Below are 144,179 nucleotides of genomic sequence, written 5' to 3' on the forward strand. Positions count from 1 at the left end.
TTTAGGGACGCCTGGGTGACTCAGCAGTTGAGCGTCTGCCTTTGGCTCAGGGTGTGATCCCAGGGTCTGGGATCGAGTTCCACATCAGGCTCCCTGTGAGGAGCCTGCTTCTCCCTCTGCCTATGTCTCTGCCTCTCTGTGTGTCTTTCATGAATTAATAAATGAAATCTTTTTTAAAAAACAGCTATTTTATATTTAGTCAGTATGTTAACATACATGGTTTAAAAATAATTGATGATATGACTCAATTTGTTGATTTTTAAAAGCCAGAGTGGGGTACCACCATACTGCACAGATCACCTTTTAACAAGATCTAAAAGTTCACCTTTGCTTACCAAGTTAATTATGGCATAAAATTAAACCTACCATTGCTAAAATGTAGGTGCTATAATGACTTGATGTGATCTGTGCGAAAGTTTAGCAACTGTTCCAAGCCAAAAATTCCCAAAGTAGTCAGATAACAAGTGCTTGATAAGTAGTTATTGAATTGAGTATTTCTTTTTTTTTTATGTATTTATGATAGTCACAGAGAGAGAGAGAGAAAGGCAGAGACACAGGCAGAGGGAGAAGCAGGCCCCATGCACCGGGAGCCCGATGTGGGATTCGATCCCGGGTCTCCAGAATCGCGCCCTGGGCCAAAGGCAGGCGCCAAACCACTGCGCCACCCAGGGATCCCTGAATTGAGTATTTCTAACATAAAAGCATTGATAAGACTCATGAGTACCTGAAATACATGAATAAAATTTGAAACATTATATCAGAAGTTGACAGCCAAAAATATTTAGGAACCCCTTAACACTGATTTTCAGATCTACAATGATACTGAAATGGCTCTTGCTGAAGACAACAATGTCCTCTTGAGATTTTTTTATACATAAATTTCCTGCTGTTGACAATTCAGTCTTACTGAAACTCCTACCTCCTCTGTTTTCTCCAAAACATCTTCTGGTTCTTGTACTATTCACAAGCACTTCCCAGTTTTACCACAACTCAATTTCTACCTTTATTCCATGCTTTTCCTGAGCCACTTTATTTCATTAATGGTTTTCACACCCTCCCATAAGCTGACAACTCATAAAGACCAACCATTTTTTCAAGTTTTCCATATCTCCAACTATTGACTGAATGTCCTACTCATGTTAACATATCCAAATCCTAACAACTTGCTGCGTACTCTACCTCTCTCCCGGTTGTATCCCACATGAGTTCTTCCTCCTGTCCTGTTTCTTTTTCTATCAAGCGAAAGTTAAAGGTAACCTTTACTTCTTCCATTTTAACCTCTAAAAATAAATGTTTCTATTCTCTCAATTCAGGAAAGGAAAAGATAGATTGTATTTTGGGCATAGGAAGAGGAAATCATTAGAACCAGTTTTAAACATATCCTAATCAAAAAAACAAAAAATAAAAAATAAACATATCCTAATCAGTAAATGACAATTTCACTTGGGAAACCACACTTCCAGATGTTGCGGATTCAGTAATAGCTTCTTGCAGTCACCAATCAACAATAGACTCACCCCAGTAATTGTTTCCATAACTAACAGACAACCAATCCCTAAAATTCCTGCCAATGGAAGCTCAAAATGCACAATCTCCGTGCTTCCTTAAAGCAGTTTACTCAGGGAAACTCTAGAGTACAAGCATAGCAACTCTTCTTTAACAAGCAATAAATTCATATTTTTATCTTAGAAATTAAGTGATCGATTCTTCATTTGAACCCCAAATCAGTTTCCTGGATTCCTCCCTATTATTGCAACTCCTATCACCTCTCCTTTTTTTTCCTTAAAGGTTTTATTTATTTATTCATGAAAGACACAGAGAGTGAGAGGCCGAGGGAGAAACAGGTTCCATGCAGGAAGCCGATGTGGGACTTGATCCCAGGACTCCAGGATCACACCCTGGGCCAAAGGCAGAGCTCAACTGCTGAGCCACCCAGGCGCCCCCCCATCACCTCTCCTAATTGTCATTCAGTCTACCCACCACCCAATCCCCCTCCCAGTATTGATCTTATTTAAATGTGGTTATTAATGTGATTCCTCTGCTTAAAATCAGTGTTCTCTTATGGTCTACATAAAACCCTCACCACCTTTTTAATCTCAACATATTTTTTAATGCCCTTTACAGCTTCAGACTGCCCTCTCTCTCTGAAATGCCTTCTCCAATCATATAAATTATTTTCAACCTTCCAAATCTATTCATTTGTCTCTCTTCTATGAAATTTTTCCAACTCTCTAAACGAACTATTTGCCCCCTTGTGTAGGCTCCCATTCCTCAATATTTCTATCTTTATTAAAGCACCTGTTACACTAGTTTGAAAGAATTTGTTTATAAAGTTGTCTCCCCACCTTCTCTATTTCTTCAGTGTCTGGCCTATGGTAGGGTCTCAATAAATGAATGATCAAGCTGGGACTAGAAAATTGATTTTTATAAGTGTATCTTCTTCATTTTTCTTCTTTCATAAGAAAAAAACTTTTGAAACTATGTAACTATTCAAAGAAGACTGTTTAATAACAGTTAAATTCCTTGTCTTTTCTGAATCTTAGAATTTTAACTATAACTTTGGAAAGTGGAGGGGTGCCTGGGTGGCTTAATGGGTTAAGTGTCTGCCTTCAGCTCCATCATCCCAGGGTACTGGGATCCAACCCCACAATGGGCTTCTCCTTCTGCCCCTCCCCCATTGATTGTGTGTTTTCTCTCTATCTCTGTCTAATAAGTAATTTAAAAAAAAAAAAAAAAAACTTTGGAGAGTGGAAGCTGGAAGTCTTCCATTTGGGGAAAAAATGATTTTATTGATAATATGACATGTATTTTTAATTAATGAAAAGTCCAAGTCAACCAAAATGCAGATCCAGAAGCTCCTCTGTATCATAAAAATGACACATTTAAAGTTATTTTCTCGATTCTTAATTTGAGAGTTTTTAATTTTTTGTGTGTTTTTTAATTTTTATTTGAAAGAGAGAGGGAGAGAGAGCACACACCTGCACATACATGAGGGGAGCTGAAGGCTCTGTTTCCAATGTTGCTTATTGACATTTCTGGCAAGCTAATATCTGCTGTTGGCAAGGGGCTTCAGTTCCTTACCGTATCTCTCCACAGGCTACTTGAGTATCCTCCCAACATGATAGTAGGCTTCCCTTGACAAATGATCCTGGAGGAAGCAAAGTGGAAACTACAATGCCTTTTATGGCCTAATCTCAGAAGGCCTACCTCATCATTTTCACAGTATCCTTTCAGATACACAGGCCTGCCTAGTCATGTGGGAAAGGACTGCACAAAATCATGAATACCAGATTTAAGAATCACTAGGGGCCATTATGGAGGTTTACTATCCAAATAATAAAAATCCCTGCAAAAAAGAAGGGAGGGAGAAAATCATCAAAGGAAAAAATACAAGAAAAATTGCCAAAAGTGAAAACTAAGTTTACAGTTTGAAATGACCCACCAACTATCCAATGGATGAAAATAGAATCATATAAAAAAAATCATCATGAAATTTCAGGACACTAGGAACAAAAACAAGCTTCCAGGGATTGGGAAGAAAAGACCACTACAAGGAATCAGGAAACAATGGCTTCATATGATTAACAGCTAGAAGCTAGAAGCCAGAAGGAAATGCCTTCAAAATTCTCAAGGGAAATTATTTCCAACCTAGAATTCCATATCTAATCAAAATGGCACTTAAGTGTAAAGTAGAATAAAGAGATACAAAGTTTCAAAAACTTATCTCCCCAGTGCCTTCTCTCAGAAAACTAACTCAATAGGAAAGAGAATTTCATGAGATAAAGTGAGTAGTAAATACCAAAAATTTTTAAAGGTAAAAGGATTCCCCAGATAATGATAAAGGAGGATATCCTTATACCAGAAAACTTATGCCAGACATAGAAAAAGAAGTGATTGAGGGGGGAAGAGTGCTAAAGTTTCATTTTCTATTTTGAGAAATCAATAGATAATATCTAAAAACTGAAAAGTCAAGGGTGCATGTATGTGATATAAGCATGTTATCTGGAAATATGGAGGTAAAGATTAAAATAGTAATCCGCTAAAGAGATCAAAACATGGTAGCCTCTGGGGAGAGGGAACAATGGTGGGGATAAGCTTGCTGTTATTTACAACAAATGTTGCCAAATTACTCAACTCTTTAAACTATGAACATATATAACTTAAGTAATTTTTTTAAAAAGAGAGAATGCTATTAAAAAGAGATGCCCCCTCCTTTCCAACTCTAGACACTATTGCTCTAGACACCAAATCTTGAACTGCTGCTGCTGTTCCCATGAGAAATGCAAGTCTACACACTGAAGGTGAAAAAGCAGAATTCTGGTAAGACCTAAATTCTGGATGACATCAATGAATCACTGAACTAATCAGTCCTGAAAAGCACTGTTCTTGAACTTCTTGCTTTTTGAGAAAAATACATTTGCTTATTTCTTAAAAATGGTGGAATTTTTAACCTTTAATCAAGGATTATTAATAATATGGGTAAAATTAGTAGAACAAAGCACCAATTAGGCAACAATGGTGATCCATCCCAAATTTTTGCCATATAATACTTTCTAATTATTAAAACACAAGAGAAAAACATACTTCAAAACTTTGTGTAAGTTCCAATCAAGTTCCAATTCAAGAACCAAGAACAGATAGTATCAGCTATAGGATTCTATAGGCAGACATATGGTAAGGTCAGATTTATTTCCCTGATAAATACCCCTTCTACAGTCACTCATTTTTCCTATATTTTTTTTCAACCAATATTAAGGCAGTGGGCCAAGCTTGTGATCTACATGGATAAAAGATGTGGATGTTTCTCTCAAGAAGTTCCTTGCATATGGGAAAACAACCATGCAAAAGAAATTGAAGTAATTAATATGGTTTAAACCTAAACCTTATGGTGTCTGGAAACAACCTCAGGTAACCTTGGGGTCACTCCCAAGGAATTAGGAAGAGTGAGTTATCCCTCAGTTACTTTTGAAGGTAAGAAGTAGTGCCTAGTTAAAATAACTCAGGAATAACTCAAATGAACTGACCCTTTCAACATGAACTAAGAAAGGGAATAAAGGGCTTGTGAGCTAGAGTTTAAAAATAAATAAGGAGATGTAGCACATAATGTGCCAAAGGCTTTAGACTTGTACCATTTTCTTTTCTAAAAAAATGCTAATAGGATGAAGACTTCATAAATCCATAGAGAAAGGAAAGAGGAGAAAAATTTCAAAATCCTAACTTTAAAGAGTCTGTTATTCACTAGATAAACACACTCTAGCTATTTATCTAGAGAAGAAAAAAAATCAATTCAAATTTGCAATTATAGGTGGTAAACTCAGGTATTCTTTTAGTCAAAGAAAATCAAGGGATTTGAATATTATTAATTAAAGATTATTTTTAAATTTCCTCATGAATAATTTTTGTATCTTAGGGTATAATTTAAATATTTTTGCTGCACAATCTTGTTTTTCTTTGACTTAAAATTATTTAAATACAACTCATTTTCATCTGCTACAATAGTTATTGAGAAAAGCACGGAGGATAAGGCCAGAAGACCATTTATCAAAGCTGGTAATTAATGCCTTGCTGTCTAATTTGTTTGAACTACATTAAGTATTTCACATATTATAATATTCCATTATGTACTCATTAGTTGCCTGGGTCTCTAATCAGAGGAATGTCAGCCAGGTTTTTATTTTGCCATCAAAATGAGTTTGTCTATTTAGTTTTTAATTTTGTTACCTTGCAAACAAAGCCAACAAATTGGTATAGTTCATATTTTTCTCCCAATTTCTGGAAAAATAAGTGCTTTAATTAGAATTGCCCTTAAAACAAATATTCTTCTAGTTGATGCAGTGCCCTTCAACAGTCTAGTGGTAAAAATCATTTTTTTTTTCAAAATGAAGAACAGGGTAAATCTGGAAAAAGATTGAGTCAGGTTTTCATTAACTACTATATCTATCACATCACATGTACCAAATGTATCAGTTAAGTTGGATTCCACATGTAATACTGGCATAAGCAATAAAACAGTTAATTATCTCATATTTGGTATGTGAGATATTTTCTTAGAGTTCTGGAGTCAGAAATCTGAAAGGGCAGAGCTCCTCCTGGAGGCTCTAAAGGGGAATTTCCTTGCATTTTCCAGCTTCCAGAGGCCTCCTGCATTTCTTGGTTTGTGGCCCCTTCCTTGCATTACTCCAGCCTCTGCTTCTATCATCATATCTCCTTCTGACTCTCCTGCCCTCCTCTTTCCCTTATAGAGACCTTTTGATTACATTGGGGCCATCCAGACACTCCACAACAGTCCCCTCTTCTCAAGATTCTTAACTTAATCATATTGGCAAAGTCCCTTTTGCCATAAAGGTAATATATTCACAGGTCCTAAGGATTAGGGAAGGGTACACCTTGGGGAAGGTGGGGCATTAGTCTGCCTACCACAGCACAGGATGAAGAATAGTTATTGGGTCAGCAACTATTAGTGTTTGCCTTCCATCTATATTCCACCCACCCCCCTAGGTTCATCTTCTCCCCTCTACTAGTGTTAAAAAGGAAAGGAAAATACATACTTTGTGTTAATTATGAATAAATATTTTCTTCTTAAAGCTATTATAGAATACAGTTTTATTACAGCAAAACTACAAGTCAAAATCAGACTTCTGAATGTGCATGTTATTTTCTATATGGTGTCACAAAAACATGAAAATGTATAGAAGTTAAAACTAGAACAGATAAAAGAGGTAAGTTTTTCTTCAGATAGTCTTAATTACGTTGTTTTGCATATAGATTGGTACAATCTATTCCAAATGTCTATGTAATTTTCCCAACTCCCTTATAATCCTTCTTTGAAAAGAGGAAAACAGGACACTAGAAAGTATTAGTGGTTTGCCAGCTTAAACCAGTAGCTTAAAGGTCAAACTACTGACTCTGCTAATTTAAGAAGTTTGTGATTTCTTTTCTACAGTCAAAATAATTAGCACAGATCAAACCACCTCCCTGATATCTAAATGCAGACTTCAAAAGGAGATTCTGAATGCTGTTGTTAGCATGAAATCACTTTACCAGACATGAAGTAACATCCTATGGGATTTGTTTATAATCATTATAAGATATTACCTAATAACAACTTTCTTTTTTTTTAAGATTTTATTTATTTATTCATGAGAGAGAGAGAGAGAGGCAGAGATACAGGCAGAGGGAGAAACAGGCTCCATGCAGGGAGTCCGATGTGGGACTTGATCCCAGGACTCCAGGATCATGCCCTGGGCCAAAGGCAGGTGCTAAACTGCTGAGCCACCCAGGGATCCCCCTAATAACAACTTTCTTAAATAGATTATACTTTAGAACCAGGCATGCAAAAAGGTGGTAGTTTACCACCAACTCTCTCAGTATAACTGTAACTACAGAGATGCACAGTGTGAACAGTGTTTGTAGGAAATAAACTTTTATTGATATATCAATTTTTTTTAAAGACAGGTGGAAAAACAGCAAAAGACTTCTCCAACACTCTCAGTGCACAGAGTTAGAGTTTTGGATCACCCCAGGATAATTCTTAGAGCCCAGCAAAACATCAGGACATTCTGACCTGGGTCCCATTTCCACATTCACTCAGATGGTAAGAATGCAGTCCCCAGGCCTTCATCCTTTTGTCTGTCTTTCCCTTCAACGTGTACTGTAGAAACTTTTATTTGGGAGAGAGGTCATCATTTCACTCCTTCTCTTTCACCTTAACCCTCATATCTTCTTTTCTCAAAAACCTACAGCTGCCACTTTTTTGCCAATCCTCAATTCTACCATTTTTTCCAAGTAATTTAGTTTGATCTTCATAATACTGGCTTAGAAGTCCCCTGGGTCAAGGGATCTGAAAGTGTTCCTGGAAGCTTTGAAGTAAAGCTACTCTTTAAAGAACCCCCTTTATTTCACCTCCCAACACTGTGTCTTCTTGTATTTCCCTCTCCTACCTCATCTGTCCTTCCCTCTCATACATAGATAATCCTTCCCAGAAACATAGCATAATAAGACTTAAATTCACTAAAATTGTGACTCAGCATCACAGTCTGAAGTCACATTCTTAAGAAAGGAAGATTTAAGCACACATAATATAGATTTGCAGTGAAGTGAACATATGCAGTAAGACCATGTAGAAGTCATCCCTAAATACAACATTCTAAATTCTTTACATAGGGTGAATTTCCAAATGATTTCAGATGGTCTTCCTGTCAATGTAAATACTCTGCTCCTAAAAAATAGCTCCATGTTTAACTTTTGTTTGAATGTTTAAATAAAATTTATTTTAAAATAATTTTTACTATTTTGAAGACAAAAAAGTATCCCAATGCCACATTTGAGAAATTAGTTTTGAATATTTCCTTTTAATAGGAAATTGATATATTCCCCTAAAAAGAGTCGGGAAGCTCATGATTAAAGAATTGATTTTAGGGATCCCTGGGTGGCGCAGCGGTTTAGCACCTGCCTTTGGCCCAGGGCGCGAACCTGGAGATCCAGGATCGAATCCCACGTCGGGCTTCCGGTGCATGGAGCTTGCTTCTCCCTCTGCCTATGTCTCTGCCTCTCTCTCTCTCTCTCTCTCTCTCTCTCTGTGACTATCATAAATAAATAATAATTAAAAAAAAAAGAATTGATTTTAGGTGTTAAATGAATTAGAGATAAATTTACACTTGATCATCTGAATGTCCAACAATTGACCCTAATGTCACCCAACATATCATCTGGATATATGCTTAGATGTATGCAACCTAATGCTATATATTGCTTTGTAGGAAGGCACTAATTATATTTTAGTATATAAAATATACTTTTTAAAGATTTTATTTATTTATTCATGAGAGACACAGAGAGAGAGAGGCAGAGACACAGGCAGAGGGAGAAGCAGGCTCCCCACAAGGAGCCCAAAGTGGGACTAGATCCCAGATCCTGGGATTACGCCCTGAGTCAAAGGCAGAGGCTCAACCATTGAGCCACCCAGACATCCCAGTGAAGTACACATTAATTATCTACTGCCAGTACTATTTCACAAACAAGTGATGCGTGGCATATAGAGTCAAAATTTAGCCAGACTTTATCTTTCCCTTTTATATAACCAATTAGTTCTTTCACATCCTAACATTTAAACAATTTGCCACTTTTTTCTTAAATTGTAGCAGCTTAATAATTATTTACTATTCATTAATTACATGAAATTTGTTATCAAATAAAAAGCAAGAATGGAACCATGCATTATCTTACACAGAAATATTACAAGAAGTAGTTAAAACGTCACTATTTGCAGATGACATATTATATATAGAAAATCCTTAAGACTCAAAAAAACTGTTAGAACTAATCAACAAATTCAGTAAAGTTGCACAGTACAAAATCAATATCCCAAAATTTCTATATACTAATAAAAAACTATTAGAAATAGAAATTAAGAAAACAATCCTGGTCCCATTCAAGATAGCAACATAGAAAGACCTAGAACTCACCTCTTCCCACAGACACACCACATCTATAGCTATATATGGACCAATAAACCTAAAAGTAGGTGGAACTATCCCCTCACATCAGACAAACAAGAAAGAGAAAACACATTGAAGTGGATAGGAAAGAGTGAGATGAGACATGATCTTGCTATAAACCCCAGCCTCATCAGCAACCCTCGATTGGGAGGGAGCTTCTCCCTAAGGACTGAAGAGTTTGTATCTCACAGTAGACATCCCCACTTTTAAGACTGGCACCTGAGAGAGAAACCCCTAAAACATCTGACTCTGAAGATCAATTGAGATCACATCAAAGAGACCCACAGGGTCGTGGCAACCTGAGGAACACTTCTTAATGGGCCCACATACAGACTCTCCCACCCCAGGGCCCAATGTAGAAGCATCCCTTTGAAAAGACCTAGACTTTATATGAAAAAGATTCATTTCCTAACTTTAAAGCATTGGTCTGAGGGGCAGGGGCCTGCTGGGATACTCTCAGGGTCAAAATCAACTATCTTCCTTCTCTCCTCTGACTTGCTAACACCATCAGGCACCATGTTATTTGCTTGCTTTGTTTTATTTCCTTCCCCAAGGGTGCCATCTTGCTTGTTCTTCTTCTGCCTTGCTAAAGTCAGGGGAGAGCATCTTTTTTCTTTTCATTTTCCTTTTTCCTTCTTTCTTTCTTTATATCTTCTTTCTTTTTCCATTCCTTCCCCCCGCCCCCTTTCTTTGTACTTTCCCTTTGTACTCTCCCTGGCACTCGAAAGCATCAGAATCTCCCAGAACAGACCTTCTACACATCTGGGGCTCTGGTATTTATAGCTAGTGACCCAGTTTTTGGGACTGCCACCTAGGGGATGCTTCTTGATTGCCTGACTCTGGAGGCCAAAAGGGATTGTGTTCCTGGACCCCACAGGACAGTAATAATTGGAGACAGTTCTTTGCAGACTACTGCTCCCAGGGCACAGTACAGATAACAGACGAAAACACACACCCCTAGTATTTCTGAGAAAGAGGTCTGTTTTCCTGTCCAAGAGCTTTAGCCCAAAGGATAGGCTTCTGGTTCATCACTTATAGGAGCCTACTTATGTGCTCTCACAGAACAGAAGCTGATGGACCCAATCATTGTGCTCTCCTGCCTCACTCCAGCTCACTGGCTGGTATCTTCCAGAAAGAAGCTTATACCTTGGTCTGGTGACCAAATTTTTGTGGCTGCTGCCAGGGCATACCTCTACATCACCTGGATCTGACATTCAACAAGACATATTCACAGGTCCCACAGACTCTAACCAATGGAGAAAGAGCTCTTAAACAGTTACCACACCCAAGACACAGTAAGAGGCAACAGATTCAAGAACTTAATCTTCTTATGACAGAGATTCCTTAACTTATCATCATAGCTGTGGCCTGGGGGGCAGGGTTCTAATTAAACACACATTAAAGGCTGGCTGTAAACTTTTCCTGAGAACTCAGAGGGCAGTCATTAACTTTGCACTAATCCTCTGCCCTACTTTAAAGGGCCAGCATCTCTCAGATGAGAGCTCTTATATGTGTCTGGTACCCCATTTTTTCATCTGCTGTCCTGGTTTTTATAGCTGCTGCCTAAGGATACTCCCTAACTTCCTGGTTCTAATGGCCAGGATGGCTTGTATTCTTGGATCCCATGGGACCATACCAATCAGAGAGATAGTTCTTGGTGGGCTACTACCCCTACAGCACTGCATAGAGAATAGACTGAAACATAGCCCTAGCCTTTCAGTGAAAGAGGCCACTTGACAGTCCTAGAGCTTCAGCCTTAGGAGCAAGCTTCAGGTTTGGCACAGATCTAGATGCTACAGAAGTACTTTCAGGAAATTTAGGCTGGATAGGGGGAGAGGGAGATGCTACTGTTTATCCCGGAAGCCCAGAGAGTTCCAAATAAGATGAGACCCACACCAAGACTTAGAAAAATGTCAAAAATCAGATCAATATGTAGACAGAAGAATGCCATAGGGTAGAATTCAAGACTTTGGAGCTAATGGCCTGCTTTTTCAGATGCAGGGGGACCTCTAACAACATGAGAAAATCCCACATTCAGCACCACACCATGCCTAGCAAGTCTGGGGAGAAATTGCACAGCATGGCCTGAGAAGACGGATCTGGACAGATGGACAGACATAATACTGCTGGTTCTCTATGCTTTGGGTGTGGAAGAATATCCAGAAGTTCCCTCATGTGCCCAAGCAAACTTGTAACCATTTAAAAGACGAGAGAAGCAGAAGCTGGGGCTTAGAAGTAGGTGACAATATCCAGAGTCATAAGCAATACACAGTGCACAAAGACCAGAGGCCCAGTTACTCCAGTAAAACTAGTGAGGTCAAAAGACAATCTACTTCATGCAAAAGACAAAACAACTTAATCAAAAGCCAGTGAGGATCCAGAGGAAAGTCAAAACTGTCATGCATAGATCTGAATTCCTCTTTACTTACTCTATTAGAGTTACTCAGAAGAGCAGAATAGGATAGATGATAGACAGACAGACAGGTAGACAAATAGATAAGAGATTTATTATATAAACTGGCTCACACAGTTATGGGAACTGGAAAGTACCATAATCCGCCATCTACAAGTTGGAGAACCAAGACAGTGGGTGGTATAATTTAGTCCCAGTCCAAAGACTTAAAGCTGGGGGGCTGCCATATAAGACCCAGAGTCCAAAGGCCCTCGAACCAGGAGTTCTGATGTCTGATGGCAGGAAAAGATGGATGTCCCAGCTCAATAAGAAAGAGGGAATTTGCCTGTCCTTCACCATTTTGTTCTATTTGGGACCCCCAAAATTTGGATAACACCACCTTCATTGGTGAGGGCCAATCTCTTTATTCTGTCTATTGAATCAATTGCTAAACTCTTCTAGAAGCAGCCTCACAGACACACCAAGAAATAACACTTTACTAGCTATCCGGGCATCCTTAAGCCAATCAGGTTGACACAAAATTAATTAATCACTCCCACTTTTACAAACTCATGAAAATGCCATCATATAAAGAGGCACCAATTTAGCAAGGAAAAAAAAAAGGGAAAGGAAATGACTCTGGAAGTCTAATGATTTACCTAAAAGAGACTATTTTAAACCAAAACAAAACAAAACAAAAAAAAACTAACCAGAGAAAACTAAGTCACCTTTAATTGGAAAGTTTAAGTTATAGTTTTCATACTAGTGGGATAGAGGCTTAAGAGTAACAAAAATAAATGAACTTTCATACTTTCTGATACATATAAATGTCTGTTAAATGTTAACCTCAAAGCCTACGTAACACATAGAAAAGATCTGAACTAAAAAGATGGCAGTGAAAATAGACACAAGTTTCAAGAACTCAGTTGGATGTAGAGGTGTAGGAAAGGAAGAAGTCTAGAAGATTTCAAGGTTTCAGGTCGGGTGTTTTACTTGATGGTGGTACTATTCACCAATGTGTGCTCCAGCCCCTTTAGAGCTCACTGTCTAGTGGAGGATCTGTTAACTATGAATCTTCCAGATGTGATGGGAAGGCAAATAATCTCTTTCTCCCCAACCAAATATACCATACCTTTCAGAAATGGACACTGGTCTCAAGTGGATATTACTTCTTCCAGAAAACTGTGACCCAAGCTGGACACTATACCTCAGCTGTGTGTCCAGAATGACGCTTCAGTAATGATTCAGATATAACAAGAAATAAACTAGAAAACCTAACTTACAAGAGATGAGTCCCTATCCAGAGCTTGCAGAACTCAATGCAATCCAGGTCCTGTGGTGAGTACCAGCTCAGCAATCCTTCTCCCTACTCCCCCACTTCACCCGCCCCTTTAAAATGTTCCTGCCTAGATATCTACTCTCTTTAAAAATCTCAAAAAAATAAATAAAAAAATAAAAATCTCAAAATCCCTCTCCTGCCTGCTGTAGGTTTGCTTTCCATGTACTGCCCTCATTGAGAATATACTTAATAACAATAAGAGATTTTACCTACTGGAATGTACCCCTACTTTATGGTCTCAACCAGCTAATTATGTCAGGATATATCACAATCCACCTTACATCTATATAAGATATAGATGCACACAATATTGAAGAATGGAACAATTTCCTTGTAGTTTGCTGATTTAAAGCAGAGAATAGGGAAGATAACCTTGACATGCATGTTAAGAAGAATAAAACATGAAGACCTGAAATGATAATTTAGGTAAGAAATGAACCAAGTCCATGAAGGGAATTTGACCAAATTTGGAAATAGAATTAGGTGTTTATTAAGGTGATGTCAAGTTGAATACATGTTCTTGCTAAGCATGTTTCTTGTTTAAGATCAAGTAAACTGGAGTCCTTGCACACTGAGTGAGAGAACTAGGTATAGATATGGGAAATAGTGCACCTCTGACTTGTGCTTTACATCTTCCCAAATGCCCAGGTGTGGCCTGAGAGCAGATAAGAAGTTGAGAATGCAGCATTCATTATATAAGATTGATCTGTGCCCTCTTCATCTCTGCCTCTGCACAGCATCACAATTTTATGCCCCTACAGATATTAAAAGCCTGAAATCATGAATTATGACTACATTCAAGTTGACTCCATGAACAGAAGCAAATTCTACCAAATCTGCTTTAAACAATAATCATTCTAACTGCATAATGTCATTTGACAAAATTTTCTAATACAGTGGTCTATAGGAGAATTCAACCAAAGGATAATTTGGGTTAAGTTGCCCCCTAGAGGTGGCCAGGAAAAAAATAAACTGTCAAGAAAGAGTAAAGTTCAAATAAAATGTTAGTAAATAGAAAATGTAGAAATGGATAATAGAATCCCTGCACTTTACATATTTCCCTTTTACAGAACAAAGAATGGAGATAGGATTCCAAAAAATAAGATTCCTTCTGGTAAATTTGTATCATTCAGTAATACAAATGAGATACTAGAGCATAAATAAAGACAACAGTATTTTTTAAGAACGGTTGATTTCCTCAGAAATTAATATGGACTTCTAAATGTACATTTGATTTAACAATTTGCTTATTGGTTCAACTTTTTGATGTTGTTATTACAGTTTTTAAAGTTCTGTTTCTACCTTTAAGAAACCCTTAGTGTGTCATTTGATTATCACTCACTGATCTAATTGAAAAATGACTTTTAATCAAGGAAAACAGGGAGGAGCCACAATAATTGCTGATGCCCTACTTTATGTGGTATACATAATACAGCTGGAATTCCCACATCAAAATCCAGTGCAATCCTCACTCTTGATGATAGTTCTAAGGGAAAGAAAGGGACTAGCTTAATGATCACTGAAAGCAATGGGTCTGTGATACTGTTAACTAAAATTTAGAGCAGAAAGAGCCTGCAGAGGAAAATTGGCTCAATTGCAATTATTGATATTGTCAATCAAATAGCATTTCTGGTTGGAGGAAAAAATTAATGCCAGGTATAAGAGTTCAAAAGCTCAAACTAAAATTAAAAAATGATCCAGGGAAAGCAGCCTAAAGTTGATTTGAACATGATAATTATTCAGAATCCAGAAAAAAATAAGCCTGAGAATTAATGAACTGAGAAAAGGAATAGGGCTAGTGATTGACCATTTCTTGGGTAATGATTATTATATATGAAAATGTGAGTTATGAAGTCAGAAATATTTACTCCTCTCATGGAATAATGGTTTCCGTATTCTAAAAAAGGTATCTCTAAAGTTAACCATCTAAGGACATTTCTTTAAAAGTAAAAAATTCTTACACATTATCTATTCTACAATGTTTTTTCATAAGTAGGTCAAACATCTCAATAGATTTGTAACACCAATTGCTTACCAGGGCGCCTGGGAGGCTCAGTCAGCTAAGCATCTGCCTTGGGTTCAGGTCATGATCCCCGGGTCTGGGGTTCGAGCCCTGCATTGGACTCCCTGCTCAGCTTCTCCCTCTCCCTCTGCCATTCCCCCTGCTGTGCTTTCTCTCTCTCTCTCTCTCTCTCTCTCTCTCTGGTTCTGTCAAATAAATTTTTTTTTAATTTTTCTAAAAAAGAAGAAGAAAAGATCAATTGCTTACCTGCATAGTTTGTATCCATCAATTGGTGTCCAATGACTAATACATTACTTAGTGTATAAAGTGAAAAGATACTTGTATGCAAAACATCCATTTAAAAATGAAAAATACATTCTGATAATAATTGTTCAATTCAAATAACTCAAATTACAAAGAACATAAATTAGGGGCTCCTGAGTGGCTCAGTTGGTTAGACATCCAGCTCTTGGTTTCAGCTCAGGTCATGATCTCACACTGGTGGAACTGAGCCCCATATCAGGCTCTGCACTCAGGGTAGAGTCTGCTTGATATTCTTTTTCCCCTCCCTTTTCCCTCCCCTGCCCCTCCTCCCTCCACACATGCATGTTTACTCTCTAATAAATAAATAAAATATTTTTTAAAAAGTAAATTAATACAACTTGCTCTACATATTTAAAAATTCCAGATTTAGCTCAAATTAGAGTTTGATAGACAGCAAAAGCTTCCAGGCCTCATATTTTACCATGACCAGTTAGTAGCCTAATTGTGAATTGTTTAAGTGATACCCAGAAAGCCCATCCCAACTAAAGGTTTCTTTCCAACTTTGTCATAATCTCTGCAAATTCCTAATTGAGAAGCTGCCACTTTAAGTTCACAAAGGGTTTTGGGGCTTCACTGTGGTGATAAAAATTTTTGTAGCTTTTAAAAACAAATGATGTTTTTTATTCATGCTATGTCAATTGCAGTTTGGCCAGGTTCTGTTCTGTATCTTCTTATATCTGACCCAGGCTGATGGAGCAGTCTCCATGTCAAACGTTGCCAGTCAGTGTGGTAGGGAGAAAAAAGACCTTTAGGGTAACACATTGGCTATTAAATACTCTGGCCTTGAAGTAATAAATACTACTTATGTTCACAACTCATCACATGGCTCTACCCAACCACAAGAGAACTAGGAAAAGCAATCCCGTCAAGGGGGAAGAAATGGAAATATCTGAAAAATAGCATTTATGACTCCCAGAGAAGTATCATTAGTTTTCTGCTATGACAAACAATGTTGCAAAGAATAACCTTGTACATCTATCAGTTTGCAAGCATTATCTGTAAAATAAATTCCCAGAAATGGGATTGCTGGACCAAAAGTTGTACACATTCATAATTTTGATAGTGTCAAAGTTGCTTTAAATAGCAACTTCTACAATCTATTTAAAATTGGACTTGCAAAATTTCAAATTATGCATGAGGGTTTTTAAATACTTCAATTGATATAAGGCTGATGAATCACTGACTTCTACCTCTGAAACTAATAATACATTGTATGTTAATTAATTTAAATTTAAAAATGTTTTAAATAAAAAATAAAAATAAAAATGTTTTAAATAAATTCCTCAATTGAATAAATTCCAATGTATATAGGTGCTGTGTGTACAAAAAGCTGTATGACAGTGCCATTTATAATAAATGTCATAAGAGCACTGGAATTCACACTGAGCTAGAGTTGTTCAGAACAGGGGGATTACATCCAGCTAAGATGACTCATCAAGGTTTCCGGGAGAAAGTGGGCTTTAAGTTGAGCCTTGCCTCCCCTGATACTTCTTTCCTTAAATCCCTATAGCTATTAGGAACAAACACTTTGGAGCCAGAGCACCTGACCTTAAATCACGGCCAGCCTCACCACTTTGGCTCACCTTTGGCAAGATACTATAATTCTTGGTTGCCACTATATCTTCCCATAAGCCCTCAAATGCTTTCTTTATAATCTTAAATGTCTGCTTTCTATGCCATCTTGTAATGCTAATTGATGTTATAAATGACAGCCGCCAAATACTGACTTTCTCAGCTACCTTAAGTCCAACCAGTAGCTGACTTCATGGCCATCTCCCTACTTGCTTGTGATTGGAAGAGCAATAATTTTACAGGGTTGGGCTAACTAATGGATAAATGGCCAGAAGTCATTTTGAGTGATGAACTTTCAGTTTTGTAGAAATTATTAAATTGACTTTCCATCACCCCAAAAAATAAACTATTTAAATTGTAAGGTCCAGAACCTCAGCCTCCAAAAGCCATTTTTTTCAGCTGTGATACAGTGGTCAGATACTACAGATGTCAATAACTTTACAGGTGATATCAAAAAATATGACTGCAAAGGGTAAAATACTGACACTCTGCTAAAGCCTACAAACCGACACATGGACATTACTCAGGTAATTTGTTCTCTTCAAGTTAAGAACAATAAATGTCCTTTTACTTAAATGACTGATAGCTGGGTTTGGCACTTCCTTCATTTGGTAGATAGATGAGATAGATAGATAGGTATAGATCAATAGATATAGGTAGATAGACATAAATATATAAAATATGTGTGTAAATATATATATTACATATGACTTTTTAAAATAAATACATACATCATACATATTATGTTTTTCCAGCTTTATTGAGGTATGATTGACAAAAATTGTGTATATTTAGGTTATACAACGCAATGTTTTCAATGTGTATGTATAGTGTGAAATGATTACCTCCCTCAAGCTAATTAACACATCCATCACCTCACATAATTACCCTTTTCTCGGTAATAAGAAGACTTGAAATCTCCTCTCTTAGCAAGTTTCAGGTATATAATACATTATTATTGTGTATAGTCATTAGATCATCAGGACTTACTCATTTTATAACTGAAAGTTTGAACCCTTTGACTAACATCTCTCTTTTTCTCTCACTCCTGGCAATGAACATGCAGCATATTTCTTTGAGATAGTGATTTTATTTTGTCTGGATATATACACAGAAGTGGGATTGCTAGATCATATGGCAGTTCTATTTTTAACTTTTTGAGGAAACTCCATGCTGTTTCCTACAATTATTGTATATATGCCTTTTTCCAAGTATGATTTTCCCTTTGAGATTCTTAAAAAAATCATTTATGTGATTTAATTAAAATGGACTTTTTTTACTGACTTTTTAAAGATTTATTTATTTAAGAGAGCACAAGCGTCAGTGGGGGGAGGAGTAGAGGAGAGAATCTTCAGGTAGACTACCTGCTGAATACTAAGTCTGGCATAGGGCTCGATCTCACAACCCATGACATCAAGACCTGAGCCGAAACCAAGAGTTGAATGTTCAACTGACTGAGCCACACAGGCACCCCTTACTGACTTTTATAGAAATATCTATCAAATTCTATAGATTTGGAACATACAAAATTATAGACTGATACATAGTAATAATCACTTGAGCTTGGAATTATTCTATCTGGACTCATACATAAAATCAATATTCCAACTTAAGGTAATTGAGATTTCTTTAGCCCAGTAAACATTATTCTTTTTTAGATTCTTTATTTATTATTATGTTCATGTTTATATCAGTCAAGAAACAGAAAGCACCCAGCAATTTGAACAGAGAAAATTTAACATACAGAATTGTTAAGTGATATGTATTAGTTATCTTCTGCTGTGTAACAAATTATCCCAAAATTTAACAGACTAAAACAGCTGACATTTATTATTATTTGTTCGTTCAGGTTGTTACCACAATATACTACAAACTGAGCAGCTTATAAACAACAGCAATTTATTTCTCACAGTTCTGGAGTCTGGAAGTCCAAGATCAGAGTGCTAGTATAGTTGGGTAAGGGTCCTTTCCCAGATGACATACTTCTCCTTATATCTTCACATGTTGAAAGGGGCTAGGGATCTCTCTGGAGCCTCTTTTTATAAGGGCATGAATCCCATTCATATTCTACCCTCATAACTTAATTTTCTACCAAAGGTCCTACTTTTTTTTTTTTTTTAATCAAGGGAGAGAGGTGGGGAAGGGCAGAGGGAGAAGGAGAGACAAAGAATCTTAAGCAAGCTCCACACCCAGTGCAGAGCCCGACATGGGGCTTGATCTCAGGACCCTGAGATCATGACCTGAGCTGAAATCAAGAGTTGGATGCTTAACTGACTGAGCTACTCCAGCAATCCCCAAAGGTCCTACTTCTTAATACCATCACCTTTGTTGCTAGAGTTCCAACATATGAATTTGGAGGGAATACAACATTTCAGACTACAGTAATTTTCTCACAGTTTCTGCAGTTCAGGAATCTGAGAATGCCTTAGCTGTGTGGTTTGGTTTTGGCTTAGTCTTTCATGAATTTGGTTAGATTTAGTAAATTCATCCCAAGGAAAAACAAACCTACATACTCTACAAAGGAGGCAGATTATCAGTGGTTGCTGCCCAGTTTCTTAATAGGTGGGCCATACATGGAACCAGACTTCTTAGACCCTAGTTCCCCATATATGATCCTCCTGCCATAGACAGCCCTGGAAGAAGTGAAGTTTAATTCAGTCCTCACCCCCCATCACTTGTCCTCAGGGAGCAGCCCCATCCAGGTGTTGTGCTTTCCCTAGGCCCCTCATCTCATCATTCTAACAAGCAAACATTTCTCCAAAAAAGAAAATAAGAACTTTGTGAAAAGAGAAATCTCAGCTAAAATTAATAGTATCTTTTCACTCTTAAAAAGACTACCATATAGGAATTGATGAGGAATGTGGACAATTCAGTGGTCAATTGTGATGGCCATGCAGCAAAACCATACTGATTAACTGTTTGAGTTGAAAAAAATATTATTTAAATGCAGACTGCCAAAATCAACAACATAGTTTTACACTGCCTGTGAGGAATTCTAGGAATCTCAGTGAATGTCTAAAGAAAGCACAAAGGAAAAGTTCTCCTACTGTATTTCTAGGCAAAAAGGATCTAGTTTAAAGCCAAAGTCAATTTGCATAATATTAGGGGCCCCAGAACAAGCAGTAAAACTGAAGAGAAGGAAACTTTAGCTAAATCTAAACAAGCTAAACTAATGGAAAAGAGTAAATTACACCTGACAAGTCATATCTGTTAATAAATCTAGAGGCTTTTTTTAAGAAAAAAAAAAAAAATGCTCTCAAGAAAAAACTTTGCCAAAGAAGAAAAACCCATGCCAGATAGAATCATTCTCAAGTTTCACTACCTGGTTTGGTATCAATGATACAGATGATTTAGAATAAAACTTATTTTGCCAGTTATATGAAAGTTCAGCCCTATGGTGAAGACAAAAATAATATTTCTGAATATTGGTTCAACCACTGTTTTGTGCCAATTATTAAGCATTACTTTGGTAAAAACAAGCATTGCTAATCCTCAGTGGTGTCCTGACCATCCAAGCATCCTTGAAGATAGGGATTCTGACATCACAATAATATTTATATGCAGCTATCCATTCATTCACTCACTTATTCTTTTTTTTTTTATTGGAGTTCAATTTGCCAACATTTGGAATAACACCCAGTGCTCATCCTGCCAAGTCCCCCCTCAGTGCCCATCACCCAGTCACCCCAACCCCCGCCCACTTCCCCTTCCACTACCCCTTGTTCATTTCCGAGAGTTAGGTGTCTCTCATATTTTGTCACCCTCACTGATATTTTCATTCATTTTCTCTCCTTTCCCTTTATTCCCTTTCACTAAATTTTATATTCCCCAAATGAATGAGACCATATGTTAGTCCTTTTCCGATTGACTTACTTCACTCAGCATAATACCCTCCAGTTCCATCCATGTTGAAGCAAATGGTGGGTATTCGTCGTTTCTAATGTCTGAGTAATATTCCATTGTATACATAGACCACATCTTCTTTATCCTTTCATCTTTCGATGGACACCGAGGCTCCTTCCACAGTTTGGCTATTGTGGACATTGCTGCTAGAAACATCGGGGTGCAGGTGTCCCGGCGTTTCACTGCATCTGTATCTTTAGGGTAAATCCCCAACAGTGCAGTTGCTAGGTCATAGGGCAGGTCTATTTTTAACTCTTTGGGGAACCTCCACACAGTTTTCCAGAGTGGCTGCACCAGTTCACATTCCCACCAACAGTGCAGGAGGGTTCCCCTTTCTCCACATCCTCTCCAACATTTATTGTTTCTTGTCTTGTTAATTTTCCCCATTCTCACTGGTGTGAGGTGGTATCTCATTGTGGTTTTGATTTGTATTTCCCTGATGGCAAGTGCTGTGGAGCATTTTCTCATGTGCTTGTTGGCCATGTCTATGTCTTCCTCTGTGAAATTTCTGTTCATGTCTTTTGCCCATTTCATGATTGCATTGTTTGTTTCTTTGCTGTTGAGTTTAAGAAGCTCTTTATAGATCTTGGAAAGTAGCCCTTTATCTGATAGGTCATTTGCAAATATCTTCTCCCATTCTGTAGGTTGTCTTTTAGTTTTGTTGACTGTCCCTTTTGTTGTGCAGAAGCTTTTTATCTGGATTAAGTGTCAATAATTCATTTTTGCTTTTGTTTCTCTTGCATTCATGGATGTATCTTCCAAGAAGTTGCTGTGGCCAAGTTCAAAAAGAGTGTTGCCTGTGTTCTCCTCTAGGATTTTGAGGGAATCTTGTCTGACATTTAGATCTTTCATCCATTCTGAGTTTATCTTTGTGTATGGTGTAAAAGAATGGTCTAGTTTCATTCTTCTGCACGTGGCTCTCCAATTTTCCCAGCACCATTTATTAAAGAGACTGTGTTTTTTCCATTGGATATTCTTTCCTGCTTTGTTGAATATTAGTTGACCATAAAGTTGAGGGTCCGTTTCTGGATTCTCTATTCTGTTCCATTGATCTATGTGCCAGTACCACACTGTCTTGATGACCACAGCTTTGTAGAACAACCTGAAATCTGGCATTGTGATGTCCCCAGCTATGGTTTTCTTTTTTAATATTCCCCTGGCTATTCGGGGTCTTTTCTGATTCCACACAAATCTTAAGATGATTTGTTCCAACTCTCTGAAGAAAGTCCATGGTATTTTGATAGGGATTGCATTAAACGTGTACATTGCCCTGGGTAGCATTGACATTTTCACAATATTAATTCTGCCAATCCATGAATATGGAATATTTTTCCATCTCTTTGTGTCTTCCTCAATTTCTTTCAGAAGTGTTCTATAGTTTTTAGGGTATAGATCCTTTACCTCTTTGGTTAGCTTTATTCCTAGGTATCTTATGCTTTTGGGTGCAATTGTAAATGGGATTGGCTCCTTAATTTCTCTTTCTTCAGTCTCATTCTTAGTGTATAGAAATGCCACTGACTTTGGGCATTGATTTTGTATCCTGCCACACTGCCGAATTGCTATATGAGTTCTAGCAAACTTGGGGTGGAATCTTCTGGGTTTTCTATGTACAGTATCATGTCATCCATGAAGAGGGAGAGTTTGACTTCTTCTTTGCCACTTTGAATGCCTTTTATTTCTTTTTGTTGCCTGATTGCTGAGGCTAGAACTTCCAGTACTATGTTGAATAGCAGTGGTGAGAGTGGACATCCCTGTCTTGTTCCTGATCTTAGGGAAAAGGCTCCCAGTGTTTCCCCATTGAGAAGGGTATTTGCTGTGGGCTTTTCGTAGATGGTTTTTAAGATGCTGAGGAATGTTCCCTCTATCCCTACACTCTGAAGAGTTTTGATCAGAAATGGATGCTGTATTTTGTCAAATGCTTTCTCTGCATCTAATGAGAGGATCATATGGTTCTTGGTTTTTCTCTTGTTGATATGATCAATCACATTGATTGCTTTATGAGTGTTGAACCAGCCTTGCATCCTGGGGATAAATCCCACTTGGTCATGGTGAATAATCTTCTTAATGTACTGTTGGATCCTATTGTCTAGTATCTTGTTGAGAATTTTTGCATCCATATTCATCAGGGATATTGGCTTATAATTCTCCTTTTTGGTGGGGTCTTTGTCTGGTTTTGGAATTAAGGTGATCGCCTCAGAATAAGTTTGGAAGTACTCCATTTCTTTCTATCTTTTCGAACAGCTTTAGTAGAATAGGTATGGTTTCTTCTTTGAACGTTTCACAGAATTCCCCTGGGAAGCCATCTGGCCCTGGACTTTTGTGTCTTGGGAGGTTTTTGATGACTGCTTCAATTTCCTCCCTGGCTATCAGCCTGTTCAGGTTTTCCTGTTCCAGTTTTGGTAGTTTGTGGTTTTCCAGAAATGCGTCCATTTCTTCTAGATTGCCTAATTTATTGGTGGATAGCTGCTTATAATAAGTTTTTTAAATCGTTTGTATTTCCTTGGTATTGGTGGTGATCTCTCCTTTCTCACTCATGATTTTATTAATTTGAGTCTTTTCTCTCTTCTTTTTAATAAGGCTGGCTAATGGTTTATCTATCTTATTAATTCTTTCAAAGAACCAACTCCTGGTTTTGTTGATCTGTTCCACAGTTCTTTTGGTCTCTATTTAATTGAGTTATGCTCAAATCTTTATTAATTCTCTTCTTCTGCTGGGTGTAGGATCTATTTGCTGTTTTTTCTCCAGCTCCTCTGGGTGCAAGGTAGCTTTTGTATTTGAGTTCTTCCAGTTTTTGAATGGATTCTTCTATTGCGATGTATCTCCCCCTCAGGACTGCTTTTGCTATATCCCAAAGATTTTGAACAGTTGTATCTTCATTCTCATTAGTTTCCATGAATCTTTTTAATTCTTCTCTAATTTCCTGGTTGACCCTTTCATCTTTTAGCAGGATGGTCCTTAACCTTCACGTGCTTGAAATCCGTCCAAACATCTTCTGGTGGTTTAGTTCTAGTTTCAAAGCATTATGGTCTGAAAATATGCAGGATAGTACGATCCCAATCTTTTGGTATCAGTTAAGACTAGATTTGTGACCCAGTATGTGGTCTATTCTGGAGAAAGTTCCATGTGCACTTGAGAAGAATGTGTATTCAGTTCGTTTGGATGTAAAGTTCTGTAAATATCTGTGAAATCCATCTGGTCCAGTGTATAATTTAAAGATCTTGTTTCTTTTTCTTTTTTTTTTTTTTTTAAAGATCTTGTTTCTTTGGAGATGTTGTGCTTAGAAGATCTGTCGATTGTAGAAAGTGCTGTATTCAAGTCTCCCAGTATAAGTGTATTATTATCTAAGTATGTCTTAACTTTGGTTATTAATTGATTGATATACCTGGCAGCTCCCACATTCAGGGCATAAATATTCATGATTGTTAGGTCTTCTTGTTGGATAGATCCTTTAAGTATGATATAGTGTCCCTCTTCATCTCTTACTACAGTCTTTGGGATAAATTTTGATTTATCTGAAATGAGGATGGCTACCCCTGCTTTCTTTTGAGGACCATTTGAGTGGTAAATAGTTCTCCAACCTTTTTTTTTCAGGCTGTAGGTGTCCTTACATCTAAAATGAGTCTCTTGTAGACAGCAAATAGATGGGTCTTGCTTTTTTATCCAGTCTGACACCCTGCGCCTTTTGATGGGGTCATTAAGCCCATTCACATTCAGAGGTACTACTGAAAGATATGAATTTAGTGTCATCATGATACCTATTCAGTCCCTGTTTTTGTGGGTTATCTCCTTAGACTTCCTCTTTCTTTTACAGAGTCCCCCTTAATATTTCTTGCAGACTGGGTGTTATTCTATATGTTGGCAAATTGAACACCAATAAAATATAAATTTTTTTTTAAAAAAAGTTACCACCTCACACCAGTGAGAATGGAGAAAATTAACAAAGCAGGAAACAACCAATGTTGGAGAGGATGTGGAGAAAGGAGAACCCTCTTGCACTGTTGGTGGGAATGTGAACTGGTACAGCCACTCTGGAAAACTGTGTGGAGGTTCCTCAAAGAGTTAAAAATAGACCTGCCCTATGACCCAGCAACTGCACTGCTGGGGATTTATCCAAAGATACAGATGCAGTGAAATGCAGGGACACCTGCACCCCGATGTTTATAGCAGTAATGTCCACAATAGCCAAACTGTGGAAGGAGCCTCGGTGTCCTTCGAAAGATGAATGGATAAAGAAGATGTGGTCTATGTATACAATGGAATATTACTCAGCCATTAGAAATGACAAATACCCACCATTTGCTTCGATGTGGATGGAACTGGATGGGATTATGCTGAGTGAAATAAGTCATTTGGAGGAGGACAAACATTATATGGTCTCATTCATTTGGGGAATATAATAAATAGTGAAAGGGAATAAAGGGGAAAGGAGAAAAAATGAGTGGGAAATATCAGAAAAGGAGACAGAACATGAGAGACTCCTAACTCTGGGAAATGAACTAGGGGTGGTTGAGAGGGAGGTGGGCGGGGAGGGGAGGTTGGTGACTGGGTGACGGGCACTGAGGGCGGCATTTGATGGGATGAGCACTGGGTGTTACTTTATATGTTGGCAAATTGAACACCAATAAAAAATAAATTTATTTTAAAAAATTTCTTGCAGAGCTGGTTTGGTGGTCATGTATTCTTTCAGTTTCTGCCTATCTTGGAAGTCTTTATCTCTCCTTCTATTCTGAATGAGAGCCTTGCTGGATCAAGTATTCTTGGCTGCAGGTTCTTCTCATTTAGGACCCTGAATATATCCTGCCAGCCCTTTCTGGCCTGCCAGGTCTCTGTGGAGAGGTCTGCTGTTAACCTAATACTTCTCCCCATAAAGTTTAGGGGTCTCTTGGCCCCTGCTGGTTTAAGGATCTTCTCTTTATCTTTGGAATTTGCAAGTTTCACTATTAAACGTGGAGGTGTTGAACAGTTTTTATTGATTTTAGGGGGGAATCTATCTTCTGGATCTGAATGCCTGTTTCCCTCCCCAAGTTAGGGAAGTTCTCAGCTATGATTTGTTCAAATACACTTTCTGATCATCCCTTTCGGCGCCCTCTGGAACCCCAATTAAATGTGATTTTTTTCCTTCTGAGGCTGTCATTTATTTCCCTTAACCTATCTTCACGATCTTTTGTTTTTGTTTTTGTTTTGTTTTGTTTTGTTTTGCTTTTTGATTTGTTTCCTTCCCCCACCCCCCTTTTTTCTCCTTTCTTTTTCTTTCTCTTTTTCTTCTTTTTTTTTTTTCGTTTTTTTCTTCCTTTTTTTTCTTTCTCTTTTCTTTCCTTCTTTCTCTCCTCTCTCTTTCTCCTTTTCCCAATACAACTTGCTTTTGGTCACTCTGCACTGAGCAAAATGACTAGAAGGAAAACCTCACCTCAAAAGAAAGAATCAGAAACAGTCCTCTCTCCCACAGAGTTACAAAATCTGGATTACAATTCAATGTCAGAAAGCCGATTCAGAAGCACTATTATACAGCTACTGGTGGCTCTAGAAAAAAGCATAAAGGACTCAAGAGACTTCATGACTGCAGAATTTAGAGCTAATCAGGCAGAAATTAAAAATCAATTGAATGAGATGCAATCCAAACTAGAAGTCCTAATGACAAGGGTTAACGAGGTGGAAGAACGAGTGAGTGACATAGAAGACAAGTTGATAGCAAAGAGGGAAACTGAGGAAAAAAGAGACAAATAACTAAAAGACCATGAAGATAGATTAAGGGAAATAAACGACAGCCTGAGGAAGAAAAACTTACGTTTAATTGGTGTTCCCGAGGGCGCCGAAAGAGACAGAGGGCCAGAATATGTATTTGAACAAATCATAGCTGAAAACTTTCCTAATCTGGGAAGGGAAACAGGCATTCAGATCCAGGAAATAGAGAGATCCCCCCCTAAAATCAATAAAAACCGTTCAACACCTCGACATTTAATAGTGAAGCTTGCAAATTCCAAAGATAAAGAGAAGATCCTTAAAGCAGCAAGAGACAAGAAATCCCTGACTTTTATGGGGAGGAGTATTAGGGTAACAGCAGACCTCTCCACAGAGACCTGGCAGGCCAGAAAGGGCTGGCAGGATATATTCAGGGTCCTCAATGAGAAGAACATGCAACCAAGAATACTTTATCCAGCAAGGCTCTCATTCAAAATGGAAGGAGAGATAAAGAGCTTCCAAGACAGGCAGCAACTAAAAGAATATATGACCTCCAAACCAGCTCTGCAAGAAATTTTAAGGGGGACTCTTAAAATTCCCCTTTAAGAAGAAGTTCAGTGGAACATTCCACAAAAACAAGGACTGAATAGATATCATGATGACACTAAACTCATATCTCTCAATAGTAACTCTGAATGTGAACGGGCTTAATGACCCCATCAAAAGGCGCAGGGTTTCAGACTGGATAAAAAAGCAGGACCCATCTATTTGCTGTCTACAAGAGACTCATTTTAGACAGAAGGACACCTACAGCCTGAAAATAAAAGGTTGGAGAACCATTTACCATTCGAATGGTCCTCAAAAGAAAGCAGGGGTAGCCATCCTTATTTCAGATAAACTAAAATTTACCCCGAAGACTGTAGTGAGAGATGAAGAGGGACACTATATCATACTTAAAGGATCTATCCAACAAAAGGACTTAACAATCCTCAATATATATGCCCCGAATGTGGGACCTGCCAAATATATAAATCAATTATTAACCAAAGTGAAGAAATACTTAGATAATAATACACTTATACTTGGTGACTTCAATCTAGCCCTTTCTATACTCGATAGGTCTTCTAAGCACAACATCTCCAAAGAAACGAGAGCTTTAAATGATACACTGGACCAGATGGATTTCACAGATATCTACAGAACTTTACATCCAAACTCAACTGAATACACATTCTTCTCAAGTGCACATGGAACTGTCTCCAGAATAGACCACATATTGGGTCCCAAATCGGGTCTGAACCGATACCAAAAGATTGGGATTGTCCCCTGCATATTCTCAGACCATAATGCCTTGAAATTCGAACTAAATCACAACAAGAAGTTTGGAAGGACCTCAAACACGTGGAGGTTAAGGACCATCCTGCTAAAAAATGAAAGGGTCAACCAGGAAATTAAGGAAGAATTAAAAAGATTCATGGAAACTAAAGAGAATGAAGATACAACCGTTCAAAATCTTTGGGATGTGGCAAAAGCAGTCCTAAAGGGGAAATACATCGCAATACAAGCATCCATTCAAAAACTGGAAAGAACTCAAATACAAAAGCTAACCTTACACATAAAGGAGCTAGAGAAAAAACAGCAAATAGATCCTACACCCAGGAGAAGAAGGGAGTTAATAAAGATTCGAGTAGAACTCAACGAAATCGAGACCAGAAGACCTGTGGAACAGATCAACAGAACCAGGAGTTGGTTCTTTGAAAGAATTAATAAGATAGATAAACCATTAGCCAGCCTTATTAAAAAGAAGAGAGAGAAGACTCAAATTAATAAAATCATGAATGAGAAAGGAGAGATCACTACCAACACCAAGGAAATACAAACGATTTTAAAAACATATTATGAACAGGTATGCGCCAATAAATTAGGCAATCTAGAAGAAATGAATGCATTCCTGGAAAGCCACAAACTACCAAAACTGGAACAGGAAGAAATAGAAAACCTTAACAGGCCAATAACCAGGGAGGAAATTGAAGCAGTCATCAAAAACCTCCCAAGACACAAGAGTCCAGGGCCAGATGGCTTCCCAGGGGAATTTTATCAAACGTTTAAAGAAGAAACCATACCTATTCTCCTAAAGCTGTTTGGAAAGATAAAAAGAGATGGAGTACTTCCAAACTCGTTCTATGAGGCCAGCATCACCTTAATTCCAAAACCAGACAAAGAACCCACCAAAAAGGAGAATTACAGACCAATATCCCTGATGAACATGGATGCAAAAATTCTCAACAAGATACTGGCCAATAGGACCCAACAGTACATTAAGAAAATTATTCACCATGACCAAGTAGGATTTATCCCCGGGACACAAGGCTGGTTCAACACCCGTAAAACAATCAATGTGATTCATCATATCAGTTAGAGAAAAACCAAGAACCATATGATCCTCTCATTAGATGCAGAGAAAGCATTTGACAAAATACAGCATCCATTTCTGATCAAAACTCTTCAGGTGTAGGGATAGAGGGAACATTCCTCAACATCTTAAAAGCCATCTACGAAAAGCCCACAGCAAATATCATTCTCAATGGGGAAGCACTGGGAGCCTTTCCCCTAAGATCAGGAACAAGACAGGGATGTCCACTCTCACCACTGCTATTCAACATAGTACTGGAAGTCCTAGCCTCAGCAATCAGACAACAAAAAGACATTAAAGGCATTCAAATTGGCAAAGAAGAAGTCAAACTCTCCCTCTTCGCCGATGACATGATACTCTACATAGAAAACCCAAAAGTCTCCACCCCAAGATGGCTAGAACTCATACAGCAATTTGGTAGCATGGCAGGATACAAAATCAATGCCCAGGAATCAGTGGCATTTCTATACACTAAGAATGAGACTGAAGAAAGAGAAATTAAGGAGTCAATCCCATTTATAATTGCACCCAAAAGCATAAGATACCTAGGAATAAACCTAACCAAAGAGGTAAAGGATCTATACCCTAAAAACTATAGAACACTTCTGAAAGAAATTGAGGAAGACACAAAGAGATGGAAAAATATTCCATGCTCATGGATTGGCAGAATTAATATTGTGAAAATGTCAATGTTACCCAGGGCAATATACACGTTTAATGCAATCCCTATCAAAATACCATGGACTTTCTTCAGAGAGTTAGAACAAATTATTTTAAGATTTGTGTGGAATCAGAAAAGACCCCGAATAGCCAGGGGAATTTTAAAAAAGAAAACCATATCTGGGGGCATCACAATGCCAGATTTCAGGTTGTACTACAAAGCTGTGGTCATCAAGACAGTGTGGTACTGGCACAAAAACAGACACATAGATCAGTGGAACAGAATAGAGAACCCAGAAGTGGACCCTGAACTTTATGGTCAACTAATATTCGATAAAGGAGGAAAGACTATCCATTGGAAGAAAGACAGTCTCTTCAATAAATGGTGCTGGGAAAATTGGACATCCACATGCAGAAGAATGAAACTAGACCACTCTCTTTCACCATAGACAAAGATAAACTCAAAATGGATGAAAGATCTAAATGTGAGACAAGATTCCATCAAAATCCTAGAGAAGAACACAGGCAACACCCTTTTTGAACTCGGCCACAGTAACTTCTTGGAAGATACATCCACGAAGGCAAAAGAAACAAAAGCAAAAATGAACTATTGGGACTTCATCAAGATAAGAAGCTTTTGCACAGCAAAGGATACAGTCAACAAAACTAAAAGACAACCTACAGAATGGGAGAAGATACTTGCAAATGACCTATCAGATAAAGGGCTAGTTTCCAAGATCTATAAAGAACTTATTAAACTCAACACCAAAGAAACAAACAATCCAATCATGAAATGGGCAAAAGACATGAAGAGAAATCTCACAGAGGAAGACATAGACATGGCCAACATGCACATGAGAAAATGCTCTGCATCACTTGCCATCAGGGAAATACAAATCAAAACCACAATGAGATACCACCTCACACCAGTGAGAATGGGGAAAATTAACAAGGCAGGAAACAACAAATGTTGGAGAGGATGCGGAGAAAAGGGAACCCTCTTACACTGTTGGTGGGAATGTGAACTGGTGCAGCCACTCTGGAAAACTGTGTGGAGGTTCCTCAAAGAGTTAAAAATATATCTGCCCTACGACCCAGCAATTGCACTGTTGGGGATTTACCCCAAAGATACAAATGCAATGAAACGCCGGGACACCTGCACCCCGATGTTTCTAGCAGCAATGGCCACGATAGCCAAACTGTGGAAGGAGCCTCGGTGTCCAACGAAAGATGAATGGATAAAGAAGATGTGGTTTATGTATACAATGGAATATTACTCAGCTATTAGAAATGACAAATACCCACCATTTGCTTCAACGTGGATGGAACTGGAGGGTATTATGCTGAGTGAAGTAAGTCAGTCGGAGAAGGACAAACATTATATGTTCTCATTCATTTGGGGAATATAAATAATAGTGAAAGGGAATATAAGGGAAGGGGGAAGAAATGTGTGGGAAATATCAGAAAGGGAGACAGAACGTAAAGACTGCTAACTCTGGGAAACGAACTAGGGGTGTTGGAAGGGGAGGAGGGCGGGGGGTGGGAGTGAATGGGTGACGGGCACTGGGGGTTATTCTGTATGTTAGTAAATTGAACACCAATAAAAAAATAAATTAAAAAAAAAAAGAAAGTTATGTAGGTAAGTTGGTGGGGACAGGTGACTTGGGGACCCTACTCTTCCGCCATCTTGTCCCGCCTCCTCACTCACTTTTTTTTTTTTAAGATTTATTTATTTACCTATGACAGACATAGAAAGAGAGAGAGAGAGCGGCAGAGACACAGGCAGAGGGAAGCAGGCTCCATGCCGGGAGCCCGACGTGGGACTCGATCCCCGGTCTCCAGGATGGCGTCCTGGGCCAAAGGCAGGCGCTAAACCACTGAGCCATCCAGGGATCCACTCACTCACTTATTCTTTCATTTACCAGAAATTGTTGAGAATCTCCAATATGCTTTGTACCATAATGGGAGTGGAGGATACATCAATGAATAAGACATTGCCTCTGACCCTAGCAACCGGCTAATTACCATGCAATGTAGTTATTTGGGGCTATGGTAGTGATCATCAACTCTATTAGGCCCAACATCCCTTTCTATGTTTTGTAATGCACCCTTTACTATCCTGAAATAAAAGCTGTAAGTAATATATCCCATCCATACATATACTTTTTTAAACATTAATATGCCCTAAATATAATTAACATAAAAGGAAAATAAAAAGGAGAAAACATATAATAAAAACAGATGCATATTAATATGCAAATGTTCTAGCAAGACCACACTAGAAAATTTTATGAATAAATTAGATAGTTGCATATTTCTATCATACTCTTAGTACTAGGGACTGAATTGTGCACATACACACATACCTCCCCAAAATTTACATGTTGAAACTCTAATTGCAATGTGTCTGTATTTGGAGTAAGGAAGTAATTAAGATTACATGAGATCATAAGGGTGGAGTTGTGACCTGATAGGACTAGTGTCCTTATAAGGAAAGACATCAGAGGGCTGGCTGTCACTCCTCTCCATCTTGTGAAGACACAGCAAAAAGGCAGTCATCTACAAGCCAGGAAGACAGCCCTGACCAGAAACCAAATCCTCTGGCACCTTGAATTTAGCCTTTCCAGCCTCTAGAACTGTGAGAAATAAATATGTGCATTTAAGCCACTCAGTCTATGGTATTTTTTTTACTGCACCCTGAGCTGACTAATACACTTAAAATCACCATGAAGGAAATAGCTACAAATGTAGACTGATTCAGGTATGTTGCATTTGCTTCAAAAACCATAATCATCATTTTCTGAAATGAAGAAAAACTCTAAGGTAAGTTACCCACAATGACAACAAAAAAACAGCATCATCTTCACTAGATTTATTTAAAAGCTACATTTCTAGAAAATTCAGTTTATTTCAATGGTGCAAAACTACATTGTGTTTATATGTAAAATGAGTTCTGTTTAGGTTAGGTACCTATAAATATTTTTTAACTATACAAATGTCCAGCAGGACATTCGAAATGCTTACAAATATAAGTCAACTCTTTATTATGTGAAACTGTCCTTTAAATTGCAAGACTCCAGAGCCCTGGTGGCTTAGCGGTTTAGCGCCACCTTCAGCCCAGGGCGTGACCCTGGAGACCCGGGATCAAGTCCATGTCAGGCTCCCTGCATGGAGCCTGCTTCTCCCTCTGCCTGTGTCTCTGCCTCTCTCTCCTTCTGTGTCTCTCATGAATAAATAAATAAAATCTTTTAAAAATAAATTACAAGACACCAGCATACTGGTCCTCCTCACAAAATTCCAGTAACATCTCATCATGACAACCAAAACCAGCTCCATTAATTTCAAACTATCCTTCAGGTGGCAGTACTGCCCCCACTGAGAACCACTATTCCAAGGTTTAGTAAGGGGGCATTCAACACAGCCTCAGGGCCTTAAGAAAAGCTAATGGGGAAAGCTATATTTTAATTGAAACGCTAGGAAGTGAGGGTGATTGCACAGTGGTGAAAGGGATAAAGATGAAAGAGAGCACAGAATATCCAGGATACTACATATATTTCAGTATGGCTGTGACATTGTCACATTAATATTTACTCTGCTACTAAAAACCATGAAGAAAAAGAATCAGCCTAAAAATAAAGGTTTGAATGACACATAAAAAAGAATTTTCTGATTTCCTTCCAAAAGTTTACGCACACTATTAAGCAGGCAACATCGTACAATCCTCAACTTAAAAATTTTATCAGAGAACATCAACAAGAAACTGACCTTTCAGGTCTAGAAATTATTTGAGTTTTTCATTGAATTAAACAGCAAAAAGTGGCAAGTCAAAGTTAATAGTAGTATCTTTCTTCCTATCTCAACTGGCATTAGATTCATCACTCTCTCACCTTTAAGGTGAGAGTTCTCTGCTCTTCTCATCAGAGCCGCTCTCTGAACATCAGACTATAGACAACAGGTCACAAGCTGGCAGTTTGCCACATCTGACCAAGGACAGGTTTGATCTTCCCACAGTATTACTGCTTAAGCATATTTTTTAGATTTTAATTATTTCCCAACACATAAAAAAATCTGGATTTCTAGCTTCTCTGAGGATATCAGAAGAACTGGCAACTATGAGTCTGTATGTCCCCATGTCAATAGAGGAGGGGCTGGCCACTTTAGATAGGGCACGTGTGCTCTAGTCTTCCACTCCTCTCCTCCCTGTTACCCAACATCTAAATTTGGTATCAGTTGTCATTTGTCATCTGATTGTATAGTGTTCTTCTTATATCTAATGTGGTGAGTTGAATGATAACCCCCAGAAAGATATTGTCCATGTCCTAATCCTCAGAATTTGTGCATCACCCTCTTTAGAAAAAGGGTCTTTGGGGTGCCTGGATGGCTCAGTGGTTGAGCATCTGCCTTTGACTCAGGACATGATCCCGGGAGTCCTATGCCTGAGTCCCACATCAGGCTTCCTGCATAGAGCCTGCTTCTCCCTCTGCCTAGGTCTCTGCCTCTCTCTGCGTCGTTCATGAATAAATAAATAAAATCAAGAAAGAAAGAAAGAAAGAAAGAAAGAAAGAAAGAAAGAAAGAAAGAAAGAAAGAAAGAAAGGGAAAAAGGGTCTTTGCAGATGTAATTTAAGTTAAAAATCTTGAGATGAAGAGATAACCTAGATTATCCAGGTGGGCCCTAAATCCAATGGGATTGTCTCCCACACATATAGGAGACAAACAGAAGAGGAGACACAAAGAGAAGGCAGTGTGAAGACAGAGGCAGAGATTGTAATGATGTGGCCATAAATTAAGTAAGCCAAGGAATGCTGACAACTACACAAAGTGGCAAGAGGCAAGGCTCTCCTCTGGAGCCTTCTAAGGGAGTGAAGCCCTGCTGACATCTTGATTTTGGACTTGTGGCCTCCAGAACTGTGAGACAGTACATTTTCATTTTTTTAAGCACTAAATTTCTGGTATATTATTACGTCAGCTCTAAGATGTCTCATAGATAATGGAAAGAGTCATAGCTGGGGGGGGGGGTCCCTCGGCACCGCAGCCATGTCTATTATGTCCTATAATGGAGGGGCCGTCATGGCCACGAAGGGGAAGAACTGCATGGCCATAGCTGCCGACAGGCGCTTTGGGATCCAGGCCCAGATGGTGACCACGGACTTCCAGATCTTTCCCATGGGTGATCGGCTGTACATAGGCCTGGCCGGGCTCGCCAAGGATGTCCAGGCTGTTGCCCAGTGTCTCAAGTTCCGGCTAAACCTGTATGAGCTGAAGGAAGGCCAGCAGATCAAGCCCTACACACTCATGAGTATGGTGGCCAACCTCTTGTATGAGAAACGGTTTGGCCCCTACTACACAGAGCCAGTCATCACTGGGTTGGACCCAAAGACCTTTAAGCCCTTCATCTGCTCTCTAGACCTCATCGGCTGCCCCATGGTGACTGATGACTTTGTGGTCAGTGGCACCTGCTCCGAACAAATGTATGGGATGTGCGAGTCCCTCTGGGAGCCCAACATGGACCCAGAACACCTGTTTGAAAACATCTCACAAGCCATGCTGAATGCTGTGGATCGGGATGCGGTGTCAGGTATGGGAGTCATTGTCCACATCATTGAGAAGGACAAAATCACCACCAGGACACTGAAGGCCCACATGGACTAACCCTCCGTTCCCAGAGACTACTTTTTTTTTTTTAATAAATAGTTTTTCTTTCAAAAAAAAAAAAAAGAGTCATAGCTAATGACAAAGAATGTGGGTTGCAACCACATAATTAAAGTAAAATTAAAGTAAAAAATATATTGTCTCCAAAAGAATAAGTTCAGTAAGAGAAAAGAAAAAAAAGGGAGAGATGAGAGCCAAGTGTTAGGGGTAAGGAATACCTATTATTAGAAAGGATGGGAAGACAACAAGGATACATCCAAGGATTTGGGAAAAGAAGACCCTCACTTTTGTTGAGAGCTGACATGGTACAAAATGGGGATGAAAATAAGGTGTAAACGGAATCAAGCATATTTAATGGGTTCAAGATACATACACCATTCATTTGAGGAGTTTGCCACCAAAGGAATGAAAAAAACTTGACAGTGCCTAGAAGTGGCAGTAGTTTCACAGGAATGAGTGGTATACTGGCTTTGGCTTGTTTTTGTTTTGGGTTTTCTTTTTTTTTTCCAAAATATAAGAAAAATATGGTTGAAGGAAAAGGAAAAGTTTTCTTTCCACTTTTCTATTTTATATTCTCAGAGTCTGGTACAAATATTGACTAATAATTGAATTGTGATCATTAAAATAATGGATTTTATCTAATCTTTCAAATTATTGGGATGTAGTTGGTACAGTTGGTAATTAAAGTTGGAAACAAAGCTAATATTAGAAACAAAAAGTAGAGGTGTCATTATTTACCAATCCAAGATTAGGTATTATTTGCCTATTATATTAGTGAGGCAGTTAGTGAGTTGCATCATTTTTACTTACTATTTATAATTAGAGGGATACTCACATAGTACAAATAAAGACATAATGTCCTTTGTTCCTCAAAGGAGAAAACACAATGGAAGAATTTCAAAAGGACTATCATCTCTACCTAGTAATACAGTTATATAAGTACAAAAATTTTTGAATCATAGTTTAGTAATTATGTATATTAAATTTAACTTTGATAGCAATGCACAATGCCTATTTGAGATTAGTAATAGTAGCTAATATCTTTTAAGTGTATACTATGTATTAGGCCTTATATAAATTAATGCATCAAATCCTGCAGGGGGTATCCAGAAGGAAGGGCTAGCATGGTCAGGGGTAGCCTGACAACTGTAGCCTGTTAGAGATTCTTTGAATTTCTTATAGACTTTCTATCCAGCCCAAAGAGAAAAATGTAGTAACAAAAAATAATGCACCTGGACTTCAGCTACCAGCCTTTAACCCTCTAGACCCAGTAAAACTCACTTCTTGAAGGTGAGTTTTGAACAACCTTATGATATTTAGAAGACCCAGAAAAGTAGCACTTCTGAATGCCAGAGTTGACTTCCCTCCAGTCACCTCTCAATCCAGCTGAAGACATTCATATCCTTTATCAGCAATGTAAATGTTTATTTTACCAAATATCTATGTTTCAGAGCCTTAGGAATGGGAGATAGCTCATAACTCTTATAATGTTCCCTACAGGATTGAAGAGAGAGAATAAGAGAAATAAAAAATGAAACATATAATGACCAGAGTGATACTGAGCATATTCCTTTTTTTAAAAGATTTTATTTATTTATTTGAGAGACACAGAGTGAGAGAGGGGGAGCACAAACAGAGGGGAGGGGTAGAAGGAGAAGGAGGAGCAGACACCCCACTGAACAGGGAGACTGATGCAGGGCTAGATACCAGATTCTGGGATCATGACCTGAGCCAAAGGCAGACGTTTAACCGACTGAACCACCCAAGCATCCTGATCATATTTCAACTTTCTAAAAATCTTTCACATTGTGGTTTTGATTTGTATTTCCCTGATGGCCAGTGATGCAGAGCATTTTCTCATGTGTGTGCTGCCATGTCGATGTCTTCCTCTGTGAGATTTCTCTTCATGTCTTTTGCCCATTTCATGATTGATTGTTTGTTTCTTTGGTGTTGAGTTTAATAAGTTCTTTATAGATCTTGGAATCAGGGAAATACAAATCAAAACCACAATGAGATACCACCTCACACCAGTGAGAATGGGGAAAATTAACAAGGCAGGAAACCACAAATGTTGGAGAAGATGTGGAGAAAAGGGAACCCTCTTGCACTGTTGGTGGGAATGTGAACTGGTACAGCCACCCTGGAAAACTGTGCGGAGATTCCTCAAAGAGTTAAAAATAGATCTGCCCTACGATCCAGCAATTGCACTGTTGGGGATTTACCCCAAAGATGCAGATGCAGTGAAATGCCGGGACACCTGCACCCCGATGTTTCTAGCAGCAATGTCCACAATAGCCAAACTGTGGAAGGAGCCTTGGTGTCCATAAAAAGATGAAGGGATAAAGAAGATGTGGTTTATGTATACAATGGAATATTACTCAGCCATTAGAAACGACAAATACCCACCATTTGCTTCAACGTGGATGGAACTGGAGGGTATTATGCTGAGTGAAGTAAGCCAGTCGGAGAAGGACAAACATTATATGTTCTCATTCATTTGGGGAATATAAATAATAGTGAAAGGGAATATAAGGGAAGGGGGAAGAAATGTGTGGGAAATTCCAGAAAGGGAGACAGAACGTAAAGACTGCTAACTCTGGGAAACGAACTAGGGGTGTTGGAAGGGGAGGAGGGCGGGGGGTGGGAGTGAATGGGTGACGGGCACTGGGGGTTATTCTGTATGTTAGTAAATTGAACACCAATAAATAAATAAATAAATAAATAAATAAATAAATAAATAAATAAACGACAAATACCCACCATTTGCTTCAACGTGGATGGAACTGGAGGGTATTATGCTGAGTGAAGTAAGTCAATCAGAGAAGGACAAACATTATATGTTCTCATTCATTTGGGGAATATAAATAATAGTGGAAGGGAATAGAAGGGAATGGAGAAGAAATGGGTAGGAAATACCAGAAAGGGAGACAGAACATAAAGACTCCTAACTCTGGGAAAACAAACTAGGGGTGGTAGAAAGGGAGGAGGGCGGGGGGTGGGGGTGAATGGGTGATGGGCACTGAGGGGGGCACTTGACGGGATGAGCACTGGGTGTTATTCTGTATGTTGGCAAACTGAACACCAATAAAAATAAATTTATTATTAAAAAAAGAAAATAAATAAAAATATTTCACAGTACTAGCCATCCAGGCAGTCATGAAATATATGCACTTAAACATATATCTGGTTTCCATTCATTTCCCCTCACCTTTTCTTGTGAAGTCTCGGAGAAAAAAAAAATAGTACTTCATAAGGCAAAAGAGAATTTGTCCAATAATTCCTGGAATAATCTGTGCTTTTAAATTTGGGCCAAGAACACTGGCATCTACTAACTCAGAAATTCCCTAGAGCCCTAATACCACACAGATGTGAAAAAGAAGGAAGTATGGGGGCTTAAGCTCCTCTGCCATTTTTCATAGGATTATGTACTCTTGGCACAGCCCAAGGGGTCAGACTCGATCTTTTGCTGATATCAGTGTGAGTCAGATCACAGCAACATAATTTGATTGATTCAAATTATCAATCAAAGCACTACTCTTACTTATATAAAATGAAATAATATAGGGAAGCCTGGGTGGCTCAGCGGTTGAGTGTCTGCCTTAGGCCCAGGGTGTGATCCTGTGGTCCTGGGATTGAGTCCCTGCATGGAGCCTGCTTCTCTCTCTGCCTATGTCTCTGTCTCTCTGTGTGTATGTCTCTCATAAATAAAATCTTTTTTTAAAAAAATGAAATGGGCAGCCCCGGTGGCGCAGCGGTTTAGCGCCGCCTGCAGCCCAGGGCGTGATCCTAGAGACCAGAGATCGAGTCCCACGTCAGGCTCGGCATGGAGCCTGCTTCTCCCTCTGCCTGTGTCTCTGCCTCTCTCTCTCACTCTCTCTCTCTCTCTCTCTCTGCATCTCTATGAATAAATAAATAAAAATCTTAAAAAAATAAAAAATAAAAATAAAAAATAAAAAAATTAAATGATTTGTACTGTGTTCTCTCTGTAAAATGCCACATAATACACACTTGCCTTTTAGCAGTGTGTGAGAGATCCTGAATAAGAATTACACTTTGCCAAGGACTGGTGCCACTCCAAATCCATGACCTCGGATTGCCGCTGAGCCCCTAGCTCCTGCTGTCTTTCTCATGTTACTTTTCAGCTTCCTCCTACACTTCTCTCAGCAGCTAATCCAAACCTCTACTTTTCCCAAACCTTCTTTCCCTTCACCCTCAGCCAATCGCTTCACTTTCTACACAGGAAAAAAAAAAAAGAAAAAAAGAAATCCCATAAATATTTTCTCCAAGTCCCACTGTTATTTATTCTCACACCCACTTTTCCTTCTTTCTGATGCACTAGAAGTATCCCTCTTAGGCCTAAGTTGTTCTCACCTCCTTTGTTCTTGAGAATATTGAATCCTTCCAGGCTACTTAGAGCTAAAGAGAAAATGATGGGATAATTTTCATAATTCTCTCCTCCACTACATCTCCTACCTCTCCCTCTCTACTGGCTCTGTCCCTTCAGCAGATGAGTATATTCGTCTCCCACCTTCTCCCAATCCATTCAGGTACCTCCAATGGAAAAAGAAAATTCCTCCACTCCAGTTTGTAAACGAGGGTCTGAGGTTTTCAGAAGCTTCCTGAAATTGTATTTAATATTGTGTTATTGTATTATGCATGTTTTTTGCATTTTTATAGAAAGTGGATTGGTGATTTTCCTGAGTCTTAAATAAGCTGGTAACCCAAAAAAGGTAATGAGTCACTCTAGATCTCTCTAAAATGTAATCTGCTTGTGTCACTCCAATTAAAATGCTTCAATAGCACTCCATTAGCTTCAAGTTACAATTCAAACACTTTGGCATAGTCTGATCTGACACCTGCTGTACTCTTTTGAGCATTTATGATGTGCATGGGTTTTATCACTTGTGAGCTGGAAACCAGAATTCATGCATCTCTTTGAATTCAAAGCCCATTTCTTAAGTAAAGTGACTTACAGAAAATGTTTAAAGTCATCCCCTTAATAGGACCAATTCTTCAGAAATGAATAAAAGGCATTTTCTCAGCCTTGTTTAGGATGGGGACTCTACTTTTAACTCTACTTTTGTCCTATCTCCAGGAAGGACAAGCAGGCTCCTTTGGGTCTCTAATGGATTTTCAAATTCTTTTTAATGAGTCCTCGAATTCTGTTGTAGGAAAAGATGGGGGATGAACCCCACGTTAAAGGTTTAAAAGAAAAAATCTCTTGCATAGAACTAAATATGGAGACAAAGGAAGGGAGGGAATGGGGAAGGGATAGAGAAATGAATACAGAAAAAAAATAACTGGAGAAATCTGAGTAAAATCAGTGCAATGTATCAATGTCAATATCCTGGTTGTGATATTATACAGTAGTTTTATAAGAAGCTACCATTGGGGAAAACTGAAGAAATAGGACAAAAGATCTCCCTCTCTATATATTCCAACTATATATCCAATGTGAATCAATAATTATGTTAAAATAAAACATTTAATTTTTAAAAACCAGTGCCAACATCCAAGGTAGATCCCAAAGAATAAAAATGGAAATAATGTCTTCAGTTTCTTCACAGAACACAAACCTGCTCTCACACTGCACCTCTGATGTAGTGGAACCTCATCACTCTATGAGGTATCTGAAATGACTGGGCACCAAGAGATGTGGCCTTGGGCACCTGGGCATGAAGTCCCTGCACTACAGAGATTTACTTGGTTTTCTTGGTTTGAGGATATGTCTACTTGAAATATACTTTTTAAAGATTTTATTTATTTATTTGACAGAGAGAGAGAGCAGAAGCACGGAGAGCAGCAGGCAGAGGGAGAGATAGGCTCATCAGGGGGCCCAATGTGGGGCTTGAGCCAAAGACCCCAGGATCATGACCTGAGCCTAAGGCAGATGCTTAACCCACTGAGCCACCCAGGCACACCGAAGATGTGTCTACTTCAGATTAAAAGCTGATATAAGAGTATTATCTATACAGGAATTTGCTACACTATCTTTTTATAACAGGGATAATTGAATAGTGTCCCCCCTAAGAAATGTCTGTCAAAACTTCACAATATGAAGTTATTTGGAAATAGTCTTTGCAGATGTAATTAAATTAAGGATCCTGAGATAGGATCATTCTGGATTTAGAGTAGGCCTAAATCCAAGGACTGGTAACCTTTTCTTTTTTTTTTTTTTTAATTTAAAGACCTTTTATTTATTAATGAGAGAGAGAGAGAGCCCATGTGCACAAGCTGGGGGGAGGGGCAGAGAAAGAGGGAGAAGCAGACTCTCCACTGAGCAGAGAACCTGATGCAGGGCTAGATCCTAGGACCCTGGGATCATGACTTGAGCTGAACGTAGATGCTTAACCCGCTGAACCACTCAGGTGCCCCGGACTGGGATCCATCCAAGAAGAAAGGAGTACATACAGAGACACAAAGAATAAGCATATGAAGGCATAGAGGCAGAGACTGAGTTACATAACCACAAATTAAGGAACACCAGAAGCCATTAGAAGCTGGAAAAAGCAGGGCAGCCCCGGGTGGCTCAGCAGTTCAGTGCTGCCTTCGGTCCAGGGTGTGATCCTGGAGACCCGGGATCGAGTCCCACGTCAGGCTCCCTGCATGGAGCCTGCTTCTCCCTCTGCCTGTGTCTCTGCCTCTCTCTCTCTCTCTCTCTCTGTGTGTGTGTGTGTGTGTGTGTGTGAGAAAGAGAAAAGAAAGAAAGAAAGAAAGAAAGAAAGAAAGAAAGAAAGAAAGAAAGAAAGAAAGAAGCTGGAAGAAGCAAAGAGGGATTTTCCCCTTGAGCCTTCAAGGGGGCAAGGCTCTGCTGACACCTTAATTTTGGACTTCTGGCCTCCAAACCTGTGAAAGATTAAATTTCTGTTGTTGTAAGCCTCCAAGTTTATTGTAATTTGCTACAGTATCTTAAGAAACAAATACAGCAACTCTTCCATAAATCTAAAATTATTATGAAATACAAAGTTTACTTTAAAAAAAAAACTGATATGAGGTCTGATAGGTCATCAGCAACATGGGGCCTACCCTGCAGAGAAAAAAAGGCAGAAGCAGAAGATCTTTGACTATAGGGGTGGGGAGAAAATAAGACAGAGGCAGAAATTGACTTGAATATACGGCTCTCGAAAGAATATCTGAGGTGTCATAAGGACAGTGCTGCTCCCAGAAGCAGTGGAACTGGATCATTCAGGCCATTGGGACTGGTATCCAAGAGATTGCTAAGAATTCAGGAGGTAGAGGAGGTTTTGGCAGCAGGAGATGCTAACTAACATTTATGTTACATCCATCCCATGTAGAGTTCATACAATTTACCTATGATATAGAAACATTCTGGAGGGTCTGCAAGAATGCTATGCAGCCCTATAAGGGACTGATTGGAACTGGGGGTCTTTATGGTCCAGAAATAACCAAACTGAGCAGGGGTTCAGACAGAACTCCAAACAGATCATTTGTTTCCTTAAACAGTTGACATGGCAAAATCAGCAGAAAGGCAGTCATAGGATCAGGACCTATGAGGTGGGAAAGAGTGATGGGAATAAAGAAAAGAGTTTGGCAGTATGGGACTATACATTTCTTTAACAAATATTTACTCTTTTTTGTGTGTTTAGGATATAGAACTAAGTGAAATATGGGTCTTATCCTCAAGGATATTTCAGACATTCAGGGCTGCAGCTCAAGTCTCAGGGCTGTGAAGAGACACAGGACTTTTTACTACTTTCTGTAGTTTGGTCACTTCAAATGCAAATGCTCTGGTCCTTCTAACACAATTTTTCTTCACTGACAAAACAATTCCCTCGCCTTATTCATACTCTGTCTCAAGTGATGGAATAAGATTTTGTAAATGAGAGAGAAGAAATAATCCTGTACCATTTGAAAGGAGCACTGTGTGAATTGCCCATTTTGCAATACTTCTCTCTCTTCACACAATCAAAAATAATGTGTTATTAGTATAAATTGATAACAAACTTACGGGGATCCCTGGATGGCTCAGCGGTTTCGCGCCTGCCTTTGGCCTAGGGTGCAGTCCTGGAGTCCCGGGATCGAGTCCCATGTCGGGCTCCTGGCATGGAACCTGCTTCTCCCTCTGCCTGTGTCTCTGCCTCTCTCTATGTTTGTCATAAATAAATAAAAATTTTAAAAAATTAAAAATAAGATAACAAATTTACCTCATTTTAAAAATAACTGCAGAAGGAAAAGGATACACTTCCAGAATTAACCTTACCCTGCTGTAACCTAAGTTCTCTACTGAGGAGGTCATTTTCATTTGCAAATCTCTATTTATGGGATGTTCCCAATAAATAAATATATCACTTACTCCCTGGTGCTGATTCTGAACTCCTTGAAGCCAGAGTGAATCTTATTCATAATTGCTAGATCCAGACAGATTCTTAAAGAGATCTATAAACCCCTGAAAGTGGAAGTGAATTTTTTAATAAATGTTCATTTTTCCAGCAAGAAGGTCTGTAAGTTTTATCATATCCTCAAAGATTTTAAGCCAAACACTCAAGCAGCTTAGAATCGCATACTACAAACTTAATTAATCTTTGCTGAACAAACTAATGACTTAATTTATTTATATATTCTGGCAATGCCCTCAGGTCAAAGAACCACCAGAAACAAACCTAAGGCTGAACAAGTTGGGTTTATTGCTTTATGCAGAGAGGGAGAGTATAACCCATTGGAGAATCATGAGGTATCTCAGTAAGAATGGTAGAAAGCACCAATTATAGGATATGGACTTTGACTAGGTGACATAGGGAAGAGTATATGATTGAGGATCTCAATCAATCTTATCAATCCTATGTAGCACAAAGATAAAGCTATAATTAGTAAAGAAATAGTGGCCACTCACTTTTTTCCTTTCTCAATTCCTAATAGTGGAAAGGTTTTCTGCAATGTAAAGTAACTCAGTAAGGTGTTGACAGAGCTTAAAGTTTTATTGAGTTAACTATTGCTGCTGGAATGTAAGGTAGAGAATTATATCTATGATAAAACATACATCAGATTTCATATGCACTTACTGAATTTACATCCACACAAATAAGGCACCTTACTCAGTATTTTTTCTTGTGCATTTCACAAATAGTTTTCTATGGCAGGTGTACCAAGAATTAGTTTCACTTAAAGCTAAGATTTTATGGGTTTGGGATTAAAATTTTAAGGCCAAAGTAGGCACCTAATTATACATATCTTAAAAGTAATTCTTTTTTGGGGGGTGCCTGGGTGGCTCAGTCAGTGAAGCATCTGCCTTCAGCTCAAGTCATGACCCCAGGGTCCTGGGATGGAGCCTCGCATCAGGCTCCCTGCTCAGTGGGGACTCTGCTTCTCCCTCTCCCTTTGCATTCCCTGCTGCTTGTGCTCTCTCTCAAATAAATAAATAAAATCCTTTTTTGAAAAGTTATTTTTTCAAACTAATGGCCAATGGCCAAATATATTCTGGGAAATCCATGAATTTATATGTTTATATTTTCATTTTGTTATAATTTAAAGAACAACAGTATAAACACATACGGGATGACTATCTCACCACCAAGTACTATACCAGGTGATGTCTGCCCATGTGTGTATGTCTATAAGTGGAATCTTCTTTGTTCCAGGTAATACCAAATGATATCACTGGATACTATGATAATGAACCAGTACTAGTTAAACCAGAGGAAAATGGTTGGGAGAACTGAGTTCATGACAAAGCATGTATGTACACAATAATTCAGGGGCAAGAGACTCAATAGAACCTGCATGTAGCACAGGGAATAGCAAACTGTAGGTACTTCACAAAATAAGAGATATTTACTAGGATGTGAATAGAGATGGTGTTGGGTGGTGAAACTAATTAAAGACTACTTTTTCAATTACTATCCTTTTTAATAGTCTGAAATTCTCTTTAATAATCATGTACTTTTGGGGGTACCTGGGTGGCTCAGTGGTTGAGTGCCTGCCTTTGGCTCAAGTCGTAATCCCAGGGTCCTGGAATTGAGTTCCAAATCAGGCTCCCCATAGGGAGCCTGCTTTTCTCCCTCTGCTTGTCTCTGCCTCTCCCTGTGTCTCTCATGAATAAATTTTTAAAAAATCTTTTTTAAAAATAATCACATACTTTTTAAAATAAAACTTTATTTTTAAAAATCTTTATATTGTTCAATACAATGCTATTAGTGATTTTTAAAATATATGAGGTTCTTGATGCCCTTTCAATACTATGAGTCTGGGGCACCTGGGTGGCTTAGTGGTTGAGCATTCGCCTTCCGCTCAGGTCCTGATCCTGGCATTCCGGGAGTGTTCCAGGATCAAGTCCCACATCAGGCTCCCTGCAGGGAGCCCGCTTCTCCCTCTGCCTATGTCTCTGCCTCTCTCTCTCTCTCTCTCTCTCTCTCTGTGTGTGTCTCATGAATAAATAAATAAAGTCTAAAAAAAAAAAAACTATGAGTCTTTCAGTTTCTAGTCTGACATATAAAGAGCTTGGACATTGTAACTTCCATTCTCACATCTGCAAAATGCTGAACAAACGAAAAATCAGCATCTTGTTTCATCCGAAAGACAACTGAGAGCAAATCATCATCCTGAAAACTGGAAAGACAGGAGAATACAAAGAATCACAACTTACTGCAGCAGAAGCCACTGTTAGAGCCTGGAAGGAATATTTAAAAGATCATTCATTCATTCCTGTAGACTGCATCTGGGCTAGCTTGACAGACTGAAAACTCCTGGGGGTCCAGTTTCAGGAGGGTTTCACACTCTCCTCCCCCTCTCATAAAGGAAATAATTTTGAATAAGTTCAGAGGACTTTACTATCCTAAACAACTGCCTGCCCCCAAGGAAAACTAATATATGTCAGTTGCTTTCCTATATACCAGCTATGAAAAATTGGAATTTGAAAATAAAAACACATCATTTACTCTAGCACCAAAAAAGAAATACTTAAGTATAAATCTAATGAAATATGCACAAGATCTACATGAAAAAAATAACAAAACTGATGAATGAAACCCAAAAACATCCAAATAAATAGAGGGAGTACCTGGCTGGCTCAGTTGGTGGAGCATGCAATTTGCGACTCTTGATCTCAGGGCTATGAATTCAAGCCCCTTGCTGGAGATAGAGATGGAAAGAAAGGGAAGAAAGGAAAGAAAGTAAAGAAAGGAAGAAAGGAAGGAAGGTGAAAGAAGAAGAAAGAAGAAAGAAAGATAGAAAGAAAGAAAGAAAGAAAGAAAGAAAGAAAGAAAGAAAGAAAGAAAGAAAGAAGGAAGGAAAGAGAGAGAAAGATTCCATATTCATGAATAGGAAAATTTAATGTTATTAAAATCTCAGCTCTTCCTATTTTGATGTTTATTTTTTTTTATAAATGTAGGTATCCTAATTCTTTTTTTTTTAAGATTTATTTATTTATTTATGAGAGAGAGAGAGAGAGAGAGGCAGAGACACAGGAGGAGGGAGAAGCAGGCTCCATGCAGGGAGCCCGATGTGGGACTCGATCCCAGGACTCCAGGATCGCGCCCTGGGCCAAAGGCAGGAGCCAAACCGCTGAGTCACCCAGGGATCCCCTATTTTGATGTTTAGATTCAATGCAACCCCAACAAAGTCCCAGCTAGTTATTTTGTGCATACTGACAAAGTGATTCTAAAGTTTATATGGAAAAGCAAAAGACTCAGAATAGCCAACACAATACTGAAGAAGAACAAACTTGGAAGACTGATACTACCTGGCTCCATGACTTACCATAAAACTACTATAACCAAGACAGTATGATATTGGTTTAAAAAAACAGACAAGGGGATCCCTGGATGGCTCAGCGGTTTGGCTCCTGCCTTTGGCCCAGGGCGTGGTCCTGGAGTCCCGGGATCGAGTCCCCCGTTGGGCTCCCAGCATGGAGCCTGCTTCTCCCTCTGCCTGTGTCTCTGCCTCTCTCTATGTCTATCATGAATAAATAAATAAATAAATAAATAAATAAATAAATAAATAAATCTTTAAAAAAATTAAAAATAAAAATAAATAAATAAAAATTAAAAAACAAATATTCTGTTTAATGGAACAGAATAGAGAGCACAGAAATAGATCCACACAAATATAGTCAACTGATCTTTGACAAAGGAGTAAAGGTAATTCAATGGAGAAAAGATAGTCGTATTAGTCTGCTAGAGCTGCTAAAACAAAATATCACAGACAGGGTGGCTTAAAAACAGATTTGTTTTTCTCACAGTTCTGGTGGTTAAATGTCCAAGACCAAAGTGTTGATGGGTTTGATGTCTTTTGAGGCCTCTTTCCTTGACTTACAGATGGCCACTTTCTCACTATGTCTTCATATGGTCATATCATATGTATGTGTTTGGTGTCTCTAACCTCCTCTTTTACAAGGAAACCAGTCATCTTGGATTAGGTCCCACCCTAAAAATCCATTTTAACTTAATTACCTCTTAAAAGGTCCTATCTTGGAGCACCTGGTTGGCTCAGACAAAAGAGCATATGACTCTTGATCTCAAGGTTGTGAGGTCAAGCCCCACATTGGGTGTAGAGATTACTTAAATAAAAACTTTTTTAAAAATAAAAACCTTTTTGGGATCCCTGGGTGGCTCAGCGGTTTGGCGCCTGCCTTTGGCCCAAGGCACGATCCTGGAGTCCCGGGATCAAGTCCCACATCAGGCTCCCAGCATGGAGCCTGCTTCTCCCTCCTCCTATGTCTCTGCCTCTCTCTCTCTATGTCTATCATAAATAATAAAATAAATAAATCTTTAAAAAAATAAAAAATAGAAACCTTTTTAAATATCTATTTAAGGGACACCTGGGTGGCTCAGCAGTTGAGCATCTGCCTTCGGCTCAGGGTGTGGTGCCAGGGTCCCCAGAATGGAGCCTGCTTCTCCCTCTGCCTATGTCTCTGCCTCTCTCTCTCTCTCTGTGCTCTCATGAATAAATGAATAAAAAATCTTCTTTAAAAATCTACTTAAAAAGTATCCTTTAAAAAAAAAGGCTCTATCTCTAAATATACTCACAGTCTAAAGTACTAGGGATTAAGGCTTCAACATATGAATTGTAGTAGGGGGATACAATTCAACCTATAACACTAGTCTTTTCAACAAATGATGCTATAATAGCTGGACATCCATATGCCAAAAAGAAAAAAGAATCTAGACTCAAGCTTTGCAACTTACCAAAAAATTAATTCAAAATGGGTCCTACAGGGGATCCCTGGGTGGCTTAGCGGTATAGTGCCTGCCTTCGGTCCAGGGTGTGATCCTGGAGTCCTGGGATCAGGTACCACATCGGGCTCCCTGCATGGAGCCTGCTTCTCCCTCTGCCTGTGTCTCTGCCTCTCTCTCAGTCTGTGTCTCTCATGAATAAATAAATAAAATATTTTTTAAAAAAAAAATGGGTCCTACACCTAAATGTAAAATACAAAACTATAAAATTTCTAGGAGATAACATCAAAGAAAATCTAGGTGATCTTCAATTTGGCAATGAGTTTTCAGATACAACATCAAAAGCAGAACTCATGAAAGAAATAACTGATAAACTCAAATTTATTAAAAGAGAAAACCTTGTGTCCTATGAAAGACATTAAGAGATTCAAAAGACAAACCACACAGATCTTTCTAAAACATACTGATAAAGTTCTTATATCCAAAATATAGAAAGAACTTTTAAAATGAGCAATAAGAGAACACAAAACCTGATTTAAAAGTAGGCAAAAGGGCAGCCTGGGTGGCTCAGCGGTTTAGCAATGCCTTCGGCCGAGGGTGTGATCCTGGAGACCCCGGATCGAGTCCCACGTCTGGCTCCCTGCATGGAGCCTGCTTCTCCCTCTGCCTCTCTCTCTACCTGTGTCTTTCATGAATAAATAAATAAAATTTTTAAAAAAATAAAAAGTAGGCAAAATATCTGGGACAGACACCTCAATAAAGATATATAGAAGGCAGGAGCACCTGGGTGTCTCAGTTGGGTAAGCGTCTGCCTTGAGCTCAGGTCATGATCATCCTGGCATTGAGCTCCACATCGGGCTCCCTGCTCAGTGGGGAGCCTGCTTTTCCCTCTGCCTCTGTTGCTACCCCTGCTTGTGTTCTCTACCTTGCTCACTGTCTCTCAAATAAATAAATAAAATCTTTTGTAAAAAATAAGATATACAGGAAGCAATTAAGCACAGGAAATGCACGTCCTTGGGGAAATGAAAATTAAAACAATGAGAAATCACTATACACCTATTTGAATGGCTAAAATTTGAAAACAACATCAAATGCTGGCAAGAATGTGGAGCAACATGAATGCTCCTTTTTTGCTGGTAGGAATGTGAAATGGTACAGAAACTTTGGAAGAAAATCCAATAGTTTCCTACAGAACCGTACATACACTTAGCCATACAATCCAGCAATCATGTTCTTGGCTACTTACACAAATAAAATGAAGATGTATATCCACACAAAAAAAGTTTGCACACAAATATTTATAGCATCTTTATTCATAATTCCAAAACTTGGATACAACCAAGCTGTCCTTCAGTAGGTGAATGGTTTAAACAAACTGTGGCATATCCATATCCTGGAATATAGCTGAGCAATATAAAGAAATGATCTATCAAGCCATGAAAATACATGAAGAAGTCTTAAATGCATTTTCTAACTAAGGTAGCCTATCTGAAAAGGCTAAACACTGTATGATTTTAGTTATTTGGTATTCTAGAAAAGGTAAAATTGTAGAGACAGTAAAAAGATCAGTGATTGCCAAAGGTTGTGGGAGGGGTGAATAGGTGGAGCACAGAAGATTCTTTAGGACAATGAACTATTCTATAAGACACTGTAATGCAAGATACATAACATTACCCATTTGTCAAAACCCATAGAACTATACAACATTACTATGAACTAAATTGTAACCTCCAAAATCCATATGTTGAAGCTCTAATCCCTAATGCGACTATTTTTGGAGATAGGGCACCTAAGGAGATAATTAGGGTTAAATGAAATCATATGGGTAGTATACTGATACACTAGGATTAGTGTCCTTATTAGAAGAGACACTAGGGGGCTCTGTGTGTGTGTGTGTGTGTGTGTGTGTGTGTGTCTGTCCCTTTATCTCTGTGTGTTTGTGCCTCTACCTATATATGTTTCTGTTTCTGTGCTTAAGCACAGAGGAAAGGCCATGTGGCCACAGAGCAAGAAGGTGACTATTTACAAACCAGGAAGGGAGCTCTCCCCAGAAACTGAATCTACTGGACATTGATCTTAGACTGGCAGCCTACAGAACTGTGAGCAAATAAATTTCTGTTGTTTTAAACATCAAGTCATTCATCTGTCATAGTCTGTTAAAGCAACCCAAGCAGACTAATAAAAAAAAATAAGAATAGTAAAAACTCATTGAGGGGTGGGGGATATATATTTTTTGTTCTATTTTTCTGTAAACCCAACAGCTACTGGTTAAAAAAAAAATCTATTAATTAAAAAACACTTTAACAGAGAACATTTGGGGCTTTCATGATACAGTATGTGTTTCATAAAGATTAGAATCTGACCATGCCAGGATGAGCACTGGGTGTTATGCTATATGTTGGCAAATTGAACTCCAATAAATAAATAAATAAATAAATTTGACCATGCCCTATAGCTATAAATATATCACCACAAATTGAGAGCTATTAGTTGTGTATGTTCATCAAAAGCTTTTATCTTTTTGGTCTTTAAGGAAAGTATAACTTTGTTGACAAGGAACAAACTGCTAAAATATTTATATTTGGCCTTTTTTTCAAGTTTTTATTTAAATTCTAGTTAATATATAGTGTAATATTAATTTCAGGAGTAGAATTTAGTGATTCATCACTTACATGTAACACCCAGTGCTCAAAATATTAGTAACAGTCAAGGTTCAATCTGAAAAGCAGAACCACAGCTCCTCTACTCCTACCCCATAACAAAAAACTATCCAGTCAAAAATCCTGCAAATTTCTTAATCTCCAAATGTAACATTTTTGGACCAGATAATTCTATGCGTGTGTTGGGCAGGGTGGGGCATGCTGACTTGCACACTGCAGGATACTTAGCCATATATCTGAAGTCTGCCAACAGGGTGCCAACAGCTAACCTCTTGCCTGCACCACTATTCCTCCCACTCTCTCATTCCCATCAAGATAATCAAACCTGTCTCTAGGGATCACCAAATGTCCCATGGGATTCAAAACTGCTCTCCATTGAGAACCACTTCTATGAAGGGATTTGACATAGGGACTGTAAGAGCTGGTTAAGCAGGCCCTATAAAGGCTAGTGTCCCCAAATCTGATGAAGGAACGTGAAGTCCCCAGGGCAGGCAGACAGGAAGGGAAGATAGTGTATAGTGGGGACGAGCAAGAACAAAGTGAACACACATCTGGTGAAGAGTCAGAGAAACTGAAAAAGGACTTGGAGGGAAGGTGGAGTGGTTGCAGGTCCAACAATGTGAACCAGCATATAAGTGGCAAAGTGTATGAGTTACAAAATGGTTACTGCTTCATTCCCACTCTACTAAACTTGCACAAGAATATCTCTTGTAAAAAAAAAAAAATATCTCTTGTGACCTACACTAACTGGAACTACACAGGAAAAGTAATTCTGGGAAATATAGTTCAACCTAGTCAACACATTACAAAGCCATCACAAAAATATTCTCACTTTAATACTATAAAATGAAAGTGTTCAAAGCTAATCAAGTAATCTCATCATAGATTTTATTTATTTTCAAATGATCTTCAAAGAAAAATATTGAAATACTCCAGTGAATCTGCAGGGACCTTCAACAAACTATACATTTTCTACAGAATATCAGTTTTGTCCGGTTGATAATCAAATTTTGTTCATATGTCACCTGCACTGTAGCCATATATAAATCAGACTTTTAAAATCAATTAAAAACAATATAATACCTGTGGAATTTACAATTTATGGTTGCAAAGGCTAGATGTTAATGACAAGGAGGACTAGTATCAAAACATAATCTAAATGAACCTCTCATTTTCTTCCACCCTTCCCCCTCTCTGCTGAGTATCTAACTTTATCTCTTCAAGGTAATTTTCAATGGCCCATTTTTACATAATGCATTTGCTATTGATTTTTTCATTGCCAGCTAATCAGTTTAGAATCCATCTGCCAGAGTCTGAAGGTGTCCTTGCTGGGGCTGGTTAAAGATTCTTCCTTGTGAATGATCACATAGATTAGGGAAGATGAAGTGTGTCCTCTGATATATAAAATCTCAGTAATTTAGAAGTTTTCTCATAATGATCTATTTAGAATATTAAAAGATAAAACAACATCCCTGCAAAGAATAGCACAGTCTCTCTTGCTGCCCCTTTGTTATGGTTCCAAGATAATGGGGACTAAAGGGTAATTGGAAAACAACTTAGAAGATATTATCATATGGGTTCAATAAAGTCTTCGTGAAGGTGTTCCTATCTGAATCAGACTTGGACTGGGGACTGCCTGATTCACATTGGGTGGACATCCATGGGGTTAAAAATGCCTCCTCTAAAATCCTATGAGCCCAGAAGGATGTGTTCTGACCCAGCAATACATTTTTTAGTGATTAGGTCCATTTCTATCAAAATCATATCCTTTATCCATCTGCCAGTGAGACTGTAAACTTCCACATAAAAGTATAAAAAGAATTCCAAATGTACATGTCCTCATCTCCTTAACTGCTAGAAGGAAATCATTTCTCCTCAAGAATTTCCAGGAAGAATCAAGGGTGCTTTCACCAGCCAATGGGTCAGTCCTAATTTATGGTTAGCCACTACAAATGGCCATCCCAAGAACCCACAGCCTCAAGCCTCAATAGTCTCTCAGAGGCATCATTCTGAGATGGAACTCTTCTCCTAACACCAGTGCCCGAAACTAGTTAATCATTCTTTCTCTCTTTTTTTTTTTTTAAGATTTATTTATTTGAGAGAGAAAGAGCAGGAGGGAAGGGCAGAGAGACTCTCAAGCAGACTCTGCACTGAGCACAGAGCCCAACAAAGGGCTCAATCTCACAACCCTGAGATCACAACCTGCACCAAAACCAAGAGTCAACCACTCAACCAACTGTGCCACCCAGGCACCCCGGTAACCATTCTATTGTGGGTAGAACCAAAACACCACGGCTCACAAGAGATGGCACTAATGCTTATGCAACACATAGAAACCATTTTTTTCTGTATTACACTGATGTAAAGTATCTCATGATAAACTTACTTGAGTCTCAAAGTTACTGTTTCATTACAATTAGTAACACGGTAGCTCAGTAAGTGTGTTAGCAATTAGTAACACAACCACTTTCTCCTGGGATATACAAACCATGTTTTGACCTCTGCGTTGTTGCTGGAATCTGTTCACAATGTGTGTGCTGTTCCTGAGCATGACCTAACCTGTCAGATACCCTCCTCTCTTCTAATGAATTCTTTCTCAGAGTCTTGGTCATGCTCTCTATAATCTAAGATTCCCATGGTGGTCCACTCTTTTGACCTGAACAAAATATGTGTCTGAATTCTTGCTGAATGGTGGAGTTTACATCTTTTCCCTAGAAGGAACTCAACTTTTATAAATGGTTTAGGGGTGAAGAGGCATGTGCCCTAATAGGGGTGAAGAAGCATGTGCCCTAATTTCACTCATCAGAGTCTATTTGAACCCCAGATAACATAACTTGTTACACTCCTTTTTATTTCTACCCTCTTCCTCAATAAATGCCAATAATAGAGATTCATAAATTGAATCTAGGTTACTGTTAAGGAATTATTTGTATCTAAAAGTAGATACAAAATTGGAATCTCATGATGTGACTTTCCTGCCATTTTTCCATAAGCATAGGTAGAGATTCCTGTGGGTTAAAAAATAAGGCAAATATGGCAAAATATGAACAAATTTTAAATCTAGATGATAGGTATATAAGTATTCTTTATATTATTACTTCATCTTTTCTATATAATTAATTTTTTTCATAATAAACAGTAGAGAAATGACAAAATTTAAAATATATCTTATAGTTATTAAAATCTAGGGAAACCCAGTTGGCTCAGTGGTTTAGCACCAGCTTCAGCCCAGGGCATGATCCTGGAGACCTGGGATCGAGTCCCATGTTGGGCTTCCTGCATGGAGCCTGCTTCTCCCTCTGCCTGTGTCTCTGCCTCTCTCCCTCTCTCTCTCTCTCTCTCTCACTCTCTCTCTCTCATGAGTAAATAAATAAACCTTTAAAGAAAAATCTAGACTAGGGTGCCAGGGTGGCTCAGTCAGTTAAGTGTCCAACTCTTGATTGTGGCTCAGGTCATGATCTCAGGGTTGTGGGATCAACCTCCATCCAGCTCTGTGCTTAGTGAGGAGTCAGCTTGAGATTTCTCTCTCCCTTTCCCTCCCCCTTCTCTCTCTCTCTCTCTCCTCTCACTCTCACTTTCAAATAAATAAACCTTTTTTAAAATCTAGACTAATACGGCTTTATTCTTTTTAAGATTTTTTTTTTATTCATTCATGATAAGAGAGAGAGAGAGAAGCAAAGACACAGGCAGAGGGAGAAGCAGCCTCCATGCCGGGAGCCTGACACAGGACTCGAACCTGGGACTCCAGGATCGTGCCCTGGGCCAACGGCAGGTGCCAAACCACTGAGCCACCCAGGGATCCCCAATACGGCTTTATTTTTTTTTTAAGATTTTATTTATTTATTTGAGGGAGAAGAGAGAGAGATCATGAGCTAGGGAAGGGGCAAACAGAGGGAAAGGAGAAGCAGAACCCACTGAGCATGGAGCCTGATGCAGGGCTCAATACCAGGACCCTGAGATCATGACCTGAGCAGAAGTCAGAAGCTTAACCAACAGAGCCACCCAGGTGCCCCAATATTTATGGCTTTTATATCTATAATGTTGTGTATTGTTAATCAACATCATAATAATAACCCTTATACACTGTAAAATCTTTATGTCTCCTGAATCATCAAAGATTAATGATATTAAATGTTAAGAATAAAAGTAAAATGAATAAACAAGTTTGTGTATTGTGACATCATTCAAATAACAAAGAATTGGAAACCTCAAGTCTATCAACAGAGAACAGGATAAATAAATGATGGTATATTGATAATACTAAATATTATACATTCTTCAAACAAGAATGAAGAAGCATTATATATGCTGATATGACAAGAATGCCAGGATATATTGTTAAGTGAAAAAAAGAAAGGAATGGAACAGTGCATATGGAATACTATTTGTCCAAAGAAAAGAAAGAAACATATATATGTATACATATATATACACACATATAATTCTTACATGTATATTTAATAGCTAAGGAAAGATATCCTAGACGTGAGTAAATTGGAAGGAATTGGGAGACTGAGAAATAAAAGTGAGAGGAAGACTTAGGATATACTCTCTTGAAAACTTTTGAATTTTATGCTGTCATTATATCACTTATTTAAAAATAAATAAAGCAAACATTTTAAAATAAACATTTAAAATAAAATAAATAGAAAAAAGATAGGTGAGCTGCATATTTTAATCTATACTTGGGAAAGTTACAAAATTAACATGAAACTAATATGTAAATGATCAAGTATCAGAATACCACAAAACTGGCAAAATCCATCCATTCTTTTTGCATAAAGATGAGGAATTAACAGATCATTTTGTAATGAAAGCCTGGGAGAAAAACTAAAAGTCTGTTACTTAATAAAATCACCAAGATCCTTGCCCATTTTCTTTTTTTTTTTTTTTTTCGGGCCTGCTTTGAACACTCTAATTTTTTCAAAGTAAACGCTTCGTCCTTGCCCATTTTCAAGATCTCAGGAGGTTCTTTATATATATGGGTTTCCCTCAAGAGCACAGGAAACACCTCAGAGTGGTCATCTGACCTTTGCCTATTCCATATCAAACCATGGCCCAGGCTTGCCTTGGCCAGAGAACATGGAATCAAAAACCAGTTCCAGTACCATCCAGTCCCACCATATTGTCAACTCCAAATCCAACTTTTTTTTTTTTTAAAGATTTATGTTTTGAGAGAAAAGAGCACTTGAGAGCATGCGTGAATAGGAGGGGCAGAGGTAGAGAATCTCAGGCAGACTTCCTGCTAAGCGGGGAGCCAAACTTGGGGCTCAATCTCACCCCCTATGACCTGAGCTGAAATCACAAGACCAATGCTTAACCAACTGAGCTAACCATGCACTCCTCCAAATCCAACATTTTAGGTTCCATTTTCTTTCAAATTTTAGCAAATTTTCAATCATTTTTGCTATTTACTTATGCCAGACACAATCTTTAATTAATAAAGAATTTTTTTCAAAACTTGAATACAAATTTGAATATTTGTTTCACTCAAGTCCTGCTTAAAATGTTGAGCATCACAACTCTGTCATGTCCAAATTCATCCACTGACAGAGTAATAATCCTGGGGAAATTTCTGTCTTTACATGGCTCATACTTATTTAGCTATGTAGTAGCAGCCTCTGTGCTGATTTCCAATGACACTAATCTCTTGGTATTCATTCACACCCTGTGTAAGGGGATTCCCTCCCATTTAGTGTAGATGGATTTAGACTCATTTCTAATAAAAGATAGCAGAAGGATGTCACTTCAGAGATAGGTTATAAAAAGATTATGGTCTCCATCTTAAGGACTCTCTCTTTCTTACACGTATATCACTTGTCGAGGGAGAGGTCAATCGTCATGTTGTAAGTCTTTTCTATGGAGAGGACCAGATAAGTGAGTTTGGAAGCAAATGTTTCAGTCCCAATTGAGCCTTGAGAGGACGGCAGTCTTGGCCAAGAGCTTGACTGCCATCTTGTGAGACACCCTGAGTAAAAGGCACCCTGCTAAGCTATTCCCAGATTCCTGACGCTCAGGAACTATGAGATAATAAATGATTGTTATTTTAAGCTACTAAATTTGGGGATAAATAGACAACAATAGATAACCAATACATACTAAAATTATTAAAGCTGCAATTTAAATAAACTGATGCAGCATCTGATACATTCTCTAAAATACAGTAAATCTTTTGTCCAAAGAAGTTAAATAACAAAGAGTAGATGCTTAAAGTGTTGAATGATTGTGTGATAGACAATTGGAAACCTCATTTCAATAATTCGTAATTAATAAAATAATAATCAAATTTTAAAATAATGAAGACCTTGAAATGACTCATCAAAAAAAATGAAATATTGTTTACCATAGCAAGTTTTGCATGTTTTTATACTCTGTGTAATATTAATGTATATTAATGTATTAAGAATCCCTGTATTTGCATAAATGTAATCACTAATCCCCAGTTCTACCAGATAATAAACAGTTTACTAAACTTGAAATTCAATTTGTAGGTTGAAATTTTATTTCAGTCATAATTCCTCTCGAATCAATGTCTGAAACAGTACTTGATATAAAGAATGGGGCATGAGTGCCCTCTTGTGATAGAATAGGCATTTAAATGCATGTGTAAATATTTTTCAATTGCATATGAAATAATTTGAACCAAATCATTTCACAAACACAAAATGCCCTTTAATGCTAAGCCAATTTGTATCAGTATTTTTCAATGTGGGGAGGACCAGTACCTGAAGAACTCGGTTAATGTTAATAGACAATATGAATAAATCACACTAAATTCCATTCCTTCAATTGTTCTTACAGCTACAACAAAAGCTGAGAATGATAGATGCTCTTTCAACCAATCATCACTTAACTGTCTCACAGATGCTCTCCATTCCTGTTTAGTAACTAGTCAGGCTCGCAGAACAAGAGTCTCAGGACCAAGCAAGTATGCTCCAGTAATGCCTCCACTCTCTAGCTCTCACTGGGTGAGGTGTTTACATTCTAAGGGTCATTGCTTGATCTTGAACCTATTTATGTCGACTGTACTTCTATTCAAATTATGTAATTAAACTAAATAATATGCAAAATAATGTTTTATTAAAAGGAAAGGAAGTGTTATTAGGTAAAATAATTAAATTGGATGCTTTGGAATGACTTCAGAAAAAGCATTCAAGAAAAAATTTTGAAATTGTACACGAGTAAGAAAACTATAAAAAAAATTAAAAATAGGGGGCACCTGGGTGGCAGTGGTTGAGTGGCTGTCTTTGGCTCAGGTCATGATCCCAGGGTCCTGAGATCAAGTCCCACATCGGGCTCCCCATGCAGAGCCTGCTTCTCCCTCTGCCTGTCTCTGCATCTTTCTCGGTATCTCTCATGAGCAAATAAATAAAATCTTTAGAAAAAAATTAAGAATGGAAGTCATGAAAACCTAAAGGAATTCTAAAATTTTTTTAAAAACTGTTAATAAAAGCTTTGGCCCCAAATCAAAAGATTGGTACAATATTCATTTTTATATTTTATACTAAAATAAAATATTTTAGCTACATATTACCTTTTTGAATGATTTTCTATTTTAACTTATTTATTTATTTATTTATTTATTTATTCACAAGAAACACGAGAGAGAGGCAGAGACACAGGCAGAGGGAGAAGCAGGCTCCCTCTGGGGTGCCTGATGTGGAACTTGATGTCAGGGCACCAGGATGATGCCCTGAGCCAAAGGCAGATGCTCAACCGCTGAGCCACACAGGTGTCCCTATTTTAACTAATTTTTTTAAAGATTCTATTTATTTATTCATGAGAGACAGAGAACGACACAGAGAGAGAGAGAGAGAGAGGCAGAGACACAGGCAGAGGGAGAAGCAGGCTCCATGCAGAGAGCCCGACATGGGACTCGATCCCGCGTCTCCGAGGTCACTCTCTGGGCTGAAGGCGGCGCTAAACCGCTGACCCACCCGGGCTGCCCATTTTAACTAAATTTTTTGATCACTAAGTCTGAAGGATTTTTTTCCCCAAATGCTTGTATTTTACATATATTTAGATAAAAAATTGTATAGGATATGGATTTGGCCAGATTTTAAAATGAATTGGGTCTGTGTGACCTGAAATACAGGAAATGTGCCTGCCATTAAATATTGCAAAATGAATTCCTTAAAAGGATCATTCATCATGATCAAATGAGATTTATCCATGGGCTCCAAGGATGGTTCAACATATGCATAGCAATCAATATGATACATCACATTAATAGAATGAAAGAAAATCATGATCATGTCAATAGATGCAGAAAAAGCATTTGGCAAAATTTAACACCAATCATAATAAAAACTTTAAAAAATTAGGCATAGAAGGAATACATCTCAACATAAGAAAGGCCATATATGACAAGCCCATAGCTAACATCGTACTCAATGGTAAAAGAATGAAAACTCTAAGATCAGGAACAAGACAAAGATGCCCACTTTCACCGTACTATTCAACATAGTACTAGAAGCTCTAGCTAGAGCAGTCAGACAAGAAATGAATACCAGAATTAGAAAGGAAGAAGTAAAATTGCCTTGATTTGCAGATGACATACAATATAGAAAATCTTAAAGACTCGACCAAAACTCAAAAACTGGGCAGCCCTGGTGGCGCAGCGGTTTAGCGCCGCCTGTAGCCGGGTGTGATCCTGGAGACCCGGGATCGAGACCCACGTCAGGCTTCCTGTATGGAGCCTGCTTCTCCCTCTGCCTGTGTCTCTGCCCCTCTCTCCCTCTGTCTCTATGAATAAATAAAATCTTAAAAAAAAAGAAACTCAAAAACTGTTAAACTTAATGAATTCAATAAAGTTGCAAGATATAAAATTAACATACAATAAATATTGGTGATTCTATACACTAAAATTCCATTTCTGAAAAAGAAATAAATCAATCCCATTTACAATAGTACCAAAACCAGCAAAATTCTTAGGAATAAATTTAAGTAAGGAGATAAAAGATCTCTATGCTGAAAACTACATGTCACTGATGAAGTAAATTGAAGAAAATACAAGTAAATGGACAGATATCCTGTGTCCTTGGATTGGAAGAATTAAGATTATTAAACTGTCAATACAACTGAAAGTTATCTGTAAATTCAGTGCAATCCCTATCAAGAATCCAATGGTATCTTTTACAGAAGTAAACAAAATGCTCCTAAAATTTATATGGAATCATAAAAGACCTGAAAAGCCAAAGAAATCCTAAGAAGGAACAAAGCCAGAAGTATCACTCTTCCTGATTTCAAGCTATCCTATAAAGCTATAGTCACCAAAACTGTACACTACTGGCATAAAACAGACCCAAAAGCCAATGTAACAGAATCGGGAGCCCAGAAATAAACCCAAACATATGGCCAACTAATATTTGAAAAGGGAATCAAGAATGGAGAAAAGACAATTTCTTCAATAATGGTACTGGGATAATTAGATATTCACATGTAAAAGAATGGAACTAGACCCATATCTTGTACCACTTACAAAAATTAACTTGAAATGGATTAAACACTTAAATATAAGACCTGATATAATGAAATTCCTAGAGGAAAATATAGGGAAAAAAAGCTCCTTTACATGGGCTTGGTAGTGATTTTTTGGATATAACACCTAGAGCATATGCAATAAAGTCAAAAATAAACAAATGAGACTAAACAAACTAGAAAGCTTCTGCACAGCAAAAGAAACCACCAACAAAGTGAAAATGCAACCTATGGAATGAGAAAAAATATTTTCAAACCATATATCTGGTAAGAGGTTAATAACCAAAATATATAAAGAACTCATACAACTTACTAGCAAAAAATAAATAAATAATCCAATTGAAAAGTGGGCAAAGGACCCAAAAAGGCATTTTTCCAAAACAATATATGAAAGGCCAACAGGTATGAAAAAGTGCTCAACATTACTAGTCATTAGGGAAATTAAAATTAAAACAACAATGAGATTTCACCTTATGCCTGTTAGAATAACCATCATTAAAAAGACAAGAAAAGAAAGGCTGGCAAGAAAAAAAAGAAAGAAAGAAAGAAAGAAATGTCAAAGATGTGGAGAAAAGAGAAATCTTGTATGCTGATGTTGGGAATGTAAATTGATACAGCCACTATGGAAAACAGCAGGGAGGATTTTCAAAAAATTAAAAATAGAACTACTGTATGATCCAGCAATTCCACTTCTGGTAATATATCCAAAGGAAATGAAAACATTAATTTGAAAAGATATCTGCACTTCCATATTCATGGCAGCATTATTTACAACAGCCAAGATAAACAACCTAAGTATCCATTGATGAGTGAATGGATAAAGTTGTGGTATTTATATACAATAGAATATTATTCAGTCATTAAAAAAAGAGGAATCTTACCACTCATGACAACATGGATGGAATTTGAAGGCATTATGATAAGTGAAATAAATCAGAAAGATAAAGTCAAATACTGTATGATCTCATTTATATGTGAAACCTAAAGGGATCCTTGGGTGGCTCAGCAGTTTAGTGCCTGCCTTCCACCCAGGGCATGATCCTGGGGTCCCAGGATCGAGTCCCACATTGGGCTCCCTGCATGGAGCCTGCTTCTCCCTCTGCCTGTGTCTCTGCCTCTCTCTCTCTGTGTGTCTCTCATGAATAAATAAATAAAATCCTTAAAAAAAAAAAAAACTAAAACAAGTAGACTTATAGGAAAAGAGATCAGTCTTGTAGCTAAACAGAGGTGGGGGTGGGGAGTCCATGATTTTCCTTTATTTTTCTTTTTTTCTTTTTTTTTGTGTGTCTATTTGAGAAGGCGGATGTTAGCTGAACCTATTATGATAATCATTTCACAATGTATGTAAACTAAACCATTATCCTGTGTACCTTAAACCTATACAGTGATGTATGCCAATTATTTCACAATAATACTGGGGGAAAAAATCAAACCATAACATTTGGCACTGACATCTGGGAATATTTGTATAAAGTTTTGACCCCTAAAACTACACTTTTATATTACTGGTATCAATATTTGGTATAAAATATTGATAAATATTGATAAAATATCTGCTTGCACAGATAACAAATGTCTGGAATCCTCACCAAATCCTCAGCATTTACAAGTCTGAGCAGTTTTTTGTGGTGATGTAACCAATTACAGCATCAGATAAAAGGACTACCTCATTTTTAAAATTATTTTTTAATTACTCAGGAAATTGTGAATATAACTAGCCCAAACTAATGTAAATGGCCAATATTTCTCTGTATTAACATTAATGTTAAAATTTCTAAGCACCTACTATGAGCTCCTTCGATTTTTTTTTCCCTGAACTTATACAGTAAGTTTACACACAGTAATCGTCACATCGATTAGCAGATTTTGATAAATAGTTGTCCCACTTTGGAATCCATGAGAGAAAACAATAGCTAAAGTGCCATAAGACATGTATTCACATATCAGTTAATCAATAATTATTTAGTTTTTGCTATGTGTGAGGCTCTGTTCTTAGCCAAAACAAGAATAAAACAGATAAAAATTCCTGACCTTGTAGTGCTCACATTTTTTAGATGGAATATAAGAAAACCAAAAAACATAAAAGTTAGATAATGTGCTAGAAAGTAATTTATGCTATTAAAAAAAAGAAGAAGAAAAAAAAGGCAGATGGGGAGTGTTGGACCAGGGCTGCAATTCTAAATAGGCTGGCCTGGAAACCATACTGACAAGGTAACATTTAGGTTAGGACCTATAAGAGGTGAGAGAATAGTCAGGAAGAAATGTGGAAGAAAACCAATCCATGCTAAGAGGGGCATAGCTTTGACAAAGCCTAATCATAAGGCAGTTCTACCCATAAGTAGAATGACAGTATAATTTATGTTTAAAGCAAGATATACGTATATGTGCTGGTATGAATTCCAGGTGCTGGTATGAGTGACATAGCCAGTCAGTGGCCTGAGCTCTCTCTTCTGTGTTTCTTTCTATTAAAACAAAAACAACAACAACAACTTATCTGCTACCCTAAAGTCAAAAAAAATGTGTGTCTTTTTTTCATAAATTTATAACAGCATGATAGTGATTAAAGGGCTTTGGGCTCCATACTTGAAAGTCCAGCTACAACTCTGCTCCACCCTACACACCATATTAGGTGGTAACAACAAGCTAACGAACATGAAAATAGAGAAATAAAGGAATCTAAATTAAAATATTTGTCTATTTTCATCCAAGTCAGGTTTAAAAAGAAAAAAAGAGTACCCACAGTTTTGCCAAGTTGAGATTCACCTAGTGAAAAAAATGAATAATCTTTGAACCTCACTTCCTGGATATTTTTCTGTCCCTGGGAATTTTTCTGTCCTGGGTACTGCTTTGCATAGGTACATGTTTACTAAGTCATAGCTATTAAAGTCATGATTTTTTTTTTTTTAAAACACAATGAATCGCTTTTATTTCGGTATGCATCCACATCTCAGCATTTAGTGGTCCTGAACAGAAAAGTGGAAAAACGCAGCAATTTGCCAGGAAGTCAAGCCCGCCAATTTCGGGGATCTGCTGTGCACACTGAGTTCTTTCTCGATCCCTGCTGAGAACCATGAGACACAGCAGCACCAAAACCAAAGTATGCACCGAATCCAAGGTTCTTTTCATTCCAGTTGTCAGATTCCAAACTAGACCCAAATGGATTGTAAGATGACCACATGAGAACCCTGTTTAAAACTTCAATTGTTAAAAGCAAAAGCAATTACAAGAAAAGAAAACAATTCATTTAAAGGGATCATGTGTGCTTACAAGTGTCTTCTGTGGCCTTTCTCCAAGTTTTACCACCAAGCACTTTGAGAGCTGGCAGGTCTGAGTACCCCTGGTGACTGTTCTTTTCACTTTATCAAAACCTGAGCTAAAAAAACGGCATCAGCTGATGATGACAGCAGAGGGTGGCAGGGCTGAGGACCCAATATTCATTCCCAGGCTGGTGGAGAGTGAGTAAATGTGGTTCCAAACTAAACGAGGGAAGTCAGAGACTCTTTCCAACCTTACCTGATGGCTTCTGGCCAAAGCAAGGAAGTATTGGGTGGTGATGGTGCAAAAGGGACTTGAGGAGGAAGGAAAAAGCAGCACCCCTCAATTAAGGTGGGGGAGAAGATATGGGAAAAGCCCTGAATTCCTCACCAAAGGCCAATTTCAGAGGGGAGCAGAGGGGGTTACAATCTATGCTTCGGCCGAGGTCATGGGAAGTGGAGAAAGGATGATGGCTTGGAGGGGGGAGGGCATCATTTAAGACTTTAAAAAAGAAACCAGGGGTGTAGCTGGAGCACCCCTGCACACCCAGCAGTAGTCCCACAGGCTGCGACCTGAAACCTTCACGCCTATTTTAGCAAGCCACCCCAAGCTGGAGGGCTGTTGCAGGAACAGAGGGGTGGGTGGAGGGAAGGAGGGAGGGAGCCAGCAGGAGGAGAAGGGGAGAAGGCAGAGACCCCAGGCCATGTAATCAGTAGCAAGGTGATTATGTGATGTGTCTTTTCACAGTTGAGTTAGATGTGCCCCACAGGTTATGATGAGAATCAATTTAAATATACTTTCTTGATCCCAGTTCAACTATGTGGACAGTGGTTACACTTGACAGGATGATTTGTTATAGCACAACTTATATATTTCAAATGGACAAAAAATTAGTATCGTTTACAGTATCTTAAGATAAATTGCCTTTGAATGGGAGCTTCCTTTTCAGTACTTTTGAGGTCTACAAGATGTATCTAGAAAATGTACTACTGTGGAAAATGACTGCTTAAATCGAATGGGGGGGAGGGGAGGGTCTGTGGTTTCTCTTTTTGATTAATTGCTGTAACACTGTCCTTCGGACGGCTGAGGGAGTTTCAAGTTTTCTTTAGACATCATTAGGCACCGGAGGTCTTGCAGGACAACTTTGATGCTATATGAATCCTGCCATTTTGCTAGCACGGATATGGCTCTTGGGTCCACCACTCCATTAGAACTATTAACTCCATTCATATTAATTTTTGTTACAAATCTTACAAAGGGGGGTACTTCTGGGTATTTAGGCCCACATTCTATTTTAAGGCTGTATATTCAGTTTTCATAAATTGTTCTTGGAGGCCCAATTATCATCCCTGTCCATCTTGTAAGTGTCATGTCTTCGTCATCTTCTAGACCCCAGCTAACTGTGCCATCTCCTACTCCTTTCTGGCCTTCTCCCAGTTCTTCCAACAGTAGAAAATTGCGAGGGACTTTTACTCCCGAGCCCATGGTGGCTGCCATCTTGTGTCGCTGTCGCTAAAGTCATGATCTTAAATGAAAAAATGAAACACATGATAAATTATTTTAAAAAGCAGTAAGCAGGGGACACCTGGGTGGCTCAATTGGTTAAGAGTCTGACTTCAGCTAAGGCCGTGATCTTGGGGTCTTGAGACCAAGCCCTGCTGTGGGTTCCCCAATGGGCAGGGAGTCCTACTTGATCTTCTCCCTCTGTTCATCCTCCTATTCACATGCTCCCTCTCTCTTTCTTTCTTTCTGTCTCTCTCTCTCTGTCTCAAATGAAAAAAATAAAATACAGTAACCTATAAATTCTTGTCAAGATACCAGGAAGCTTTCTGTCTCTTTCTGGCATTCAAGATTTCAAAGTAAGGACGTGGCAGGTCTTCTGGTGCGAAATTCTAGATTTCCCTAGGTCTTCTGGTAGGAGCTGTGACCAGCTGTGCTGACAGCACAGGAGCCAAAAAATCTGTTTATCATTTTTGTGAAGGGGATCAAGGAACACTGAACAGACTTCGAGGTGCTAGTATGAGTGACATGCTGACGGCCACAGTGAAGAAATGCAAACCAGAGCTCAGAAAGAAGATGCATTCAGCAGTGGTAATTCCACAACAAAATTCATACTGAAGAAAAGATGGTGTGTTTCTCTATTTTGAAGATAAAACAGGGGTTATAGTAAACAATAAAGGTGAGATGAAAGGTTCTGCTATCACAGGACCAGTTGCAAAGAAGTGTGCAGACTTGTGGCCCAAGACTGCATCCAATGCTGGCTGCATTGCATGATTCTTTGGTGTTTAAAAATTTATTTATTTTGAGAGTGAGAACGAGAGAGTAAGGGAGAAAAAGAGCGTGCATGTGGGGTGGGGAGAGCAGAGGGAAAGAGAGAATCCAAGCAGACTCCTCCCTAAACGAGGAACCCCACTGCAGGGCTCAATCTCACAACCCTGAAATCATGACCCGAACCAAAATCAAGAGTCAGACACTTAATGGACTGAGCCACCCAGGCATCCCTTTTTGGTGTATCCTAAAAAAAGTAAAAATTATTAGCTCTCCTCTGCCCCAAAAAAGCAATGACCAGCCATCCCTTTGAGGAAATATTTCTATAAGTATGAGAAGATAGCTTAACCATTAATTTATTGGATAACTTTACATAAATCACGTGCCTTTTTGCATCTACTTTCCCTTTATTTTTAAGGAAATGATAATATATGCCTTATCAACTGTACAATGTTAATGTTAGGTAACATGTTAAAAGGCTTTGATTAATATAAATTATTATGTGTCATCATCACGATCATTAATCATTTACTGCTTATCTACTATAATTAAAGCAATACAATATATGTTTATTGGAGACTGAGAGCCAGGATACAATAAAAAAACAAGATAAAATTTAATAATACCTGTCCTACTCATGGAATAAGATTAGAATTGGGTGAATAATGTATGTGCTTCGTAGAAATGTATGCAAATACTAATACTGTCTGAAATAAAGTCAAGCACTTAGCAAAGATTACAATTGGAATAAATTATTGGGTAGTGCTGAGTTTTTGGAGATTACCTAATAATGATGAAAAAAATGCCAAGAACATCCACTGAAAGGAAATGAGTCTTGACAGAAAGACGACACAGCGGTTTTCCCCAAACATGGAGTCTTGTAGCCCAGGTATTACCTGAATCAGGATGAGGGAGTGGTGGGTGCAGGTGGGGCTGTTAGCTGTGCCCCTGCTGGTGGCCTATCTGCACATCCCACCACCCCAACTTTCTCCTGCTCTTCACTCATGGAAGTCATCGGGCAAATTTTTCACCTACAAGGGACTGCGCATCTTCTACCAAGACTCTGTGGGTGTGGTTGGAAGTCCTGAGATAGTTGTGCTTTTACGTGGCTTTCCAACATCCAGCTATGACTGGTACAAGATTTGGGAAGGTCTGACCCTGAGGTTTCATCGAGTGATTGCCCTTGATTTCTTGGGCTTTGGCTTCAGTGACAAACCAAGACCACACCACTACTCCATATTCAAGCAGGCCAGCATTGTGGAAGCACTTCTGTGACACCTGGGGCTCCAGAACCGGAGGGTCAACCTTTTGTCTCATGACTATGGGGACATCGTGGCTCAGGAGCTGCTCTACAGGTTCAAGCAGAATGGATCCGGCCGGCTTCCCATAAAGAGTCTGTCTGTCAAATGGAGGTATATTTCCTGAGACTCACCGTCCTCTCCTTCTCCAAAAGCTTCTCAAAGATGGAGGCAAGTTGTCACCCATCCTCACTCGATTGATGAACTTCTTTGTATTCCCCCGAGGTCTCACCCCAGTCTTTGGGCGGTACACCCGCCCCTCTGAGAGTGAGCTGTGGGACATGTGGGCAGGGATTCGCAACAACGATGGGAACTTAGTTATCGACAGTCTCTTACAGTACATCAACCAGAGGAAGAAGTTTAGAAGACGCTGGGTGGGACCTCTTGCTTCTGTAACTATTCCCATTCATTTTATCTATGGGCCACTGGATCCTGTAAATCCCTATCCAGAGTTTTTGGAGCTGTACAGGAAAACGCTGCCACGGTCCACAGTGTCGATTCTGGATGACCACATTAGCCACTATCCACAGCTAGAGGATCCCATGGGCTTCTTGAATGCATATATGGGCTTCATCAACTCCTTCTGAGCTGGAAAGAGTAGCTTCCCTGTATTACCTCCCCTACTCCCTTATCTGTTGTGTATTCTACTTAGGAAGAGATGCCCAAAAGAGGTCCTGGCCACAAACACTATTCTCTCACAAAAATCCGCCTAGACTTACATTGGTGATCAGCATATAGTAAAAAACCCACTGAAGCTCCAGCTAAGGATGGTCCTAACGGTCCGCCCAGTCCACCTCCCATTCTTCTCACAGCTGAGCGAGTATATGGACTTGCCTTTGTGCTGTTAGGAAATCCTGATAAGCACTACTCACAGACAGATACAGAGATATTCTTAAAAGTCTTTATAACCCATCTATGGACTTTTCTGAAATATCTAGAAAGGCTCATTTCTGGCCCATCCTTAACTGGAGTCCTATAGTAAAGAATGAGGAGAGGGTGTCTCCTGACCTGTCCTTGAATTACTTTAAGGGCATATGTTTTTTTTTTTTTAAAGTTCTCTAAGCAACACAGCTTCAAGTGAGAGTGAGTCTCCCTTGTCATAACTTGAAATTTCATTTCATTGGCTGCTTTTAATTATAAACATGTTGTTAAAATAGGTTTTGGTTTGAATAATGCAGTATTCTAATAAGTATACTTTAAGACTATGAGTTACCTACACGTATGATATGTATTTTTTAAGGATACTAAACCAGCAGATACTCTGGCAGAGTAGTGAACTTTATTAAACAGGTTTAATTTCTGAATAAAGTGAATTAAATCGAAACTATTTACAGAAGTTCCTAAAATCACAGGATACTATAGACCAGTAGCATCCGTGCCAGAGATTTACTGTTATTAGCTAATTCTAACAGCAAATAACAGTCTGACTCTTCATACCTCAGTGCTTAGAGGCATGTCCCTCCTGAGCTGGAGGGGAGGGGATCTTTGTATAGTCCAGGTTACCATACAGGGATTCCTTTTATGACAACTGCTTAACTTAACTTCTCATTGGTCGTCTCAGAGAGACTTCCTCATGTAGCTCAGTAACTCCTGTATTTAACAGACAGGAAAGTTCCAGAAACTTTAAGAACAAATTCTGAAAGACCCATATGAGCAAATGGTGCTGAATTTTTTTTAAGCCACAGCTTCATTGTCTTAGTCGAAACAGGATGATTAAGTGATTATTTTAAATTCTTTTTTTTTTATTAGCAACTTCAAGTATAACAACTGAAACTGGAATAAGTGTTTATTTTCTATTAATAAAAATGAATATTTTGACAAAAAAAAGAAAGATGACACAGCATGTAAATAACATGCTACTAAACAATAAATAGGACAGGAAATCAAAGACAAAATCCAAAAAAAAAAAAATATATATATATACAAATGAAAATAAAAACACAATGGCTCAAAAGCTTTTGGATATAGAAAAGGTATTTCTAAAAGGGAAATTCATAGCAATATATATATATTATATATATGTTTTCTCTAAACCTACTTTGTTGACAGTTTTTATCATGAATGTATGTTGTAGTTTGTCAAATGCTTTTTCTGCATCTGTTGAAATGGTCATATAATTTTTATCCTTCCTCTTGTTGATGTGATGTATCATACTGATTGATTTTCAAATATTGAACCACTCTTGCAACCTAGGTATAAATCCCATTTGATTGTGGTGAATGACTTTTTAATATATTATTGGATTTGGTTTGCTAGTATTTTGTTGAGGATTTTTGCATCTATATTCATCATGGACATTGGCCTGTAGTTTTCTTTTTTCATAATGTCTTTATATCCAGTTTTGTTATTAGGGTAATATTTGCCTTGTAGGATGAATTTGGAAGCTTTCCTTCCTCTTCTATATTTTTTTTGAACAGTTTAAGAAGAATAGGCATTAACTCATCTTTTTTTTTTAAGATTTATTTATCTATTTTATTAGAGAGAGAGAGTGTGAACAGTGTGAAGGGCAGAGGGAGAGAGACTGAGAGAGAAACAGATTCCCCACTGAGCATGGAGCCCAACATGTGACTTGATTTCATGACCCTGAGATCATGACCTGAGCCAAAATCAAGTCAGATGCTTAACCGACTGAGCCACTCATATGTCGCATAAATGTTTGGTAGAATTCATGTGTGAAGCCATCTGGTCCTGGGCTTTTGTTTATTGGGAATTTTTTGATTAGTGATTCAATTTCTTTTTATTTTTTATTTATTTATTTATTTTTTTAGTGATTCAATTTCATTGCTGATAATAGGTCTGTTCAAATTTTGTATTTCTTCCTGATTCAATTTTGGGAGGTTTATGTTGCTAGGAACTTATTCATTTCTTCTAGAGTGTCCAATTTATTGATATATAATTTTTCATATATTCTCTTAAAATCCTTTGTATTTCTATGCTATTCGTTGTCATTTCTCCTCTTTTATTTATTTATTTATTTTTTAAAGATTTATTTATTTATTTATTCGTGATAGACATAGAGAGAGAGAGAGGCAGAGACACAGGAGGAGGGAGAGCAGGCTCCATGCCGGGAACCTGACATGGGACTCGATCCCGGGACTTCAGGATCGCGCCCCGGGCCAAAGGCAGGCGCCAAACCGCTGAGCCACCCAGGGATCCCCTCCTCTTTTATTTTTGATTTAGAGTCTTCTCTTTTCTTTTTTCTTTTTTTTTCCATGAATCTGGTTAAAGGTTTATCAATGTTTTTGGTCAGTACAAATAACCAGCTCCTGGTTTCATTGACCTGTTTTATTGTTATTTTACTTTCTATATCATTTATTTCTGCTCTAATTTTTATCATTTCCTTCCTTCTACTGGCTTGGGATTTTTGGTTGTTAGGTTGTTTATTTGAGCTTTTCTTGCTTCTCGAGGTAGACGTGTATTGCTATGAATTTCCCTTTTAGAAATACTTTTGCTATATCCAAAAGATTTTGAGCCATTGTGTTTTTATTTTCATTTGTATATATATATATATATGTATATATATACGATTTTGTCTTTGATTTCCTGTCCTATTTATTGTTTAGTAGCATGTTATTTACATGCTTTCTGTCAAGACTCATTTCCTTTCAGTGGATGTTCTTGGCATTTTTTTCATCATTATTAGGTAATCTCCAAAACTCAGCACTACCCAATAATTTATTCCAATTGTAATCTTTGCTAAGTGCTTGACTTTACTTCAGACAGTATTAGTATTTGCATATCTGCCTTTGGCTCAGGGCATGATCCTGGAGTCCTGGGATCAAGTCCCACGTCGGGCTTCCTGCATGGAGCCTGCTTCTCTGCCTGTGTCTCTGCCTCTCTCTCTCTGTGTGTCTCTCATGAATAAATAAATAAAATCTAAAATATATTTATAACACTGTATATTAACCACATTGCAATTAAAATAAGAAAAGAAGGGAGGGACGGGCAGCCCCGGTGGCGCAGCGGTTTAGCGCCGCCTGCAGCCCAGGGCGTGATCCTGGAGACCTAGGATCGAGTCCCACATCGGGTTCCTTGCATGGAGCCTGCTTCTCCCTCTGCCTGTGTCTCTGCCTCTCTCTCTCTCTCTCTCTGCATCTCTATGAATAAATAAATAAAATCTTTAAAAAAAAAAAAGAAAAGAAAAGAAAAGAAGGGAGGGAGGAAGTGAGAGAAAGAGAGAGAGGAAAGAAGGGAAAAGAAAAGAGAAGAAAAAGTTAACCTACTACAAATTTCTCCTGGTGTACCTGGGTAAAATGAAATGAGATTAAATTTTTTTTTTTTTGCTGTACCTTTAATAACATATAATAAGGTCAATAGGTAAATCATTACAGAGACTTACCTTCCTTTCATCCATTTTATAAATACCAAGCCTCTGCCCAACTCCTGGAGCTGGAAGAGCTTGGTCAGACATAGTTTCCATTGTCCCTCTTGCCCATTATCCATTCTTCCTTCTGGACTCCATCCCAACTGGGCATGTTCTTTCCTTCCAGATGTCTATTTCGGCTTTTGGCTCATTATTTCTTTTGGACTATGTACTATCCCTTGTTCTTCAAAATTAGCTGCCAAATATAAAAAAAAAAAAATTGTTCCATACCTGGTCTGGGATGGTACTTTTTTTTTTTTTTTTTTTTTTTTTTGGGATGGTACTTTTTAGTTGATATAATCAACAACCTCTTTTTTTAAATTTTTTATTATAAATTTATTTTTTATTGGTGTTCAATTTGCCAACATATAGCATGACACCCAGTGTTCATGCCATCAAGTGCCCCCTCGGTGCCCATCACCCAGTCACCCCAACCCCCCGCCCACCTCCCTTTCCACCACCCCTTGTTCGTTTCCCAGAGTTAGGAGTCTCTCATGTTCTGTCACCCTCTCTGATATTTCCCACTCATTTTCTCTCCTTTCCCTTTTATTCCCTTTCACTATTTTTTATATTCCCCAAATGAATGAGACCATATAATGAACAACGTCTTTCTTGGAAAAAATGAGCATTCCTGATAAAATGGGTTAAGCAATTTTCAGATAAACATTATAGAATTAAGACTTGTTCTAGGAAAGTCAGGTTAGGTAAGAGCTGATATGAATCCAACCAGGAAGTTATTGGTGATGAGCACAGCCTCTATAGAGATATAACACAGAAGCCAAACCAAGCCAAACCATAGTGAGGTGAGGAATAAAGGAAAAGTAAGGAATTAGAGACCATGAATATGGATGACTGTTCAAATAAGTTTGTCTGGGAAAGGCAAGAGATGACAAGGTGGCAGCTTGTTTTCAAAGATGATGAATACTTGATCGTGTTTACATGTTAAGGAAGGGAGCATTATAACTAGATGTGGTTTTTTGTTTCTGAATAAAAACTTTTAACTCTCATTACAAATAAGATAGTGTGCTTGGTTTGGTTTCATTTCTTTGAATATGTAAGCATTAGGTATTTAGAGATGAAGAAAAGCTTATTTTTATTACTTAGCATTAGAGAGTGCAGAATAGGACAAAGTCTAATAAATTCTTCTGCCCACTAGACTCACACAAGGATCTTGATAAAAATAGAGATTCCAAAGTTCTGTGCCAGAGCCAGTGAAGCAGAATGTCTAAGAGAGAGGCCTAGAAAACTGCAGTTTTAACAAGTTCTTCTGAGCAAGCAAGGCTGGAGGGGAAATGGTATAGCATTGGAAAGCACAAGCTCAGAAATACCTGGGTTCAAACTCTTCTCCACCACTATACAGCTTTGTATGAATTATTCTACCTCCCTCAATAGTTGTATAGATGAAAGGAGATAATACTTGTAAAGTGCCTGGTATATACAAATGTTTGGCCTATATTTAGTATCTTTATTTTTAAAAATAAAACTTGTATGAAATTCCACTCTTCTAACCCAGTTAACTGCCAGAGAAAAGTCTAGTGATCTCTAGTGAGCTAGATTTTTTTTTAATATAGCTAGTTTAAGGATTATATAATCAATCATTCTCTTTTCCTTAAAATGGTCTTAATAGTGAATCTTTGGATTAGCCTACAAGGGACCTTTACTCTTGCAGAAAATTTGAAATAAAACTTTGACTACCTAAAATTTTTAAGAAGACTTCTCTATTACAACACTTTGAGTCTGATGGACTTTTCCAAACTCTAGACCATCCTTACTTCCTCACAGTAATGTTTTACTTCGGCACTACCTATACTGATCTCACTAAAAAATAGCCTCTCAACAGATAACCCAGCTGGCAAAACAGAATTGCCTAGACTTTAATTAGAGGAGATCAGTGAATATGAGGAATGCCACATTGCCCTCTCAGGAATAGGAACTTGAGACCAGGGACTGTGATTCACAGGGATGTTATAGCAAAGCAATTGACAGGAAAAAAAAATCCAGTAATCCAGATACTAGAAACCACTGTAAACCAGATACAGAAGAAATGTAAATAGGATCTTTCTAAAAATCACTGTAAACCAGAGACAGAAAAAAATGTAAATAGGATCTTTCTTAAAAAAAATGTAGAGTATCATTTCATACACCAGGGATTGAGAAAGGTGCTAAACAGAAAAAAGTGTGGTACACAAATGTTGAAATAAAAGATAAGAGCTGAGCAAGTAGTAATTGGATCGATGGGATATCTTTGGCCTGAGGCCACCTTGTTGAATTTAAAAGGGACTCACTCTAGGGAGTAATGCAGAATCTGACATAGAAACTTAAAGCTTGAGGTTGTTTCAGAATATCAGTAATTGACCTGGCTTTTGGCTTTGATTTTCTTGATTTCCCTCTTGTTTATTTATATAATTGAAATGTCTGCAGTCCTCTATTTTCACTCAATAAAGAGGGATTAATTTGATCACTTTACGAGACTCAGCTTCATTTTGAACAGGCTTTGATCTAATGGGCTCAGTCTCGGATTAATATCATTACAGAAGCTGGGTAAGGAATACCTCAGCAGCAGTCAGGGACCAAGATGGCAGAACCACAGAGAGGCTGGGCCAAACCAAACAAATGGATAGTAGCCTGGGAAAAGAGATGGAAATAAAGGCTTAAATGTGTAGATTACCGCCAGAATCCAGAGAGGGAAGCTAGTGAGCTAGGTGAGGAAGATGGAGGATCAGTGAGTAGTGATAGAAGACAGATCTAAACAAATAGGTACCCAGAGATCTCCAAGAACTCAAACACTAGAATCATTGAAATAAATACTTTGGACAGTGATACCTTCCCCATGCCCAAAATGCTCTTCTTTGAGATATCCACAGGACTTACTTTCTCACTTACTTTTAGACCTGCATCATCTGACATGTTCTTCAAAGCCTTCTCTGGTCATTCTGTCTAAAATGCCAACACAGACACACACACACACACACACACACACACACACACACTCATCTTCAACCCTAGCTCTCTTATTTTTCTTCTTAGTTCTTATCAGTATCTATTATATATTTTATTATCTTGTTTAACCTTGCCCATGTAAGCTCATGACAGAGATCTTTGTTCATTGCTGCATCCCCTATACCTAGAAGAGTGATGGGCACATATTATTAGTTGATACTCAACAAATATATTATAATAAATGTTGAAGAGTTTGTTAGCTAATTGTAAAGATTACTTGTTAAAAATAATTAGAAGTACCAGATCACAATTTATACATCCTTTTTGGAGGAAGTGGAGGAAAGAGATAGTACTGAGAATAATCATTTCATAAAGAGTATCATGAAATCTTAGAACTGGAAAGAGATCTTGGAAATAATCTAGTTGAAAACTATCCTTGTTATGAATTGAATGTCTGTGTCCCCTCAAAACTCATATATTGGAAGTCAAAACTCTCAATGTGATGGCAGTAGGAGGTATAGACTTTGGGAGGTACTTAGGTTTAAATGAGGTCATGAGAGTGGAACCCCCATGGTGGGACTAGTGCCCTTATCAGAAAGAGACAATAGGGACACCTAGGTGGCTCAGTGATTGAGCATCTGCCTTCAGCTCAGGGCATGATCCCGGGGTCCTGGGACTGAGTCCCACATCAGGCTCCCTGCAAAGAGCCTGTTTCTCCCTCTGTCTATGTCTCTGCCTCTCTCTGTGTCTCTCATGAGTAAATAAATAAAATCTCCAAAAAAGAAAAAAAGAAAGAGACAATAGAGCTTCCTTCTCCACAATGTAAGAATTTACAGAAGGTAGCCATCTGCTAGCCAGGAAAAGAGTCTTCATCAAGGACTGAATCTACCAACCAGCACCTTGATTTTAAAATTCCCAGCCACCAGAGAACTGTGAGAATTAAATGTCTGTTGTTTAAGCCACTCATGTTGTGGTATTTTGTTGTAGCAGTCCAAGCTAAGACAACCCTAACATCTGGTTTTTGTTTTTGTTTTTTTTTTTTCAGGTTTTATTTATTTATTTGAGAGAGAGAGAACACATGAGCATGAGAGAGGGAGGGGGCAGAGGGAGAAACAGATCACTGAGCAGGGACCATGGAGCTCAGTCCCAGGATCCTGAGATCATGACCTGAGCCAAAAGGCAGACACTTAACCAACTGAGCCATCTAGGTGCCCCAATCCTAATGTCCTTTAATAGAAAACTGGTTAAATAAATAAATTAGGGTCAAATAAATAACAATATGATCAAACACTATGCAACTGTTAAATAAAGAATGAAGAACTACATGGTGCTATAGAATGATCTCAAGATTTAAAAAAATGCGAAGTGCAGAACAATAAATATAAGTACTGCTTTTGGGCTCTCTGCCTATAATTCTCAGCCCTCGTATCAGTGTCATCATTAGGTCTTAGCTGAAATGAATGGTGATATGGTGAAGACTGAGTGATTTATCCCCCTAGTTTTTTATTTCTTTTTTCCTTTAGGAATTATAGAACCAAATGTATGGCTCCCCTCTTGCAACTGGACAGAATCTTCTGCTATAGAGTACTGTGTGTTACGGGCTGAATGTGTCTCTCCAAAATTCACATATTGAAATCCTAACCCCAGTGCCTTAGAATGTTAATGTATTTGAGATAGGATCCCTCAAAAGATAATTAAGCTAAAATGAGGTCATCAGGGTGGGTCCTAATCTAATCTGATTGGTGTCCTTACAAGAAGAGGCAATTAAGTCACAGGTATACAGAGAAAACATGTGAAGACACAAAGAGAAGATGACTATATACAAGCCAAGGATAAAGGCCTCAGAAGAAACCAACCCTGATGGCACCTTGATCTCAGATTTCTAGCTTCCAGAACTACTAAAAAAAAATAGGTTTCTGTTGTTTAAGCCACCCAGTCTGCAATATGTTGGTATGGCAGTCCTAGCAACTAGTACATCATTATTAACTAACATCTCCCCTTATTTCGAGTATATTCCATCCTAATTTTTCTTTCCCTCTGATATTTTATTCATTTTTCTTTTCTGTGTGTTTTTAAGTAACTACCTCAAATCCTTTCTGGAATCCATCTATCTCCTGAGGTGTGAGTCTAAAAATCCTCTCTAAAAAAAGTTGGATTAAGATTAATTTACCATCACTAGTTCTTAGTGAATCTTCCTCAATTCTGATTAACTACTTCCTTTTCTAAGTGATTGCATGCCAAATGAGTAATGATCCACTCAAGAATGTTGATATGGATCAGCATCAGGTTGATGGGGAGAGGCAGTTAAGAAGCATCTAAAGAGTCCAGGACTAGGACTCTGGAGTTGGTATTAATACTAAGGACTTGAGGAATGACTTTGGAATGTGGGCACTGTTTTTAATAAAACTGATCAAAGAAATTATTTGATAGAGCCACTTGTACAGTTAAATGAGTATATACTATGTACTAAACACATATGTTTACTTCATTTCTCACTGCGATCCTATGAGGTAAATACTAATATCTCTAGTTTAGACTTGAAGAAATTGAGGCACTGAAGAGGTTCAGCAGCTTCTCCAAGTTCACACGACTAGTAAGTGATAGAGCCTGTTTTGATAACTAGCAGTCTGATTGCAGAGCCCGTGCCTTTGGCTGCTGGATTATACTGCAGAAGACAAATAGTAGGGGATCCCTGGGTGGCTCAGCAGTTTGGCACCTGCCTTTGGCCCAGGGCGAAATCCTGGAGTCGCGGGATCGAGTCCCACATCAGACTTCTGGCATGGAGGCTGCTTCTCCCTCTACCTGTGTCTCTGCCTCTCTCTCTCTCTCTATCATAAATAAATAAATAAATCTTTAAAAAAAAGACAAATAGTACAAAGTCAATTGAGCTGAACAAACATTTATTGATTGAGCAATTACTATGTCTGAAGCAGTGCCCTGCAGATACTTAATAGGACATAATTCGCTCTCAGAGTTCTTGGTCTTGCTAGGCAAAACCAATAGGTATGCAAATAAATGAATTACAACATTGTATGATTGAAGAGTGGGAAAAAAAGAAGTTCACATTTCAGAAGTATTAGAGTAGAAGAAATGATTTGGTTCTAGGGACAGTCTTCCAGAGAAGTTAACCTGTGACCTTGGTTTTGAGGAAAGAGCTGGCATTCACCACGCAGCTAAAATAAATAAGGACATTCTAAGCAAAAAGCATGACATGTAAAAACAGTATGGTTAGTCTAAGGAACAATTATATACTGTAGTCAGATACTGCTGGAGATAAAGTGAGAGGGAAGAGACGGGAAAGGCAGCTGGACATATTAGTGCTATGTTTCCCTGGGTGTCTTTCACATTTCACCTGTACCCAATTTTCATCATAACTTCTTTAGACTTTTTTTTTTTTTCTAATCATCTCATTTGGGCAGATGATATGCTTTACCCTATCTGGAGCTGATCTCCTTCTTTAATTGACTGGATTCAATGAATCTCCTTATTGCCTGACTGGATTCTGTATCCTTTTTATATTTTCTTTGCATGGCATCAATTCTATAGCTACTTAACTGACAGGCTAGGAGAGACACATATGAACAAGTAATTACTATTCAGTGAAATAGAGCAGTCTTCGAGATATGTACCTGGCACTGTGATAGCAAGAATCAAGATGTGTTCTATTCCATTTGAGTAGGAGGCAACAAAACTGAGTTTTGAAGGATAAGCAGATATTCCAAGCAGAGAAAATAGCATGTACTGTACAGACGCATAAAGTACAGCCTGTATGAGAAACATGAACTACCTTAACCAGAGGGAAATGATGAAAAGTGAGCCTGACCAGATAAGCAAATACCCAAAAATGAGTTACAGTTTCTATACCAAGGAGTTTGGGTTTTTCTGGTAAGTAATTGGGAGTCACTGATGAAGAAGCACAGTAATACAATTAGAGTTTCATTTTAGCAATTGCCTCTGGCAGCATCACAGAGCATGAATTCAAAGCAGAGAGATCAGTCAAAGGACTACTGCAAAAGATAAATTGAAGGGCAATTTGACAACATCTGTCAGCATTAAAAATCTGCCTATAATTTGACTCAGAAATTCCACTTGGAGGAATTTATCCTATAGGTACAGTTGCACATATATACACAAGGTTATTCATTGCACCTAAATGTTCAATAGTCATCCAGAAAGTGAAATAATTTCTTTTTTTAAGATTTATTCATGAGAGACACAGAGAGAGAGGCAGAGACACAGGCAGAGGGAGAAGCAGGCTCCCTGTGGGGAGCCCAATGTGGGACTAGATCCCAGAACCCCAGGATCACAACCTGAGCCAAAGGCAGATGCTCAACCATTAAGCCACACAAGCATCCCCAGAAAATGAGATAATTTAAAGCTATAAAAAATATTATGCACTGATATAAAATGATCTCCAAAAGTTATTATTAAACTACAAAGACAAAAATCGCAGAACAACACAGTGTGTGTGCCATCATTTAAGTAAAAAAGACAAACAAAAGTAGTTTATGATTTTAATATACATTCACTACATGAAAAAAATGCATATGCATAAAATATCTCTGGGAAGAAACCCTAGAAACTGATAACATTAATTGATTCTGGAGAGGTGAACTAGGTGGATGAGAAGTAAGAGTAGAGGGCCATTTGGTTGGCTCAGTTGGTTAAGCGTCTGCCTTCAGTTCAGGTCATAATCACAGAGTCTTGGGATGAGCCCTGCATTGGGCTCCCTGATCAGCAGGCAGTCTGCTTCTCCCTCTCCCTCTGTCCCTCCCCGCTGTTTGTGCTCTCTCTCAATCTCAAATAAATAAATAATCTTTTTTCAAAAAAGAAAGAAATAGTAGTGGGAACAGACATTTCTCTGAACTTTTGAATCTCGAACCATTTGAGTGTATTGCCAATTCCTAAATAAATAAATTCAAAGTTAATTTAAAGGGGTGGTGATCTTAGGATCCTAGGATCAAGCCCCACATCGGGTTCCACAGAGAGTTTATTTCAGGATTCTCTCTCTCCCTCTACCCCTCCTCCTGCTTTCTCTCTCTCTAAAATAAATAAATAAATCTTTTAAAAAATTTTCATGACTCTTTAAAAATGACATGTAAGGGGTGCCTCAGTGGCTCTGTTGGTTTAAGCGTCTGCCTACAGCTCAGGTTATGATCCCAGGGTCCCGGGATTGAGCTCCAAGCCAAGTTCCCTGCTCAGTGGAAAGCCTGCTTCTCCATCTCCTCTGCCTGTTTTCCCTCTCCCTCTGCCTGCTGCTCACCCTGCTTTGCTTTTTTCTTTTTAAATGGCATGTAAGAGAGAAGAGTTTATAATAACCCCAGATTTCTGAACTGGGAAATTGAGTGACTATACTGGTGCCACTTATCCAGATAATGAAGGCAGAGGGAATAACAACTTTAAGAAAATGAGTACAACTGTGGATAGGTTATGCCTGAAGTGTTGCAGAACCACATATCTAATTGCATACTAGGTGACTTATATAATCAACTGTGCTAACCACTGAGAGCATACACATGGTGTGAAAGTAGACCTATCCAAGAGGTATTGGCTATATTGCCTAAAGCTCAAACAAGGAGTCTAGATGAGAGATACGGTTACACATCTTTGAGTCATTAAAACATAGATAATTGATATGGATGAATTGTGTCCCCCTAAAACTTATATGTTGAAGTCCTAAACCCTAATACTTCAGAAGGTGGGGGCAGCCCGGGTGGCTCAGCAGTTTGGCACCTGCCTTCGGCCGGGCGCGTGATCCTGGAGACCTAGGATCAAGTCCCACGTCGGGCTCCCTGCATGGAGCCTGCTTCTCCCTCTGCCTATGTCTCTGCCTCTCTCTCTGTGTCTCTCAGGAATAAATAAATAAAATCTTTTAAAAAAATACTTCAGAAGGTGACTGCTTTTGGACATAAGGTTTTCAAAGAGTTATTAAGGTCATAAGAGTGAGCCATAATCCAATATGACTACACTACCAGTAATAGAGGGAAATAAAGAGAAGCAAAATGCTGCTGATTGACCTGAGAAGCCCAAGAAAGCCAACAGATGTTCACTGAATAGTTCAAGGGTCAATTTAAAAATAGCAGCCAAGCGCAGCACAGGTGGCTCAGCAGTTTAGTGCCACCTTCAGCCCAGGGCATGATCCTGGAGATCCGGGATCGAGTCCCACGTCGGGCTCCCTGCAGGGAGCCTGCTTCTCCCTCTGCCTGTGTCTCTGCTTCTCTCTCTCTCTCTCTCTCTCTCTCTGTGAGTAAATAAATAAAATCTTGGGAAAAAAATAGCAGCTGAAACTAGGAAGGGTTTTACACACTCTTACATCAGGGGTCCGTATTAAGTTCTGAAGGAAAAGGAGCAGTCTTCACCATTATCTCTCAAAACTAACCAGCTAAAGAATCTCTCAAGTATAGCCCTACACTGACGAAATCATCTGAGATAAGAACCAAATTGAACAGCATAGTGATAGTAGAGACAAAGGAAAGAAGAGATTCAGGTAAAAATTGGGGAGGGAAATAGAAAACAGAGAGCTCAAAAAATAAGCCATTATGTTTTCTAACACTTCATAAGCATAACAGAGAAGGGAACACTAGAACAAAGAAGTTAGAAAACCCATCCTGGGGCAGCCCCAGTGGCACAGCGGTTTAGTGCCACCTGCAGCCTGGGGTGTGATCCTGGAGACCTGGGATAGAGTCCCAAGTCGGGCTCCTGGCATGGAGCCTGCTTCTCCCTCTGCCTGTTTGTGTGTCTCTACCTCTCTCTCTGTGTGTGTGTGTCTCTATGAATAAATAAATAAAAATCTTAAAAAGAAAAATCTTTAAAAAAAAGAATACTTAGTGTTAAAAAAAAAAAAAAAAGGAAACCCATCCTGCAACAGCCTACTTTGAAAAGCCAGGCAGATTAATTTTTCATAAAAATAAAAAACAGAAAATAATCATAGTCAAGTTTCATACATACAAAGATACTATAAGCAAAAAGGAGGATAAGATGTAGAATACTGGGATCCCTGGGTGGCGCAGCAGTTTAGCTCCTGCCTTTGGCCCAGGGCACGATCCTGGAGACCCGGGATCGAATCCCATGACGGGCTCCTGGTGCATGGAGCCTGCTTCTCCCTCTGCCTATGTCTCTGCCTCTCTCTCTCTCACTGTGTGCCTATCATAAATAAATAAATAAAATTTAAAAAAAAAAAAAAGATGTAGAATACTATGCCCATAAAAAGCACACAAAACAGATGAAACTATTTTCTACTCTTTCAAAATGAGTTAAAATATACTAAAGTATGAAAGACCAGCACAGAGTTAGAAAGACTCAGAAATGAGGTAATAAAACTCAGAAAAGAATTAAAATAAAAGAAGATATTTCAGAAATGAATATTAAACTGGAATATAAAAGTGAATTAAAAAACACAGTGACTTAAGAGGGGCACCTAGGTGGCTGAATCAGTTAAGCATGAGATTCTTGATTTGGCTGAAGTCATGATCCCAAGGTTGTGAGATCAAGCCTCCTGTAGGGCTCTACACTGGGCAAAGAGCCTGATTAAGACTTTTTCTCCTTCTTCCCCTTCCCCTCTAAAAAAAGTAATGACTGAAAAAATGAGTAGAAAAAAAATGAGTAGAAAGGATAGCATTTTTTATAAAAGAAACTGGGACACTGGGTGGTACAACCAATTAAGTGTCAGACTCTTGGTTTTGGCTGAGGTTTTGATCTCAGGGTCATGAGATTAAGCCCACTGTGGGGATCCATGCTCAGTGTGGAGTCTGCTTGGGACTCTATCTCCCTCTCTCTCTGCCCCTACCCCATGCTCTCATGATCTCTCTCTCTAAAATTAATTAATTAATTAATTAATTAATTAAAAGAAATACGATTCAGTAGCAAGTAACAAATACAGAAGCAAAGACTCCCGTAACATATCTATTATAGGAATCACCAAAGAACAAAACCAAAGCAACAGAACAAAACAAATACTAAAATATATAATTCAAAAAAAATTTCCTGAAATAATAAAAAGGAAAAAAAATTGAAATACATAATGTGAAGGCATAATAACTGAGAAAAATTGATCCAGAATGCCCAATATCAAGAAATACTGAACGGGTGGTCTTTAAAATAATGACATAGAAGGCTCCTGAACTCTCGTCCTGCCATGGACACACCAAATGTACAGCTATCCATGAGAAATTCCCCCTGAAAGAAACCCAGAAACTAACTGAGGGCCTCTTACACATGGGGTGAAAGAAAATATCCATATCAAAATGGGTAGAAAAGGCTGAGTCACACTCTCACCATAAAACCCATTCAAGCAAGGCACTATACCATCAACTCCCCATTTCCCCCTGAGGAGCAAAGAGTTTAGACCTTACATCTAGCACCACAGTATTTAACACTCCCTCCAAAGGACAGGCCCAAAAACACCTACCCCTTAAAGTCAATAGGGCTTGCATACAGGAGACCCGTAAGACTGTGGCAAACAAAAAAAAAGCAATTCTTAATGGGCACACAATACTCACCATAACTCAGTAAGAGGGAAAAGGCAAAATCACCCATCTCCTAGTCTTTCGCTGAATGGGGTTTATTTACACACTTTAAAAGATGATGTCTAAGAATCAGACTTCTAATTTAGCATACATCTAGCGGCTGACTGAAATCCTCCCTGGGCCCCAAGGAAGCTGGTAGACATTTCCCCTGCTCTCTCCCACTAGTCTACTCCAAGTGGCCAGTATTTCCTTGGATAATGCTTGATACACATCTGGCACCCCAGCTTTTGCAGCTGCCATCTGAGAGACAAGCCACTAGACTGCCTGGCTCTTTAGGCAACAGGGCTTCTATTCAGCTTTCCCATAAAACTTTAGCGAACAAGAAAGTTCTTAACAGGCTCAGGAACACCTTGCATAGCTATACATCCAGGTTGTTTTTTGTTTTTTTTTTCATATGACAGTTTATTCAAGACTAGTAGGTTTTTGTTTTTTGTATCTTTTTTTTTACTTTTTTTTTTTTTTAATGGCTAGTGGAAAAGATTTCTGCTTGTGATCAGCTCTTAACTTCAATTTTTACATCGAAGCGTCCCTGAAAACAGTCTTTCTCACTGTAACCCATGTTCTCCCCATAAGCCTTACACTCAATGAAAATTTCAGTCCATGGTGAGGTTGGTGAACTGCACAGCGAGCAGGGGCTGCAGGTACTTGGGCTAGAACAACTTGCCATAGTAGGGGTAATATTGCAGGGGAAAGCCCGGGTAGCCACCCAGGCCAAAATACTCCACGTTTCCAACTCTAGTGCAAAGGGAGCAGGAAAAATGCCAATCCTAAGTTTCACCCTGGAAGGGGCCCATCTACATATATTCCCAGCTCTTGCCTGAGATTCCAGCTTCTCACTAACCTGCATCTAGATGCTGATGTATTCCTCTCCTTTGGGACACTGACAGTTCTTGACACACCCTCAACTACTGGGAGCCACCAAAATCAAAGAAGGCAGCTTGGACAATCAAAGCTTTGAAAGACAACTAGGAGCATGGGCTGTGCTGAATAACGTTCATCTCCTACATGAGACCACTTTGTTAAGACTGTGAGTGGTGGCTATTCTATATTATAAACAGAAACCATACAGAGAATTAGGGAAAGTGAAGAAACAGAGGAATATGTTCCAAACAAAAGAATAAGATATAACTCCAGTAACAGATCTTACTGAAACAGAGATAACTGCTTTACTTGATAGAGAGTTCAAAATAATGTTCATAAACATACTCACCAAGGTCAAGAGAACAATGCATGTAAAAAAGTGAAAATTTCAACAAAAAAATAGGAAATATTAAAAAGTACCAAACACCCACAGCTAATATCATCCTCAATGGGGAAAAGCTGAGAGCTTTTCCACTATGATCAGGAATAAGACAGAGATGTCCACTATCACCTTTGTTTTGTTATTTAACATGGTACTGGAAGTCCTACCCTCAGCAACCAGACAACAAAAAGAAATAAAAGGCATCCAAATCAGCAAGGAAGAAGTCAAACTTCCACTATTTGCAAATGACATGATACTCTGTGTAGAAAACCCAAAAGACTCCACCAAAAAGTTGCTAGAACTGATACACTAATTCAGTAAAGTCACAGCATACAAAATCAACATACAGAAATCTGCTTCATTCCCATACACCAATATACACTGAAAACTATAATATATTAATGAAAGAAACTGACAAAAACATAAATAGATACTCTAAGCTCATGAATTGGAAGAATTAATATTGTTAAAATGTCCACGCTATGCAAATTCAATGCAATGCCTATCAAAATTCTAATGGCATTATTCATAGAAATAGAAAAAACAATCCTGATACAAGTCCCTGCTCCGCTGTGTCGGGTATACTTGGACCCAAGCTTGAGCTTGCAAATAAACCCTCGTGTGCTTGAAAAAAAAGAAAAAAAAGAAAAAAAAAGAGAAGAAAGAAAAAAAAAGAAAAGAAAAGAAAAGAAAAGAAGAAAAGAAAAGAAAAAAGAAAAGAAAAGAAAAGAAAAGAAAAGGAAAAAACAATCCTAAAATTTGTATGGAACCAAAAGACCCAGAATAGCCAAAGAAATCTTGAAAAATAGGAACAAAGATGGAGCCATCATACTTCCTGATTTCAAACTATATTACAAAACTAAAACAATCAAAACAGTATAGTATTGGCATAAAAACAGACACAGACAAACAGAATAGAGAATCCAAAAATAAACCACACATATACGGTCCATTAATTTAAAACAAAGGATACATGAATATACAATGGTAAAGATAGTCCCTTTGTTAATGATGCTGAGAAAACTGGATAGACACATGCAAAAGAATGAAACTGAACCATTATGTCAAACCATGCACAGATCAGCTCAAATTGGATTAAAAACAGTAAAACTCATAGAAGAAAAACATACTGGGTAAGCTTCTTGACATTGACTTTTTGGATTTGACACCAAAAGCAAAGGCAACAAAAGCAAAAATAGAGTGAAACTACATCAAACTAAAAAGCTTCTGTACAACAGGACCCCACCAACAAACTGAAAAGGCAGCTTTTCTCTCAAATAAATAAATAAAATCCTTAAAAAATAAAATAAAAAATAAAAATTACTGGTTTTAAAGAAAAAGAGAGGGGAGTCTGGGTGGCTCAGTCACTAGGCATCTGCCTTCAGCTCATATCATGCCCTCAGGGTCCTGGGATGTAGCCCCGACTAGAAGCTTGCTCAGTGGAAAGTCTGCTTTTCCCTCTCCTTCTGGCCCACCCCCTTTTCATCCCTGCCCAAGCTCTCTCTCTCTCAAATAAATAAATAATATCTTTTAAAAAAAAAAAGAAAGAAAAAATTCTTTTGGGCATAGACATAAGGCAAAGTCACTTAAATGGGAAAGAAAAAAAATGGGAAACTCAAATTCTTTCAACAGAATAAAATGGCATAATTTACATAAGGTACTCAAGAAAAGAATGTCTCAATGATTATATATTTGAAAGTCAACCAAACTGACTTTCAAAATTAATCGCCACAGAAAACTGTTATCAATATACAAGAGTTCATACTGTTCACATGGACCCTTCCTATCAAATCTACTAGGGAATGAGCTCCAGATAGCATAATGACTAAAGAAACATTGACATAAGAACTACTGGTGAATATTAAATATTTATTTAGTTGTAGAACTAAGATTAGATAAGGATAATGAGAGAATATAGTATACAATGGTTATATGAGTTTACATTGTAGATACAGTACAGCTGTACTATGTATCTTTTTCTTAAGGTGAGGAAATGAGGAAAGCATACACAAAAATAATTTGTTTTCAGAAATCATATGAGTGATGGTAGTATTGGTATTGTTTTCCTGAGACTATCATGTATACAAAGTGTAACAAAATAAATAATTAAGTTTTATAATAACATGCCAATATCTTGAAAACTGGGATTATTCTTGATGTGGAAAAGAGATTTAGAAATCATAATGTTATAATTTCTAAAGCATTGATGGATTTAGGCATTGAGTTTCAATGTCATCTAGCATCAAGAAAGAAAGACAATCAGACATTACCTACTTATTAAATCTATGTAAGACTGAGTAATGTCTTAAAATATACTATGAGAGGGATCCCTGGGTGGCTCAGCGGTTTAGCACCTGCCTTTGGCCCAGAGCACGATCCTGAAGTCCTGGGATCGAGTCCCACATCGGGCTCCCAGCATGGAGCCTGCTTCTCCCTCTGCCTGTGTCTCTGCCTCTCTCTATATATATGTCTATCATGAATAAATAAATAAAATCTTAAAATAAAACAAAATAAAATAAAATATACTATGAGAATATAATCCACAAAATCAAGACTGTAAGAAACAGTATAGGTCAAATGACTCAATTTCCTCAACAAATAAAACATGAGGGGAAAAACAAAAAGAAATGCAGGAGAACTCACAGATTAAGAGAGACTTAAAAGAAAGAACTAAACAATGATGTTTAGGGATGCATACACAGCTGATAAAATTATAATGAGGGCAAGGAATTGATTACTACAAAATTCATGATAGTTATTACTTTTAGGCGGGTAGAAAGGAGTTTGTTATTAAAATAAGACATATTTAGGGCTTGTTGGTTAGCTGGCAAAATTCTGTATTTTAACCTAGGTGGGACTTAGAAGGATGTTCAACTTTTAACAATTCATTAATGTATGCCTTGGTACTATACAGTTTCCAGCCTCTATTATAGTAGGTGTAAAAAAGATTAAAAATAAACAAAAGTAAATTTTTAAATGTAAATCATATGTTGCTGCTGAACCCTCCAATAGCTTTCCATCACATTCACAACAAAATAAAAATTCTTTCCTTACAATCTCAACTCCTTCCATTCTCCACCTTTAAAAAGCATCCTAGTCAGTGGACCTGGCTGGCTCAGTTGGTTAAGTATGGCCGTTGGCTCAAGTCATGATCCCAAGGTCCTGAGAGTGAGCCCTGCAAGCCCTGCAAGCCTGTGAAGAGCTGCATGCCCAGCAGGGAGCCTGCTTCTTCCTCTCCTACTGCCCCTCCCCATCCTTCACCCCCCCATGCCCTGCTCATGCTCTCTCTTGCTTTCTCTCAAATAAATAAATAAAATCCTTAAAAAAAAAAAAAAAAAGGCATTCTAGTCACTTTGGCTTTCTGTTTCTTGGTTATGTCCATTGCATTTTACATGAATTCTTCTCTGTCTTGGGACTTCACACTAACCGTTTCCTCTATTGAGATCAATTTTCCCCTTCTGCTCTGTAGAATCCATTCTCTATTAAATTGAATCATACTGTTTATATTCTTTCTAGTACTTATCATCTGAAATTACCCTGCTAACTATTTACTTTTTCTGACTGTATCTTCCATTAGAACAAAAGCTCTTTGAGAGGAAGGACTTGTCTGACCTGGTCACTGCTGCAACCCTTGTTCCTAGAACAGTGGCTGGCACATAGAAGATACTCAATGAATTAAATCACTCAGAAAGAATGAATAGTATGAGAAGAGAACCAAGGACAAAACCATGGGGAATGCCTACATTTAAGAGACAGATAAAGGAAGAGAAAATAATGAAGAAATCTTTTGAACCAAGGAAAACAGGTATTCCAGGAACCAGACAGTAAAGAGTCCTGGTCAATTTGGTTCTTGAATCCTTACATCATTTACTGCTTGTAGCTTAGAACTTGCTCCTTGGACCTGATGCTTGATATTCTCCAGCTGGTAAAGATTTCTGTTCTCCCACCTATTCCAATTACCTCTTGAAGTGAGAAGCTTCCAACTATTCCAGGAAAAGCTCATCGAACCCATTCCTCTGAGACTTCACCCTTGGGACAGCCCTTTGCAGCTGGAATTCCTGCTAGATTCACCTCAGGAATGTGGACTGAATAGAATCAAATTGATTGTATGGTAAAGGACACAGAAGCAATTTCTCAAATGTCTCCATAATCATAATCATTATCAAGGAAACAAATCACCAAGGGTAAAGCTCAAAGATAAGAGTTGGAGAAAGAATTGCAAACACAGATGAGTTCAAAGAAATTGGAAGTGACAATTTAACAAAAAAAAATTTGCTGAAGAATTAGAAATACTAAGTATCAAACACAAACTGAAATGAGGAATAGATAAGATCTGAAACATCACGTCCAAAAACTGCCATAGTTGTCAAATTTCATACTTAACAAACACCTGTATTTCAATAGGGAAGAATCAGGATTCTAAGGAAGAAATCATGGAAAATAATGACAAAGGGACTTGTGCAAAACCAATAACAGAAATGATGAGGAAACATAATATTCTGTAGACACATGACAGGATAATCCATTGATATATTAATTTGCTCTCTCAGCTGAGAGTATTTTTCCCTCCTCTATTCTAGTCAAGTAGCCATAAAAACTTTGGAATTTGCTTCTAGGATACAATCTTAAGTCTAACTTCTCTAAAAATCTAAGTCTTCCCTGACAGGGAGATGTGGAGGCTAATGCTTTAAGTGAATGAGGCAATATTAGGCAAACCAGAAGACTGGAGGAGATTCTCTAAGACAAGGGAAGGGACACAGTACGGAAGTGAGATTAAATATGGAAGAGAGTCGGCCCATATGGCGGAAGGATTGCATGGGAATTCCAACAAGATTCCTACAGAAGAAAATAAACACCAAGCACCACAAACTTGAGGGCAACAATAAAGTTCTTTTCAAGAAAATCTATGGACATTGTGAGAAGCACCTGACTCATCTCAAAGAAATAGTTGAAACTACAGACCACTTTCAGAAAAACCACATCAAGTAGCAAAGAAATTCCAGTGACACTGCCAACCACCTTGAATTAACTAGTCCCTCCCCAGTGTGATGATCAGACTAGTTTATATTTGTATAAACTAACAGAATGGAGAAGGGGATCCCAGAGGTGAATGCGATGCTGTAGCTGGCAGTTTAAAGCAAATTTTAGTCTTAGAGAAATTAAGGAATGTGACATTCCTTGCATGTCAGTATTTTGGACTAAAATTCATAACTATCACAGACATTTAAATAAAAGAAGATAGAGGAGTTCCTTATGAATACAACACAAGAGATTGCAGAGCTTTGGGGTGCCTGGGTGGTTCAGTTGGTTAGGCACCAACTCTTGATTTTGGCTCGGATCTAAGAATAGATAACTATATAAATTTCTATATGTATACAGAAAGAGAAAGAAAGTGAGAGAGAGACCTACAGAGTAGGCCAGTAGACTGGAGACCCAGAGGAGTTGTAGTTCTAGCCCAAAGGTAGAACATTTTTTGTTCTGAAGACAATAGTTTTGTTTTGTTTTGTTTTGTTTTAATTTTAATTTATTTATGATAGTCACAGAGAGAGAGAGAGAGGCAGAGACACAGGCAGAGGGAGAAGCAGGCTCCATGCACCGGGAGCCCGACATGGGACTCGATCCCGGGTCTCCAGGATCACGCCCTGGGCCAAAAGCAAGCGCCAAACCACTGCGCCACCCCAGGATCCCCTGGAGACAATAGTTTTTGTTCTATTAAGGCCTTCAACTAATTAGATGAGACTTACACATTATTGAGGGTAGTCTACTCAAAGTCCACTGATTTAAATGTTAATCTCATGCAAAAAAAAAAAAAAAACATATTCATAGAAACATTCAGAAGAATGTTTCATGAAATATCTGGGTACCATGGCCCAGCCAAGTTAACACATAAAACTAACCATATAGCATATATCCCCTGAATGCCAGGGCAATTCCATTTATGTATGTAAGATACCTTCAGCTGTAAATACCTGAGAATGCACTTTAGAGATCACTTGATATGTAAAACAGAGGAAAAGATGTTAGGTTATTGCATATATTTCAAAACAATAGGTACATCTATACTGAAGGTTCTACAGCAAAAATTTAAAGGATGAAAAATGAAAAACTGTCAAATAGTGAGAAAGTCTGAAAGCTGATTTTAAAAGGATGTATCTTATAAAGAGTTTGTGTGGGGATGCCTGGGTGGCTCAGCAGTTAAGCATCTGCCTTCGGCTCAGGGTGTGATCCTGGAGTCCTGGGATTGAGTCTCACACCAGGCTCGCTGCATGGAGCCTGCTTCTCCCTCTGCCTGTGTCTCTGCCTCTCTCTCTCTCTCTCTCTCTCTCTCTCTCTCTCTTTCTCTGTGTGTGTGTGTGTCTCATGAATAAATAAAAAATTTATTAAAAAAAAAACAGTTTGTGTGAAGTTATTCTATTTTTCCTAAAACTAGGGACAAGGGGCTAGAAAGTAGTCAAGAGATCATAGACTGACACAAAAGAGATCATTCACTCCCACCTCACTGTGGGGTTTTTTTGTATGTGTTTTTGTTTTCGTTTTCGTTTTTGTTTTTGTTACGTAAGCTCCATGTGCAGCATGGAGCTCAAACTCACAAACTCAAGACTCCAAATTCATGACCCGAGCTGAGATCAAGAGCTGGATACTCAACTGACTGAGCCACCCAGGCACTCTTCCCACCTCACCCTTTTACCATAAACTAACTTGACCATCTCTTCTACTTCCCAGAATCTAGAATCTCAGTGACCATCTCTTCTACTTCTCAGCATCCAGAATCTTTTTATTTTTTTAAGATTTTATTTATTTGTTCATGAGAGACACACAGAGAGAGAGAGAGAGGCAGAGACACTGGCAGAGGGAGAAGCAGGCTCCATGCAGGGAGCCCTACGTGAGACCGGATCCCAGGTCTCTAGGATCATGCCTGGACTCAAGGCAGCGCTAAACCGCTGAGCCACCCAGGCTGCCCATCAGCATCTAGAATCTAAGAGTCAGAGGGAATGAAACTAACCCACTGTACTTCACTAAGGTGGCACCTGAGTGATATTTAACGAGGGTCTAGAAACAATCTTTGCTGGATATAATGAGCCAAGTAGCCTCAACTAAGTCCCCAATAACCTCAGGCCTTGAAACATGGCAAAAGTTTGACATATTAAAAAATACAGTGTGACCTTCATTACATTATCCCACATCTTTGTTCTAATGAATAAAAATTGGTAGAATGCCTCTTAATGTGTGAAATACTCTAAGAAACATCTCCATCAGATTTGTCTCCACATGGCTTCCTTGAACTGCCAAAAAGTTATAGTTTATATTATTGTTCTTTAGTTTTTTGATACAGATTTTAGATTTGCTCAAGCAGGTCCCCTAATACTCAGAATGATATGAATGCGTTTGGCTTTATCTTCAAAGCATGAGTTATATATATATATGTGTGTGTGTGTATATATATATATATAGTCTATTCATAATGTATATCATGGTTAGTGAATCCCTGAATTCAAACTCTTTCCAAATAAGTTGATTTCCAATGTGTCTTTCTTAAAAGGTTATCTTTCATTTTCTATTCTTATATATAAATATCTCTCAGAAATAAAATCTGAGTTTCTTTCCATTTCAATACCCTCATTGTAAAATCATTTTACAAAGCTGACAAGCTCTAATTACCTACACAATATGAGTTAGGAAAATTCTTTCTATGACAGACCATTAAATAATACTTCTGAGATAAAGGTTCCTGATCCATGGCCTTGCCCTGCAACAATACATGCATTTCAGGCTCCTCCATATACCTGAGGCAGACCGTTGAGAACATCACAGGAAAGTAGTGTGAGGAGAGCAAAGTAAACATATACATCTAGATAGCCATACACTAGCCAATTCCCAACTCCACTTGAATTCCCACCCCCTCAAAACTGCTCAACCATTCATGATATTTGATACTTAATAGCTGAAGTACTTAGAAAATATAGTGAACCATTATATTGGTTGTATGATAAAAGATAAGTGGCAAAATTTTGTAGTGTGCTGGGGAAATTGTCTTAACAACAACAACAACAACAACATACAACATACAATAGCCAAGATTTCATCCTTTCGAAATATCTTTAAGAAATCTGTACTAACTGGGACACCTGAGTTGCTCAGCGGTTGAGCATCTGCCTTCGGTCCAGGGTGTGATCCTGGAGTCTTCAGGATTCAGGAGTCCCACATCGGGCTCCCTGCATGGAGCCTGCTTCTCTCTCTGCCTGTGTCTCTGTCTCTCTCTTTGTGTCTCTCATGAATAAAAAAATCTTTTTAAAAGGGGGGCAGGGGGCTTTGTAATACAAAGAACAAGGCCCTAAAAATATCCTTAAAATAAAAAAAGAAATTTGTACTAGCTGTTTGCCATTTAGCTGTTTGTCATTTAGAGAATTATTAAATTTTCTAAAACCAGAGTTTAAAATACATAACACATTATTGTGTATTATAAAGCTAAAGCATGAATGAAAGGGTTAATATAAACATCTGCTTACAAACCTTACTTTGAAAATTTAGGATACTAGGACTTATGTCCCTGAAGTTATAATACAATGATAGCTAACAGCATTTGTACACAATTTACTGACAAGGTATATAATTCAGTTATTATAAGATTTCCCAATCAGTTTCTAGGCAATCATTTGCTTGCAGCTATTCTTAACTATGCTTAGGAATTACCTGAACATCTCACTTAATATTGACTACAATTTATTTGTAAGGAGCTACAGTACAATGAGCAGTTGTACTATGCTTCTCATAGATGCACTGAAAGCTTTAATTTAGACAATGTTACATAATCTTGAAGAATTGGGTAAAAAGGGCAGCTCAGGTGGCTCAGCGGTTTAGCACCACCTTCAGCCAGGGGTATGATTTTGGAGACCCGGGATCGAGTCCCACATCAGGCTCCCTGCATGGAGCCTGCTTCTCCCTCTGCCTGTGTCTCTGCCTCTCTCTCTCTCTCTCTCTCTCTCTCCCTGCCTCTCATGAATAAATAAATAAAATCTTAAAAAAATAATAATTGGGTAAAAAGAGAGAGAGAACTAATCACTAGGTAAAGCTGATATACAGAAACCAAAATATTAATTCACTTTTGCAAAATTGACAAGACTAGAATATCCTTTATTATATACATTAGTGCATGGGTACTTTTAAGTGTACTTAATCCTTGTTTGTTAAAATAGTATTTTGGGACTCCTGGGTGGCTTGGCGGTTGAGCATTTGCCTTTGGCTCAGGACGTGATCCCGGGTCTGGGGATCGAGTCCTGCGTCAGGCTCCTGCATAGGCAGGAGCCTGCTTCCCCTCTGCCTGTGTCTCTGCCTCTCTCTGTGTGTCTCTCATGAATAAATAAATAAAATATTTTTTAAAAATTAAAATAAAATAAAATAAAATAAAATAGTATTTTATGTGTAAATTTTATTCAGGGTCCCAACAGAAAACATATGGGTAATTTGAGAGAAGTTAATAAATAAGCTTTATAAGATGGGCACGATGAAGGAAAACCAAGAAGATAGAAAGTATACTAGGCTAATTGAGCTTTACTACCCTTGCTTCTAAAGGGGCAAGAGAAGAAAGAGAGGATGAAGTGGGCCACTTTAAAAGAAGCTAGCCCTTTAGTGGAGGCCAACAGCAACTCCCTCTTCCCTCTGATCTGCTGGAGTTGCCTATTGGCCCAAACCAATGGAAAACCAGAGGACAAGGAATTCATTAGTGCATTTAATTCCACTACTAGGTATTTACCTTAAGAAAACATAAACACTAATTCAAACATTTATACACACACACACACACACACACACACACCTCCATTTACTGTAGCATTATTTAAAATAGCCAAGATATGGAAGCAACCCAAGTGTCCATCAATAGATGAATGGATAAAGAAGATATGGCATATATACACACAATGGAATATAAAGAATGAGATCTTGCCATTTGTAACATGGATGGACCTAGAGGATATTAGGCTAAGTGAAATAAGTCAGAGAAAGACAATTACCACACAATTTCACTTATATGTGGCATCTAAAAAAATAAACCAACAAAAACGCAAAAACAGAGCCATAAATACAGAGAAGAGACTGATGGTTGCCAGAGGGAAGGCGGGGTGGGGGTGGGGATTGGGAGATAGGCAAAATGGGTAGAGTAAGGAATACAGGTTTCCAATTATGGAATAAGTAAGTCATCAGGATGAAAAGTACAGCACAGGGAATACAGTCTATGGTGTTGTATGATGACAGATTGTAGTTACACTTGTCATGAGCATAGTATTACACGTAGACTTGTTGATATCCTATGTTGTGTACCTGCAACTAGTGGAACATTACATTTCAATTTTTTTAAAAAGAGAGATGGTTGTAGCACTCCCAGATTTCACATCCTCTATGCTCAATATGCAGTAGGACTTTTTCTCAACAGTTGGATAAAAAAGTCAAATCTGACTTTCACTAGCTCAAACTGGGTTGTTTCTACCTGCAGACCAATCAGTGTAGCCAGGTGGATTGGAGTGGTTAAGCCAATCAGGCCCTACCCTAGAGCTTAGAATGACCAACTGCATCCAAATAGTATGAGCTGAGAGTAAATGAAAGATGGATCCACAAATAATTAAGAGAACTTGGAAAAGGATCACTGGAGATGTCAGGTGGCCAGAAATGATAAATTTGTAGTACAAATCCCAAATGCATATCTCTACCCTTCAGCTTTCTCCCAAATTCTAAGTTTGTTTATTCAATTACATACTTGGTATTTTGTATAAGATGTCTCCAAACATCTCAAACTTTATTTTTTTTTAAGATTTATTTATTCATGACACACACACACACACACACACACACACACACAGGCAGAGACACAGGCAGAAGCAGAAGCAGAAGCAGGCTCCATTCAGGGAGCCCAACATGGGACTCGATCCCGGGACTCCAGGATCACACCTTGGGCCAAAGGCAGGTGCTAAACCGCTGAGCCACCCAGGGATCCCCACATCTCAAACTTGAAATGTCCCAAACTGAACCAGCTACAGAAAAGAGGCCTGGAACTGGAGTGCTCCCTTTGTTCTTTGTTGTAGCTCCCAAATTCTATCCCCACTCTCCTCTTGCCAAAGTCCCATAATCTTTAAAGTAGGCCAATAGATTTTAACACTAGCTTCTTGTCCTTGTTACTGTCTCTTTCAAACCCCTGCATCACATCCCTTCTTCGCTGATGACTCTAGCACCTATTTCACAATCTTTATTACCACCACTACTCATCACTTACAGTGTCCACAGTGATGATTCACCTAATACCTTACATTCTGTTTCTCAACCTCCTTGCATCCAATGATCATTTCATTCTTCCAGCTCAACTACCCACTCCTTTGGTAACACTGTTAAATTTGGTAACACAGTGAATTGTCTGTACCAATAATTATACTACCACTAAAATCTCAAAATCTAGAACCCTATTCTCTAATGCTCCCATTTCCTGTCATTTCTAGTCTTCTCACTGCAGCTCTTCCTTGGACTTCATGAAATCTCCAGTCCACTGACACCATCACTTCCTCACTACAAATCATCCCCTTACCCAGTTTATATTTCCTTGTTTATTGTTCAAACCATTTCCTTCAAAACACTCTTAACTCTTCTAGTCCTTTCTTACCTTGTTATCTTGCCTGGCAAAACTTGAACCCTAATTAATTCCATATATTCCATACCTGCACCCAAGTGTCTGAATATTTCTAGAAAAGGAAAGCTTTAAGCTTTTCTTAAGACTTTAGTCATAATAAATTTATGGCCATAAATGTCATGGGCACAGGACTCTGGCAACCAATCCTACTTCACTTCCTTGGTCTGCCTTTTTTTTTTTTTTACTGTGCATACTGACAATTCCACATATCCTTTCTCCTAAACCTCTTGTACCTCATTATTTCCCATTCTCAGTTGATGACTTTGCCTCATGAGTATTTGAGAAAATTCAAACAAGGAGTCAGGACCTGCATTATCTATACCTATACTTCCTGCCATGGAGCAAGTGACATCTCTTGCTTACTACCAGAAGTAGCAGCCCCAGGATATCAACCACTGCATGATTTGCAAATATCAGGATCACCAAGAAATATGACTCACACACGCACTGGATCTAACACTTTACTCACACAAGCAGAGCAAAATCAGCCTCAATAATGAGCATCTGTTCCCCACGGCCAGTGCATCTTGACCCACAGTTAATGCACAGATGATCTGCACAAACCCTTCCTGTGATGCAGGTGAAGGATCCCCATCTATCCCTGCCAGGAACATGTATAGCAGTGGGGTTGGCCAGGTGCCATAAGATGCACACACTTTAAGCATAACAAAGAAGTACATATCAAATCAGGAATAGGGAAAGATATTCCTAAACAAATCTATATGCCCAGCACAGGGTATGAGGGCCTATCTCCATGTCAGGAAATGTTCCAGACCCAAGGCACACTGCTGTGCAGCCAAACAAGGGTCAAAAGACTGCATGACTGCCTTTCCCAATGGTCCATCCCCCAACCATTGTTCAGCTGCTTAAATAGCAGATACAGTGCAAAAATCTCGTAGGACCACTGTCTGCCCCAAATTTGGAGATAGAGTGGAGTCTAATGGGGCCCCTGAAAAATCCATAGATGCAGTTTTTCTGCACAGCCTACCTGTCATTTTGAGACAGCACTTCATTTTGAGACAAAACCAAACGCAGGGTGATGATCAGGCCTATCCTTGAGGATGGTCCCTAATTAGGAACCCCAAGTGCTTGGATTAAGCCAACTAAGGAATTAAAAAAATAAGTCTGGGAGGGACTGCAGGTATATAGTTCAATAATCATCCCACCCGAGCATAGATGTTCTTTAGTTTTTACCTTACCTGAATTATTGATATATACACAAGAGTTATTGGCAATCATACCAATGCCTCACTGTTCTGCCAACAGATAGTCAAGGCTATTGTTATTCATCCCTACCTTAGCTAGTGAATTCAGTGAATCCTGTTGGTTTTGGATAGCTTGGGGTCTGAGTCATTCTGTACCAGTCAGGACATCACAATGGAAACATGAGATTAGGACCTTAACCTCTAATTTGGAGGGGCTTCTCTCTACCACATAGCATGGGTGTAATTCTTCTATAGGAATCTCATTTATTTCTGTTTTATCTATCCAGTTTTACCAACCAAAGCTATATTGCTCTGTGGATCAACCCTGTTCTCTTTTTTTCCCACCTTTATAATCTCTTGAATTCCCCTTTTGGCCCTATGGACATGGATTCCCCTTGTTTTCTATCTGAAGCCATTGAAATCAGTTTATTGTTTTTATCCTAAGCAAGACTTTTCAGTGGAGCTTTTCCATTGCTTCCCCCACAGTCATTTCAGAGACAACGGTAGTGATAGCCCAGTCTTCCACTGGGAAGGGCCCTGTTGCATGAAGGCCTCTAATTCATCATCCATGTCCCAGAGGCAGGGTCATTTAATCAATTACCTAAGGCTTTTACTGAAATGAGGGCTTTAAGAATGACTTTCCAGGAGTCTTAGTCTTAGGGGACTCCTCATAGTTGGGAATACTATGCTCATACTCCTTGCAATCTACGTCAAGAGTGACACGAGGGGCACCTGGGTGGCTCAGTGGTTGAGAGTCTGCCAATGGCTCAGGTGTGATCCCAGAGTCCTGGGATGGAATCCTGCATCAGGTTGCCTGAAGGGAGCCTTCCTTCTCCCTGTCTCTGCCTTTCTCTGTGTGTCTCATAAATGAATAAATAAAATCTTAAAAAAAAAAAAAAAAAAGAGTGACATGGACTTACCTGTCCTGTCGGTTGCCCTATTCGATATAGGCAAAAAATGCACTGCAGCAAGGGGTCCGTGGTTAGCTTAGACGGCACCACTCAGCCTAAGACATTGGGTCTGCAAGGCCTTCTCATCAAACAGGGGCACCAACCAAGCTGCACAACTCCCCTGGCCTCTGTCCACATCTTTCAGTTTTTGCTTTTCACTCTCCAAAAAGGACCTCATCAACTTCATTTTCAGCAAAACCACTGGTGGCTTGCATTTAGTGAAAACAAGTCCAACCTGGATAAGCAGAGCTTCCTACATAGGGGCCTTTGATTTCTCTTGGGTGTCATCTGCAGCTTCTGGCATGTGGGAGTTAGAGGACAGTGTGGGAGTGTGAAGGTGACCAGAAACCAGGTTAATTTTCCATGTAATTTCTTGCATTTCTGCCCTTATCCATAATACCAGTTGATCCTGTTGACACGGAAATTGTGTACATTTCATTTATTCACATTCAGCCAGAGAAAGCCCTGTACTCAGTCAGCCCATCATCCCCCCCAGGGGGCTGACACTACCCTGGAATGGCTGGACTGATGAACACCATGCATCTGCACCATGCACTAACATTGTTGTTGACCTTGCTCACTGCACTAAACTGTTGAGTAACTAACACCTGTTGCCAACCACTAGGAAAAGCAATAGCAAGATGTCAGCCTACTGCAGAGTTTGCAGGTGTTGGCGTTGCCAAGAAAGACATGACTCACACAGACACTGGATGGAATAAGACTTTATTCACAGAGAAGAGATCAAGCAAGATGAGCTTCAATAGTGACTGCCAGTCCTTCATGGCTAGTGTATATTGCCCTGAAGATGACACAGGGAAGTGGTCTGTCCTCAATCCTTTTATGCGGCAAGTGAAGAATGTTTTCCCCTTCCCACCAAGGAATAGATATAACAATGGCGTTAGCCAGGTGTCATATGATGCACATGCTTTAAGTAAAACAAAGAGGTACATATCAAATCCTGAATAAGGAAAGATAGTCCCAGACAAGTCCATATGCCCAGCGCAGGCTGTTAGGACTTCTTATCTCCATGAAAGAAAATGTTCCAGGCCCAAGGCACACTCCTATACAATTATGCAAGGGTCAAGGGGCTATAAGTAACTGCCTTCCCCAACAACTGCTTTTTCTTTTCACAGATGAAACAGATGAAGTGTTCCTCTTCCAACCAAAGACCTCCATCTGTAGTCTGGAAAGGATCTCCCCTTGTCTTCTCAAAGATTTTGCTCCTACAACTTTTGCCTTAAAAAGCAGTCCTTTGGGACGGCAGAGTGGCTCAGTAGGTTAAGCATCCGCCTTCAGCTCAGGTCATGATCCCGGACTCCTGGGATTGAGCACTACAGCTGGCTTCCTGCTCAGGGGAAGGCTTGCTTCTCCATCTCCCCTTGCCTTTCCCCTCACCACCACCCCCATGCTCTCTCTCTCACTCTCTCTTAAATAAATAAAATCTAAACAAACAAACAAACAAAACCAGTCCCTTGACCTTATGACACTCTCCAGCTACTGACCCATTTCTGCCTTCTCATCTCGTTTTCTCTTCAATCCTCTTCAATCCGGTTTCCATCATCACTATTTCGCTGAGACTGCTCACAAGATCACCAGTGATCTTCATGTTGCCAAACCCAATGGTCATTTCTGTTATCGTACCTGACCTTTCAGGAGCATTCCAAATGTTTTATCTCTCTCTCTCTCTCTCCACTTCATTTCTGAGATATCACACTCTCTAGTTTTACCCCGAATGGGGTCTCCTTTGCTGGCACGTCCTTTTCTACTAGAACTCTAAACTAAGCAGTGCACCAAGGTTCTGCTCTGTCCTAGGCTATCTCCTATTTATACTCTTTCCCTGATGATCTCAGTGTCATGCTTTAAATATCTTACTCATGCCAATGACACTCAAGCCCTGACCTCTCCTCTGAACTTTAGACTCATGTATTAAACTATCCTTGACATTTCCACATATACAAGATTTTCCCCTAATTTAAGCTCTTTAACTTTATTTCATGAACTTAACACTTTATTATTTCACAGAGTACTGACAAGATTTTCAATTCACAATTGTCTGTTCTGCAATCAAACCTAGAGTTTACTGGCTAGTTCAGTCTAGAAATTGGAAAAAAAAAGAACATTATACTAAGATTCTTTAATTCTAATTTTTGAAGTCTGATTTTTTTTTCTGCTTTAGAATAATCATGCTGGGATCCCTGGGTGGCTCGGTGGTTTAATGCTTGCCTTTGGCCTGGGGCGTGATCTTGGAGTCCCGGGATCGAGTCCCATGTCAGGCTCCCTGCATGGAGCCTGCTTCTCCCTCTGCCTATGTCTCTGCCTCTCTCTCTGTGTGTCTCTCATGAATAAATAAATAAAATCTTTAAAAAAAAAAAAAAAGAATCATGCTTATACTACTTAACATGGCATACATACATCTACCATGATTTAAGCAAAAGTTGTAATACCAAACTTTATTCTCATGCATTATCTACCCAGAGCTTTGTGTATATTGAAATGTTTTCAAAAGTGGTCTACTGTAGGATATCTGCACACACTATGGCACTGGTTCTAGGCTACTGCAGTTGGCCCTTCTCTTCCTACACTTGTTCTTGCACAAAACTTCAATCATCCTCTCTACATTTATTTGCCCAATGGTCCTTCTCTAGCCCTGACTTTTCTCTTGGGCTTCATCTCTACAGTTCTGATGATCCACTGGATATGTAACTCAATGCAAAATGCATCTTCTTTTGTATTCTCCGTAATCAATAACTTCTGACTTCCCTCCTCCTCTCAACGGAGTCGCAGTTCTCTTGGCTGCCCAGGCCAGGCTCCACTCCACTCCCACATCTCATCATCACATCCTATTATTTCTTCCTTCAATACGGTAATATCATGCCTTTGTGACATTATGAATTTGAGGAAAGGAAGACTTGGGAATATTAGTTAACTGAGATCTCTATGTCTCACTTTGTTCATCTCTAATGCAAGATTAAAAATATATATCAGGATTATTCTGAAGATTACATGACTAGGGAAGCTTGGGTAGCTCAGCAGTTGAGCACTTGCCTTCGGCCCAGGGCATGATCTGGAGTTCCAGGATTGAGTCCCACGTCAGGCTCCCCGCATAGAGCCTGCTTTTCCCTCTGCCTATGTCTCTGCCCCTCTCTCTCTCTCTCTCTCTCTGTCTTTCATGAATAAATAAATAAAATCTTTAAAAAAAGAAAAAGAATAGGGCAGCCCCTGTGGTGCAGCGGTTTAGCACCGCCTGCAGCCTGGGGTGTGATCCTGGAGGCCCAGGATTGAGTCCCACGTCGGGCTCCCTGCATGAAGCCTGCTTCTCCCTCTGCCTGTGTCTCTGCCTCTCTGTGTGTGTGTGTGTCTCTATGAATAAATAAATAAAAATCTTAAAAAAAAAATTAGACATTTTTTAGCTCTCCAAGTAATTCATTTTTCTTTTAAGATTTTATTTTCTTTACTCATGAGAGATACAGAGCGAGAGAGAGAGAGGCAGAGGGAGAAGCAGGCTCCATGCAGGGAGCCCAACACGGGACTCAATCCTGGGTCTCCAGGATCAGGCCCTGGGCTGCACGCAGTGCTAAACCGCTGAGCCACCGGGGATGCCCTCTCCAAGTAATTCAATTGATAAGGCAAGGTAGGGGATCATTGTTGTTTGTTTGTTTGTTTGAATAAATTTTTTTAAAGATTGTATTTATTTATTTGACAGAGAGAGAGTGAAAGAGCACAAGCACAGGGAGCCGCAGAGGGAGCAGGAGCCCCAACGCAGGGCTTAATCCCAGGACACTGGGAAGATCATGACCCTAGCTGAAGGCAGACATTGAGGAAATCGTTTTATACGGCTTTTGCCGAGGTGATTTTGATAGTCTTCAACACAGCAGTGATTCAAAGATAACAGAATAATAGTTTTCAATTTCGATGTGTAATAACTGCCATCCCATAAAGTCGTATGTATGGTTTTCAATTAGCAAAACACTCTTCAAAATATAAACACAACAGGACCATTGGGGGGAATGGAAGGATAGTGGGGACAATTAAGTAGTATCTATCACAAACTTAAGTGACTCACTTCTAGAAATTGATCTTGCAGATCTCACAAGCTCATTACACCTGAAATTCACATCAGCAGAATCTGAAAGTGAAAATTTGAAAACTGAGGAAATAAATTATGATACATCAACTGAATACTATGCAGACTATAGACAAGAGTAAGTTCGTCTATATATACTGATACAGAAAGGTATCTAATTTATGAGGGGGCAAGGCAAGTTGCAGAAAAGTATACAGATCTTATCTGTACACATGAAATATGAAAAAATACATACACATATTTGTATATGCATAGAGAGTAAAAATCTATAGTGGTTACTGTTAACAGTGGGGAGATTCTCACTGATATGGAAAGGGACTTTTTGCTTTTTATATCCTTCTGTACCATTTTGGTTTTTTCACTATGAGCAACGTGCAAATTTACATTTACATTGCAAAATACTGTATATAAGGGAAGGGGGAAGAAATGTGTGGGAAATATCAGAAAGGGAGACAGAACGTAAAGACTGCTAACTCTGGGAAACGAACTAGGGGTGGTAGAAGGGGAGGAGGGCGGGGGGTGGGAGTGAATGGGTGACGGGCACTGGGGGTTATTCTGTATGTTAGTAAACTGAACACCAATAAAAAATAAATTTAAAAAATATAAAAAATAAAAAATAAAAATAAAAATCTGCATAAGACCTAGCCAACTAAGTACCTCATCATTTAGGTTCCTGGTACAGAAATTTGCTCTTCACTATTATCTCTTAATCTGCAGTTTGGTCTTTGTTTTAATTTTCTAAAAGGCCTCACTCATCACATATATTCTTTTGTTCCTTCAACCAATCGTTACCGACAACCTACTTCATACCAGACAGAGCACACTGTTCTAAGGCACAAAATCGTGTGCTCCTTACACATGGGTAGGACGATACACCCACACATAAATAATAATTAGAATTGAGTGCCACGAAGATCTGAATTTTCAAATGCTACAATGTTCAAATGTCATGTGTGCTTGTGTGTGCCTATACACGTACTCGCTCACACGTACCAATTAATACAATCATTGCTACTGAATTAAGAGTCGTTTGTATATAGTATTCGGGGATATTGAACTTTCTCTTGCATTCATTATAACGCACTTAGCACAAAGAAATCAAAAACAGTAAAGAGTCTGTGTTGTCCGAATTTAGGCAAATTAGGTGCTTCAGGGCCTCAGCCTAAAGGGCTATTTACCTCTCAGGCTGGCTGTCTCGGGGACAATTCTAGGTGCTGACCGGGTAACCCACCGCGGGGCCTGGCGCAAGCACGCGCGGGGCGGGGCGGCGGGGGCGGCGGGGGCGGCCGGGGGCGGCCGGGGGCGGGGACGGGGACGGGGGCTGCCGGGGACGCCCGCGCCGACGCGCACCTGGACCGCGTGCTCCGCTGCGGGCCCGCTCTCCCGGGGCGCGCGGTACTCCCGCCGGGGACCGCAAGAGGAATGCGGCGCTTCCACCAATGTTTTCACCCGAGCGCTTCTGCGCCCCAATTTCTCTCTCCGGGCGTGCGGGGCCACAGCGCCCGCCAGCTCCTGCGGCGCCGGCTGGGCAGCGACTCCCGCCCAGGGCCGGCCAACAAACCAGCCCGACTTCTCCAGAGGGCCGTGTGCCGAGGCCGCCCTGCGCGGCGAGACTCCAGTCCACTGCCGGGCCCGAGCTGGCCAAGCTGTTCCGGGCAAGCCTGGGCCGGAGCAGGCGGTGGCTTCGCCTCCGGACTGCAGCAGTTGGTTTGAATTCTGGCGCCACTCCCGCGCCACGTAGAGCCGGACTCGGAAGCGACAGATCGCCGCGCGGCGCGGGCGCGCACGGGGCGGGGGCGAGCGTGCAGTGGGCGGGCGGACTAGGCGCGCACCACGCCCCGGAACCAGCCTCCCCCGCCCCCCGAGAGAAGAAAGCCGCCGCGCGCGCTCCCGCGCTCTCCTCTCGGGAAGCGGCCACGCCCCGCCCCTCCCTCGTCCAATAGACGCGAGAGGGCGGGGCGGCCTCGGTCCGGCTCTGGAGAGGCTATAAAAGGAACTGCTGGAGGCGCAGCTCGGTCTTTTGCGTCTGGACTTGGGAGGCGCTGCTCCGGTGGAAGGTGAGTGGGCAGCGTGGGCGAGGCCTTCGGCGGGTGGGCTCGGGGCGGGCTGCGGCTCGCTGCGGCGCTGCGAGGCTCTGGTCAGCTGTGCCTAGAGCGCTGTGGTTTGGGAAGCCGCACGTGGGAAGCACGCAGCCGGGCCGCCACGTGTCGTCCGCGGTGGCGGCGGCGCCAGGCTTCGAGCTTAGGCGTGCGGAGGCTGGTGCTGAGGGCCACGAGCTCTGCGCGCGGCCTTGTTGAGCGCCGACACCCGACTGGCCGAGCCTGGGCAGCGGAGGGATGACGACCGTATTCCCCGCGATTTGAGCCAGGGAGTTAGATCTACGTTGAAAATAAGAGACCTTTACTACTAAGACGAGTGTCCCTTTATCGTCGCAAATCAAAAGGTTACTTGAAAAAATGGGCGGTCCCCGACCTTGTCTGAGATGGACTTGTACTGTGCCCAGGTGGCGCTGTGTGCAAGGCAGCCTAGTCAAAGAGGCAGGGTTCTAGTGCTGAAAACCTCCAACTGCCAGTCTGTGAGAATGCTTAGTTTTCAAAATATTGGTCCTCTGCAGGAACAATGGCTCTCGGTGGTGTAATGAAGCTGCTCTCTGAAGATGATGAGGTAAGTACGGTGGAGAGCTTCGTTTTTAAATTGAAGTAAACCTGTTGATACGCAGGAAAAGATGATGCATCATCTGGAATTTTGCTTCTTAACAGATGCAAAGGAAAACTCCAACAAAACACGTGAGAGAGTATTTGCTGGGAAATTACTTGGTCGAAACCTGACAGTCTTAACACAGGTATGTGTTGGGCTAATACTTGAATTCAGTAGGTTTACTCCGTAATGTAGATTAAATGAAAATTTTTTTCTTGTTCTTGAACAGCTTCCTGGGGATTGATCACAATGGACCTATAGATGTCACTGACTAGCAACCTCATTTTAAAGTAAGTTGTGTGGTGTACAAGATAACACTACAGTATTTCCAGCACCGTATTTACCTTTTAACATGCCTTTGGCTAATGGTTAATTTCACTGTTCTATAATGAATTCTGGTCTAATCAATGATGAAACCTATCCCGAAGCTGACCACCTGAAGAAAAGCATATACGGATTCGGCTTCTGAGATGAGACCAGAATAAAATCTGTTCTGTTGTCCGGATTTTATAACAGTTCTGTTAAGTTACAAATCTTGTAGGGGGAAAACTGCTACCTCACAATGATGTATTGGTGGGTTTTTGTTTTTCTTTGCCAACAGTGTGGTGGGGTCGCTGTCTGCCCATGGAAAGAGGCCAGTTTGTTGGAACCTTCCGAAGGTGTAACCCATCCCCGTGAGTGGAGTTTTTTTTTTTTTTTTTTTGACATTTGGTCATTGTTTTGTCCTTGGTCTTAATCTATGATGATCTTATCCCGAACCTGAATACATGTTGAGAAAACCAATACGGATCTGGCTTCTGAGATAGACCATTATAAGGACAAAGATATTTTTTTAATACTTTCGCTCTTCTGTCTTCTGATGTGGATCGTCTTGTAAATCTCAAATGTTTTTCCTTTTCTAGGGCTAATGCCACGAGATTTACTTGTATGAAAAACTGATGAAGAACAGCTCCTTTTACTGATACTGAAAGAAAACCTACAAATCAAGACAACATATTGATTTTTTTTTTTAATTTTTGTAAACAGATTATAAAGCAGCATCTAATCTAATGTATCCATAAGAAGCAATTCCTGGGTGGCTCAGTCGGTTAATTGTCTGCCTTCAGCTCAGGTCATGATCCCAAGGCCCTGGGATCAAGTCCATCAGGCTCCATGCTCCAAGTGGAGTCTGCTTCTCCCGCTCGCTCCTCCCCCTGCTTGTTCTTTGTCAAATAAAATCTTTTCAAAGTAAATGATTGTAATTAAAGCGGAGTCAAAATTTATGCTGAATATTGTGGGGAAAATCCATAGGTTTTTATGGAGAGCTGTGGTTTGACAGTATCACAAAATAAATAGAAATGTTAACTTTATGTGGGATATTAAATATTACTGGGTTAATGGTGAAGAAAATGGAGAGACCGCCTATTGGAGAGAAACATGCCAGTTATCAAAATGATCCGTCTGATTACTGAATCCTGAAATATTAGGTCTTGATGCAGTTGTAATTTGAAAGGATCCACAAAATGGAAAATGTGGAATAAAAATGAGCACAGCCTAACAATTATGGGTCATGGGGGAAGATTGCTGATAAAATCGGAGTTTAAGCTAGTCAAACATTGCACAGAATGGATTTAGCGTAGATCATAATAGCATCTGATCTAACCTAGATGGTCAGGCCATGCAGGATCATTTTCCCTAAATAGCTGCATGAATAAGTTGTTCCCAAACCCATATGTGTCCGTCAAAATAATAGGGTTTTTTTTCTTCTCAGCTTATAATGGGCTGTATCTTTTTCCTAAAATTGTCTACCTTAGTAAAATTTAAATTTTGGCCCCATGCAGTTAAAGAAGAGACTCCTGAGCCTGGCAAGCATGCTGGTTTAGTGGGCAGGTACATAGTGAATTTGCTCAAGTATTAAAATGGTGCACAAAATACTCCTTGGAACTACAGTAAAATCTTACTAAGGTTATTAATTCCACCACCAAGTATTCTGGGTCCCTGCACACTATTAGAGGTGGTGAGGAATTGGAGGGACCAATGTGGTCACTTTAAAATGGAAAAGCCAGGGGATTCTTGGGTGGCGCAGCGGTTTAGTGCCTGCCTTTGGCCCAGGGTGCGATCCTGGAGACCGGGGATCCAGTCCCATGTCAGGCTCCCAGTGCATGTAGCCTGCTTCTCCCTCTGCCTGTGTCTCTGCCTCTCTCTGTGTGACTATCCTAAAAAATAAATGGAAAAACCTGCTTTTTGCAAATTGCAGGAAATACAGACCAGACTTGATAAGTTTGAGAAACCTAATTGAGACCCCAGGGTGTGGTACCTTTAATGAGGCATTAAGGCTTGATGAAATCCAGCAATTGGAAAAGCTACTTGGCATAAGTAATTAATATCTTGATATTACAAAAAGAAATGTGGAAAGCTGTGTTGCCCTGCCACCACCAATCATTTAGAAAGACCGGATCAATGGGTACAATGTATATAAAATGGAGTAGTTGGGCAAAATATTAGGTGCTGAAATTAAAATTCCTCAATTTTATAAAATGTTTTCTAGATCAAAGTTCTGGGTTAGGGATCCCTGGGTGGCGCAGCAGTTTAGCGCCTACCTTTGGCCCAGGGCGCGATCCTGGAGACCCGGGATCGAATCCCACGTCAGGCTCCCGGTGCATGGAGCCTGCTTCTCCCTCTGCCTGTGTCTCTGCCTCTCTCTCTCTCACTGTGTGCCTATCATAAATAAAAATTTAAAAAAAAAACAAAAAAAAGTTCTGGGTTAGTAACCTTGTTAGTTGCATTTATCATTCAAAAAAATGCCTGCATCTGTATATGTAAACCAGTGTGTAAGATCAGTTTCAGTCATCAAAGTATCTTAAGTACTTAGATACCACAGTTACCTACTTGGACTTGTTTGCATAGTAAATTTTAGGTGGACAATGAATGATAAAAAAGATTGGGGGTCTGCGGGAAATTTTCAGGGAAAAGTGTACCCTTTTGTCAAAGCTGGCAAACATCACTTCAAAACAAGTTATGAAATAGACAATCTGCTTTGGAGCACTCTGACCTCTTTTCCTGCAGTTCCTTCTGTTTTTGTTCCTTTCCCTTGCAATCAGTCTGGTAATACGTCATATTTCTTCAGTTGATATAATCCAAATTAAATTAATTTGTGTATTGCACTGTTCAGGGCTCTGCTAAGGAGGCCAGAGGTGAAACCCTTCCTATGCCCTTTATATCTTAATAGTGGTCCAAAATGCCATGAAAATCAAAGGCAAGCTATGACATTAAAAAGTACTGTGAGAGAGAAATACTTAATATCAGGAGATTGAGCAAGTGAATTGGAGTCAAAATGAACTCAAATGTGAGGACTATGAATTTTTAGGCATAAACATTTGAAGCAAAGATGGTATGCTCCAGAACCTGAGAGTGATGAATTGGGAATTTGGGTACCAATTGGGTGGTTAGATACAGGACAAATTAGATGGAGGATAAGGCTGAAGTGTATGGAGGCAACAACTGTAAAAAGCTATGGTCATTTGAATTACCTAAAGTGACATTTTCTTCAGTGGGAAGGCATATAGCAGAGAACTACATATTTAGTCCGTTTGATTCTGCAGTCAACACTTGAACAAATGAGTCAGGACCACAAAGGTACCATTTAGTGAAATTAAGCTTGAAAGCTTAAGATGTTACAATTAATCATCAGCTTCCATTTTAAAATTACTAATTGATTAAAACTTCTAGTAGATTGGATGACATTTTTCATTCATACAACAAAGGTCTTGGCTGTTAGATTCTATTAGCCTTCAGCTTTATGAATGCTACCATACCATGTAATACCTTTCTATTACCAAAGTAGGTAACTACTAGTTATGACCAGGGACCTTAAGTTATCTGGATAAGGGACTTAACCCTTCTGAGCATATGTGCGACTTAATAGAGAACTTATGGAGACTCCAAGCCTTAAAGACCTAAGGAATAAAAGAATATGGCTGTAATAGATGGATCTGCATGGTTAGGACTGATTTCAGAAGTTGAAAGCAAAATCTACATGTCTGGCTTTAGCCAAAAGGAATTCTTTTCTCCGCCTTCCACCATGCTTCCAGGTTATCTTCAAATATAGTAGGCTCAAACCTACCATTTGGTGCTTTCTATAATTAGTTCTGTTGCCAGAAATCTAATATCCACTGCACTTGGCTTCCCAACGAAGTGCCCTCTGAATCAGTTATGCCCTCATAAATCCTTATTGTTTGCCTAACCTGTGTGAAATCTTTTGCTTGTGCTCTGGTTTTTAACCTCGCTTTCCCAGTTAGAATCTTTATTTGAATTCCAGCCTGCTAAGATAGTCTGCCTGCCTTTTGCTAGTCCTTCCTCCCTGGAGGTGACACTCTCCCATTTCTTCACAAAAGCTCAGTTCTAGATCCAAGTAGTACTCATAGCATAGTATAGTATTCATAATTGCCTGACGGAATATTGCCACTGCCTCTGGCCTTTCTCCACCTCACTGATACTGCATATTTGGGTATGTACAGAGATCAGATCAAAGCACCAGATTAAGTTTTGGAAGCTTTATAGACTATCTTGGGGTGGAAGGAGAGGGTGTCTTTCCAAAATGAGAACCAGAATCCTCAGTCTCATTCTCACAAGTCTTGGCTTCTTCCCTTTACCACTAGCACAGTACTGAAGTCCTGGCATGCCATGTGGCTGAGTTATAACAGGAAATAAGAATTTAATCTTACAGAATCCCAAATTGAGTACAGTATAAACCAACCTATTTGGGAACTCTGTCTTAGTTATGCTTACTCAGTTGATTCCAGTTCTCTTCAAAAGAGTATTCATAATGGAAAAAGCATTTCAGAATACTCAAAATTTATCATTTGAAGAAAATAACATTTGCAAATATAGTGCATTGCTTTACTGAGGTCACTAAACTTTTGACATACGCTTGTGTCCTAACTAATTGGTGTACAACAAATTGTACAGTTTTAAATGTACAGTTTGGTGAGTTTTTCCATTGATACACACCCATGAAATCATTACCACAATCAATAATGACCATCCATTTCTCCCAAAAGTGCTCTTATAGAGGCTTAATTTTGAACACCTTACATTTGAGATGGCATCTAATATCCAGATGAAATTTTGAGTTAAGTAGAGAAGTATGAAGTTCAGGGAAGAGATCTGAGCTGGAGAAATAAATTTGGGAGTCATCAGCATGTGGTGGCGTATTTAAAGCTATAAGATTAGATGAGATCACCAAGGAGTGACTATAAATAGAGAAAAGAAGTGGTCCAAGAGTTGAGTCCTGGAACATTCCAAGATTAGGGGATTCCAGGTTTAGTTGAAATCCTGAAGATTGTTTTGTGCCAAGGGACAAAAATTGGGAAGCAGAAATCTGTTGTCAAGTCCAACTGCCATATCAAGAACAGAAACTAGATGGAAAAGGAGTTCTGGAATGAAAAGGGTGAAAACTAGCAAATAATTGCTTGGGGTCTAGGTAGGGCTGGAGATAGCCTTGATTTAATGCAGAGCCTTCGCATGGAAATTGAAGGAGTTAACATATGAGAACAACTTTGTAAAGTATCAGACAAAATAGTCCCCAGAAAAGAATGAGATAAGGAATTTAGGAAGTGTGATAGGATTTTCATCAGACACTGTCTACTTTGAGAAGTGGAGTTGACTACAAATAAATTAGAGGTTTGTCTTAATAGTACTAAAGTGCCTACTGAGACTGAAAACTACCAAAAGTTGAGCTTCTGGTTTTGGCTCAGGGTCCCTGCAGGGAACCTGCTTCTCCCTCTGCCTATGTCTCTGCTTCTCTCTGTGTGTCTCTCATGAATAAATAAATAAAATCTTTTAAAAAAATTATTAACCTTGATCCAGGTCGATTAGGGGGAACAAAACAAGGGTCCCAAGTAAGACAAAGTCAGATATACCATGGAAAGACACTGATGAAAACTGGGTAAAATAAGTTCCTCTCCAGTTACACTACAAAATGACCCACAGCATGTTGTAGTCTGATTGTTGGTTTATCTCTCTCTGGCCCTAGAATGTGAAGTCTTTACAAGAAGAAACTGTGCACTTTAATCTCTTAAATTCTGCTTAAAACAATGTAATGACTCCTATAAAAATTGCCTAAGTGGAATTCAATTTGTATATTTAAGGTAGTAATGATGATGTGATTTAACCTCTCAAAAAGGGGTAAAATAAATGAGAAGAGTTGGAAGGTGTTAAGGACAAATATTTGTGTCACCCAAAACTCATCTGTTGAAGCCCTAATCCTAGGGCTAGCTATATTTGGAGATATATTTGGAGATAGAGTCTCAAAAGAGGTAACTGAGTTTAAATAAGCTCATAAGGGTAAGGTTCTGATTCAGGAGGAGGTCTGTCCTCCTTTTTATAAAAAATTTAAAAAAGCAAAACACCATAGAGCTCACTCACTCTCTCTCTCTAGCACACCCATAAAGAGGTCATGTGAGCACACAATATGATGGTGGCCACCCACAAGCCAACGCAAGAAGCCTAAAAATGTTGAACTTTCAACCTCCAGAACCGTGAGGAAAAATCATCTCTATTGTTTAAGCTACCCAGTCTGTGATATTTTGTTATGGCAGCTCTAATAGAGTAAGAAGCAAAGGATAAATGGCCACTGCTATAATTTGGGGAGTTTATATTTAGCTAAAGAATTATGAGTAATAACTATGAAAAAAAGCCCATGGAATGTAATCTCTCTGGTCTTACACATTTTCCTTTTAGGTATCTTTTTATTACATTGGAAGTAAATCTACAATGTGCTTTCTTATTGAATATTAATAAACACAGCTGCCAGTCACAAAGCTTCCTCTCCACTTGTTTTAACATCATGTTCAGAATTTTTGAGAAATAGATAATTTTTCAATAAAAAGTATCAGTAGAGAGGGACATCTGGCTGGCTCAGTAAAGCTAGCAACTAGATCTTGGGGTCATGAGTTCAAGCTCTACATTGGGCGTAGAGCTTACTTTAAAAATTAAAATTAAAAAAATATATATCAGTAGAGAAACCAGAGATTAAAATGAAACTATCTCAGATAAGTGAATGTTGTCTGAAGTCTTAGACTTCACAGGAAAGACTTTTTGACATAAATGGAATTACTTCTTTCATATTCACTTCATATAACAAAAAATGGCTTACTAAATTTTTCAGTCTAAAATTTCATTTTTCAGGACACTTGGGTGGCTCAGGGGTTGAGTGTCTGCCTTCGGCTCAGGGTGTGATCCCGGGTCCCCAGATCAGGTCCTGCATCAGGCTCCCCACAGGAAACCTCCTTCTCCCTCTATGTCTCTGCCTCACTCTCTGTGTCTGTCATGAATTAAATAAATAAAATCTTTTAAAAAATAAAATTTCATTTTTCTATATGAACATTAAGATTGTAGTAAGATTTAAAAATTAACATTTTTTGTAACTGGTAAGTCTTACCTATCATAATTTTGTTCCCTATTTAATGAAAAACAGTATAAAATAATGACTGACATTTTCAGTTATTTTATTTTTCACAGTATTTTGACATATATCATCTTCATTTCTCCTAGAGAAACCCTGGAAGGTAGGTAAAGTAGGCATTATTTAGTATTCATATATTTTATATGTGATAAACTAAGATTGAGGTATTAAAATATAGGCTGGTTAAGGTCTAGATCACTGGATTTTATCATCTCTATATTTTGTGCATAAAAATACTGTTTTTTAGTTGGGTGCTACATTTAAGAAAAACACTGACAGACTAGGAGGCATCCAAAGAAAGAAGACAAAGGCTCTAGAAACCATTCATTCTGGACAATATGTTAAGGACTTGGAAATATTTAACCTGAAGAAATGAAAGTCAAGGGAAAACATGATGACTATTTTTAGATATCTGAAAGTGTATCAGGTAGGATAATAGTATAATAGTATATTAATAATAATCCCATGTAGTAGTTAAGATTATTATGCCCATTTTACAGATGAGGAAGTTGAAGCTTAGAAAAGTAACCTAATGAAGGTCACATGGGGAGTGGAGGAATTAAAATTTAAAATCTGGCAGTCTAATTCCAAAGATGGTGTTCTTACCACTAAATACCTTCCCCAAAGGAGTAGTTAAGTGTTTCTCTAGAAGGCACAAAGGAGATCAATGAAATAAAAAGAGGCAAACCACAACTGAACCTAAAAATGAAGTTCCTGGGGGCAGCCCCGGTGGCGCAGCGGTTTAGCGCCGCCTGCAGCCCAGGGCGTGATCCTGGAGACCGGGGATGGAGTCCCATGTCAGGCTCTCTGCATGGAGCCTGCTTCTCCCTCTGCCTGTGTCTCTGCCTCTCTCTCTCTCTCTGCATCTCTATGAATAAATAAAATCTTAAAAAAAATGAAGTTCCTAATATGAGAATGCACAGCCTCCAAACCATGGTCTCCTGTCAGTTTAATTTGGAGGAAGAAGGCTTGGCCTAATCAATTTCAAAGACCCATTGAAGTCTAAGTTCAGATTCTTGACTTGCCCAAGGTAAACCAGCTAGTGACCAAAACGACAACCAACATTTTCTATCCCTTTCTTAGTCTAGTGTTCAGTTTCACTAAGTATAGTGCCCCAGTTTTTTTTCCAGTGGCAATGTCAATTTCCTCAAAATTCACTAATCTATGGGAAGGGGTAAAATCACATTCAGTTACCCTAGTCACTGCCCACTGTTAATACAGAACCTGTAGCCCCTCCAAATTCCTTCAGAGAGGTCTGGAGTGCCCATTAGAGTATCTCACATGTATTCACGGATAGGCCTCCCAATGCCCTTCCTGATAATTCTGTTACTGTGGCCCCTCGGTTGGGTGCCCCCCACATCCAGTGCCTCCCACAAAGCATCAAAGTCTCCTTTCTTGCTAACACTGTCATAGTCCAGAGCAGTGTTATCTTCTCATATCCTCCTTTCAGTGCTATGCCTCAGAAATTAGAACTCTGTGGAGTTCTGCTTGTGCCTTCTGTCTCACAAAGCCCCTCAGAAAATAGCCCCATCAGCCTTTTTTCATAAATGTTTTTACATGAGGGGCACCTGACTGGCTCAGTCTGTAGAGCATGCAACTCTTGATTCCAGGGTCATGAGTTTAAGCCCCACATTGGGAGTAGAGTCTACTTAATAAAATAAAAAATAAAAACGTATCATAGACATTTTTCCATGGCACTGAGACTTGGTCCCTGTAGTTAAGCTTGGGTTTAGTACTTCCCTATCCTACTCCTCTGCCCCATCTCTGATCTCTTCCTAGCAGACTCCCACCCTGCAGTTCCTCCTAAGAATCTGGAAGGCTCAGCCTCATCAGTCCAGATAAATCCAAATCTCAGATTAGGCTTAACCATGCTATGTCAATAGTAGCCTGAAATCCACTTTTTTTTTTTTTTTTGAAGGTTTTATTTATTTACTTTTTTAAAAAAAGATTTTATTTATTTATTCATGAGAGACAGAGAGAGAGGCAGAGAAACAGGCAGAGGGAGAAGCAGGCTCCATGCAGGGAGCCTGACATGGGACTCGATCCAGGGTCCCCAGGATCACGCCTCGGGCCAAAGGCGGCGCTAAATCGCTGAGCCACCTGGGCTGCCCTATTTATTTACTTTTTAAGTAAACTCTACAGTCATGTGGGGCTCGAACTTACAATCCTGAGATCAAGTCACTTGTTCCACTGACTGAGCCAGCCAGATGCCCCCAAGTAACTTTAATCAACCACTTTTATACAAAAATGTTGCTAATAGTTGATAATTTCATTACATTAGAAGTAACGTGGGCATTAAGCATACTAAACTTCTCTGGGGCAATAGTAAATGTATTCTTTGGGGTACATCTCAATTCTCATCTCCTAGTTTCATCACTGATGGAGACTCTCATTTCTTTTTCAAAAATGAATGCACAGGGAAACTTGGATGGCTCAGTCAGTTACACATCTGACTCTTGACCTTGGCTCAGGTCATGATCTCAGGGTTGTGAGATCAAGCCTCATGCCAGGTTTCAATAGGAGTCTCTCTCTTCCTCTCCCTCTGCCACTCCCCCATCTCCCTCTCTTTCTTAAAAAAAAAAAAAAAAAAAAAAGTGAATGCACAAACATTGCTCAAAGTCTAACCACATACCCAGAAATGTCAGTCTAGTTTTGAAATTCATGGATTTGTCTCTATATACTTTGATATAGCTCAATTTCTTGATGGATGTTGTTCATTTTTGTTTTGTTTTGTTTTTTTAAGATTTTTAAAATTTATTCATGAGAGGCAGAGAGAGAGAGAGAGAGAGAGAGAGGCAGACACAAGCAGAGGGAGAAGCAGGCTCCATGCAGGGAGCCCGATGTGGGACTCGATCCTGGGACTCCAGGATCACGCCATGGGCAGAAGGCAGGTGCTAAACCACTGAGCCACCCAGGGATCCCAGTGTTGTTCGTTTTAAATTGAATCTGTTCCTTTGAGATTGAACCTGATCAGTTAGGTGTGTGATGATTCACAAATATGCTAAAGTTTATTCACTTGTTGATTTAGTAAATAGGTAGTGAATAGCTAGCATGTGCAAGTACTGTCTGTCCTAAGCACTAAAGATATAGCAGTGAACCAAACAACCAAAATCCCTGACTTTGTGGAGCTTAAATTTTAGGAGGAGGGGTGGAATACTATATAATAAATACATACATTATAAAGTATATGAGAAAATGAGAAGTGATATGAAAAAAAAATAGGACACAGGACATTGAGAGTGGATTTGAGGAGGTAAGTAGTGTTGTGGTTTTAAATATCAGGGACACATGGGTGACTCAGCGGTTGAGCACCTCCCTTCGGCCCAGGGAGTGATCCTGGAGTCCCTGGATTGAGTCCCACATCAAGCTCCCTGCATGGAGCCTGCTTCTCTCTCTGCCTGTGTCTTGCCTCTCTCTCTCTCTCTCTCTCTCTCTATCTCTATCTCATGAATAAATAAATAAAATCTAAATAAATAAATGAAGTAAATAAGTTGAAAGGTTAGACTTCCATGGGATTAAGCAAAGACTTAGAGGGAATGAGGGATCAAGCTATGCACATATCTAGGAAAAGGGCATTCCAGTTGTAGCAGGCCAAGGACCGAAACGTGTGGTAAAGAAAGAGAAGAAATAAGCCATGCAAATCACCCAGAGCTTTATGGGTTATTAAAAAGATTTTATTCTGAGTAAAATGGGAACCACTACAAAAGAAAACTCAGAAACTCGAAGTGTGATTCATATGCATCAAAACCTATGAACCCTAACCCCTAGGGCCCAGATTGTGGTCTCTACCATTTACCATTGAAAGGAAGCAGGGCTTGTTGGAGAAATGACTGATTACAGATCTGAGGCAAGAAATGTTTGAGATGAAGCTGGTGCACCTAGCTATAGCAGAGAGCAAGAAAGCTATTAGAGACTGCGAGGATTTTGTTAAAGGAACTCAAGAGCCAACCTGGAGCCTCTCCTACCATCCAAAGATGTAAATTCAGGCTAATAATAAAGATAATAACTACAATAGATTGACATACATAAAATATGTTCAAATCTGTGAATTCATAATGATAGCTAAACAAACCAAAACTTATTTTGATGCTGTTAGAGGATGCTGCTGAACCAAGTCATCAGTTTCAGAACTGGCAAATAAAGGGACTTTCCAACACCCAACTGTAGTAGCGGAGAATCAAATAGAAGTTAAGAAAGTTTCTTTTTATTGATGTATCCTAGTTAATAACTGAAAAAGATTAACATAATTAGAATGCCACCATTTTGTAAACATCTAACTAATGTATCTAAGCAATCATCATCAATGGCTGCTAACATCAAGAAAAAGAAGCAAGGTTAGTGTAAGTAGTTGATTGGATGTTTTGGGACATGTTAACAATAAACATACTTAAAGATCCATTTTTTTTTAAAGATTTTATTTATTTATTCATGAGAGACACAGAGAGAGGCAGAGACATACGCAGAGGCAGAAGCAGGCTCCATGCAGCAAGCCTGATATGAGACTCGATCCCGGGACTCCGGGATCACACCCTAAGCCAAAGGTAGACCTCAACCACTGAGCCACCCGGCATCCTCAAAGATTCACTTTCCATAGGATATATGCTATAATATTTTTTTTCCATTAAAGATGATATCCTAAGATACTGGCACTTTCCATTCTTTGCAATAATGTCACACATCTGCAAAATTTCTGATCAGCCTCTCCAAAAAGAGTTCTTTGAATGAGCCTAAGAAGACTCTAGAAAACTAATTATTAACATGAATGGAACAGCATGAGATTTATCACTTCAGCTTCAACTGCATCTTGGAGAGGTGAGTTTGTTACATACATTATAAACTCTTCTATCAACTAGTGATATCAGTTCTGTCCATATTATTGTTTTCTACCTTAATAAAGAGCCATATCTCACACATATCTCAGAAAGTAAAATATGTTCAATACCATATTAACGTTTATTCTAGATTTATAGCTATGAGATGATTCATATTATAGTACCCCAAATGTCTTTGAACATTCTTTGTTTTTTAGATTTTATTTTATTTTATTTTTTTCAGAAAGAGAGAGAGTGGGGGGGCGGGGGGAGTAGGCTCCACCCTAAGCAGGGAGCCTGACATAGGGTTTAATCCCAGGACCCTGGGATCATGACCTCAGCCAAAGGCAGGCGCTTAACTGACTGAGCCACCCAGGTGCCCCTTTATTCTTTTTTTTTTTTTTTTTTAAGATTTTAGGGGATCCCTGGGTGGCGCAGCGGTTTAGCGCCTGCCTTTGGCCCAGGGCGTGATCCTGGAGACCCGGGATCGAATCCCACGGCGGGCTCCCGGTGCATGGAGCCTGCTTCTCCCTCTGCCTGTGTCTCTGCCTCTCTCTCACTCACTGTGTGCCTATCATAAATATAAAATAAAATTTAAAAAAAAGATTTTATTTGTTTATTTGTCAAAGAGAGAGCAAAAGTAGGGGAAGTGGCAGGCAGAAAAGCAGGCTCCCCACTGAGCAAGGAGCCCTATGAGGGATGCCATCCCAGGACCCTGGAATCATGATCTAAGAGGAAAGTGGACAACCCACTGAGGACCCAGGCATCCCATTTTTACTTAATATTCTATCAGGACAATCTTCAATGCCTCTAAAAATTCTTCTATATTTCTCATTGGCAACATCCAGAATATTTCATTTTTATGGATAGTCAATAACTAACCAATTCTCTAAGACTGGAAGTTTCAATTGCTTTGAATTTTGTCATGATGACAAATTTAACGCCAATAAATATTCCAAACAATGATGCTACACTGATTATCCTTGGATAGTGGATTTATATTAACATCCATGACTTAAACGCTTCTGATAATCTATCTTCTCATATCCATTTGCAACCATTCCAGTCCATACTACAACCCAACTGGTACCCTCTCTCCCAGTCTTTTCCACTGCCCAGTCTACAGGGGTAAAAAAACTACCTAACGGGGATCCCTGGGTGGCTCAGCGGTTCAGCACCTGCCTTTGGCCCAGGCCGTGATCCTGGGGTCCTGGGATCGAGTTCCAGGTTCTCAGCATGGGGCCTGCTTCTCCCTCTGCCTGTGTCTCTGCCTCTCTCTCTCTCTCTCTGTCTATCATGAATAAATAAATAAAATCTTAAAAAAAACACTACCTAGATCCTTAACTGTGTACATTCCTTTCAGCTCCTTGCCTTAAGTAAAATCTACTCCTTTCTTGAAGGCACCACTTCCCTTTGCATCTTTTTTTTTTTTTTTAAATAATCTCCACACCTAACATGGGGCTAGAATTCACAACCCCAAGATCAAAGGCTAAATGCTCTACTACCTGAGCCTAGTTGCCTCCCTTTGCAGGCTTCATAAGCTATTTCATAGGTTTGCTGTGTTATTCTGTATCATCTGTTTCTAATGTCCATTCATCAATGTACAATTTGGCTTCTCAGTTCTTTTACTTCTTCCATTTTCTCTCCTCCACACCCAGCATTCACACCAGAGACCCACTGGCCTTCAAGGAGCTGTGGTGTAATTCAAGGGATCTATGAATTTGGGCAGGAAAACATCTATATATTTATTTTCACTAAGTTTTCACTGAAATGTAGCATTTCCTTCAATAATAAAAGGAGGCAATATACCACAGAATTACTAGTAGTATCTATGGCTTTATCACCATAGAAAACACAGCTATTTTTATATACATTGCATTACAGTTACTATCACATACAAATACTTAAAATTTTTATTTATGCTCATTTCTACCTAGAAATTATGGTTCTTTTTAAGCCTGCCACTAAATCTTGTTGTTTAATGCAAAGAAGCATATTATCTTAGTCCATTCAGGCTGCTATAAAAAAATACCACATACTAGTTAGCTTATTAACAACAGAAATTTATTTCTCACAGTTATAGAGGCTGGAAGTTCAAGATCAGAGTGCCAGCATGGTCAAGTAAGTGCTCTCTTCTGGGTCACAGCTTCTCATTGTATCCTTACATAATGGATGGGAGGGAAGGAGCTCTTCGGGGTCTCTTTTATAAGAGCACTCATCCCATTCATGGGAGCTCCACCCTCATGACCTAATATCTCCTAAGGTCAACCTCCTAACACTATCATGTTGGTGTTAGGTTTGTGACACATGGGTTCTAGGGGGAACACAAACATTCAGGTCATGGCAAACACACATTGCTGTAGCATATGTGTAGTTATTTAAATATTTTTATATTTTAATTTTTTAAAAAGATTTATTTATTTGAGAAAGAGGGCACATGAGGGGTGGGGCAGGGGCAAAGGGCAAGAGAGAAGCAAACTCCCCAATGAGCGCTGAAGCCCAATATGGGGCTCAGTCCCAGGACCTTGAGATCATGACCTGAGCTGAAGTCAGACACTTAACTAACTGACCAACCCAGGTACCCTATAACTGTATTTTAATACAAAGGGTTTTATATATAATTCTACATATATACTTAAAAATATTTTTTGAAAAGTGGTCTATAGGCTTCACCAGAGTGGCAAGTAGTCCATGGCACAAATAGTTATGAACCTCTGTGTTATACAAGAGTTCCCCTGTATCTGCAAGGATACTTTCCAAGACCCACCATGGATGCCCCAAACCATGGGTAGTACCAAATCCTATATATGCTGTGTTTTTTCCTATACATACATGCCTATGATAAAGTTTAATTTATGAACTAGGCATAGCAAGAGATTAACAACAATAACTAAGGGGCGCCTGGCTGGTTTGGTCAGTAGAGCATGCAACTCTTGATTTGGGGATTGTGAGTTTGAGCCCCACACTGAGTGTAGAGATTACTTAGATATAAAATCTTTTTTAAAAGTTTAAAATAAAATAAAAACAACAACTGAGGCGGGTGGGTGGTTTAGTCGGTTAAGCATCTTTCTGCAGTTCAGGCCATGATCTCAGGTCCTGGGATGGAACCTCACATCGGGACTCCCTGCTCAACAGGGAATCTGCTTCTCCTTCTCCCTCTACTAGTCCCTCTGCTTGTGCTCTATTGCTCTCTGTCAAATAAATAAATAAAATCTTTTTTTTTTAAGAAAAAAAACAATAACTAATAATAAAAGAGAACAATTGTAACAATACTGTAGTAAAAGTTATGTGAACAGATCCTCTCTTTCTTAAGATATCTTTTTTTTTTAAGATTTAATTTATTTATTCATGAGAGACACAGAGAGAGAGAGAGAGGCAGAGACACAAGCAGAGGAAGAAGCAGGCTCCATGTAGGGAGCCCGATGTGGGACTCCAGGATCAGGCCCTGAGCAGAAGGCAAAGGCTCAACCGCTGAGCCACCCAGGCATCCCTGACTTTCTTAAGATATCTTATTGTACTGTACTCACCCTTTTCTGTATATACACACTTCTGTATATCAAATATACAGTACTTGTATTTAACTTCTCCTCCTATCTAGCCTAATTCCATGACTTATCCCTGGTCCTCTTGTGCCAGTGTTCCCAATTCCCTTACCCCTATTTTCTTTCCTTAGCTACTACCTGGCAAAACCCCAATTGCTCTGGCCATTTGCCTTGGTACAGAAATCACACAGCAGGGCAGATTTATGCCACTATACATCCATGGTTTCTACCCTCAACCAGCTCCCCTCAATGCTTCTAGGCAGCCTTCCTTTCCCTTGTTAGTTTTCTTCCCTATTTCAGGTTCTTTTCTGCTCCACACCTCTAATTCCTCTGACCCCCTACCTCAACTTTCCCCTCACCTCAGCAGAGATTTCACCTTCCTCTTTATGGAGAATTTTAAACACTTCAGCTGACACAATTTCCTTATGCCAGCCATTACATGTAGCCACAGTTTTTCCTTCCCTCTCACTGCAATAGAATGGTGTCCCTCCTCTGGTCTAAAGCAAATTTCTCCTCCAGCTCTACAAATCATATTCATTCATTCAACAAATATTGAATCAAGATTTCCTATGTTTGTTGTAAGTTATATCCCTCTCCCCTAAAAAAGAGACATGTTGAAGTCCTAAACCCCAATACCTCAGAATGTGACCTCATTTGTAAGTAAGTTCATTGCAGATGTAATTAGCTTAGATGGTGTCATACTGGAGTAAGTGGACTCCCTGATCCAATATGACTGGTGTCCTCATAGGAAGATGCTTAGGTGAAAGCAGAGACACAGAGGGAATGTCCTGTTGCAATGAAGACAGAGATTAGAGTTCTGCATCTGCAAGCCGAGGAAAGCCAAAGTTTGTCCGCATGCTTCCAGAAGCTAGGAAGAGGCAAGGAAGTTTCCAGAGGGAACATAATGCTGACAACACCTTGATTTCACAGTTCTAGCTTCTAGAGCTGTGAGACAATAAATTTCTATTGTTTTGAGCACCCAGTTTGTGGTGTTTTGTTTCATCAGCCCTAGGAAACAAATATGCTGTTGTAGGCACAAAGCAGTAAACAAAGCTATGATCCCTGGCCTGTTTGTGGAGCTTACCTACCCTATTTATAAACTGGAAATAAAGATAATCCCTTCTTTTTCCTCTATCTTCAATTTCTACTTCACTCCTTGTTCCTCCCAACTTTAAGTATCCAATCTCTCTCTCTGTGTGTGTGTGTGTGTGTCTCTCTCTCAAGATTTTATTTATTTATTTGCCAGAGAGAAAGCACAAGCAGAGGGGAGTGGCAGGCAGAGGGAGAGAAGAACCAGGCTCCCTGCCAAGCAGAGAGCTCCAAGTAGGGCTTGATCCCAGGACCCTGGCATCATGATCTGAGCCGAAGGCAGATGCCCAACTGACTGAGCTACCCAGGTGCCCCATTTACTGTCTCTCTCTCTCTTTTTGAAGATTTATTTATTTATTTATTTATTTATTTATTTATTTATCTTAAAGAGAGAGAGAGAGAGCAGGAGGAGGGACAGGGAGAGAGAGAATCTCTAGCAGACTTTGCGCTGAGCACAAAGCCCTACAAAGGGCTGGATCTCAAGTCCCTGAGATCATGGCCTGAGCCAAAATTAAGAGTCAGAAACAACCGACTGAGCTACCCCAGGTGCCCCAAAGTATCCAGTATCTCTTCACATAGAAATTAAAATATGTTTTAATATATATTGGTTTCCTACTCACACTTCAGCCCTTTGTATTCTCACCTTTGTCCTCATTATTCCACTGAATTTCCCTTTGCCAAGGTCCCCAGATGAACTTGTCACTAAAGCCAATGGAAACTTGAGTTCCTTGCTTGATCTCTCAGCAGCATCTGACTGTTGAAGACTTCTCCTTCCTGAAATGCCTTGTTCATTTGGGGTCTGTAAAGCTATTCTCTCCTATAGTTTCTCCACATTTTTAAAAAAGATTTTATTTATTTATTCATGAGAATACACAGAGAAGAGAGAGAGAGACAGGCAGAGACACAGGTAGAGGGAGAAGCAGGCTCCATGCAGGGAGCCCGACGTGGGACTCGATCCCAGGTCTCCAGGATCACGCCCTGGGCCAAAGGGGGCGCTAAACCGCTTTGCCAGGATGCCCAGTTTCTCCACATTTTGTGACTACTTCTTCCCAGATTCTTTTGAAGATGTTTCTTCCACCTAAATGTTGGTGTTTTTTAAAAGATACTAGCCTGGGACCTTTTCTTTTATTACTTTGCACACTCTTCCTAAGCAATCTCTTTTACTTCTCTAGCTTTAGTCACAATCTGTATGTGGAAGGTTTCCAAATCAATAGCTCTAGTTCGTATCTCTTTCCAGAGATTCAGATCTGAATATTCTACTGTCTATAAACATCACTACCATGTGATACATGTACCTCAAACACAACACTTTTAACTTCCTTCCTATCCCTCCATTCCAGTTCTTCCTCTAACATTCCCAGAAAATGGCATTTCCATTCTTCTCACTGCCAAAGCATACTTTGGACTCATTCCTAACTCCTCTCTCCATTATCCCTCTACAACCAAGCAATCTACATATGCTACTGGTCTAGCAGTCCAAATATTTCTTGAAACTATCTGCTTTCCCCCAATTTCAGGGGTACTCCTCTAGTATCAACCACTATCCTCTTTCATCTCAATTATTACACCACCTTCTTTATTGGTATCCTTCCTCTTCATTGCTCTCAGGGCCAGTTTCAGGGGCAGATGACTTGTGCAACCAAGAAGTGCCCTCACTCAAAAAAGCCCCTCCCTTGTTTTTATGTTCTGAGATTGCCATCTTGAAATATTTAATATTTTTATCTTTGAACTTATATTTTGTAAGTGAAGTTCAATAGGACAATAGAGCATATGTGTGAGCAGAGAAGATAAAGGCAATATGCATGTTCTGTCATTTCTTGCTACTCTATTTCTTTCTTTTCTTTTCTTTTTTTTTTTTTAGGATTGTATTTATTTATTCATGAGAGACACAGAGAGAGAGGCAGAGGAAGAAGCAGGCTCCCTGTGGGGAACCTGATGTGGAACTCCATCCTAGGACCCCAGATCACAACCTGAACCAAAGGCAGACGCTCAACCACTGAGGCACCCAGGCACCCCATCTTTCCACTCTATTTCTATATAGTGGCCTCAGTGCCTCATGAGCACAGAATTCCAGTGGACCCACCATGTATGGAAGTTTAGTGAGGCTCAAATGAGTATAAGGCAAGATTGTTAAGTCTGTGTCAGCAGAAGAAAGTCATGGTTTCCCCACTAAGGAATCAGAACTTGTTTGGAAGGGCAGAAAGAAAGCAATGGCATTCTAAGAAACATCAATGACCAAGTATCCCTATGATATCCTTTTTAAAAATTCATGTTACTTCCCTGTGTTAACCAAAGACTTATGCTGAAAATGGAATAGCAAGAAAGGGAAAGAGTGAACCATACTTACTTTTCCTTCCAGACCCCCCTTAGTCAACAGCATGTCAAAGATAGAGTATTGGTAGAATATGCACCTTTCAAAGTGTGAAGGAAAAAAATTGAGCTGATCTTCACTGTGCTGAAAGAACAAACTATATAAGCATGTGTCGTTATGAAATATAAATTGTATAATTTCAGTGATTGTTCATAAGTTAACTGTTCTTTTTTCCTATAAAGATTTTATTCATTTCTTTGAGAGAGAGAGAGAGAGAGAGGGAACGTAGAGAGAGAGAATGAGCAGAGGTGGAGGAGCAGAGGGAAAAGGAGAAGCAGACTCACCGCTAAGCAGGGAGCCCAGTGGGAGCTCCATCCCAGGACCCTGGAGTCACGACCTGAGCTGAAGACAGACGCTTAACCAACTGAGCCACCCAGGCACCCCAGGAGTTAACTGATCTTATTTTTGTATCTAGAGCTGGCTTTGCACACTATAAAGATGAATGGTAAAATGTATGCTAATAATTTAAATTTTTAATTTTTCTCTATTTAGAATGTTAGATAACAAATAGAAAACACTGTGACAAGTGAAGAGAAATACTGCAGAAGAATGAAAAAAGCTTCATATTTTAGTACCTTAAACACTACATTTTTCCTGCTTTTTTCAACAAGAAGCTCTACATATTCATTTTGTACTAAACCCAGCAAATTATTTTTTTATTAAAGATTTTTATTTATTTATTTGTGATAGAGAGAAAGAGTGAGAGAGAGAGGATGAGCAGGGGGCAGAGGGAGAGGAAGAAGCAGACTCCTGATCAGGGGCTTGATCCCAGGGTCCCAGCTGGGATCATGACCTGAGCAAAGACAGACCTTCAACCAACTGAGCCACTCAGGCACCCTAGACCCAGAAAATTATGTAGCCAGCTCAGGTTTCTGCTCACCAATCCATCCTATAGCAAAAATGAACTAAATCATAAGTATTATTAAGTCATTTTCTTGTTTAAATGAAACTTGCCAAAATCTTACCCTACAGCTGGACACTACACAGGATGTTCAAGGAGGAGAAAGGGATCTGAAATGCAGCTTGCACTTTGCCTGCCCTGACACCTTAGCACCCTGACATCGTGGTAAAAGACTGGCCTTAGACCAAGGAATTACCCCAGCCCTGCCCTCCTCGCATTGTGGTAGTGTTAAATTTAAAGTCCATGCAAATCAACTAGAGGTCTTGTTAAACTAAAGATTCCAATTTGGTTGGTCTGGGATGAGGCCCAAGATTCTGCATTTTTTTTTTAAGATTTTTTTTTTTAAGATTTTATTTATTTACTGAGAGAGAGAGAGCATGAGAGGATACAGGAGAGAGAATCTGAAGCAGATTCTATGCTGAGCAGAGCCCAATGTCAGGCTCCATCCTATGACCATGAGATCATGACCTGAGCCTAAACCAAGAGCCAGGTTTAACTGACTGAGCAACCCAGGCACCCCTGAAGATTTTGCTTTTTTTTTTTTTTTTTTTAAATTTTATTTATTTATTTATTTATGATAGTCACAGAGAGAGAGAGAGGCAGAGACACAGGCAGAGGGAGAAGCAGGCTCCATGCACCGGGAGCCTGACGTGGGACTTGATCCCGGGTCTCCAGGATCGCGCCCTGGGCCAAAGGCAGGCGCCAAACCACTGCGCCACCCAGGGATCCCAAGATTTTGCTTTTTTGAGTAATCTCTACACCCAACATGGGACTTGAACTCACTACCCCAAGATCAAGAGTTGCATGATGTACCCACTAAGCCAGCCAGATACCCCTTTGAGAGTCTTCATTTTTGCCAGCTTTCATGTGATGCCCTTTCTGCTCATTCATGTACCACATTTTGAGTAACAGAGCTTTAGAAAACCCTACTCTTGGGGTCCTCAGGCAATGCCACTTTCATACAAAAACCCCATTCTGGTTCAGATACGATCAAATTCCTGTCCAAATAATTCTGAATCCACTTCTAACTGTTTGCTGGAAGGGAAAGGCAAATAGAACTAAGACAAGTTGGTCAAGATGTCCACATGGTATATGAACAAAGCCCTTTTTGGTATAAGATGGATTTGGAAGTGGAAATAGAAGAGACCCAGGCTTGAAGTCATATGCCAATGCTGAACTCTGAGTCCAATATTTTTTTTTTTAGATTTTATTTATTTATTCATAAGAGACACAGAGAGAGAGAGAGGCAGAGACACAGGTAGAGGGAGAAGCAGGCTCCATGCAGGGAGCCCGACATGGGACTCAATCCCGGGTCTCCAGGATCACGCCCTGGGCTGAAGGCAGCGCTAAACCACTGAGCCACCCGGCCTGCCCAAGTCCAAGAATTTTGAATTTGAACTTGGTCTTTTAGGTCATTATGCAATTTTATGTGTCAAGTTAGAAGAATAGAACACACTCATTTAATAGTCGATTAGATTGATCTACAACTTTAAGACGTAGGCCTCGATTGTACTTCTGCCTTAAGCTCTGCAAATATTAGAGGCAAGTCTATGGAGCTTCACCCACCATGAAGGGGCATTTTATTTGGATAAAGACACCTTCCACTGCCCTTTTCACTCTCTGAGGCCAGGCCTGGAGTCTCTTAAGTTGCAACTGCCCAGAGAGAATACTTATTTCTAATTCACACAAGGCACAAAGTAAGCATGTAGGAGGCAGACAGCATTTTTTAAAAGTAAAATTGAACAGGAAATAGAAAATATAAGAATGCTTTGCATATAGTAAAAATATTGTCGTGAAATATGGTTCATACATGCATATCTATGAAATTTGTAAATTGGTGGCATTATAAACTATATATTTTTCTTTGAGTTATGGTCAAAGAAGTGTGAAAGCATCAGTTCCAGATGGTAAAGCCCTCCATAATCTGGTTGTAGATTATCTCTTCACAAGCACATCTTGCAATTAATTTTCCTTTCCCAGACCTGCCTTCTGTCTATCTAAGCAGTTTGCACTGTAAGTGCAATGAACTTTTCTCCATTTCTAGAAGGCACCATGTTTCTTACCCCAGCACTTGCATATGTTTTCCCTCAGCTTGAAACCTTCTTTCTCTATCTCTTCACTTAGATAACACTTCCTCAGCCATGAGGATTTAGTACAGACATCATCTCCTTGGGAAGCGTTCTCTGCCCCCTATGTTTAGGTAAGTGACTCTTCTTTAGGGCCTCAATAGCATCCTTTCCCCTAGCAATGAATTCATCACCATGTTGTATAATTGCTCAGCTGATTTTAGTCTTATGTAGGAAGGGACAATGACTGCTTTGTTTATCTATACCTCTATTGTTGAGCACAGAATCTGACATATAGAAAGTGCTCAGTAAATAATGTTGCATTGAATTAAAAACACATTTTCTATTTTTTTTTTTTTTTTAAGTAATCTCTACACCCAACATGGGCTCAAACTCATGACCTCAAGATCAAGAGTCAGAAGTTCTACCAATTGAGCCAGCCAGGTACCCCACACATTTTCTATTTTCTGTGTAAAATATATTACACTATCACATATGCATCACATTGTACTTCAATCTTTTCAAGGTCTCTGATTATTTTCTTAGGATAAAGGAAGCAAAAAAAAAAAAAAAAAGGATAAAGGAAGCAAAATTATTACTGGACCAAAGAATAAAATCATTTAAAAATCTTTGATATATTGCTGATTTCATTTCCAGAAGTTTATTTTTCCAAATCTTTTTAGGAACTATTGACAATTTTTACAATGTTCAGTTGACCTCATTTAGGATATATATATTTTATATCTCTTTCTCTCTCCATTTATAAAAGTCTTATTTTTGTAATCAAAATATAAGTTTTAAAATTTTCCTGATACATGATCTTCATAGCTTTTTTTTTTTTTTTTTCGAGAGAGAATGGGGGTAGTGGGGAGAGGAATCGAGGAAGAGGGAGAATCTTTTTTTTTTTTTAAGATTTTATTTATTGATTCATGAGAGACGCAGAGAGAGGCAGAGACATAGAGGGAGAAGCAGACTCCCCACTGAGTAGAGAGCCTGATGCAGGGCTTGATCCCAGGACCCCAGGATCACAACCTGAGCCAAAGGCAGACACTCAACCACTGAGCCACCCAGGTGCCCCAAGAGAGAGAATCTTAAGCAAGCTCCACACCCAGCACCGAGCCTGATGTGGGGCTCCATCTCATGACCCTGAGATAGTGACCTGAGCCGAAATCAACAGCCAGACACTTAACCACCTGAGCCACCCAGGTGCCCTTGATATTCTTAATTCTTTTAAAGATGACTAAGCATTTTATATATGTTATGAATATATGCACACATATATGTGTAAAAGCATCATTATTGTGAATCTGAAGTCTTCTCCACCATATTTTTATTACCAGATATCACTGGCATATAGGAAATCTAATAGAGTTGGTAATTGCGGTCTTATCTGGCTGCCGTATTGATCTTTCAGCTATAAATGTACACAATCTTATCTTATGCAAATAATAATATATGTATTTTCTCTTTTCTACAGTTATGCTTCTTATTTGTTTCACATCTCACTTTAATTGATAGAGTTTCCAGAACTTGTTAAATAATTGTAATAAGGGCAGGATCCCCTTTGTATTCCTTACTTTAATGGAGACACTAATATTTGTGTTAAGTGTGATATTGCTTATATTTCATGAAAGCATCCTTTATTATTTTAAGGAATTTTTATTCACTTTTTAGTTTATTGTCATTAAGACTCAAAAGTAGGGGTACCTGGCTGGCTCAGTCAGTAAAGCACACAACTCTTGATGTTAGGGTTGTGAGTTTAAGCCCTACGCTGGGTATAGAGATTACTCTAAAAAAAAAAAAAAAAAAAAAAACACCCTCAAGGGGAGTCTGGGTGGCTCAGTTGGTTGAGTATCCAACATTTAGTTTTGGCTCATGTCATGATCTCAGGGTTGTGGTATAAAGCCCCACCTTGGGCTCTGTGCTGAGCTAGGAGTCTGCTTGAGATTCTCTCCCTCTGCCCTTCCCACTCATACACTCTGTCTCTCTAAAATGAATAAATATTTTTTTAAATATAACTTTTATTTTTATCATACATATTTTAAGCACCTCAAAAGTAGGATTTGCTTTTTATCATATGTCTTTTAAGCACCTATCTAAATGAATATATACCTTCCCTCATTTGACCTATTGATGTGATGTATAGAGCAAATGTTTTGGGACAAACTTGACTCTTTCTTTCTTTCTTTAAAAATTTTATTTATTTATTTGAGAGAGAAAGAGAGCAGAGAGAGACACTGAGCAAGCATGGTGGGGAGAGGGGCAGAGAGAGAGGGAGAAGCAGACTCCCCGCTGAGCAAGGAGCCTGACATGGGGTTTGATCCTAGGACCCTGAGATTATGACCAGAGCTGAAGGCAGCTTAACTGACTGAGCCACCCAGGCACCCCAACATGACCATTTTTTAACCAATAGTAGAATTTAACTTGCAAGTATTTGTTTTATTTAGGATTTTTACATTTCTTTTATAATGAAAATAGGTCTGAATTTGTGTGTGTGTGTGTGTGTGTGCTTTGTCAGATTTTTATATCAAAGTTAATGCTGATTTTATAAAATTAAGAGACTTTCTATCTTCCTCTATTCTATGTAACAGATTCAATACAATTACAACATAATTGTATTGAATTACAATACAGATTACAATATAATTGTAATTATATTTTTCAGGAAAGAATCTACTCATTAAACTATCTAGGCCAGAATTCATTGAGGAGTTAATTCTTTAATATCTTTTTCAATCTCTCCCATAGTTTTTAATCTCTTTCTGTTTTCTACTTCACTTAATTTTAATAATATATTTTCCTAGAAAATTTTCAATTTTATCAATATTTCCAAACATATGGCCAGGCATTATGAAGTAGTACATAAAATATTCATGATTTTTTAAAAGATTTTAAATTTTTTAAAAAAGTAATTTCTACACCCATCGTGGGCCTCAAACTTAGAATCCCAAGATAAAGAGTCACACATTCCAGCAGCTGAGCCAGCCACATACAGCAAAATATTCATGATTTTTAAAAAAATCTTGTACCAGTCATTGTATTACCATTATTAATTTTCTGAATTGTGTTTTCACCCTCTTTCCTCAATTAAGCTGCCTTTTTTTTTTAAATTTCTTTTTATTGGAGTTCAATTTGCCAACATATAGTATAACACCCAGTGCTCATCCCATCAAGTGCCCCCTCAGTGCCGGTCACCCAGTCACCCCAAACCCCCGCCCACCTCCCTTTCCACCACCCCTTGTTCGTTTCCCAGAGTTAGGAGTCTCTCATGTTCTGTCATCCTCTGATATTTCCCACTCATTTTCTCTCCTTTCCCCTTTATTCCCTTTCACTATTTTTTATATTCCCCATATAATGTTTGTCCTTCTCCGATTGACTTACTTCACTCAGCATAATACCCTCCAGTTCCATCCACGTCGAAGCAAATGGTGGGTATTTGTCGTTTCTAATGGCTGAGTAATATTCCATTGTATACATAGACTACATCTTCTTTATCCATTCATCATTCGATGGACACCGAGGCTCCTTCCACAGTTTGGCTATTGTGGACATTGCTGCTAGAAACATCGGGGTGCAGGTGTCCCGTTTCATTGCATCTGTATCTTTGGGGTAAATCCCCAGCAGTGCAGTTGCTGGGTCTAGGGCAGGTCTATTTTTAACTCTTTGAGGAACCTCCACACAGTTTTCCAGAGTGGCTGCACCAGTTCACATTCCCACCAACAGTGCAGGAGGGTTCCCTTTCTCCGCATCCTCTCCAACATTTGTTGTTTCCTGCCTTGTTAATTTTCCCCATTCTCACTGGTGTGAGGTGGTATTTCACTGTGATTTTGATTTGTATTTCTCTGATAAGCTGCCTGACTTTTGTCTGCATTACTGGTTCTTTAGAAGGAAAAATAGTTTGGGGATATATAAACCAATTACATTATTCTCTTATTTTTAATTTTTTTTGCTTTTCCTCATTTTTTTCTTTTTTCTTTTTATTTTTTTAAAGATTTTATTTATTTATTCATAGAGACAGAGAGAGACAGGCAGAGACACAGGCAGAGGGAGAAGCAAGCATCATACAGAGAACCTGATGTGGGGACTTGATCCAGGGTCTCCAGGATCACGCCCCAGGCTGCAGGCGGCGCTAAACCGCTGCGCCACCGGGGCTGCCCTCCTCATTTTTTTCTTTTTAAATTTTACCTTATATTTGATAGTTCTCTATTTCTTTCCTTTTTTTTTTTTTAAGATTTTATTTATTTATTCATGAGAGACACAGAGAGAGAGAGGCGGAGAGACAGGCAGAGGGAGAAGCAGGCTCCCTGCAAGGAGACCAATGCGGGACTCAATCTCAGGACCCAGGATCACGCCCTGAGCCGAAGGCAGAGGCTCAACCGCTAAGCCACCCAGGTGTCCCAGATAGTTCTCTATTTCTGATTGGAATGTTATATTTGGTTCATTTATTTTCATTCTTTGTTTTTCCAGAGTGGAAATATGTAAGATCATAAATTTGCCAGTAAGTATAGCTTTGGCTACAGTCTATACGTGTTGCTATAAACATTATACTGAACTTTGGCTTTGGCTTTGGAATTAGGCTAAAATCTGCTGTTAGACTATTACATTTCAACTTTAGCCTATGGAAGACTGAATTGTCAAATACTGACTTTAGAGGAATTCAAGGCATCTCTAAACTTGTGTGCAGCCAATGACCATGCAGTCATATATATTACCATAATCTTTAATCAGATTAAGTACATCAGTAGTGTGTTAGCTCTCATTCTCCACCTTTCCCTTTGGACCATTGATTTCTTAGCTTCTCCCATCATATTAATTCTTATTCCTATAATAAACTCCTCAAGTGGTTCTATTTCCCTGTCCTAACTGATGTACTACTGAAATCTTGTTCTCTCAGAATTCCTCAACTCAGTAAATAGCATCAACAACCATCAATTTCCCCCTTAACTCCCTACTTTCAGTCCAATGCTAAGTCCTTGGCAAACTAAGTTCAAAACACATTGTTGAATATACCCACTCTTTCTAGTTCCTCTGCAATACTCTTGTCCAAGTAACTTCATCCTTTACCTGGTTCCATCTCCATCATCAACCCCCAGTACCAATTCTGTTTCTAAATACTAATTTTAAACATGTGAAAAACTTCAATGGCTTCCCATTGTACTTACTCACGTAGTCCTTTCATAATTTGGCTCCACTCCTGCCAACTTTTCCAAACTCATCTTGAGCCACTTACCTCCTTTACTGAATATGCTCCAGCCACAGTAGCTTCCTTTCAGTAGAGACCAAGCTCTTTCTCCTCTCTGGGTTTCCACACATACTGTTCATTCTGCTTGAAATGTTCTTCCAGGTCCCCTTTATTCCTCACTTTCCTTTGTTTACTCTTTCAAATCTGAGTTTGCATACATCACTTCCTCTGAAAGCCCTTCCTTGACTAGCCTGAGTAGATCCTCCTTATTATTCTGTAACATGGTATTATGTTAATTTCTTGTTTGCATTTATCTCATTTTATAAATGTTTTGTTTGTTTATTTATTTATTTATTTATTTATTTTCCCCTCACTTAGCTGTGGTTTCCGTGAATGTAAGAGGCATTTCTGCTTTATTTACCAAGTGCATAATTCAGGGCCTGGCACATAATCGGTGTTCAGAATGTGTTTACGGAATGATGAATGTAGTGAAAGGATTCCTCCTAGCTTATTTATAGTTTCTGTTTTCTTATAATTTTAGTTTGACATGACTTCTTGTAGCCCAGCCCAACTCCCTCTGCATGATACTCTCTTTGTTTTTTCTCCAGGAATGATCTGCTGCTTGATGCTGGTTTAACTAATTATGGCAAGGCAAGGGTGAGCGGTGTTACAGGGTAAAACTGTGACAGCTCAGGCTGCTCCCTTAGCAGGGGCTTTGGGTAAGGTTACCGTTGAAAAGAACTTTGAGGGGATCCCTGGGTGGCTCAGCGGTTTCGCGCCTGCCTGCCTTTGGCCCAGGGCGCGATCCTGGAGTCTCGGGATTGAGTCCTGCATGGGACTCCCGGTATGGAGCCTGCTTTTCCCTCAGCCTGTGTCTCTGCCTCTCTCTCTCTCTCTCTCTCTCTCTCTGTGTTTCTCATGAATAAATAAATAAAATCTTAAAAAAGGAAAGAAAAGAGCTTTGAGACATACCGTGATGGACGTGTTCAGTGTAAGAATTATTAGTATATTTTCCTCTTTTGTGCCATGATTCATCATGAAAATCTGAATAACCAAAGATTGCTTGTATTCAGGGATTCCATTAAGAAATAGAGTGGGAATACTTTGATAAAGCCATTATGGTTTATATTTACATAATCCTTATTCTTTTTGTAGTTACCTGTATAAATTCTGTAGCTTCTTATAATTTAATCCATCACCTTTCACTAAAGTTCAATGCAAACAGCTAAAATGACACTGGACTTTCTTTTTAAGTTATTTATTTATTAAAGAAAATATAAATAAATATAAATAAAATTTAAGTAATCTCTGTATCCAAAGTAGGCTAAAACTCACAATCCTGAGATAAAGAGTAGCATGTTCTTCCATCTGAGCCAGCCTGGCACCCCTGAGATTGGATTTCTTTCTTTCTTTCTTTCTTTCTTTCTTTCTTTCTTTCTTTCTTTCTTTCTTTTTCTTTCTTTCTTTCTTTCTTTGATTGGATTTCTAATTTTAAAAAAATGAACAAAAAAGCTATAGAAAGAATGTCTAGCATTTCAAAAATAAAAAGTCTAGCATTTCAAGTATATTTAAAATATTAACATTTTTTTTAATTAACAGAGTTTATTTTTAAGAGTGTTTCTAGGTTTGTTTTTTTAAAGGTTTTATTTATTTATTCATGAGAGATACACAGAGAGAGATGCAGAGACATAGGCAGAGGGAGAAGCAGGCTCCATGCAGGGAGCCCGATGCGGGACTCTATTCAGGTACCCTGAGCTGAAGGCAAACGCCCAACTGCTGAGCTACCCAGGTGTCCCTTTTTAAGACTGTTTCCAAGTTTAAGAAAACTGAGCAGAAAATAGTTTCCATATACTTCCTCCTCCAGCCTTCCTCTACCCAGGTGTTAACATTGTGCATTACTTGGTACATTTGTTACCATTGACAAACCAATATTGATACATTATTATTAACTAAAGTCCACAGTTTACATTAGTGTTCACTCTTTATGCAGTATGTCCTGAGTTTTGACAAATGTATAATGATCTGTATCCATCATTATAGTATCATACAAAATAGTTTCATTGCCCTAAAAATTCCCTGTGCTCCAACTATTTATCTACCCCTCCCTCCCTCTGAACTCCTGACAATCACTGATCTTTTTCTAAGTTTTGCCTTTTCCAGAATGTCATACAGTTGAAATCATACAGTTTGCAGCCATTTCAGATTGGTTTCTTTCACTTAGCAACATGCATTTAAGATCTCTCCATGTCTTTTCATGGCTTGGTAGCTCACTTCTTTATAGCACAGGATAATATTCTATTATATGAATAGAAAAGTTTGTTGATCCATTCACCTATTGAAGGACATCTTGATTGCTTCCAAGTTTTGGCAATAAGGATAAAGTTGCTGTACACATCATGTGGATTTTGGGGGGTACCTGGGTGGCTCTGTTGGTTAAGCGTCTAACTCTTGATTTTGGCTCAGGTCATGATCTCAGTCGAGATTGAGCCCAGTATTGGGCTCCGCGTTGGGCTCCATGCTAGGCACGGAGTCTGCTTGTGATTCTGTTTCTCCTTCTTCCTCTGTTCTTTCCTTGCCCCTCTCCTCACAAAACAAAACATCATTTTGGGTTTTTTTGTTTTTTTTGTTTTTGGTGTGGGCTTAAGTTTTCAACTAATATGAGTAAATACTAAGGAAAGCAACTGGTGAGTCACATAGTAAGTGTATGTTTAATTTTGTAAGAAACTGCCAAACTATCCTCCAAAGTGTCTATACCATTTTGCATTCTCACTAGCAATGATTAAAAGTTCCTGTTGCCCAAGGCACCTGGGTGGCTCAGTCGGTGGAGCATCTGACTCTTGATTTTGGCTCGGGTCATGATCTTGGGGTCCTGGGATGTAATGTGCATCAGGCTCCATGGTCACTGGGGAGTCTGTTTCTCTCCCTCTCTCTCTCTGCTCCTCCCTCTGCTTACTCTCTCTCTCTCTCAAATGAATACATCTTAAAAAGTAAATAAATAAAAGTTCCTGTTGCTCCACATCCTTGCAGCATTTAGTGTCCATGTTTTGGATTTTGGCTATAATAAGTGTGTAGTAGTATTTCATCATTTTAATTTGCAATTCCCTAATGACATGTGATGTTGAGTATCTTTTCATATGTTTATTTGCCATCTGTTTATCTTTGGTGAGGTATCTATTCAGATCTTTTGCTTATCTTTTATTTTTATTTTTATTTTTTATTTTTTTGCTTGCTTATCTTTTAATTGGGTTCTTTGCTTACTGTTGAGTTTTAAGAGTTCTTTGTATCTTTTTTGTTTTCTTAAAGATTTTTAAAATTTTAAATTTTTAAAAATTTATTTTTAATTAATTTAATTAATTTTTTAGAAATCTCTACACCCAACATGAGGCTTGAACTCACAACTCCAAGATCAAGAGTCACATGCTCCACTGGCTAAGCCAGCCAGGCACCCCAGAGTTCTTTGTGTATTTCAGATATTAGTCCTTAGCAGATAAGTGCTTTGCAAAGATTTTCTCCCAGTTTGTGGATTTTCTTTTCATCCTTTTAGCAGTGTCTTGGCAAAAAGGATGTTCTTAATTTTAACACAACAGCCTTTTAATTACCATAAAGATAAGATGTCAGAGATGTTGCAAAAAAACTTCCTTTTTTAAAAGGAAAAAAAAATCCAACTTTTAAAAGGGAAAAATCCACTTTATTTGTAACAAAACTATCTTGATTACTAGTAAGATGTAATTGAATGACTTTCAGTCTGTTTGACTCTAGGTTTTTGTGATTCTGAAAGAATGGTGGTGTATTGTGGATTTTTCCTATATTAACTCTAGGGTCCCCACTCCATTATCACGTTAATATATGGTATTTGAAGAAAGTTTAGGAAACATCAAAAGAAGAAAATCTGATTTTTCCTAAACAATGTGGCACTAAGTGCAAGAATATTGGATGACAAAAACTCAAACAGGTGTGCTTATATATCTGCCTTTCATTAACTGCAATTAAATTAACCTTTCATTACTTCATGGATGAAAAGGCAGAAATGAAATACATAAATAATTAACTTTTAATTAAAAAACATTTTAAAAATTAAATTAGATATATTTTTTTTAAATATGGAATGCTTCATGAATTTGTATGTCATCCTTGTGCAGGGGCAATGCTAATCTCTGTATTGTTCCAATTTTAATATTTTAGTAAATGTGCTGTTGAAGTGAGCACATAGTTAACTTTTAAAAAACACATATTTAGGGGTGCCTGGGTGGCTCACTTGGTTATGTGTCTGTCTCTTGATTTCAGTTCAGGTCATGATCTCAGGGTCATGAGATTGAGCCCTGTGTTGGGCTCTGTGCTGGGCATGGGGCCTGCTTAGGATTCTCTCTCACTCTCCTTCTGCCCCTCACCCCACCTTCCCAAAAAATAAAATGAAAACCATATTTATGGGAAGTAGTATCACCAAAGTGTCTGAAGTAAAAAGCAGATGGTCTCACTCCATGTCATCCTTCTCTATAATTGTAATTATTTTCTATAGAAACAAAAATCTTTATGTCTATCTGGTTATACACATACATACAGACATGCAAGCTTCATGAGTCCAGGGTTCACCTATGTCTATCTTGATGTACACCATTGTAAGCCTAGTGCATACCATGGACTTCAGTACACAGAAGGTGCTAAATTTAATGAAGAAATGTCACACTCTACATTGTTTTTAGGTGGCTTTTTTTTTTCTTTTAATGTAAGAATGTAACCTGAATATGTATCCATGTTAGGGCATTGATAGCTATTTCATTATTTTCAATGGCTCCAGAATAATCCATTATGTGAATGCACTATAATTTCTTCAACCAGTACCCTATTACTGGATGCTTAGGTTTTATATATATATATATTTTTTTTTTAAGATTTTATTTATTTATTCATGAGAGACACAGGGAGAGAGAGAGAGAGAGAGAGAGAGAGAGAGGGAGAGAGGCAGAGACACAGGCAGAGGGAGAAGCAGGCTCCATGCAGGGAGCCCGATGTGGGACTCAATCCTGGGACCCCAGGATCACACCCTGGGTCAAAGGCACAGCCAAACCTCTGAGTTACCCAGGCTGCCTGGTTGTATATATTTTTACACACACACACACACACACACACACACACACGCATGCATACACATACCTATGTACAGCATTACAAACAATACTCCAATAAGCATTATAGCCAAATTATTTTGTATAAAAGTTTTATCAATTTGTCTTCTAACAGTTGAATGTGTGTTTAGCTCTCCACATCTATGCTAGGGATGATATCCCAAATTATATATTATCAATCTTTGTTATTGTTGCTGTTTTTTTTGTTTTGAAAAAGGGAATTGCAGGCTATTTTGCTGTAAAGGGAAGTTTGGATTCGAATAGGGGACGATCCTAAATGGCAAATAGGATATTTGAATATTTTTGAAGTAATGATAGAGTTTGAGATTTCTTTCTTTTTTTTTTTTTTAAGATTTTATTAATTTATTCATGAGACACACAGAGAGAAGCATAGACATAGGTAGAGGGAGAAGCAGGCTCCCTGAGGGGGAGGGATCCTGGGATCACAACCTGAGCCAAAGGCAGACACTCAACCACTGAGTGTCTCAGGTGCCCTGAGAGAATTTTTTTATACATTATAAAATGTTTGAGCTGGAAGAGATCTTAAAAATTATCTGTTTCACGAACTAGGGGTGGTGGAAGGGGAGGAGGGTGGGTGGGGGGTGGGGGTGAATGGGTGACGGGCACTGAGGGGGCACTTGATGGGATGAGCAGTGGGTGTTATTCTGTATGTTGGTAAATTGAACACCAATAAAAAATAAATTTATTATAAAAAATTATCTGTTTCAATGAACTTCTTTTGTAGGTGGGGAAACAGAAATTCTGAGAAGTAAAATGACTTATTTAACCACACACTACCCATTAGTAGCAGATCTGATATTAGACCAAGATTGTTTGGGTCTCAACCTATTATTCTTTGGTTTTATTCAGCAAATATTTACGAAGCATCTTATGCTAAGTACTAAAGAGGATTCAGCAAGTAAGAACACATACTATTAGCACTTTTTTGTGCCAGATCTTTCAGATCCATTTTAATCTAGCCCAATGTATATACCATACCAAATCAATCAATCAATCTACTAATTTTTTTTGTTTTGTTTTACTGTGTTGTTTAGTATTATTAGGTATTCCTATGTTTCAGTAATGGTAGTAATTCTTGGAGTCAAGCCTGGAATAAGTTCTGTAGATCAGGAGGAAAATTATACTATTGTTTTATTCAAAAAGGAGAGCATGGCTGATTGCTTTTTTCTCAGGACTGTTGAGAGTATCAGTCATTTCTCTGTGTAGGTCCTCAGTGTGCACAAACCTGAGAAATGCCAGAATTGAGAAAGGCCAGCTGAAGTTAGAAGAGTGGCTGAAATGTGGCTGGGGAGACAGGTTGGGCAAATCATGGAGGGCTTTGTTGATCTAGTCAAGGATTTTTGCTTTTGTTCTAAGTGTAATGGGAAACGAATGAAGGGGTTTAAGCGGATGCTCCACAGGGTCTTATTTGCAATTAAAAAGAGATGGGGGGGGGGAGACCTTTGGGTTTTAAATGGATTAGGAAAGCTGTAAGGTGGATGAGTCAGGAGGCTATCTATCATTAGTCTGGGTGGTAGCTTAATGGTGACTTGTTCCCTGGCTACAACATATAGAGAAATGGACATACATTAGGGACACGGAATTGACAAGATTTTGGTTAACTGATAGGGCATTGAGAGACAGACAGAAGGTAGTGTCTTGTATTACATTCTAGTTCCCAGCTAATGCTGCCGGATGCAAGTGGGTGATGTTCGTTGAGATGGGAACTCTGGAGATAGAAGGCTGGGGGAGGGTCATCATGTGGTCAGGTTTGACAGGTTGTTTTAGAGGGCCTGAAAACTCACATAAAGGTCTAGGGAGTGATTACACAAAGGACAGAGGTCAGAGAAGAGCTGGAGATTTTAATTTGGGAGTCTTGGTTATTGCCTAGGACATTGCCTTGGACATTGCCTAAGTAGAAGCCTCCCCGCCACCGCCCTTCTTTTTTTTTTTTTTTTTTTTTTAAGGAACTTGATCGCCAGGAATGTCTAAAAACGTGTTGGATGGTTCAGATGCATAATTTTCATTCTTTCATTCATACCATTACTCTATTTTTACTTTTGTAAACATTTAGGTTTTTCATTTAGGACATTATCTACCCTTGCATTACGAACTAAAACCCTTGTTGCCGAATTAGTCGAATACCACAGATACATGTGTAATAGTAAAGGATTTTTAGGTCCTGGGGATGTCAGATCCTTGCTAAACGGATTGGCTAGATAGTACTTTGGTCAAATATTTCATATCTTGATCCAGCTACCTGTGGAAAATAATCTGGCATTTTATGTGCTTAAGCACTTTGAAGAACACTCCTCTAACTTTTCGTCGAACCGATTTGTCAACAGCTTAGAGCTTATTTCGGGAACCAGTGAGGTCTTAAAAATAAGATTTTTTTTTTTAAGTCAAACGGATACTATTACATTACAGCTGAATTGGATAAAATTAGTATCCAAACCGCGACTGCAATTGTTAATGCTTTTGTCTTGTCTTTCCTATACCTCGTAAATGGCTACAAAGGAAATGTCACTTCGCGTAAGATTTAGTTGCCAAGATTTTTGAAAAGAAACACCGATATCTGTTCCTCACAGTTGCCCTAACCGCGCAGCTCTGTGCCGCCCCAAGTTGCTCAAACTGAGCTGCGAGGAAGCCCTTCAGTGCTTAGAAGGCCAGGGACTGGAACAGACTATTGCACAACTCTCCGCCACCGGGCAGTTTCGCTTCCAAATCTGGCCTTCGCAGTGTCCCACGGCCCGAGTCGCCCCTGGCTCCAGCGGAGCCGTCCCCCGCCCCGTCCCCGTCCCCGTCCCCGTCCAGGGCAGCCGGGGTCTCCTCGCCTGAGCCACGGGCGCCCCTGCCTCCGCCCAAGTGCAGCCGCGCGGGAGCGGGCGCGGGCGCGGGCGCGGGCCGCCGGGCGATCCCATTGTCCGGCCGGGGAGACCGGCGCTCCCCAGAGCGACTCCCGCACTCGAGTGCCACGGGCCAGGTTCACCGAAGGTCTGCGGGGCTCCGCGCCACTCCCCTCCCCCCGCCGCCCCATTGTCTGCCTTGCCCCGCCCCGGGGGACACGTGCGCCTGCAGCTTCCCGAGCGAGAAGAGCGCGGGGCGGCGGCGGCGTGGACACCGCCGCGAACGGCTGCGCGACCGCGGCGCCGGGGGCGGGGGCCGGGGCCGGGGCCGGGCGCGCACGGACCGGTGGGTGCCCTCCGCGAGCTGCGGTCGCCTTCCGCGCCCCCCGCCCCGCCGGCCCGGGACGGGGCGGACGGGGCGGACGGGGCGGGCGGCAGTCGGCGGGGGGCGGGGGGCGGGCGGCGGGCGGCGGGGGGCGGCGTGCGCGTGGTGCTGCGGTGGGGGTGGGGCGGGGCGGGGTGGGGAGATGCCTGTCTCCTGACAAAGGAGAACGAGTGGGACACGCCGAGCCGGCCCGCCCCGCATGGAGGAGAACCGGAGGGGGAGCCTCGGGAGGGGAAGGGGCGGGCCTTTCATTCACTGTCGGCCCCTCGGCCGCCGCCGGAGCGGAAGGGCGGGGTCTCGCGCCCCCTCCCCCGGGAGGTGAGGAGCCAGGGAGGTGGCGGGGCGTGGGGGCGGAGCCCGCGGGCGCGCGTCCTGAGGCGTCGGCTACGTCGTCACGTCAGCGCGGGAGAGAGAAAGAGAGTAGCCGACTCGGCTGGGACTGGGGGGACGGAGCCGAGAGAGCGAGCGAGGGAGCGAGCGAGGGAGGGAGGGAGGGTGTGAGCGAGCGCTCGAGCGAGGAGGGGAGAGGCGGCCACTCGTGTCTGAGCGGCCGCAGACGGCCCCGGCAGTGGTGGGGGAGAGGGGCAGGGAGGGGCAGGAGAGGGGCCGAGAAGGGAGCCCGCCGGAGGCTGGTGGCGGCGGTGGCAGGGGGAGCGAGAAGGAGGAGCTGGCGGAGGGCAGGGGCAGAGGGAGTGCGAGAGAGAAGCGGACGCGCGAGGGAGGGGAGGGAAGGGGGGGTCACGCGGGCGCGCGCGCGCGCACCGGGAGCGCGCTCGGAGGCGAGTGGAACTGGATCGGGTTTGCTGCCAGCGGCGTGAGCTTCGGCCGCCATTTTACAACAGCTCCACTCGCGCCGGACACAGGGAGCAGCGAGCACGCGTTTGCCGCGACCCGATCTCCTCGGACAGGATTCCTCCGCCGCAGCCCAACGGGGAGGTAACGACCGTCAGGACCCGGGTCTGGGAGGGGAGCACCGTGACATCGTGGAGTGAGCTGGGGGAGGGAGGTGTGGGGGGAAACCGGCTTTTCTGGAAAATGGATTCCAAGGGGGAGAGGAGCACGTTGACTGGGGCTGCTTGAGAGTAGGCCGCGGCCCGCGCCGCCACTTCCTTCTCTCCTCCATGTGCTGCCGCCGTTCGGGCTTTGTCTGCGGCGCTCCCGGGAGGAGGCGGCCCCGCGGCCCGCGCGGACCGCGAGCGGCGGCGGAGTTGGTGCTGTCGTGGCCGTCGTCGCGGCGCGGGAGTGGGCGGAGAGGAGCGGGTCCCGTCCCGCAGCCGCGCGGCGAGCTCGGGTGGTGCTCGCGGTCCGGCGGGCGTCAGGTAGTTCGCGGAACGCCCTCACCCCGCCGGGGTGCCGGCCCCGGCCCGTGGGTGGGACAGCTGGCCCCGGCGCCGCAGTCGCTGCACGGATGGGCGAGGGGTGGGGGCTTGCACCACGCGCCGCGGCTCGCGTCTCGGCGGGGCGGGCGGGCGGCCGGGGGTCGCCGGCGCCCGGGGCGGAGAGCGAGCGCGAGCGAGCGAGCGAGCGAGCCATGTGTCACGGCGGAGACGGCGGCGCTGGGGGGGGCGGGGAGAGCCTGTGGCCTGGCGCCGCCGCGGCCTCGGTGTGAAGGGGCGAGGTTGTGCTGCTGCTGCTTTCTGGGGGCTCCGATCTTGGCTTCGGGTTGACGTTGGGAGCCGGTGATGGTCGTCTTGGCCTGGGACTCGGTGGGTTTCCGTTGAAGGAAGTTGTAGGACATTTGAAGGCGCAGAGCACGTGTTTCTAATGGGCTCCTGGTGGCCGCAGCGGTGAGGCTGCCGCTATGGGTGCGGAGTCGGGGGCGGGCTTTGGGGAGCGGGGGTGAAGGGTGGAGAAATTGGGTGGTAGGAAGGTAGCTTGTGTGAGCGCTTTGTTCTTCGCTGGCTGTTGTTACTGATCTATAAGCGGCAGGCGGGAAAAGCGCGCACTTCGGGGGCTTACCTTTGAGAGAGAAAAGACCAGCTTTGCTTTCTCCACACACCTCATTCTCTGTATGGGCACAGCTGCATGTGGCACGCTGGCTCGTCCTCGTGCTGATTGGGCTCCATTTGTAATCTGGTTTTTCCTAGGGAGTGTTAGCAGGTGAGTCAGGGGTGGTGCTAAGGAAAAACATAGTGAATCTGTCCTCCTGTGCCCCGCGCTCCAAATCTGGCTTGTCAGGCGATAGTGACTGTAAGGCTGCTTTAAAGGGAGGCGCAGGTTGGCTGGTGTAGCAATTGGTAGAGAAAAGTAACGATTGGGGCTCTTATATTTCCTCTACCCTTTTTGAAGATCCTAGTTTAATTTTGCTTATTGCGTTTGAACAGATCTCTGGAAACATGGCTACAGAACATGTTAATGGAAATGGTACTGAAGAGCCCATGGATACTACTTCTGCAGTTATCCATTCAGAAAATTTTCAGACATTGCTTGATGCTGGTTTACCACAGAAAGTTGCTGAAAAACTAGATGAAATTTACGTTGCAGGTAAGAACTAACACTTGCAAAATTATATTATGAAATTTTTCTATTGGATTTCTGGCTTTGAGCTAAAATAGCAACTTTTTGTGGTTTCCAATAAGTGTGGGAACTAGAGTTTTGCTTTGTCGTGATAGTTGTGAAGTAGAGGTTAAGGTGTAATAGAGGGAGGGAAGAAGGAAGGGTTAGGAGCTAAAGGCTGGCTGGCCAGATGGATAAGTATATGATGGTAGCAACAGCTGCTTAAGGTTGGGAACAGGCCATGTGACTTTTTGGGGTATTTTTATAGTAGGATTCTCGTTAAATAACTCGGTAACTGTAGATTTGTAGTCTTGTCTGTCTTGGTGTGGCTGTTGCTTTTTTCCAGTGGTATTTGAAATGGAGTAGAGGTTCAGTTGTCATGCTTGGTACTTTGTTGGTTGATTTTAGGATTTGTAAGCCTTATATATTTACGATAGAAATACTTAAGCATTCAGCATTATGTGACTTAGACACAGAACATGATGTAAAAGAAGTTGATTTCATTATTGTAAGTGTGGTTGAGAGGCCTTATTTAGTTGAGATTGCAGTTCAGAATGACTATAAAGTATGTGTGTTTCTCATTATATAGATACGGGAAATGGAAGAATTCTTAGTTGGCAAGCATGTACCTGTATTGGCAAACGTGATCTCTTAAAAAATAAAATAAAAAGTTTCCAAAAATAATAAAGTTGACAACTAATTAAGTTTTCTTTTCTCCAGGGCTG

General features: G+C 39.6%; 2 protein-coding genes, 2 non-coding genes and 5 pseudogenes across 11 annotated transcripts in view; 7 read left to right on the forward strand and 2 right to left on the reverse strand.

Annotated features, from left to right (window-relative positions):
• The first annotated feature begins 34,800 nt into the window (after window positions 1-34,800).
• LOC140636261 (proteasome subunit beta type-3 pseudogene) lies at window positions 34,801-35,498 on the forward strand (annotated as a pseudogene).
• A 29,305-nt stretch (window positions 35,499-64,803) lies between these two features.
• On the reverse strand, window positions 64,804-104,223 carry LOC140636685 (ubiquitin-conjugating enzyme E2 variant 1 pseudogene; annotated as a pseudogene).
• LOC140636382 (large ribosomal subunit protein uL14-like) lies at window positions 65,627-66,228 on the forward strand (annotated as a pseudogene).
• LOC140636684 (mesoderm-specific transcript homolog protein pseudogene) lies at window positions 67,091-68,844 on the forward strand (annotated as a pseudogene).
• On the forward strand, window positions 99,168-106,430 carry LOC140636383 (uncharacterized). Its single transcript, XM_072831618.1, has 7 exons — window positions 99,168-99,262; window positions 103,751-104,558; window positions 105,116-105,165; window positions 105,261-105,343; window positions 105,428-105,488; window positions 105,800-105,872; window positions 106,101-106,430. The coding sequence occupies exons 1-2, from the start codon at window positions 99,168-99,170 to the stop codon at window positions 104,442-104,444; spliced, it is 789 nt and encodes a 262-aa protein (XP_072687719.1). The 3' UTR covers window positions 104,445-104,558; window positions 105,116-105,165; window positions 105,261-105,343; window positions 105,428-105,488; window positions 105,800-105,872; window positions 106,101-106,430.
• On the forward strand, window positions 105,601-105,670 carry LOC140637441 (small nucleolar RNA SNORD50). Its single transcript, XR_012034555.1, has one exon. It is a non-coding gene; the product is annotated as a small nucleolar RNA SNORD50 (small nucleolar RNA).
• LOC140637440 (small nucleolar RNA SNORD50) lies at window positions 105,933-106,002 on the forward strand. The gene has a single exon (XR_012034553.1). It is a non-coding gene; the product is annotated as a small nucleolar RNA SNORD50 (small nucleolar RNA).
• A 30,268-nt stretch (window positions 106,431-136,698) lies between the features above and the next one.
• Window positions 136,699-136,797, reverse strand: LOC140637409 (U6 spliceosomal RNA; annotated as a pseudogene).
• Window positions 136,798-140,898: 4,101 nt separating this feature from the next.
• Window positions 140,899-144,179, forward strand: part of SYNCRIP (synaptotagmin binding cytoplasmic RNA interacting protein) — a 31,737-nt gene continuing 28,456 nt past the window's right edge. For 5 of the 8 annotated variants that reach the window (XM_072832158.1, XM_072832159.1, XM_072832160.1 and 2 more), the window contains exons 1-3: window positions 141,589-141,894; window positions 143,283-143,442; window positions 144,175-144,179. The exon at window positions 144,175-144,179 is cut by the window's right edge and continues 114 nt beyond it. In XM_072832158.1, coding sequence (XP_072688259.1) covers window positions 143,295-143,442; window positions 144,175-144,179 — 153 coding nt within the window. In that variant the 5' untranslated portion in view covers window positions 141,589-141,894; window positions 143,283-143,294. Of the gene's footprint in view, window positions 140,920-141,568; window positions 141,895-143,282; window positions 143,443-144,174 lie in introns of those variants that run through there. The other 3 variants (XM_072832163.1, XM_072832162.1, XM_072832157.1) reach the window with 2 other exon arrangements.

This window comes from Canis lupus, chromosome 7 (genome assembly GCF_048164855.1).
Source record: "Canis lupus baileyi chromosome 7, mCanLup2.hap1, whole genome shotgun sequence".
Taxonomy (NCBI): domain Eukaryota; kingdom Metazoa; phylum Chordata; class Mammalia; order Carnivora; family Canidae; genus Canis; species Canis lupus.

What these genes read in the sequence shown, in the direction of transcription:
- LOC140636383 (XM_072831618.1), top strand. Translation starts at nt 99,168, where the DNA reads ATGAGCTTCAATAGTGACTGCCAGTCCTTCATGGCTAGTGTATATTGC. An exon ending in GTCCTCAATCCTTTTATGCG is followed by an intron (nt 99,263 to 103,750) that starts GCAAGTGAAGAA and finishes GCCTGGCGCAAG; the next exon opens with CACGCGCGGGGCGGGGCGGC.